The 142,581-nt window shown below is 37.1% G+C and overlaps 10 protein-coding genes across 19 annotated transcripts; 5 read left to right on the top strand and 5 right to left on the bottom strand.

Annotated features, from left to right (window-relative positions):
• The first annotated feature begins 3,047 nt into the window (after nt 1–3,047).
• On the top strand, nt 3,048–19,915 carry trmt44 (tRNA methyltransferase 44 homolog). The gene is made up of 11 exons (XM_046852520.1): nt 3,048–3,497; nt 3,620–3,734; nt 5,214–5,433; nt 5,629–5,697; nt 5,851–5,958; nt 6,318–6,389; nt 8,718–8,824; nt 11,121–11,304; nt 12,265–12,628; nt 17,883–17,999; nt 19,556–19,915. The coding sequence occupies exons 1-11, from the start codon at nt 3,143–3,145 to the stop codon at nt 19,786–19,788; spliced, it is 1,944 nt and encodes a 647-aa protein (XP_046708476.1). The 5' UTR covers nt 3,048–3,142; the 3' UTR covers nt 19,789–19,915.
• Nucleotides 19,916–33,244: 13,329 nt separating this feature from the next.
• Nucleotides 33,245–35,519, top strand: gpr78b (G protein-coupled receptor 78b). The gene is made up of 3 exons (XM_046852172.1): nt 33,245–34,318; nt 34,405–34,518; nt 35,211–35,519. Exons 1-3 carry the CDS (start codon nt 33,651–33,653, stop codon nt 35,446–35,448), a joined length of 1,020 nt encoding a protein of 339 aa, XP_046708128.1. The 5' UTR covers nt 33,245–33,650; the 3' UTR covers nt 35,449–35,519.
• A 5,173-nt stretch (nt 35,520–40,692) lies between these two features.
• On the top strand, nt 40,693–53,314 carry LOC124388007 (carboxypeptidase Z-like). The gene is made up of 11 exons (XM_046852627.1): nt 40,693–40,979; nt 41,386–41,412; nt 46,080–46,454; nt 49,808–50,020; nt 50,274–50,503; nt 51,005–51,166; nt 51,326–51,478; nt 51,647–51,782; nt 51,874–52,013; nt 52,608–52,707; nt 52,883–53,314. The coding sequence occupies exons 1-11, from the start codon at nt 40,880–40,882 to the stop codon at nt 53,227–53,229; spliced, it is 1,983 nt and encodes a 660-aa protein (XP_046708583.1). The 5' UTR covers nt 40,693–40,879; the 3' UTR covers nt 53,230–53,314.
• Nucleotides 53,315–67,138: 13,824 nt separating this feature from the next.
• On the bottom strand, nt 67,139–69,562 carry LOC124387685 (homeobox protein HMX2-like). Its single transcript, XM_046852189.1, has 2 exons — nt 68,729–69,562; nt 67,139–68,099 (listed from the first exon to the last, which is right to left on the bottom strand). Exons 1-2 carry the CDS (start codon nt 68,877–68,879, stop codon nt 67,600–67,602), a joined length of 651 nt encoding a protein of 216 aa, XP_046708145.1. The 5' UTR covers nt 68,880–69,562; the 3' UTR covers nt 67,139–67,599.
• Nucleotides 69,563–71,573: 2,011 nt separating this feature from the next.
• LOC124386841 (receptor-type tyrosine-protein phosphatase H) lies at nt 71,574–86,992 on the bottom strand. 3 transcript variants are annotated; one of them, XM_046850825.1, is made up of 10 exons: nt 86,942–86,992; nt 86,718–86,821; nt 85,522–86,624; nt 82,728–83,444; nt 79,415–79,660; nt 78,562–78,813; nt 77,909–78,160; nt 77,367–77,633; nt 76,987–77,262; nt 71,574–72,209 (listed from the first exon to the last, which is right to left on the bottom strand). In XM_046850825.1, the coding sequence occupies exons 3-10, from the start codon at nt 85,550–85,552 to the stop codon at nt 72,082–72,084; spliced, it is 2,169 nt and encodes a 722-aa protein (XP_046706781.1). In that variant the 5' UTR covers nt 85,553–86,624; nt 86,718–86,821; nt 86,942–86,992; the 3' UTR covers nt 71,574–72,081. The 3 variants fall into 3 exon arrangements, 2 of the variants coding, with proteins under 2 accessions (XP_046706781.1, XP_046706782.1); XM_046850826.1 differs by having other exon boundaries at nt 82,728–83,441; XR_006926031.1 differs by lacking the exon at nt 71,574–72,209 and adding an exon at nt 75,298–75,354 and having other exon boundaries at nt 76,908–77,262.
• A 506-nt stretch (nt 86,993–87,498) lies between these two features.
• Nucleotides 87,499–93,889, bottom strand: LOC124386843 (cellular tumor antigen p53-like). Of its 2 annotated transcripts, none has more exons than XM_046850830.1 (11): nt 93,695–93,889; nt 92,767–92,901; nt 91,301–91,361; nt 90,952–91,164; nt 89,921–90,107; nt 89,240–89,352; nt 88,896–89,005; nt 88,668–88,795; nt 88,214–88,311; nt 87,990–88,093; nt 87,499–87,894 (listed from the first exon to the last, which is right to left on the bottom strand). In XM_046850830.1, the coding sequence occupies exons 2-11, from the start codon at nt 92,829–92,831 to the stop codon at nt 87,798–87,800; spliced, it is 1,176 nt and encodes a 391-aa protein (XP_046706786.1). In that variant the 5' UTR covers nt 92,832–92,901; nt 93,695–93,889; the 3' UTR covers nt 87,499–87,797. The 2 variants fall into 2 exon arrangements, with proteins under 2 accessions (XP_046706786.1, XP_046706785.1); XM_046850829.1 differs by having other exon boundaries at nt 87,500–87,894; nt 92,767–92,875.
• A 3,390-nt stretch (nt 93,890–97,279) lies between these two features.
• On the top strand, nt 97,280–113,686 carry LOC124386842 (solute carrier family 2, facilitated glucose transporter member 4-like). The gene is made up of 11 exons (XM_046850828.1): nt 97,280–97,650; nt 100,278–100,373; nt 102,903–103,063; nt 104,283–104,407; nt 105,508–105,623; nt 105,744–105,906; nt 109,029–109,216; nt 109,977–110,081; nt 112,003–112,104; nt 112,240–112,443; nt 112,541–113,686. Exons 1-11 carry the CDS (start codon nt 97,618–97,620, stop codon nt 112,760–112,762), a joined length of 1,515 nt encoding a protein of 504 aa, XP_046706784.1. The 5' UTR covers nt 97,280–97,617; the 3' UTR covers nt 112,763–113,686.
• Nucleotides 113,687–113,835: 149 nt separating this feature from the next.
• LOC124386844 (Y-box-binding protein 2-A-like) lies at nt 113,836–120,950 on the bottom strand. 3 transcript variants are annotated; one of them, XM_046850831.1, is made up of 10 exons: nt 120,776–120,950; nt 119,648–119,711; nt 119,506–119,539; nt 117,022–117,111; nt 116,651–116,899; nt 116,368–116,453; nt 116,036–116,213; nt 115,768–115,875; nt 115,343–115,409; nt 113,836–114,345 (listed from the first exon to the last, which is right to left on the bottom strand). In XM_046850831.1, exons 1-9 carry the CDS (start codon nt 120,852–120,854, stop codon nt 115,383–115,385), a joined length of 915 nt encoding a protein of 304 aa, XP_046706787.1. In that variant the 5' UTR covers nt 120,855–120,950; the 3' UTR covers nt 113,836–114,345; nt 115,343–115,382. The 3 variants fall into 3 exon arrangements, with proteins under 3 accessions (XP_046706787.1, XP_046706788.1, XP_046706789.1); XM_046850832.1 differs by having other exon boundaries at nt 115,771–115,875; nt 120,776–120,947; XM_046850833.1 differs by lacking the exon at nt 115,343–115,409 and having other exon boundaries at nt 115,771–115,875; nt 120,776–120,949.
• Nucleotides 120,951–122,811: 1,861 nt separating this feature from the next.
• Nucleotides 122,812–126,579, top strand: LOC124387343 (eukaryotic translation initiation factor 5A-1). 3 transcript variants are annotated; one of them, XM_046851644.1, is made up of 6 exons: nt 122,812–123,186; nt 124,494–124,669; nt 124,871–124,975; nt 125,105–125,236; nt 125,338–125,410; nt 126,405–126,579. In XM_046851644.1, exons 2-5 carry the CDS (start codon nt 124,502–124,504, stop codon nt 125,398–125,400), a joined length of 468 nt encoding a protein of 155 aa, XP_046707600.1. In that variant the 5' UTR covers nt 122,812–123,186; nt 124,494–124,501; the 3' UTR covers nt 125,401–125,410; nt 126,405–126,579. The 3 variants fall into 3 exon arrangements, with proteins under 3 accessions (XP_046707600.1, XP_046707598.1, XP_046707597.1); XM_046851642.1 differs by having other exon boundaries at nt 126,283–126,419; XM_046851641.1 differs by lacking the exon at nt 126,405–126,579 and having other exon boundaries at nt 122,814–123,186; nt 125,338–125,600.
• Nucleotides 126,580–126,785: 206 nt separating this feature from the next.
• Nucleotides 126,786–137,563, bottom strand: LOC124387342 (G protein pathway suppressor 2-like). 3 transcript variants are annotated; one of them, XM_046851638.1, is made up of 11 exons: nt 137,398–137,563; nt 136,999–137,116; nt 135,746–135,855; nt 134,319–134,431; nt 134,106–134,185; nt 133,889–133,968; nt 133,635–133,809; nt 130,712–130,795; nt 130,489–130,565; nt 129,917–130,012; nt 126,786–129,258 (listed from the first exon to the last, which is right to left on the bottom strand). In XM_046851638.1, exons 2-11 carry the CDS (start codon nt 137,090–137,092, stop codon nt 129,172–129,174), a joined length of 996 nt encoding a protein of 331 aa, XP_046707594.1. In that variant the 5' UTR covers nt 137,093–137,116; nt 137,398–137,563; the 3' UTR covers nt 126,786–129,171. The 3 variants fall into 3 exon arrangements, with proteins under 3 accessions (XP_046707594.1, XP_046707595.1, XP_046707596.1); XM_046851639.1 differs by having other exon boundaries at nt 129,977–130,012; XM_046851640.1 differs by lacking the exon at nt 129,917–130,012.
• Nucleotides 137,564–142,581: the final 5,018 nt, after the last annotated feature.

Genomic DNA, 142,581 nt, shown 5'->3' with positions numbered 1-142,581 from the left:
GGTTTATGATTTACAGACTGATGGAGGTGGGATCAAAAATCAGGGAAGCTTTAGTTAGAGTTTTGAAGAGTCTTAAAATCTTAAATCTTAAATCTAGGCTGAATAAATTCCTCGCCATGCCAAGGAATTATCTAATACATTGAGGTCTGTAAGTATAGTTTTTGATTGAACTAATAATATTAAGATTAATAATAAAAAATGACTTACTTAGAATATAATTTATAAATCACAAACCAAAGTTCTTGGATATATTATTGATTATTTATTATATTATTTTCTTTGTTCTGACCAGTCCGTTGGTGTGAATCCATTTAAATCAGTCCTCACTAGATCTAAAACGTATAATAAAGCTCCAAATACAATCATCATCTTTTGCTGGTGAAAAGTTCAGGAACAACAACCTGTATGTCTCAAATATAGACAAACGTCAAGTCAAGTCAAGAAGCTTTTATTGTCATTTCAACCATATATAGGTGATATATAGGTATAGTTAAAATATATTGCGAGTCTATGAAGGTAAGTAAAAAAAAAAAAAAGAGCGATAGAGAGTTGGCTCCTGTGTTTGCACAAATCTTATATCAGGGGTCCCCAACCACCGGGCTTTAGATGCTTATGCCAAGTTTAAATATAAGTGAACTTTTATATTTCTAACAAACAACAAAATTAAATTGAATTGAAATTTCCGCACTTGTTGCAGTCATTTTTTCCCTATGCATCGATAAATGAAGCTTTCATGAATGCAAAATGAAAATTTTGCATTATGGCATTTCCCTTTTTGATTATATGCTTTATGTAATAATTAAATTAGAAACTAAATCGTATAATATGTACACTTGGCAAATATACTATGCATGTTATTGTGCATGATAAAAATTGGTCTAAATAAATAAATAAATAAATGTCTAGCACAGTGGCCCCCAAATTGTATTATTATTTTTTGCACCAAGGACCAATTTCACACAAGACGATTTTTCCATGGAGCGGGTGTATATGTGTGTGGGTGCAGGTGTGTGGGGGGTATACTAGTATACATATTATGTGTGCTTTAGCTCTATCTTGAATCTACTCTCTTCTGGTAAGGTAGGATTCTAACTTTGTATATCTATTTAACTCAGTTGATTCTAGAGTGTTGGTCTGTGCTTATTAGTTTGGTCAGGTGATTAATCAAGGGTAGTTTCAGTCTAACTTGAGGTGTGAATTGTGGGCAGGGCTTACTCACTTATATTGAAGGTGCCCCGTAGGTAGTCCCCACAAGTAGGTAGCCCCTTAAAGCCAGTAACTCTTAGTATTTTTTAGAAAGTCTTATTTGTACTTTTTCTTTCTTTTTTAAAAAACACATTTGATCTTAAACTGGGAGATCAGTCATGTGCCTCAAACCCATCTCTGTAGTCATCTCTTACAGACACAGACGTTCCCATCCACAGAACAGATGTCACATCGCCAGTAACCTCATCTACCCTCCCCTGTTGTCTCAATCTCAAACAGCGGTGGCAGGTGGGCTCTGGAATTGTCAGTCTGCTGTAAGGATAGCTGACTTTATCACAGGCTTGGCTTCCCACTACACCTTTGACTTTCTGGCACTTACTGAGACCTGGATATCCCCACAGAACACTGCTATACCAGCTGCTCTGTCTTCTGCCTATGCTTTCTCTCACTTACCAAGAGAAACTGGTAGAGGTGGTGGTACAGGTCTACTTTTATCACGGAGATGGTGTTTCACACCTCTCCCTTTGTCTCATTTAACCATGTCTTCTTTTGAATTTCATGCAGTTTCAGTTACCTCTCCAATCAACCTTTTCATCATTGTCATCTACCGCCCTCCTGGTCCCCTTGGAGACTTCCTAGAAGAAATGGACACGCTCCTCAGTACTTTCCCCTCTGACAGCACCCCTCTGACAGTTCTTGGTGACTTCAACCTCCCATCCGACAAACTTCAGTCATTTTGCCTCTTGTCTTTTCTGAATACCTTCTCCTTGACTTTTAATACTTTAGACATGGATGAATTTGTAAGGATTTTTGCCAAGGAAAACAGGAGACTAATGCTGTAGATGGATGGATGGATAGACAGAAAAAGTGGGAAATATAACTGATAAACAATACAAATACAGTTTCAGGTTTCTGTTGGTTATAGAGAAAAAAACATTTTTTTTTTTTATAAAAAAAAGTGGCAAAAAAGAAAAGTGGTTATACAGGTGCATCTCAATAAATGACCAGACTAAGACACTATTTAAAGGCTCAGGAAACATTTGCAGGTGTTTGGATTTAATTAACTGCTTAGAGTGTGACACCACAAGTCTCAAATATTGAACTTTTTCACAATAGTCTAATTTTCTGAGATACTGAATTTTGGGTTTTCATTTGCTGTAAGCCTAATAATCATCAAAATGGAAAGAAAAAGACATTTGAAATATATCAGTCTGTGTGTGATCTATATAATATACAAGTTTCAATATTTGTATTGAATTACTAAAATAAATCAACTTTTAAATGATATTCTAATTTATTTAGATGCACCTGTATAATGTTCCGATACTGTCTTTGGTTAAGTAATGAATTTAAAAAAGGTTCTATAAAAGTGGAAAAATTGAAATGTTGAATATAATGTTCTGATTTTGTTCAAAAGTCTGAAAACAGGTTTGATAAGTTGATTTAGGATGTCATTATAATTGAGAGCTAAACTGATCCAATACAAACAAGATTTATATTGAGTTGGAAGTTAAAATACAATTAAGGTTTTAAGTTTTCGAAGATGTTTTCATTATCATTGTTCAGATATATTTTGAATTGGATTTGATTAAAATATTGTGAATATTAGTAAATGGAGAACTGGGTTAGATGTTGGGGCCACTACCACTGATTGCCCACCTATTATTCGTTCCAGCCCACCCTATTATAATTGCCAAGAACCTGCCGTGCTGAAAGTGGTCAGATTTTAGAGATAAATAGTCCGCAAAATATAAAAATAAAAAGAAACATTATAAACTTTTTATTCTTTCTGTGCCGCCCGGTAGCATATAATCCACTGTTCTGTACCGGTTGAACGAGGACTTTTAGACTGAAATGCGGCGCTTTTGCTAGCAAACCTGGACCACTGTGACTAGCATCAGTGTACATGTGACTTTTTCCAGGTTATGCCGTACTCATGGACTTCAGTGTTTCGATCGAGATGAACCCTGAGGTTCGGTGCAAGCCCGAAGGCTTTTGGTGTGCGCTTGATGTTTGGATAAGGAAGCCTCATGTAGTGAATAAGCGGCTGTGTGGAGTGACAGAGACTGAATACAAGTCTGTGAGGTTTGAAGATCTCGAGTTGTGTCTCTGCAGCTTCCCCGGCATCACTGTGCACGATTTAGCGCAAATCTCCCCTCTCCTAAAGGCGCACACAGCGGCCAGTGGCCCCCACCCCGAGCCATCCTGGAGTGTAGGAGGGAGGACAATCATCCCTAAAGCAGGTCTGCAGGGCAACGGACTAAAGCTGTTCAAGGAGATTGTTGTAAAAAGTAAGCTCTAACACGGACACTGTTTTTTTAAATTTTTATTTATTTATTGATTTATTTTACTTTGCATGTTTTTCTTTGTTTTATGTTATGACATTGTAATCTGTAATTCCCCCTCCCCTCAGATCTGATTGGACATACAGTGACATTTCTGCCAGTTGAAGAAACTAGTGAAGGCCACTGCATTCTGAAGGAAAGTAATATCTATCAGATCCAACTACACCAAAAGACTGATGATTGGTGAGTGCCCTCTCAGACTGCATTAATAGGGATTAGAATGAAACACAATACCAGGAATGGAAGAAAAATTCCAAGAGGTCAAGATAGGAGGGAAATTGACCTCCTGATGAGAGAGCCACATTTCCAGTCCAGTACACCTGGTCATAAGAATGTGTTGATTCAGTAATGTGTATTAGTTTTCAGGGCTAATACTGGCCTCAAATGCTGGATTGGCGCAGAAAGATTTAGCTTAGAAGATTTGTAGATCGGTTAATGCCCTGGGTTACAGATTGGAACGTCAGGGTTCAAGCTCCAACTCTGCAAAGCTGCCTTAGGCTAGGTCCTTAACCCTTACTCCTCCAGGGGTGCTGTATCATGGCAGCATCTTTCTAATCAGCTGTGATCTGGGAATAATACATTTCAATTGCATTTGGCAAATAAATGTCCTTGCTCTTTCTTACATCATGTACTTGAACTCAGGACCCCAGTCTTAAAGCACACCATTCTCACACATCATCTTTAAGCATAGAAAAACTTCTTATATGTAAAACAAGTCTTTTTAGACATTAGATTTGAGTGAAAGCTTTTAAAAGCATATTTTTATGGCTATACAATATGTCAAACTTTTCATGTAAAACAAACCCACCCAAAAAAACTGGCAGTACACAGCCAAATAAAAGTTTAGCTTTAATACAAACTTGGTGTAATGAATAATATCAGGAGTATTTATTGATTATGATAATGCTCTTACATGTTAGAAATAAAGTATGTTGGCTCACAGTATATTTAAAACATTTAGTCTGATTTATATAAATAAAAAATAAAAACACCCCAGAACTGTATACCTGTACTACTACTACTTCTTTCGGCTTCTACCATTAGGGGTCGCCACAGCGGATCATTCGTCTCATACCCCCCTCTGTCCTCTACATCTTCCTCTTTCAAACCAACTACCTGCATGTCTTCCCTCACCACATTTATAAACCTCCTCCTTGGTCTTCCTCTTTTCCTCCTTCCTGGTGGCTCCATCCTCAGCATTCTGTATACCTGTACAATCTCAAAAAAAATTATAAAGATTATTTTGTGTTTTTAGCACAATTGTAGCTTCAAGTGCATGAGTTTCCTGGTGGTCTAGTGGTTTGGATGCGGCGCTCTCACCGCTGCGGCCCGGGTTCGATCCCTGGTCAGGGAACCGAGCCTGTGCACTTTTAGTGCCGGTCCCAAGCCCGGATAAATGGGGAGGGTTGCGTTAGGATGGGGTTTTCAGCGTAAAAACTTGTGCCAAATCAAACATGCGGATGATCCGCTGTGGCGACCCCTAATGGGAGAAGCCGAAAGAAAGTTTGTAGCTTCAAGTGCATGAGTGTCTTCCTTACTATCTGTATTGCAAACACCACTGTAACAGAAACAATTCAGTTTTCTATTGTCCAATCCTGTTCTAATATGTCATCAGCATTATTATTAATTAGATTGTTGTCTTTATACTCCTGTCTTGTCTAGGATACTGTCTTTGAATCCTTTTAAACCTGATCAGTGGTATAGTGATGGTGTGGCTTTCCCCAAACTCACCTGGCTGACTTCAGAGCTTCTTCCTAAACTAGCAAAGTGGGCAACAGAGAGCAAAACCACAGAGTTCAAGAGTACTCTGTCTCTCCTTCCTGTCGAGAAGTACAGCATCCTTTACCAGCAGTTGAAAAACAAGTACAAAGCGATTGTCAAGGTATTGCTCATCTGATTAGTATTTGTTTAATAGCTCTACAATATTTGTTAAGCTTAATTCTTTATAACTCGACTTTTGGTTGATGGAAGCAAAGGTAGCAAAGGGCGAAAACACAATAAGATTATCTAGAACTGCAAAAAAGTTTACAGTTTTACAAAAACGCTTGTATATCCAGTTACTACATATGTGTTGTAGGTCTGGCCTGAGGTAACTGATCCAGAGAAATTTGTCTTTGAAGATGTTGCCATTGCTACATATCTTATAGTAAGTTTAACCTAATTTCTTTTCTATTGTGTCGTGCTGGTAATAAAAGTTTGCAACTTTAGCTTATGTAACCTTTTAGTAATGTATTTAATAAAAAAATGTCCAAGTGAAGTGTTGCAAGCAAATTATCTTTCATTTAATGTCATCTTGCAGGTTTTATGGGGTGAGGAGCGAGTTAAAAAAGGAATAACATCGAAACAATCTTTTGTGGATCTCGGTTGTGGAAATGGCCTGCTTGTTCACATATTAAACAATGAAGGGGTATGTCTTTACTGTTATTTCTATGTGTTGTGGTGTTTAATCATTAAACCATGCACCAGACACCCTGAGTTTTAGCTTTGTGACTGGCATTTGTCGCTGAGATTTTCTAATCTACCAAGATTGTTTCAGCACTAAAATCAATGACACGGTAGAAGCCAGGTGAAGAGGATAATGAAAGCTAGCTTTTCTGTCACCTTTTTAATCATATGGCGAATTAAAAATCCATACCCTTCACAGTCCCTCCACATGGATTCACACTCGGATGCCGAAATGTAATTATACATAGTGACCCTGATGTGCATGGGCTGATTAGTCACTGATTTTGCTGGCTAGAGCAGTCACAGACTCTTGTTTTACAGCATCCTGGTAAGGGAATTGACATTCGGAAGAGAAAGATTTGGGACATGTATGGACCCAGTACACACTTGGAGGTAAGAGATGCAAATCTGCACAAATGCTTTATTTATGTGCTTCATACAAAAAGTAAGCATCTTTTTCAATGGATAAATCAACTAGGTACCCTTGTTTGATCGGCTTCAGAACGGTTTAACTGATCTCACACACACACAGTACTGTACAAACGTTTTAGGCTGGTGTAATGAAATGCTGAAAATAATGTTTTCAATATATATATAACAGAAGAAAAATCTAAATCATATAAATATTTGGTGTGACCACCCTTTGGCCTTCAATTCACACTTGGACATAGTCAGGAGATTTTAAGATCAGAGGAAGGTGTATGATTAACCAATTATACCAAGCAGGTGCTAATGATTATCAATTTCATATGTAGGTTAAAACACAGACTTCAAACTGGGTGACAAACATCCAAACTCTGCTACTAAAATGAGGTTGAGAAAGACAGTTTTATGTCATACACCATGACAGTCTGAGTTTTAAAAAGAGTGGTCCGGCAAGGAAACTTAATTCAGCAGATTAAAGACACATCATGATTAATTCCTTTCAACATTGGAAGATGGATTTTCCAGCAGTACCACCAGGAAAGAACTGGGGGAAACCAGTGAGACCCAGGTAAACCCATCTACCATCTTTAGAATCTGGCCAGAAATGTTGTTAATTAAAGAATTGCAGCGACAAAACAATGCTTTCGATGTGGAAACAAGATCTTCCTTTCCACTGATCATCCTTGAGATGTTTCTACAACTTAAATGCAGTCCACCTGTGGAAAATCTAGTTTATTGGACATGATTTGTAAAGGCACACACTTGTCTATGAAAGGCTGTAACATCACGAGAGGTGGAAAAAGTGAAGCGCTGTGAATACTTACCAGATGCACTGTATGGACAAAAACATTGGAACAGAGGTGCAGAAAAATAACAGCAGGTGCTCTGGACTGATACAAATTTGGTTGTAGAAGAAGGCAAGTTGTTTGCAGAATCTTAGGTGTACAGAAAAACAAGGAGTCTGGAAAAAGTGATTGGCCCACACAGAGTCCTGATTTTAATATCATAGAGTCTATCTGGGATTACTTGAAGACACATAAGACCTGCTGTTTTCTTTAAAATCTGTGTACAATAGTATCTAGAGGAACATTGATGCTGCTTTTTAGGCAAAGGGTGTCACACCAAATATAAATTTGATTAGGATTTCTCTTCTGTTCAATTACTTTACATTTTATTAATAAAAAAGAAACAATTACTTTACAGCCTTTTTTCTCACTTGCCTAAAACCGATAGATAGATAGATAGATAGATAGATAGATAGATAGATAGATAGATAGATAGATAGATAGATAGATAGATAGATAGATAGATAGTTAGTTAGTTAGTTACGTCATGTGTTGTTCATATGAGGTGGTATTTAACTAATACTAAATAGCCTGATTAGGTCCTGATCATTTTCATTTATGTCCTGGTACATAAAACCATAGATTTCAAATAGGGTGTACTGTATTTTTCACATGACAGTAAATATGTTTTTCTTTGTCTGCTTTATTCTATGAGAACCATTTTCTTTAATGTAGTCTTCTCATTAGAAAAAAAACAAGATCCAGCTGAATAATTTATAATGTTTCTCCTTTAAAGGAGGCATGCAGGTTATACAGTGCTGTGGCCGATGGGAATTGATGTGCTTTTAGTGTGAGCACCCCTGTACCAGTGGAGTCCCTGCAGTGCTGCACTGCTGAATTTCTCAAATGGTGTGTCCATCAGCATCGAGGCCTGCTGGAAATAAAATGGGACATCCACGAAAGTGGTTTTTCGCTTTAGCTTAGTTAAATGATGCGACATTTACATATTTATAGGCATTGTATGCATGAGCAAGGTTTCTTTTGGGTTTTAAACAATTGATGCACTGTGATTTGTGTCATGTTTTTTAATGAACGTGACCAAGTCTTGATATTTTTACTTTTCCATCTCTATAAGATGATATGTAACAGTAAATAGGTTACATATCAAGTAGATCAGGAGTAGGAGGATTCTGCCTTATCTTCCTCCCCACCCCCCTTATCACTTCCTATTAACCATTTGTAATAAATGTATATCCACACTATTATATACTGGGGAAAAAAGATAAATGATATTTAATAGCACTCATTATGAACACTGCATGAAATTTTTATGTAAAACCATTTTTACAAAAGAATTGCTGAATCCTTTCACCATGTGAAACTAAAACTGTGATCATTCAAGCACATCAGCTTTGCCTTTTTCCATTTCTAGCACGAGACGAGCGACTCAGTGTCATTACACCTTTAGCCACTGATAATGAAATGCACCGGTCACTCTCCTCTATTTCAGGAAACGGCTATCACACCCAGTGCCGCGTTCCTTTTCCCTGAGACTGACTGGCTGATTGGAAACCACTCAGATGAGCTCACGCCATGGATCCCCGTTATAGCAGCCAGGCAAGTCATCAGATGGCAATTTACTATGAATGCTGAAGTGCCACCTGATCTCCACTAAATGACTGTGAAGGGGTATGAACACTTATTGCTGGTCCTTGGCTGTTTGTTTAAAATCAACTGTCATGGATTTCAAAGCTCACTGTCTGAATTTCAGATCCATAGTCAGGTTAAAACAATTGTCATTAAGGGGAACATCTTAAAAATGACCTTAATGTAGATGGGGATATTTATGAGTTAATCTTCTGCAGCTTGCAGGAACAGATAAAAGAGATGTTACTATAAGTGTACGGTCTGGCAAAACCATTTACATGGTTAAACTCAGCACTTTTTGAGAACTTTTTTGACAGATTTTTGCTTCATTCTAGAATAAATGTTTAAAATGATTAAACTTTTCTGCCAATACTAAAAGTTAAGTAAAAACTCAATATAATTGTTTCTTTGATCTTTTATAATGGAAATTTGACTAGAATTTGGCTAGATTCAAGATTTTTCTCTTGAAATCACACTAGGCAAAAGTTTGTGGAAACCTAACCATAAGGTTTGTGTGTGCTTTCTGATCATCTCACCTCCTTTTGTTTTTATAATAACCTTTTCAGGGATCTGATTTGAGAGTGGTTGTATAATGGTTTTTTAGTCAGGTACGGATGTAGGATGAGGTATACCTGATGCAATATACAGTTAATGTTCTGACTCATCCCAAAGGTGTTCAGTAGTCTGGAGGTCAGATCTGTATAGCAGGCCAAAAAAGATCCTGCAATCCAAACCTTGTAAACCATATCTTCATGGTGCTTGCTTTGTGCACAGGGGCATTGCCGTGTTGTAACAGGTTTGTGTCCCCTATTTTAAGTAAAGGGAAAATGAAATGTTACCGCATCCAAAGACATCCTATAAATTGTGTGCCTCAAACTCTTTCCCTATATTCAGCTGAAAAATTAGGTGTAAGCAGCAGTAAGCAGAGGTGTGAAGTAACAAAGTACAAAGTATAATATTATATCGATACTTTAGTTTTAATCTATTCAGTAAAATGTCAGTATCTACCACTGGTGTATTATTTCCTGTCTTTTACACACTACACACTTGACAAAGGCTAGTTTACGAAGCTAACAACAGGCAAGGCAAATGGCAACAAGAAGTATGGGGCTAACGTAGATGAGACAGAGGGAGTCAGCGGTCAACATTCTTGATCAAGTGATCATCTTTTCTCTGCGTTGTGTTCTGTATGGTGGTTGTTCAGCCTGGATACATTTATTAGATAACAAAATCTGAAATTTATATATATATATATATATATATATATATATATATATATATATATATATATATATATATATATATATATATATGGCTGTCAAAAAATAAACCAAAAAGTCTCACATCAACCACCAAAATCTGCCATAATGAACACATCCAGAAATGAACCCCCTAGAATCGTTCTGTGGCACCTTTTCCTCATAATTTTGAAACAAAAAACAACAAAAAAAATTATTTAAGTTTATCATACAGATGAGAGCAATACATCATTTAAATCTGTAAAAGGTCTACTTTTATTTGTATACACTCATAAAACAACAAAACATTGTGCTTTTGTAAAATAAAAAAAAGACAGACAGGGTGCGCTCTCTGTTTCTCTGTCATCTGTCATTAATATGATGTGAGGTTCAGTTACCAGTGTGACACTAAAACAGGTAGTAGTAATGGCTACTTTTTACTTAAGTACATGGCAGAGCCAAAACGTATTTACTTCAACTTGAGTGAAAAAGTAGTCGGTACTTCATCTTTTACCAGAGTCTTTTAAAACATGAATATCTGTACTTCTACTTAAGTAAAGGATGTGCGTACGTTTGCCACCTCTTGCAGTATGACATGTTTCAGGATAAGCCTGTCTCATTAGAAACTGTACATTGTTCATGATTATTTTTTCGCTTTGGGTGGATTAGACACTAGGTGGAGATCTTTAGCTTAGCGCATGAGTCATATCTCAGCTATTGTTATTGTCAGCAGTAAATGAGGACTCAGATTCAAAACATTTCGAACATATTCAGCTTTGTTTTCTTTAACCATGGTATCACTTGCCATACATGTCTCTCTGTTTGGTGGGGTCGTATATTTACCTCTGTACATCTCTAATGGCTTGCAAGGTTTGTTTGGAAATAATATGTATTTTTTTTTTTTAGCATAATGTGTTACACCAAAACAAGCAAACAAACAAAATAAACTCAGATCTCAAGTTCAGCACTTTTAGTTTTGTACTACGATATATTTAAGATGTCATGTTTCCGCATTTTTCTATACACAGATCATCCTATTTTTGCCGATACTTCGTGCTCCCTTGCTGCTTCTTTGACTTCTGTGGGAAGTACCAGCGCCGGCAGTGCAAAAAGTCTCAGTACAGGGAGTATATAGACTTTATCAATGAGGTCAGCATAGCATGTGGCTTCCAAACAGATGAAGATTGTCTAAGGATTCCCTCCACCAAGCGGGTATGAAAAAAGCAATTTCTTCATATATTTTTTTCACCACAAATGATTCTTTTAAGTATTTTTTTAAAATTATTATTATTTATAATGAGTAAGGTAAGATATTGCTTTCTGTCTTTTTGTCTGATCTAGTAGTATAGATGGCTGTTTGAAATAAGAATAAAAAATATTTATTTAAATGTATTCAAGTTTCATTATAAAAAAGCTGAATAGCTGAGGCATGATTGAAGCTGCTGCAACTCCTTGGGTTTTTATACCAATAAAACATTACTGTTCTGTCCATAAAATGGGCTCACCTTGTGTTTATTATTAATATAAAATAATAGTTTTATTAAACAAAGAATTTTTATCGTTTTTTGTTTCTACTTTAGATTTGTTTCTACTTTCTGATATCTATTTTTTTTGTTTCTATTTTATAAACTTACTGCCACCACTACAGCTCATCCATGCGCTCATTCATTCGGGCAATCAGCAGAGAGCAGCACTAGGGCAAAAAACTGGCAAAGCTTAAGTTAATGTTCACATCAAACGTCATGTTGTAAACTTTAGAGACCGGAGGATCAGCAATTTCCGATATACTTCTTTTATTTTTCAGGTTTATTAATGTAAACAGGATGCAATCATTAACACTGGACAAATACTGCATGGTTTTATGCATTAAACTGCTGCAACATGATTGGTTTAATGGATAATTGCATGAATGTGCAGGCTACATTCATAATAAGATTCATGATAATTTGACTTGGATACATTCTGACGATTCAATTCGATGTGCAAATTGATTTGTGAGAAAAAAAAAATCACTATCCATTTTTCATCTCAATATTAAATGCATGGATGTTTTTTGGGTCAGAATTTGAACCAATGTACTTGTTTTTCCATTTCGAATAACAAGCAAGACGAGTAGTGTTTGCTGGAAACCAGATTTAAAAATCTCATAGGGTCATGCCATGTTTTTTGCAGGTCTGCTTAATTGGGATGAGTAGGAGTTATGAGCAAGCTGAGGAAGAGTTAGCAGAAGTGAAAAGAACACACTACATTAGTGGACGGCAGGCCTTCATCAGCAACGTGACAGTTATTACTCAGAAAGAACACAGTGGACCTCATCATGAAGACCGACAGAAAGCCCAAGGATGTGAATGGGGAAATGGCTTCCAGCCGAGGGAAAAGATTGAGACAGTCAGAAACTGTGCTGCTCTTCCTAGAGACTTTGTAGATGGTGTTGTCCTGAAGGTGGCGAAGGCCTTGCTGGGACTCACTGGAAAGAAAATAGAGGAGAAGGAAACTGACAAGATTGGAAAGGAGCATATTAGGTGGAATGCCGGAGGTAAGAAGAGCATGACATTTGCTTTTACTGTTAGGTGTGAGTCATAAGTGCATAGTGAGTGAATGGTAATGACTGCATTTGTTAACGAGCTGTGAAAAAGATGAGGATAGTTGACTGGGGAAGTTGAACTTTGTCTCAACCGCTTGAACATGTATTCATTTAACAATGTAAGGCAGGGAATTATAGCATGAAGTCACAATTGTAAAATTATATGAATCACTAGACTTAAGTGTTATTATCATAAACATATTTGTATTTGAAGGCCTGTATCTGTTCATGATCACAATGTTTCTCACATAAATAGCTTTTTCCACATTTATCACAAGTCATACTGATTTACTACAGTTGGCAATTGAAGTGATCTGGATGACTGAAAACATTCAATCTTAGGTCTCTTAAGAAAGTTACGTTTGTTGGACGATATATTTTCCCAGAAATAATTAAGAGAAATGATATTACTGTTATTTCAATGCCATTTTTCACTACTTTTATATTATAATAGCATAATAATGCAAGCACACCCTTACAAATAGCCACACATTTTTCTTTTTTAAGAATATTCTGATATTCAAATTGGAATGTCAATATTCTAAGCAAAATAAAACATAAATTAAATAAAATCTAAATAATAAAAATAAATTGAATTGCCCAGTCTTGGACATTTTGTCTTACATGGAGAATACAAATGCACTTCATCATCAATCTATTCAATTTCAGTTTGCACAAAGTGCTTAAACTAGAGAACCCTTTTGAACAAACATTTCGGCTGTTTGGGTGTACATCCATCCGCGGAGACAGTAACCTAAGCTCATGATCGAATGGTGACCCTGAAGCTGTGAAATGGCTGTGAAATAGAACCTTACACACTGTGCCACCATGCTTGCTTTCAGCATGCATTCATAATTTTGCTTATTATTTTAATCTGATTTCTTCTGAGATTTTTCATTATTTTTTTTCTCTGAACTCATTTGAATTAAACTATGTTATGGAACATAACATTTTGTAAAAACAACTGCAACACATATTTACATGCAGCTTACAGGCTTTAATTTACCTCTCAGTTTTTCAGGTGTTTATACGCTTTATATATACTGGTGCAGAGCTTTAAACCTGGACTGTGCACACCCACAAGAGACAAAATTCATTACGCAATGTTTTCTGTCTAGTTCAATATGCTGAAATTATGACGTTTGAGATGCTGGTAAACTAAAAAAAAATCTATGTGACGCGCAAAAGCAAAGCACAGGAACAGTTTCTCTTGAACTCTTTAACTTCTCCAGCACTTAAAAACTACACTGATGTGCACACCTGCTGAATTCTTTATTTTCAAAAGATTTATAGTATGAGCTATATAGTATGTTTTGCTATAACATGAGTGAATCACTTATGTATGATAAATGAAGAAAGTGGTTGTTAAGGCAATCACCTACTTTATCAAATCAGTGTTTAACTTGCTGTTTGCAGGGCGTTTCACAGCCACAGAGAGCTGTATGCAGTGATATGCAGCATATATCAGCATGTGAAGACAAATGCACTATATCAAATTATGGAAAGGAAAAAAATGATCGGTTTATCTTGAATTATGTGGTTTTATATTGCTCCCATTAGCCTTCATAAAGAGCTTTACAATGCATTTTGGCTGTCTGGGTTAATTCCTGTGTGCAAAATGTCTAGTGTTAATGACAGTGAAGTACTATCAATTGATAATTATGGCAGGATATCAACAGAAATTGAATTTTGTCCACAGTGATTTACAGTAAAGCTGAATAATAAATTCACACATTATCAGTGCCATGAATCTGGAGGCATTAATGTAGTTAATACAGTTACTTTAGCTTATATTTTGGATATCCTGATATGTAACCTGAAGCCATGGTTAAGCGGCGGATGGAATTATGTGAACATAAACACAAACAGTGAGATTCCTTTCAGTTTCTTGCTCCACTCAGCCATAAATCCCCATTCGTTGCTTGTGCTCTAAAGGGCAGCTCTAAATGGGCTATTGATATTGTATTAGCACTGCAGAAATTATGGTGTCTGGCGTCAGGAATTCTAGGCTATTGTCTCCTAGCTTAAATTTTATACTGTGTACAGCAGTACAGCATACTTAGTACCTTTCCTTATCCTTTTTTCAGCTAGCTTAGACATTACCTGAATCAAGCATGCTGAAACATCAGGACATCATTATAGAAGAGTCGTTCATGTCACTCTACAGTACAGAGACTATGGGGACACTTTCAGATTCCCCAGTAACATTCAGTATGCCACATTAAGGAGCCTCAGGGGTTCCTGCTGTTAATAGATGTGGTTGGCCAGTCTGTGTGGAAGACAATTCTGCAGTACAACAACAGTCTCTTCAATTAATGAGTGGGCCTTGTTACTATGGTAACAAGTCTTCAGCCCAGACTGGAAACCCACCTTGTTTGTAACGTCTACTTAAGGCATTAGGAAACTCCGTCTGCTCCTGGTACTAAATTTAGATATTGGGGTTTGCTTGTCAGTACAAATTATTCCGAAATCAGGTTGCATAAGGCAGCTTTTTTTCCAAAAGATTTTAGTCATTTAAGGACAATCCAAAATGAATAGGACATACTAGGATAATCTTACAATAAACTGCATCTAGAAATTGTGGAACAACTTCAGAATAATGTTCCTCACCATATAATTGTGATGACTTTAAATAGCTCATCATATACAGTGTATAATATCATTAAATGTTTCAGAGAATCCAAAGAAATCTCTGTTCCTTTACATACAATAATAAATATCTTTTAATATCTCATTATATACAGTTCATTATGTCATCAAAAGATTCAGAGAATCTGGAGTAATCTCTGTGCATGAGGGACAAGGGCAAACATCGATATTGGTTGCCCTGTTATGTCCGGGCTCATAGGTGGCAATGCGTTAAAAATAAGGCATGATTCTGTAATAGAAATTGCATTGCATTGGCTCAAAAGCACTTCCAGCAAATCACTGTCTGTGAACACAATTCACTGTGCTATCCACAAATGCAGGTTATCATCTATCATGCAAAGAAGAAGCCATATGTGAAAATGATCACAGTAGAAATATTGAAATTTGAAATTCGTTTTAAAACCACAGATGCCACATTCTTCAGTATAAAGAGGAGAGGGACATTGCAACTCAGTTCAGAAGCCTGCATCTGATGTATCGGGATGCATTAGTGCCTGTGGAACCTGGAAAGGCACCATCAATGCTAAAAAAAAGTATATACAAGTTTTAAAGAGCAACATATTCTTTCATCCATGCATCCACATCTTTTTCTATGGAAGGCTTTGCATATTTTAACAAGACAGTTTTAAACTGCATATTGCATCTCTTACAATAGCATGGCTTCAAATTGAGACAGTGTTCATTGTTAAAAGCGCTATACAAATAAAAATGAATTGAATTGAAATGAAAAGGGTCCGAATGCTGAACTTGTCTATTTGCAATCCAGATGTTTCACTTAGTAAATATGCATAGTGTATATTAATACAAAACAGACAAGGAGTACCCAGGACTTTTGAGCAGGTAAATCCTGTAGCAGACACCTCAATTCCCAGATGTATACAGACTGTTTTTAAAAATGGGAGATGTGTTGGATGTGTTTTGAAAATGGCTAGGTTTGTACTAGTGAAGGCTGGCCATTGATAAATGTAGTAAGTTTAAAAATCTTGGAAAACAACAGCCTTGGTTTAAATTTGAATACAGTCACTTCAGCAAGTTCCCAGACTTTTGGATGGTGTCTGCTACCAGATTTTCCCCTCAGTTTCCCCTCATGGCAATGCAGATTGTGTTTGTGTTTCATGCAGAGCAGTTTGTAATTGGATGTGAAGTGTTTTTGGCTGGAATAACATAATTGCAAATCAAGCCAAGATGCATTGAGAGTAAAAAAGGTAAGGTGTAAAAGGTGTTAAAAAAAAATACAAATACAGTAAATATATATTTTTTACATTTTTCATTGTACTGCTGCACTGTCCCATTCTCGAAATCAGATTGGTCAGAAGGTATTGAATTCCATAACAACTGTGACCATAGTGCCAGCTGTAATTCAAATCATAGTTTTATGTTAATTCACCCATTTGTCATTTTCCAATTGTTATGTTATTGGTAGATAGCATCTTATTTACAGTGACTTGCATGGCAGACACTCACATAATCTTAGATTAATAATAAACAGAGTTAAAAGCATTCTGTTAGAGAAAGAAAAACATTGAAATTGGAGATATGGTGAAAAATGTAAGCAGATGTTTATTTAACAGTTGTGAAAGTATAATGGGTGTCTGCAGTTGAAAATTTAGTTTGGAGGACTTTGAGCTTTCCATTTTTAACAAAACATGACAAGCTGCTGTTTTCTTTTTGACTTTCTTTTTAACTTGAGAGAAAAAGAGTGTTGAGGGAACGACTGTTTATAGTTGTTATTATAGAAGTGATAAGTGCGATTAACATCAAATGGAATTATAAACATATAAAGAAATATGTATTGTTCACTGTAACCATTAGCAAATTGGTGTAGTATAAAATTAATAAACTATTCAGTGGCCGTGCATTTGATACCTGGGCCTTCAATGAGGACTTACCCGACTTAATCCAATCTAGCTTTTCTTCAAAATTCATTTTTAAGTGTGTCTGAATGCAAATCAATTTCTTTTCCTCCGTAGGCATAAAATAGTCTAACTCAGATGTATTAATGTGTGCCGAGGGCTACACACGTGTTTTGCCAGTCGAACTTGGCTGTAACTGTTTCCCTCTGACCAACTGAAAAAATGCTGACGCTATACTGGGCCAACTAGCTAGCCCTGTGAGGCGAATATCAAATCTGATTGGTTGAAGACCCATTGATAATATTCTCAATGGTAAAAGGGCCATCATAACAGGTCTTGGATGCCCTGGGCAAATTAGATTGACATTGCAGCACATAGAGGCTGAAATCTGGACAAAAAAATCTAACATTCACATACTGGAAGCAGTGCTGCCAAGAGAAACGCTACAAAATAAAGAGAATTAATTGATCAGATTTCATGGAACAAATTTTAGAATTTAGGATTTAAATGTAGGTCAGTGCTTCTAATAGTGTTTAGGCCAGCAGAGAAGGCTTTGCTGGCCCTGACCGCCCACCACTGAAACCATTACACCTTTTTTTTCCCCAAACAGAACTTCATTTGTTAATCCAAATTTTTTGTTCCCTACTTTTGTGTCAAATGTATTCAATTCCTGTCTGAACTCATGCTTTCTATCCATCCTTCAGGCTCTCTCTCTGTCCGTGAGGTAGCTGAGCTCCTGAGCCAGTCCACATTGCAGACACTGAAGAAAGAGTGCGGAGGACTACAGACTCTGCTGAAAAACAACCATCAAGTGTTCCGAGGTATTTGGCAGTTTTCCCAAATACACATTTAGCTTCTATGTTGTGAGGTTTTGACTGATTTTGACAGCCATTTCTTTGAATTTTTAAAAGTAGGAAAAAAAAAAAAAAGATTGTGCTGTGTACAAGTACAGAGCAGACTAATACAGAACATCCAGCTCATCCTTATCAAAGTCCAGTCCATCTTGAAGACGATAAATTGGAATTCGGCAGCCAAATTAGAGCATAAGAAAAGAAAAACGGCAGGCAAATTCGATTTACTAAGAAATTGAATATTGAATAAAAGGTTGCACTTACAGGAATATTCTGCAAAGAGAATTCTGCTGGTCTCTAACTACTTCTAGTTCAAGTTTTCATGGTTGACTTCTAGTTTATTGTGATGTGCATAAAAGAGTGCTTTAACAATCTGTGTACAATGAAGTTCTTGTGTGACAGTTGTAACACCCATAGTGCAGATATGAAAAATAAACTGTTAATCTAAACAAGTGAAAAAGTAATAAACATTGTCAACTTTGTACGCAGCTCAAAAACGTGGCAAACTGAGTAATATTGTACATGTAGTACATACACAGTCAAAGTCTAGTGTAAATGCCAATAATATAGTAAGCTACAGTCCAAAAATATAAAAGCAAAATAACATTTTATTTTAAAAAAAATTATCTTAAAAATGTAAAATTATATATTTTTTTAAATTGGAACAGAAATAAAACGTGTAAAGAATGGGTTTTTATAGTAGTCAAAATCAATTGCCTTTTTTAGAATGACCTATCAATTTGAAAGGTCGTGCAATGTTGTGGAATGGAATGTCTGTAATGATTTTTGCTTTGCACAGAGAAAGCAATGCACAGTTTCTGTATAAATAAGATAGAACTTCATGTATGCGCATGTCTTTATGTAGCGTAATGGTCACACTACAGTTGCCTAAATGCATGCACCATACACACATCATTTTAATGCAAACTGATGGTTTTGACCTTTATTATGAGTCATAGTTGTAGTGTGTGTGATGATTAATAGGTCGCATGACCTTAACGTGTTTGCCGTGCTGGGAATTATGTCGTTTCTTTGACAATTGCACTTTTAACATCGCCTGTATTGAACATTTTTTGCCATTTGAAACCCAGCTTACACTTGGTGAACTATAGAAAAGAGCAAAAGCTTCCTCTAGTCTCTTGTGTAGATATTGATTACAAAACACATAAAGGACATAATGGAATCTTTACATGTAGTGTTTTCTATATTACTTTGTTTTTCATCTGGCCATTTTATTAAAAAAAAAAAATACCACGTGTTATTTTAAGATGCATGCAATGACATGACAGTTTAAGGTGCGACTATGACCCTGAGATACTTTCGCAAAATGGCATGAACCCCCACCTCCCCATGGAAAAATTGTCAGTTTCCAAATAACTATTACTGGAGCTTTTTTACATTTATTTATTTTTTTAATTAATTTTTTTTTTCTTCAAATCAGGGCTAAGTTGAGTATTTTTGTTCTGGAATGTAGCACTGGGTCAAAATGAGCTCACACTGTTTTTTATGTTCTCTCTTCTTCACAGTGGTAGGTGGACAGGTTCACATTCGTGACTGGCGCACTCGTAGCACCCAGACTGACCCGAAGCGCAAATCCCAAATCTCAGCAGCTTTAAAAACAAGACTCTGCTGGTTCCACACTCACCACCCTGATGGATGCCCGCTGTCCAACAAAGACTGCGTTTTTGCCCATGGGGCTGATGACCTCTGCCCTTCCACACGCCCCCTGAAAAAGCACAGGACCTACACAGAATCATGATCAATGTGAACTTTTTTATGTTTATATGTAAATTTGAAGATCTATTAAGACTCGCATTGTGATTTAGCTTGCTTTTTTTTTTTTTTAACCCTTTCAACTGAGGATTAAACTAGAATTCAGAGCTAAATTATCGACTTTCTTAATGCCTTCTTTTTTCACTTGTTTGCAGAGCAATAGATCAGATTATTTTTTGATAACACTTGCAAGGAGAAACTTGGGACCGCACAATACAATTCTTTTTGCATTTTGACTGGAGGTTCCCCATTAGGACACAAAAAAATCCTTTGAATGTGTCTGGGGTAGCATGCGCTAAATGTTAAAGGCATAAATAATTTGGCATGCTGTGTGGGGGCAGGCCAATAGGTAGGTTATTGTCCAGATTCTCAGATGTTACAGGACAGGATCTCTATGCGCTATACAGTGAACTAAGGGTTCATAGCGTTTTGTTGTTGTTGAGGGGTAAAAATAAAATAACTAAGGACAATTAGCAATAATAAGCCTTTGTGAAAATGACATTACATTTAATTCTTAGACAATGGCACAAAAAATCAGCTATGCTAAAAATAAAATTTTACATTTTATTTCAAGTTTTAAGGAATTCAGATATTGCTTATTAATAATTTACATATTTCTAGTGCTAACATTCTTTTAGGGAGCCTTTAGCTATAACTAAAGTGCTCCAACTTGCTTCTTGGAGGTTAATTAAAAATTTTCCTGAAAATGTTATTAGTTTCCAGGAAAAATGCAGAGCCACCTTTCTTTTCACTATCTACCAGGTGTTTCCTGTACTATGACCTACTTATTTCATCTTATTTCCTTAATGCAGTCTATTAAAGTAATGCTAATTTGGAATTCATTATTCATAACCGATATAAGTTTGATGTAAGACCATTGCATATTTTTTTTTTATGTTTTGCAAAAACGTATCCTGATCTGAAATAGAAACATGGCTCAGTGACTTTCTTCTCTGCCCTGTTGAGAAGAATAAGTCAAAAAGGCAGCCTGCTGTTTCTTCCTCGTATGGAAGGGGCTTGGCACAACTTTGAGTAGGATCCTCTGGGACCATGCTAATGAAGGCACACAGTCCTGTAGCAGCGATGGATTCAAAAAGCATCACAGGTTCTTTTCATCTCCACTGGTGCTTAATAAGTCTGCAGTGTTGGGGTGGGAGCTGTGGAGTAGCCCTATAACTATTTAGTGGTTTTGTTTTTTATAGATCATTTTTTATATGGGTTTTTGTATGCACTTCACAGCATTATGTCTTCTTGCTTATTTTTTATAATTTGCACTCTTGCTTTTTATATTGGCAAAACAATATACAATACTGGCTTGAACTGTATATAAAAAAATGACCTAAAACGATAACTGTCCTTAATCTGACATTTGTCACAACAACAGCAAAGACCTCGGTTTGATCATGTAGTCTGGACTATATCACAGGCAAGACACCCTCTCCTTGAAGAACTGCAGGCACATATCCCCAAGCTTGAGTAATGACAGGCAGAAAATGACCAGCTGTGGCTGAATTTGGGCCAACGGGAAGGAATTGGGGGGAAAAAAACGAGCCTGCTTCTGCCTCTACCAAGTATTACACACTGATCTGAGGTCTGTGCTCCCTCAGTGTACGTAAAGAAAATGAAAAAAAATAATCTCCTGCAATTATAAGAAAAAATAAAAATCTCACATTATATAGTTTATCCAAGGTGCCAGCATACCTTTTGTGCAATCTAGAGTGATTTACAGCACAGCACTGATTTATAGTGTAAAATGAGCAGGGAGAAAAAAGCGTTAGGGAGTTAAAGTTACAACACAGTGGAGAATATGAGATCATAATTGGCGCTGTGATGTGTGTGTGTGTGTGTGTGTGTGTGTGTGTGTGTGTGTGTGTGTGTGTGTGTGTGTGTGTGTGTGTGTGTGTGTGTAAGGAAGTAGAGGCGGGGAAATCGGTGTGGTCAGACTGAGGTTATTGGCACAGTCACTGAACTTTGTAAACATTGCTTTGGAGACATGTGGATTAATTGTTTGTGGCTGTTGAAAACATTTGGAATATTCAGAGGGCTTGCTGAGAAAGTACAAGGTCCGTCTCTCTCCTCTCTTTCTTTTTGTGGATAAAACCAACAGACGTCTTCCATTAGCATCATTCCTCTGTTCTCATCTGCAACGCCTTTGTACACTAGAAATTACACTAAATGTTTTTGTTTTTAAATGTTATAAGAGCTTCACATATGAACTCCTATGATGGTTTAGAAACCCCCCAGATGAGCTGGCTGAGCTGCTATGTCTGAGTATGTACACTGCATCATCAATGTGACACATCGGCACATCAGGAAGCCAGATGCAAACCCTACACTTTCTCTCTAGCATGCATGGCATCAGACCGTGAATGTGCTGCCAAAAGATAGGGAATGGCTGTGGGCTTTCACTAACCAAAGACCTTATGCTGCCCACACACAACTGTCGAGCTGATATCTGAGAAAATGATAATACACGGTGACTAAGACTCTTTTCCCCTTTCTGTGACAGCACACTCTGACACTGACTCTAGCTGACAGGTCTCTGCTCACTTCATCTGAGGTGGAACTTTTGTTTGAATTTACCTCTAGGCTTTACTATGCACTGCATGCTCAGTATAGGATGAACCTGTATTACAATTCTCAGTGTGTCATGATCAAAGATGATGGAATTCCCTTATATATTATTTAAGTTATTCATAAGGGTAAATGCCATGCTGGCTTACTGAATATTGATGTGAAGATGTGAAGAAAATTGAGCTGTGCATTCATTTTAACCTCTAAACTAATCCTCTATTAACAGTAAACAATGTCATCTCATCTGATAACCGTGTTTAACCTGTCTTCATTTTCCTCTTCTCTTTCAAAAATCTACAGTGTCTTGCATATGATTTTACAGGAGTTCCACCTAGAACAGAGCAATTGGGAACACTAGAAATATTGAGTAGGGCCTCTCATTGCTCACAAAACAACCTCAAATCTGCATGCCATGAATTTCTCAAGATATTAAAACATTCTATCAAATTGTGAACAAACTAGATAATTTACCAATGTGAAGATTTACATAAAATATATAAATGTTCCAATGTTTAAAATAATAATAATAATAATAATAATAATAATAATAATATAATAAAAATAATAATAACCAGTTAAATGTCATTTTCATTGAAAAATCCTCCCATTGCATGAATAAAAGCTTTACACAATCTTGGCATCCAGACATTTTTTTTTCTTCAAACATCCAGCTGAAATTCTTGCCAAAGGTCTTCTTCACTAGTTGGGAATTTATTTCTGATCTTGCAATTAAGTTCATCCCAGAGCAGTTCAAGGGGATTTAGGTTTGGTAACTGTGTAGGTCATTCCATGATAGATAACACACCTGGGTCACCAGTATACATACTTTCTGCCCAAATTGTGCAAAACTGATTATACAGGAAATAACAGTACAGAGGAACTTCTTAAGGCAAAGGTATGAAATCTTAAAACGCCGAGTCAGTCCCCTGACCTCAGCTCAACTGAGCATGCTTTTTAATTGCTGAAGACAAAACTGTAGGTAGAATGAGCCACAAACAAGCAGATGGCTGCAATAAAGCTTTGGCAAAGCATCTAAAAACTGGTTATGTTTATCAACTCCAGACTTAAAAGAGTTATTGTACGCAAAGAACTTGCTTCCAAGTATTACAAATAATCAATGTATTTATAATTACATTGTTTTGTATATTAATTTTTGAGCTTTTGAAAATAGGAGGGTTACATTTTTTAATTTTCATACAACAGACTACTGTATGAATGTGGATGTTATTGCATATTTGTTACATAGAAAATTTCATTAGTATGGTTAGTAAATTAGTAAGTTAAAAGAAAAGACTAGTCTGCTTTATGAGAGAAAGGTTTTAGTTATCTTATATTTACGTCTCCATGATCCCAAGAAGCAAAACTGAGAATATTTGCTTCATTTACAAAAGAAAATAAACAACTTTGAAGAATAATTTACTTTTGCCGCTTAAAGCCACGATGTTCAAACACACCAGTGCAACAGATGCCAAAAGGGAATTTGTTTTCAGGCTTTTTTGCACATGTGCAAAACCTACCACTGAAGCATTATTTTGTGCTTTTGAGTTAGCACATAAAAATGATGATTCACGATATTACACACTCTGCTCTCAATTTCTGCTGAAATGAAACATCTAAAAGATGCACACATTAATCTCAATCTCTCTCTCTCTCTCTCTCTCTCTCTCTCTCTCTCTCTCTATATATATATATATATATACATACACACACTGTGTTATTCTGTTTGGTGACGGTGTACATTAAGTATGGAAGAACAGCTAAGCTTTTATTTTGACTATTATTTTTCCTGTTAGAGCTGCTTTTAGGGGATGTTCACATATTCCCTTTGTAGGGTTTTTAATAGAATCCAGGTAATGGAAAGCAGTGACCAGGGGGAGACCCGAAAAAAGAAAGACTGCTGAATGTATACTCATACCATGTGTATTTTGCAATCAAGGTATATGTAGTGCTAAAGCAGTAGTTGCTACAGTTATTTAGAGGACAAAGTTTTGAATATACTGTATATGCATATTAAAAATCTGACAAAAGGTTAAGATTGATACAAGAGTCATGGGCAACAGTCAAGTATTATTAAAATCTCAGTATATTCGTTTATTCATTCATTTATTAATCATCTTATGTAAGAGTTGTAGTAAAACTGGAGCCTATACAAGGATCACTGTGTGGAAGGTGGTTGCATTGAAAGGCACCATGCACACATTTACATTCTAATTTATACCACCATGCTCCCTTTCCACAATATAAATTAATATAACAGAATGAAAATGATTATAAATTTAATTCATGGTCACTTTATGGCCAAAAGTATGTGGATGCCCCACCGTCATATCCATATAGTATGTGCTTGTTGAACATCATTTTGTAAAACAAGGTAACTGGTTCACCCTCTCCTGTTGTAAGATCCTATACTCATCTGAGATTGCTTTAGAATAGATTTCGGGGCATTTGTTAGCCCCAAAAGATTTAGTGAGGTCAAGCAGTGATGCTAAACGAGGAAGCCTGGGGTGCAGTCAATAATTCAGTCAATCCTGAAGGTGTTTAGTGAGGTTTAGGACAGGGGGCTCTGTGCAGGACACATGACATTTTGGTAGACTAAAAGTAATTGTTTTAATCGACCTTCTTTTGTGTACAAGTTCATTGTCCTGCGGGAAAATGGGCAAATTAGTTCAATATCAACGATTGTATGCATTAATTAGATAGGGATGTAAAAATCTTCAACCATGTGTCTTGTACAAAGAGTAATCAGCTGTCCTGTTGTTTAAAACAAGAAATAATTTTGTAATGAACTATAGTCGAATTACAGAATATCTACTTTAAGTATTTCTGGAATCCTAAACAGTTTTTTAATGTATCATGTGCACCTCTAGTTAAGCAAACTAGCGTAGCTAAACTTAGCGTAGCTAATTAGCTCGGCTAATCAAAACACATCCTGCCAGTTACAACAAATGCAATATGGCTGTCCAAAAGTGCAAATGTGTTGACTAATAAACTGGAACATAATTTTTACTTGTTAAACAATAAAAATCTAAACAGAAGCCGTAAACCGTAAGCTGTAAACAGAAAAACATTTTTATGCACCACACTCATATCAAGACAATGTTAGAATTTAAAATGCCCTTCTATAATCGACAAATCTTTAAACAAACATTTTATCTTTATTCTTTTCTTGTTCATGTGTAGAGGACATTCACCCAAAATAGCACCTTCTACGAACAGATGAATCAACTGGGCACCTTACGCTTTAATTAAAGATTCACGAGAACTCAGAGCTTCTGCACGGTGGTTATGGGAAGCTTTACTTACTCTCCTGATTAGAGTTATGTAACACTGGTTAATACTGCATGCTCTTATGAAATAATCATGAGAATGGAAGCTGCTCGGGAATAATGTTGCCCTGTCGGAAAACGTGAAGTATGGCATCCTGCTGATCTTTATAGATTTAAGTACTGTCTTTAAATAGCATCTGTACAAAAAGCTGGAATACATCTGTCGGTAGGGCTGACATTTTGCGTTGCAGTTGATAGATTTCACCTTATCACAAGGATGTAGACACCTTTAGTCCACTGAAGAGACAGACAGTGTTGTGTCTCTGGGTGGTTCTTATAAGCTATAAATACTAGAAGTCATTGTTAACTCTGCTGAGATATGCAAATTACAGAACAATTCAAATTATATGAAATTTCATTATGCAGAATTAATTAATATTGCAGAAAATATACAACAGATATTCAGTGCCTATCAAAAGTTTTGAAACACCTAGTTTTTTATCATGTTTGAAAGACACATGCATGTTTCTTTAGTTTATATGAAGATTGTTTTGTGGATAGATGAGCCCAGCTGTGACATTTTTGGCTCTAACCTAAGAACTTATGTAAGACATTGAACAGGAGGAAATATGTTACCAAAAAAAGTTGCTTCACAGTCAACATAAATGTAAAAGCTTCATGGTTTGTGTTTGTTTTGGAAAAGGGAAGGTTGGAGACTATTTCAGGTGAAAGAAATACTGAACCAACATGGCCACCATTCCATAATTCAGTGCTTCAGTCACCAAACCAAAACCCTATAGCTCTGCATTAGGATGAACTGATATTTTCCTACTAATATACGATATAAATGTTTTTTTATGCATATTTCTTAAAACTCTGCTTGTTAAATAGGTTTGCTATTTGCCATCACATTAGGTGTTTGCAGTAAGCTGGATATAACAATTGCTTGTTGCAGGTTCCATTTGTCATTTTTATTCAGTAACCAGACAAAGCAAGAAAAAAAAAGGAAGACTAAAATGTCAATATGAATTAGAAAAATGACAGTCAAAGAAAACAGACTAAAATTGAGCAATCATTATGGATTATTCAGAATGTTCATGTAATAAATATGAAGCATCACATTTTTGCCATGTTTACCTCACTAAAATCTTGATTCTGTTTGGTCATGAGTTTGTATTACTGTACACTTAATAATCCCCAATACATACTTTAAAACTGCAGTGAAATCCAGGTGAGTAAGCTGAAATCAGCAACATGCCAGAAGAAAAACTCATCTGTGATCTATGATGCTTGTTTAGCAGACCTTGAGCTGGACTATAAAGTATGAGTCACATTGTTTTTCTTATATAACGTCCCTCCAGACCTGAGCATACAGGGCCACAGCCATGGCTGTTACATTGCTCCACAACACTCTCCTTCAGTTCACTTTACCTGCTGCAGAGGTGCCTTTAGGGCCAAGGTTTCCTGTGGGGACTGTATTATAGATATAATATCAGCTCAGTAAGATTCCGAGAAGCTTTTCTTATTACGGCTGCAATGTTTGTATTCATGTTTCACTGTCAGCTTAAATTGGCAGTCCACATTTTAAATTAGAGAGAATTAATCAATATACTTACTCTTACAATTTTTAATACTGTGAGGGTGGGCTTAAGCTAGCAGCAAAATGAAGTGTTCATCAGCAGGCGGTATAATTTACCAATATGTACGTTTTGTGAACATGCCTTTAGGAGTGGTAATTTGCCTGGTAGATTTGGCAGCTTTGTACATACATGCATTAAAAGCAGATTTGGTTATTCTGACTGACACCACTAGTATGTTTAGTATAATTTTGCTGTCAGCCAAGAATTCCAATTAAATGTGTGCATTTGTGTGTGTGTGTGTGTGTGTGTGTGTGTGTGTGTGTGTGTGTGTGTGTGTGTGTGTGTGTGTGTGTGTGTGTGTGTGTGTGTGTGTGTGTGTGTGTGTGTTTATCTGCAGTTCCAACACAATTACATCGACTACATATGTGATTAAAAAAAAACTATAAACACTGTGTGTGTGTGTGTGTGTGTGTGTGTGTGTGTGTGTGTGTGTGTGTGTGTGTGTGTGTGTGTGTCTGTGTTTGTGTGAAGGTTTGTATGTGTATTACTCACCAGCTGGCACCAACAAGCTGGTTTTGGCTAGTGATAATAAATTCAGTATGTTCCCATGTCTCCCATGCTCTCAGTCTTTCTTTCTCTCTCTCTCTCTCTCTCTCTCTCTCTCTCTCTCTCTCTCTCTCTCTTTCTTTCTTTCTTTTTCTCATGTCTGATACCACATCTACCAACCTAAAATTAAAAACACTTGTATGACAAAGCATAGAATTGTGGCACCTGCTATAACGAGATAATAAAATATAAACAAAATGTCTCAATTCATGGCAGCATGTCGACAAATTGGTATGTTTTATAAAAAAAAATCATTGTTCAGTGTATTACCCACAATTATCACAATAACTTGTAACTTTAGATCACAAAGAAACATAATGTATGGGTATTATTGTGTTGTTTGTTGTTTAGACAGCAGATGTCCTATAGGAAAAGCTTGTTATTTTCAGAACTAAAAATACCACATGCTGTATATGTCGGCAACATTTTCATTTAATAATATATAGTGTCTTACATATGTTCTTTACTTCTCAAATCATTATATACTTTATATATTTATATACTAAATTACATAAAAACATTTTTTCATTTTTATTTTAACCATGCAGAAGAGAAGAAGGGCTGTTTAAGCTGCGCTTGACATGCTGCCAATCTCCTATCAGCAAAGATAACACATACTGAGCCATGACACTTGAACTGTGCTGGTGTCTTATCAATTATTTATTGTATATCAGCATTGCAAATATGACTGACTGACGATCAAACCACTTCTTTGGAGATGAAACTCAAACTCTTCTAACGTGTAAAACTGGGGATACTTATCAATTCCAGTCAAAACCAATATAGTTGTTTAACATGTGGACAGTGTTAGAGTCACTGATATCCGGTTATATAAGGAGCACAAATATAGCTAGAGTGTCAGGGCATTAATAAATAAAAAAAGAGTCTTTTCAAATGTGACCTCTTTGTTGTTATTAGTCCAAGGGGGTCCATCCATTTTTCCCTAGCACTAAGCTGAAAAGGCTTTATTGATGTGATCTGTGGGTCTTCCATCCTACTCCCTGACCAGTCCTTTTGGCAACAGGATGAAAGAAGCACCCCATGAATAAAGCAAAGGTTGACTGTGCCATGGCCATTGGATCCCTGCAATGAGCCAAACCAACCACCTGGAGAAAGCCTGATTGTCCTGCTATAAAATTATGAGCCCACATTCTTTAACATGAGGAAACATTACCATCATTTACAGGCAGTTATTCCAACTCATTATATTTTCTAAGGGTGTGCATTTTTGTATGATTCTGAAAACTGTTATTGAGAGACATTCAATTCTAAAATACACTTCAATGACTTTAATTCCTTAATATTTTTACACAAAAAAAACAAAAATGCTTGTTGTCTCCAAAGCAAGTCCCAATTTTTTAATAAATTGCAACCTTAGACCCAAAAATAAATTTTTCCTATCATGAAGACAGTTCCACTTTTGAACTTGATTGCATAAGTGTAGTCCGAGTGTGTGTGGGACTGCCTTTGGACACAAATGTGCTGTTTACTTAAAGGGATGTGGGATGTGTGATATGATGTGTGAAAACTTAGATGCAAGACAACAAAAATCTTATCCAAACACACACACACACACACACACACACACACACACACACACACACACACACACACATACACACAGACAGGAAATTGCCTTATTTGGTAAATGTGATTTGTTTCATTTGGCTATCACACAAGGAGGGGCAGGTGATCACTTCCACCCTCAAAGGTAACATAAGGAAACATTGAATTTTGTACTTCAGTGCTATCAGAGAAGTTATTTTAATCCTTTGCCATTTCAGCGAAGGACAATACCTCACAAGACCAGTGTTTCCATGGTGACATGACTCACAATAACTCTTTGATCGTACCTGTGCCAGCTGGGAGATGTCTCACGGCAGCCATTTCACGCTGTTTGTTTGCCAAACAGCACTCAGTTTAGTGGCTCCAGTGCCTCACAAATAACTCCTCCTGCATAACTTGTAATGAAACACAGAAGGGAACAACAAGGATATTGTTTGCCTTTAAAACTCTTAATATAACTCTTCAAGAGTAGATACGATATATACTTTAATTACTGTGTGAAGATGGAGCTAAATATGATTATAATCAGGCTGTGGTGTCAAGAACTTTTGTGAAAGAAAGACAATTGCCTTTTGCATAGATCGTGACACGTTCCTTGCTGCATGTTTAACAGTGATTATGTGGACTGATCTATCAATAGTGTGTTTCTGCATGTAAATACACTTTCTCTCTCTCTCTCTCTCTCTCTCTCTCTCTCTCTCTCTCTCTCTCTCACACACACACACACACACACACACACACACACACACACACACACACACACACACACAGATAATTGCCCACACCTACACAAGGCTTCTATCTTGTTGTATGAGCAGCTTATTTGCCCCCCACAGTACATTTACATCAGTCAGGTCATAAAGGGGCATTGAGTTTTCAGACAGCTGTGATGCTTCGCACATGAATAAAGGCCTACAAGCAGCATATGACACAGGTGCTGGAACACCTGCTCAAGTTGGTTGGTGGCAACACTATTGTGCTGAATTGTGTATTATATAAAACAATTTTTACATTACAGTGTTAATAAATAACATTAATTTTAGGACTGGTAAATGTATACAAACATCAAACTGGAAAAAAAAAAGTTAACAAAACTGTGTTGTTTGAAATGCCACAAAATATTGATTTAGTCACCAGGTGTAAATCCTCCAACTAGCCTGATATATGAGCCAAACTACCAGCAAGAACCAATTAGTCAATTTGTATGTCTTGGAGTAATTATTAGTCAAAAATATATGAATAATGGAGGTTTCGAACTTTTCACAGGTTTGCTTTATATGAAAACAAAAATTATTTAGTTGTATGATTAGCTTTACAACCCTGGTCAGGGCTAGCGGTGGATAAACAACCTGTCTTGGGAACAGACCAAGATAGAATAGCAGTCCACTACTGGGCACCATGTATAAACCTATCCAAATCTGTTGCCAATTCATGCCCTTCTATGCTTTTGGGGAGTTTGGGATCAGCAGGTACACTGAATTTGTAAGGCAACAGTACCAAATGTAAAAAAAACATGCTCCCCTAGCATTATTTATACAATTACTTGTTACATAAGTTATAGTTAAGTATATTAACTTAATTTTATTCAATAAATGAATTACAAAGGGAAAGAAGAATATTCTGTCTGTACACAATGGTTAAATGCTTATGTCAAACTCTTGTTTGTGTAATACAAATCTACATTTAAGGTACAATCTAAAACTAGATTTTCCATCTTGCCTCATGAGATTCTTTACTTGCCTGTAACATGAGAAGATCTGATATGGCAAGATTTATCCCAAGTAAGTAAATCTTTCATAGAATTTAGAATGATTGGACTGAAACTGCTAGGCTTGACATGCTCATTAAAAAATCTTACATGATATAAAATAATCTCTGAAAATTCTATGAAGATGACTCAACTTATGAATGCTTGGTGTACTTTAAATAAAGGCCACATATCATTAGATTTATGATGACTTTCTTTGTTAAAATGATCCTAATTTGAATCTCACATTTCTAACTGCCAAAATATATAATGCATACTATCATAAGCCTGTAGTGTCACTACAACTTTTGGTCACTTTGCACATGGCTCCAAATAGCATTGCTGAAATGTATTTAAAATAAGAAAACATTACTGAAATACAAATGAGGCTTTTTCCACTTCATAAAAGCTAAAAAAAAAAAATTGTCCACCACAATGTGCAGTTGGATAGAGTCTTTCTTTTAATGCATTGCCTGTAATCAGATGAACTCTGCTTAATTAAGCAGAAAACCATACATAGTCAACAGTCTGTAAAAGATACCACATGTATCATATATTTTATCAAAATTGCTTAATAAATTCAGAAATCACACTGTCACCTCAGACACATAACATAAATATTCAAGTCCATGAACCAGAAGAACATAAACAGGAATTTGTTCACCATACGGAAATCTGTAAAATAAAGGTGGATCTCCCACACATATACAGACATCATATTCTGTACATTGAACACAACCATATTCTGATTCTGGCAAACCAAATTTGTTTATAAATGTCTATTCTGAAGACTCATAATGCATTTACTGGAAAGGTTTTTGACAGATGCAAATAAAAACCTTAATGTACTCAATTCCACTATTTGCTAAATGCTGGTGGTTGGGGTGTGTGTGTGGAGGGGTTCTTATGATGATACAATCTCTCTACTAGAGGAAAATCTGGTTGTCTCTGCTGGGAGGTTGTGTCCTGGCCACAGATTGTTTGTTCTAAAACATAATTACCCCTAATAAATAAATACTGTGCAAATGTGCCTTTTAGTTTATAGATTTGAAAGGTTCTACAGAAAAGGCTCAGTCAGAGTTTACACCAAATATTGGGATGCTAATAATGTTAAAATGAGTATTTTGAAAAGCATTGCTGAAACAAAACTATGCCATTGTAAGTGTAAGAGTGAACTCAGATTGCAAAGTTATTTATTTTCTTTATTTATATGAAGGGTGTTAATTATTCTGAAGTGTTTGAAAAAACCCTATTTATTGGTATTTTAAATAAACAAACACCCAGACACTGCTATTTTTGAAGCTCCTAGTTCTCTGAAATATTTCAGACAACAGAACTGAACAAAACAAAACATTCCCCACTCAATTCGAATATATATCACGCCCCTGGAAAACATGCTTTTGTGCATCTATTGTGTAAAATCCTGTCTTCCATGGTTGTCAGATGTTAGAGATAAAACACAGTTGAACAGGTTATATACAAAGATTCTCTATTATAGTTTCAAATATAGCACACTGGACTGTTGGACAGTATTGGCTGACTAGCAGCCGTTGTCTAGCTAATTTTACATTTTGTATGTGAGACTGTGATCTCACACTTTCCAGAGTGGCCTATTGACTCATAGCTGAAACCATAACTTAAACTATTTAATTATTAAATGAGGTGTGATAATTGATAATTGAATACTAAATCTGTAACTACTGTGCATCTGCTTTAATGTGTGCCAATAACCAATAGCTAAAAATAATTTCCTTGATTTGTTATTACTGAGCTGTAGTTCATGTATGTGTCATTTGTAGGCTGAATTTTTCATTTATCTTAAATAAGACAACTAGACTGATTTCTTTGAAAAATAAAAATGCAGGGAGAATTAATGGTAAAATGAGCCTTATTGAATTAGGTAGACGTGTGGTAGGGACTGCAATTATACTTCTAGCAGTATTAATTAAGTATTATTTTCTTAATTATTAAAAGGTTTTGTTACTTGAAACATAATTCTTTATTTAGAGCTAAATCACGCTAATGTCGTCTGTAAATCACCTACGTAACTTTGTTGTGATTGTGATTACAGTACACAGTTGCAGGAGTAATAGGCCTGTTGCTTGGTGGCCTCCCACGGTGGATAGTTTTGTGCGCATGATCTGAGCACAGGGCGCTCGTGAGCTTGGCAGTTGCAGGTAGTTCGCGCTCAGAGAGACACTGAAAGCAGAAGAGCTGTCTCGGAAGGACGTACTTAATGCAGCCCAAAACTAAAAAATCTCATCATTGTATTAGAAATGCATTTCCCAAGAGATTTACATACGACTTTTAGGAGCTTTGGGAATTAAAACGCGCGCTCGGGTACGTTTCAGTACGCTGGACAGCGCACTCGGCTTGCGCTTCGTTCCACTTTTTTTTACTTTGGAGTTGATACATGCATTTTTGTAGGAAGATTAAACCGGACAAACTCATGAGGAATCATGGATGTTCCGGGCTTGGGTGCACCTCAGCGAGACTTCTAAAGTGAGACATGGACTTGGCGGAGATCCTGCTTGCACTTTTCATCGTCGTAGTCGCGACGGTCTCGTTGCTGTCCAACTTGCTGGTCTTGCTATGTTTTGCGCACAGCAGCGAGATACGCAGGCAGGTGCCGGGCATTTTCACGACGAACTTGTCCTTTTGCAACCTACTCATCACCGTACTGAACATGCCGTCCACGCTGGCAGGGATCGTAAAAGACCAACAGCCTTTCGGGGACTGCCTGTGCCGCGCGGTCAGCTTCCTCGACACGTTCCTGACGGCAAACGCAATGCTGAGCATGGCGGCGCTCAGCATCGACCGCTGGATCGCCGTGGTGTTCCCGCTGAGCTACTCGAGCAAGATGCGGTGCCGGGACGCGCTGCTGATGGTGTGCTACGCGTGGCTCCACTCGCTCGCCTTCTCCGTGGTGGCGCTGCTGCGCTCCTGGCTCGACTACAGCCGCGCGTACGCGTCCTGCACCCTGCGCCTGAACGCCGAGAGCTCCCGCACCGACTTCGCCGCCTTTACCGTGGCCTTCCACGGCGCCAGCTTTATGCTCTCGCTACTCGTGTTGTGCGTGACTTACTTGAAAGTGCTCAAAGTCGCACGCTTTCACTGCAAAAGGATCGACATCATAACAATGCAGACGCTCTTCCTGCTTGTTGACATACACCCAAGGTATTCGTGACGCTTTCTTCATATAGCTTCTGCAGATTGTATTTAGAGTTCATGTCGGGATAATGCTCATCACGTTTCCTTTGCAGCGTGAAACAACGTTGTTTGGTCGAGCAAAAGAGGAGGAAACAGCGCGCGACCAAGAAAATCAGTATATTCATTGGGTCGTTTATTATCTGTTTCGCCCCATATGTCATAACCAGGTAGGTGCAATTCAAATTAAAAATGAAGTTTAGACGTAGTGGCATGTCCACAATGCCCAGTACTCTGAACGGAATTTTAGAAGCCATGCCTATTAATAAGTTTTACTGTTAAGAGTCTATTATGATGCCTTTTAGTTGCGTCATATAATTGAAGCTTGTGATGACGTAAACGCGCACCAGAAAAATTCGCGTTTCTAAGAATAGCCGATGTGCACTAGAGGTGATAAGACAAGAGCCTGTCAATAGTTGCTGTTTCACTGGGGATTTGCACTTGATGATGTCTTTGAAACTCTCAGTGAATTTTAGCACTTTCCTCCTCATCCCTCCTCTTCTCTTCTCTTAAAACCAGTTCTTCAAATCACAATTCATCAAATGGATAGAGAAAGATGGAAACAAACACTCTTGGGATGTTTCTTTGCAGGAAATAAAAATAATTGCAGAAGGTCTCATTTCAATTTCAGCCCTTATAAACCATCAAATAATTATGGATAGTAATTAGGCAGGATATAGTGGATATGGATCTTCATCTTAAAGCATAATATTTATCAACTCAATTACTAAAGGTTTATCATTAAAATGAAGAGTACTGGCAACAAGTTCTATGGATTTAATGGCCTGGCATTCAGTATAGCCTGCTTTTTCCCCCCTGACTTTAATCAAGTTGCTAATGATTTCTGCTCTCTGCTTTCTAGGCTAACAGAGCTTCTTCCTTTTGTGGATATCAACCGATACTGGGGCATCATCAGCAAGTGCTTAACATACAGCAAGGCAGCTTCTGATCCCTTTGCTTATTCTCTCTTGCGCCAACAGTACAAGAAAGTAATAGTAACAGTGGCCAATCGCCTACTGAAACGTGACTTATACCCTTCCTCTGGACACAACAGCTCACTGGACACTGAAAACGACTACTGTCTCCAACGAATCAGTTAGTAGCATTTTCTTTACACTGAAACATCCGAAAGCGTAGATGTCAAAGTATATAGGGAAAGAGGAAAGAGAGAGAGAGAGAAAATAGATAGAAAGAAGAGAGCGCAAGAGAGAGAGAGAGAGAGAGAGAGAGAAAGAAGAGAGATAGAGAGAGTGAGAGCGAGAGAGAGAGAGAGAGAGAGAGAGAGAGAGAGAGAGAGAGAGAGAGAGAGAGAGACAGAGAGAGAGAGAGAGAGAGAGAGAGAGAGAGAGAGAGAGAGAGAGAGAGAAAGAAGAGAGATGGAAATGAGAGTGTGAGAGAGAGTTGTACTGATTATCACATAGATATAGCTGGAGATGCTGACTGTTTGATCCACACGTAGATACATGCATCAGACAGCAGTGATAAATAAGGACAAAGGCAATATGTGACTAAGTGGCCATGTGCTTTGTCCACAACACGTACACACACACACACACACACACACACACACACACACACACACACACACACACACACACACACAAAGATTAACATCAAAGACATCAGAACATGATAATTGAATCTTAGCAGGCATACAGGCACACTATCATTTGCAATGTGTGGCTTTCTTTTAAAGTATTGCCACCTCCCAACATTATAAAACATAATTCAGTGGAAGGTATGACTACAGTATATGATATGATCTACATTGAACTATGTGCAATAGACATGCAAGCTCAGTATGTTAATGGTATTGCAGAACGGTCTATGGTTGATAAAAATGTGTTGAAATTTTTTAGATAATTCCACTTGTAGGCCATTTTATGTAAATGGCTCTCATTCTTAATCTAGTGTGAAGTCATTATGAATTCACTCATTTATAAACTCAGATCAGTCATTTGGAAGTATAATGCACTTTGATCTTAGAAATTATTATTGCCAAAGTTGAATTTTACAGTGTAGCACCTAGAACAGTTGTGACTGAATGTACTAGATTATTTCGAAAGCAGTTTGTGCACAACAGGTCTACAGGTAAACATTGTGTACATACTTTGCACAATATAAAAGTAAATGTCAATTTATTTTGTCAGCAAGACAAGTGTGTGGTATGGAGAGATATAAACTACTGAAAAGATAATGAAGTGCTTTTTACTGCCAAACTGGTGCCATTTTTGTTATACATGTATTGTTTTGTGCACATGGTGAGAAAATACATGAAGCTTAATTAAGCTATGTAGTATTTGAAGTAAATGCATGTCTCCAATAAACAATTAAAAAAGCACAGCCACTGTAGCCAACATCCCTTTAAGAGTAAATAAAAATCCATCTGCACTAGTATACCTCCATAGAGATAATTCACCTATTAAGTTGAAAAAAAAATTAACAGGGTACACACTTAGTAGCTAAAGTCCCACAATGATGTAGAGAAGCAAATTAATGGAGCTCATGACTAATACAGAGAGACTCTCAGGTTAATGGGCAAAGCAAGAAAGCCTAGGGATCTTTCATGTTAAATTTCTATTTTTGTCCCAACTCAAAATAATACCTCTCAGTAAGTACAATGGTTAGAGAAGGGTATTAGAGCTGCCAGTTTTGGCCTGACATTTAACACATATTTTTTCGCATGAAGGGATTTGAAGATGTTTACCGTATGACTGAGGTTTTGCCACATGCCAGATAGCACAGCACATAGTGTGCAGAATCCTTTTGCCTGGTGGGTTGCCTGTGTATTTTTGCTACATTGCCATGAATCTTTGGTCTCTAAATAAACCAAAAAGCTAATTCAGAATGGAAAATCATTAAGGTTAAACTAACCCCATGAAAACATACTTTAGAAATGATTCAGGGTATTTTTTTATGCATTTAAAATTGGGCCTTATCAATCAATCAATCAATCAATCAATCAATCAATCAATCAAGAACTCGGTTCCTTTTTGTTATAGCCTGGACCTGATCTATTAACAAGCAATGGAAGCTCATGACATATTGGAAAGACACAAACTATGCTCAAATCATAACACATTATACAGCACATAGTGTGCAGAATCCTTTTGCTTGGTGGGTTTCCTGTGTATTCTTGCTACATTGCCATGAACCTTTGGTCTCTAAATAACCCAAAAAGCCAATTCAGTATGGAAAATCATTAAGGTTAAGCCAACCCCATGAAAACATACTTTATAAATGATTCAGGGTATTTTTTTTATTCATTGAAAATTGGGCCTTATCAATCAATAAATAAACCAATCAATCAATCAATCAATCAATCAATCAATCAATCAATCAATCAATCAATCAATCAAGAACTTGGTTCCTTTTTGTTATAGGCTGGACCTGATCTATTAACAAGCAATGGAAGCTCATGACATATTGGAAAGACACAAACTATGCTCAAATCATAACACATCAAACACATATAATGGACGCATCAGTATTCTAATACCAAATGTGGTATCTGGTGCATTGACACACTGTTACTTTGGTCCATACCTTCCTCAAGGGTTCATTGAGGGTTATTGTTCATTACAATTCTTAACCAGAGAGGTTTTATTTGAAATAATTTCTGGTAAAGACATACTGTTGTCAGCTTCTATAGAGAACCCTTAAATAATCCATTCAGGAGTATACGTGTTACAAGAGTATAGATCAGAGGTGCCCAAACTTTTTCCTGTGAAGAACCAAACATCACAATTGACCAAGGGCTGTGGACTGAAAATAAATGTTGCATTCTACCAAGCATTATATTAAGCCTAAGATTTCCTTTTATTTATGATACAATATTTACAAATAAATAAATAAAAATTACTCTGTAATCTGCTTTACTAATGGAATATTATTTTAAAGGTTCAAGTTTGGTGATACTTATAGAACAATAATGAAGAATTCAATTTATTGTACAATAGAGTTCAATGACTTGTACAACTATTCTATTATATACTTTTAATGAAAGACATGACAAGACAAAGGCATTTCCCCCCTTTTTTCCTCTTGTCAGATATGTCATGGCCAACTTGTAGTGGCAACCATTTTAGGTTTGGTATAAAACTTGTTTAACAGGTGCAGCTGATTTTCTCCTGCAGCATGAATGATGCTAAGATTGTTAGATTGAAGTCTTTGCTGCAAAAATAAGAAGCTTGTGAAAAAAGGAGTAAATTTCCAGGTATAAAAGACAATCCCAAAACAAAACAAAAATAAAAATGTATTTATGTGTGTTGTTTGTGGTCTAGGCTGTGTTTATTAAAGAATTTGAAGTTTTCATTCTTTCATTAGTTTCATGTCAGTCGTTTTAAAGGGGATTGTGTATACACACACACACACACACACACACACACACACACACACACACACACACACACACACACATAATAGAATAGAAGAATAGACTTTGTCACATATAAATTGCAGCACAGTGAAATTCATTCTTCACAAATCCCAGCTTAAATATATGTTCCTCTTTACAATAACCCACAGATTCTCCATGGGGTTTAGGTTGGGCGAGTTTGCTGGCCAATCAAGCACATGGATACCATGGTCCTTAAACCAGGTATTAGTACTTTTGGCAGTGTGGGCAGGTGCCAAGTAATGTTGGAAATTGAAATTAGCATCTCCATAAAGCTGGTCAGCAGAGGGAAGCATGAAGAGCTCTAAAACTTCCTGGTAAACGGCTGTGCTGACCTTGGACCTGATAAAACACAGTGGACCAACACCAGCAGATGACATGACTCCCCAAACCACCACTGTCTGGGCAAACTTTACACTGGACCTCCAGTATTTTTTGTCCTTTGCCAAGGTATGACACCTCTGACATTGTCTCTGGTTCAGGAGTGGCTTGAAACAGGGAATGCATCAGTTGTAGCCCATGAATACGTCTGTGTGTGGTGGCTCTTGAAGCACTGACTCCAGCTGCAGTCCACCCTTTGTGAACCTCCCCCAAATTCTTGAATGGGCTTCATTTCACATTTTTCTACCACATGTTTTCCTTCCATTCAACTTTATAGTAATGTGCTTAGATACAGCACTCTGTGAACAGCAGCTTTCTTTAGTGATGACCTTTTGTGTCTTACCATCCATGTGCAGGGTGTCAATGATCGTCCTCTGGACAACTGTCAAGTCTTTCCCCATGATTGTGTAGCCTGAACCAGACTGAGACACCATTTAATGGCACTTTTACAGGTTTTTGGATTTAATTAGCTGATTAGAGTGTGACACCACTAGTCTTCAATATTGAACTTTTTTAGAATATTCAAATTTTCTGAAATAGTGAATTTGGGGTTTTTATTAGCTGTAAGTCTGTGTGTCTATATAATATACAAGTTCCACTTTTTGTAAGCGGGGATGGGGTGGACCAGCCCACAGCGTTGCAGAGGTCATGGAGAGACACTCCCGAGGACCAAGCCCTAGAGGCTGCCACACTCTGGGTCGAGTGCGCTTTGACCCTGAATGGAGCGGGGAGACCAGAGGACCCATAAGAGGACGCAATAGTGTCAATAATCCATCTGCTGAGGTTCTGCTTATTAGCAGGAAGGCTACTCCTTGGAGGGCCGTAGCAGATGAACAATTGTTCCGATTTCCTCTAAGGACTTGTCCTGTGAACGTAACAGTCCAGTGCTGGACCCGGACACAGCCAGTTCAATCTCTCCTGGTCTGGGGTCTGGAATGGAGGAGGATCGTGTGAACTATCAAGTCTTCCCCCATGATTGTGTAGCCTGAACCATACTGAGACACCCTTTAATGGCACTTTTACAGGTTTTTGGATTAAATTAGCTGATTAGAGTGTGACACCACGAGTCTCCAATAATTAACTTTTTCACAATATTCTAATTTACTGAAATAGTGAATTTTGGCCTTTCATTAGCTGTAAGCCATAATGATCAAAATTAAAAGAAATAAACTCTTCAAATATATCAGTCTGTGTCTATATAATATGCGAGTTTCACTTTTTGTGTTGTATTACTAAAATAAATAAACTTTTTAATGATATTCTAATTTAATGAGATGCACCTGAATATAGATAGATAGATAGATAGATAGATAGATAGATAGATAGATAGATAGATAGATAGATAGATAGATAGATAGATAGATAGATAGATGATGTTTTTTTCCTAGTTTTGTAGTCTTTCTGTCTTTCTGAGGCTCCTTCTTATATTAACTCGTGTCATTACCCAGGCTCACTTGAGGTTGCACTCAAAGTTGTGCTCAGCTGTTTAATGTGGAAAAAAGAAAAAGAAAAAAATATACAGGCAGGTCATTGCCTCTAAATCTCAGCAAGACATTTCAGAGAGAGGACAGCAAAGAGCCAGTGACACGTTAGTGTTTTTCCTCTTCTTGATTTATTCCGTTTGTGTAATCTGATAGTGCTGTACCGCCTGAGTTCAGACACCCAGAGCGCCGAGGCTGGAAACATTGCGAGCTTCGAATTGACACAGTTTACACTTTACAAACTTTTTGGATATAATAGAAAACTGGACAAAAATGCGAAGTGTTTGGACGTTGCTTTTTCTCAACATTTTGGGAAGATGTTGGGATATCTGGGGATTCCCACAACGGTGTAAACCCGGCAGTTATTTCCAAGGTCGGTCAACTGTGTCATTGATGTTAAAAAATGTAAAGCTATTACATAATTTAATACGAATCATTATTTATACATTATGTTGAGTTTTATAGACCTGCAGGAGTTCATAGACTGGTCAAGCTGAATTTATAATAAACTTGGCAGTGGTGTGCAAGTAGACAGACGGCTGGAATATGATTTAACGTTATTGACTGACCCCTAAGCTCCTGTATACAGTGCAGTATGCGCAATGCATTCTGTATAAAGCGATGATTTGTACGCAACATAAAGTGCACCACATGTTACATATGCAGCCTTTTGGGAAATCAGGAAATAATTAAAAATCTCTGTGTTTTACGCCATCTAGCGTTTGATACCATATAATTCAGATTTCTTTTTTTTTAAAGAAATATTTTCTCCCACACAGGACAGTGCAGGACTCCTGAGGAGAAACGTGAGTTGGCAAAGTGCTTGTTTGTGCTTGTGTACAGTATTTGGGTTTGTTTCCTTTTATTATTATTATCCTATTATTATACAGTTTACATGCTAATTATATTTGATCACATGTAAAAAGAAAAAAAAAAACAGCAACTTTAAACTTTATCTTATTACCAGAGGTGATAATACTTTACTGTATACTTTGTTAATGTAGTATTCCATTTTTACACAAATATCTGTGCTTAATCTGTACTTTTTACATTTTTAAACCAGACTCATTACTTTAGTTTTAATCTATTAGGTAAAATGTCAATATTTATTCTTTTCATTGCACACTGTTTTCAGTCCTTCAACCTATTTGCTGTCATTGTGCAGCTTTTTTAAATCTACCACTGGTGTATCATTTCCTGGCTCTCACACACCACAGAAGTAGACTAGTTTACAAAGCTCACAATGAGCAGATTGAAGGCAACAAGAAGTCTGGAGTTAACGTGGATGAGACAGAGGGAGTCAGCGATGTAAACATGACAGAACAGAGACATTCCTGATCACCTGATCATCATCTTTTCTCTGCTTGTGTTTTTATATGGTGGTTGTTCAGCCTGAATACATTAATTAGATAACAAAATTTTACATTTGAACAAAATTAATAACGCGTTAATAACGTGTTAACGCACATTCATTTTAACAGCACTAAATGTTTTAAAGCGTGATTAATGCAGCATGCATTTCTGTTTGACAATTTTTATTAAATATATAAATAAATAAATAAATATAAAAGGAATGAAATGAAAATCAAACGAAAACCTTCAACGCAACACACAACGTCTTATGTTTCTCAAATATAAAATATTATTATGTGAGGTCCAGTTACCAGCCTGACACTAAAAGAGGTAGTAGTAATGGCTACTTTTTACATGTCAGAGGCCAAACTGAACTTGAGTAAAAAATTATAGTCAGTACTTTACCTTTTACCAGAGTCTTTTAAGACTTGATTATCTGTACTTTTACTTAAGTGAAGGATGACCGTGCTTTTGCCACCTTTTCTTATCACCTATCACTTAATCAGCTTATCATGTTACAGCACTATTAGTAACTCATATGATTATAACTCATATGAGTCTTTCAATGTCTCTAGATTAGGTATGTAACCCTAGTTCCCTGAGGGAACAAGACGCTGCATTGGAACGCTTCGGGATCGCGGCTGCATTGTCCATGCTCTGAATAATGTGTGTAATCAGTCAAAATTGAAGGCAGGCTGCCACCGGCTGGGTGACGTCACAACCAGGAAGTATAAAGCAAACATGGAGTAAAGCCGCTTCAGCTTCTGGAACCATGAAGGAAGCGCTGAAGGGACGCTGGAGGTGTGGCATAGAGATGCAGTGTCTCGTTCCCTCAGGAAACTAGGGTTAAATACGTAACCTAGAAACGTTTCCTTTCAGGAACTCGAGCTCCGTTGGAATGCTTTGCGAACAAGGGTCCAATACCACCACACTGACCAGTCCCTGACTAGTGTGAAAGAGCACACCTAGGTCGAAGGACAGAAGTGGCAGGAGTGGCACAGAGATCAAGGTTGTAAAACCTAACAAAGGTGAGCAGGGTGGACCAGCACGCAGCGTTGCAGAGGTCGTGGAGGGACATTCCAGAGGACCAAGCCCTAGAGGCTGCCACACTCGGGGTCGAGTGCGCTCTGACCCCGAATAGAGCGGGGAGATAGCGCAATAATACACATAATAGCGCAATAATCCATCTGCTGAGGGTCTGCTTATGAGCAGGAATGCCTCTACCTGGAGGGCCGTTGCAGATGAACAATTGTTCCAACTTCCTCCAAGGACTTGTTGTTGCAAGTACAGTTAAGTGCTCGGACCGGACACAACGGGTTCAAGCTCTCCTGTTCTGGGGTCTGGAATGGAGAATGATTAAATGCCTGGAGCCTTACAGGTCGTGGGACGACTGAGGGCACCTTGGGGACAAAACCCGCTCTATGGTGCAGGAAGGCACTGTAAAAATGCCTGGAGTGAGCTCCAGAAAGGAGGGTGCCACAGAGAGGGCCTGTAGATTACCTACTGTCTTCAGAGAGCAGATAGCCAGCCCTTTTGTGAACTGTTTCTGCAGGAACTCCAGCACTAACCCTACTGGGCAGTGGACTCGGTCCAATTGGTGCTGAGCGCACCACACAGTGAACAGACACCATCTCGCGGCATACGACTTCTTCGATGGAGGGAGCTCTGGATTGGAGAATGGTCTCTACTACCTTAGTGGAGAGACCAGCACCTTGGAGTTGCGCCCCTTCAGGGGCCACAGCCACAGCTTCCACAGCTCGGGGGTGATCTATTGTGCCCCCTGATAAAGAAAGGAGATGTCTTCTCAGAGGAATCTCCCATGGAGGCTGCTCGAGGAGGACCACCAATTCCACAAAACACAGATGGCCAGACCACCGCGGAGCTACCAGGAGGAGACAGACTCCATCCCGCCGAACTCTCTTCAGAACTCCCGGAAGCAGCATGACAGGGGTTAAGGCATAAAGGTTCCACCACGGCTGTGCCATGGCATCTAGTCCCAGCGGGGCTGGAGGATATAGGGAGAACCACAAGGGCCCGTGCAACGTCTTTAGAGATGCAAACAGATCTACTTGGGCTTTGCCAAACTTCTCCCTGATTTGTTTCACCATGAGGTGAAGGTGCCATTCCCGGGGTCTGGACCGTTCCGTGAGAACCCATGGGCCCTGAGCCACCACTGAAGGGGTCTCATGTACAAGAGGCCAAGTGGAATGACATTTTCTCTGAAACTGCCTGGCAGTGAGTGACTGCTATTCTCTGACCTTCCTGACCACCGTAAGGATGGACGTAATGCGGACAGAAGAAAGCTGCATGCACATAGTCATCGAATCCTATATGACGCCGAGATAGGTGTTTCTCTGTGATTAAGAAAGCACACTCTTTCTGGCATTCAGCTAAAACCCCAGTTCTTTCATGTGAGTGAGAACGAAATCCCGATGCCTGACCGCTAACTGCTCTGATCAAGCTAATATCAACCAAAGTACCGGAAGTACCGGCTGTAGAACCCAGAACCTCTGTCTGACGGCAGGACCACCTTAATGGCCTCTTTCCTCAGGAGAGTGTCTACTTCTCATTCCATGACCAGAGCCTGCTTGCTTCCCAGAGTGGGACAGAGCCAGTTGAACCGGGGTGGATGAGACCCGAAACTGAATCGTATAGCCTCGCTCTACAGTGCACAAGACCTATCGGGACATGTCTGTCAGAGCTATCCAGGCTGCCAGATGCTCCCTTAAGGGTATTAATCTCTCGAGACTAACCCCCGGTCCGTCTAGTGCCGGGGCAGTGCCCTGACCACGGTGTATTACAACGTCTTGGGGCTAATGGGGCAAAATGAGAAAGGTCCCAAAAAATGGCAGACCCCGACACGGAGGCTGTGATGCTGGGAGCAAAAAGCACTCGTCGAGCTTACTAGATGAAGGGGCTTTATGCTCATCGACCAGCTATGTCCAGCTTCTGGAAGGCATGTGTCACAAACTCCAGGAGCTCCTCGCTATCGGCCTCCCTCGAGAGCCGATATAGCATGCTCCGCTCCCAAGCAAGCCACACAAAGGCTGTGTGTTTCCCGGGGGCAATGAGACGTGCACAGCTGAAAAGTGTGCTTGGTTTTCTTCAATGCCTTAATTTTTTTTTTGACAGACAAACAAACAACATTAAATTTCACACAGAGCATTTTGTGAACAAACAGAAGCTGAAGCCGGCTTCACTGTGCGTTTTATACTTCCTGGTCATGACGTCACCCCGCCGGTGACAGCCTGCCTTCAATTTTGTCTAATTACACACATTATTCAGAGCATGGACAACACAGCCACGTTCCCAAAGCGTTCGGATGCAGCTCAAGTTCTTGAAAGGGTACTGTGGTGACCAGTGTAGTTTATCAGCATGCACAAAGTATAAAGCTTTAAAGTGTATGGGCTATAACAAAAAAAAAGATTTGAATTTGTTGTTGGACTGCATTACATGTTTTGTGTATTCTTAGATGCTTTGCTGCTCACCACAGTTGTACAAAAAAAAGTGCTTATTTGATTTGGTATAGATGTCCTGTCAGCTCAGACCAGACAGGCTATTATTCTCTGATCTTCGATTATTTATCTTAACATTAACATCTGTACAAATTAACACTTTTAAAAATTATTCAGTATTTCCAGTGCCTAATTGACATTACAAAATGTTTCACTGAAAAGAAACGAAAAACATCTCTTACTGTGTTGTGTCAAACTGATTGTACTTCCCATGAAAGACAAAATAGAAGCATGGTCATCTAATAGAACTTGAAACTCATATGCAATTAAGCCATAATAAGAACCGTTTTGTATGGAATGTTCGAACATTTCCAGAAAGTTGGTTTGCCAGTAATTCTGTCATGGACAATATTTCTCACTCATTATCAGTTCTCAGTTAGAGAAATGTTGACTTGTGCAGTCATGTATACTGCTTTATATTGCATTCGCTAGCAGCCATAGCACAGATATCCAAGGAAAAGACACTTCTAATGCTGTAAGGGTGGTATTATATAAGTAGAAAATACACCTCAACAAGTAAGTAGTATTTTTAAACTATTTCCTATACTGAAACATTTCAGTCAGTGCTAGTGTTTATATTGTGTATTTCTCTTTTACTTGTCTAGCCAAATGCACAGATATCATGTTGACCTACTGTAAAGATATGCCCTACTCCACCACCATGTATCCTAACCTCCTGGAACAAAAAAGTCGCAATGAGGCTGAGCAAAGTGTGGAGTATCTCCTGCTGAATGTAGTTAATTCATTATTAAATGGGGAGTGCAGTCCATATATACTTATGCTGGGCTGCTCCATCATTGCACCACGCTGTGAGAACCACAAGATCCTGAAGCCCTGCCGCAGCACTTGTGAGTCTGTGCACAAAGCCTGTGATCGAATGTTTGAGCGCATTGGAATGGCCTGGCCCTACTTTTTAGACTGTGATCGCTTTTTTGTTAGTGAAGAGGAGGGCTGCTATGACCCACTGGAAGGCCTGAGAGGTAATATTTAATCTGATCATTTGTTTCCAACTTTTTATGAACTATCCTTATTTAAATGCACAAAATATTTGGTATGTTGTTTAAAATTACAGTACCTATCATGTGATATTGTGCATGACTAAATTACAAGGGTTTCTAAAAAAAAAATTGCTTTTAAATATGCACTGACAATCATGTTTATGCCTACAGTACAGTATATAGAGATGCTTTGAAAAGTTTACACAAGCCTGTTAAATGACAGATTTGTGGGATTTAAGTTATATGATACAACCAACAAATTATGTAACATTGTATTCCACTCTTCTGTGCTAAAGTGCTCCAGAGCTATAAAATAGAAATGGGATCTCATCTGTTCAATGGGATTTAGATCTGTGCTCTGACTGGGCAACGGTCCAAAATTTTGATCTTTTCCTGAAGCCAAATTTTAGTTGACCTGGATTTGTGATTTGAGGTATTATGTTAGAGGGTGATAATTTCACCTGTTAAACAGAGGCCTATATGTTTAGTACAAAAATAGATTGGCAATCTGAGCTATCCATAAATTTTTCTACATTAACTAGATCTCCAGTCCTATGTTTATACCCCCCAAAAATGTTGGTCTTATCAGACCACAACACATTTTGGCACATAGTTTTGGTAAAATCTGGGTAGATTATTTTTTGTGAGAATGTTATTCCTTCTAACCACTGTATCTCCAAATGTGAAAAATATGAGAGATTGTTGTCACATGCAGGAAGTGACCAGTCTTCTTCTTCTTCTTCTTCTTCTTCTTCTTCTTCTTCTTCTTCTTCTTCTTCTTCTTCTATTTTCAGCTGCTCCCGTTAGGGGTTGCCACAGTGGGTCATCCGTCTCCATACTACCCTGTCCTTTACATCTGCCTCTTTCAAACCAACTACCTGAATGTCTTCTCTCACCACATCCATAAACCTCCTCCTTGGTCTTCCTCTTTTCCACCTTACTGGCGCTCCATCCTCAGCATTATTCTACCAATATACCCCATGTCCCTATTCTGCACATGTCTAAACCATCTCAATCGTGCCTCCCTAACCTTGTCTCCAAAACATCCTACATGTGCTGTCTCTTTAATAAACTCACTTTTAATCCTGTCCATCCTCATCACTCCCAATGAAAATCTCAACATCTTCAACTCTGCCACTTCCAGCTCCACCTCCTGTTTTTTAGCCCACAGTCCTATAAACTTTGCCTTTTACTCTTACAGATACCCTTCTATCACAAATCACTCTTGCCACTCTTCTCCACCCTTTCCACCTTGTCTGCATTTTTTTCTTCACTTCTCTAACACACTCTACATTAGTTTGCAGTGTTGACCCCATGTACCTACAGTAAACACATCCACCTTCACCACCTCTTCTTCCTGCAACCACACCGCTTCACTGCCCTCCCTCTCATTTACACACATGTACTCTGTCTTACTCCTACTGACTTTCATTTCACTTCTCTTTAGTACATACCTTCCCTTCTCCAGGCTCTTCTCCATCTGCTCCCTACTTTCCCCACAAATAACAATATCATCCACAAACATCATAGTCCATCAACCTGTCCAAAACCATTGCAAACAGGAAAGGGCTCAGAGCCGATCCTTGATGCAGTACCACCTCCACCTTGAACCAGTTTGTTATTCCTAATGCACACTTCACTGCTGTCACACTGTCCTCATACATGTCCTGCACCACCCTAACATACTTCTCTGCCACACCTGAGTTTCTAATACAATACCATAACTCCTTTCTCTGCACTCTGTCGTACGCTTTCTCTAAATCCATAAACACACAATGCAACTCCTTCTGACTTTCTCTATATTCTCCATCAACATTCATAAAGCAAATAATGCATCTGTGGTGCACATCAAGTCTTGGTCAGCTTGGCTTCCACTACTCTTTCCCATAACTTCATGGTGTGAGTGATCAACTTTATTCCCCCGTAGTTACTGCAGGTCTGCACATCTCCCTTATTCTTTAAAATTGGTACCAGCACACTCCTTCTCCATTCCTCAGCTATCTAACATTTTAAACACTCCACTGACATCTCTTCTAAACATCTCCACGCTTCTAATGGTATGTCATCTGGGCCAATTGACTTTCCACTCTTCATCCTCTTAATAGCTGCTCTCACTTCCTCCAACCAATCCTATCTACATCCAACCATCTCTCTCTCTTATTTTCCTCATTCATCAGCTGCTCAAAATAATCGCTCCACCTTCTCGACACTAGTCAACACATTTTCATCTGCATACTTTATTGCTCTGACTTGCAGTACATCCTTCCCAGCTCAGTCCCTCTGCCTGGCCAATCAGTATAAATCCTTTTTTTCCCTTTCTTAATGTCCAACTTCTGATACAGCTTCTCATATGTCCTTTCCTTTGCTCACATCCCTCTTTGCCTGCTGTCACATCTTCTTGTACTCCTGCATACTTTTCTCATCTCTCTGCCGATCTCAATTCTGTTTAGTCAACCTCTTTCTCTTTATGATTTCCTGCACTTCCTCATTCCACCACCATGTCTCTTTGTCTTCTTTTCCCTTGCCAGATGTCACACCAAGTACCTTTCTATCTGTCTCCCTTATCACTTCTGCAGTAGTCGCCCAATCATCCAGCACCTCTTCACCAGCACCAAGCCCCTGTCTGACCTCTTCCCTGAACCTCACACTACAGTCTTCCTCCTTCAGTTTCCACCATCTTATTCTTTTTCAGTCCTCACTCTCCTCTTCTTCTTCTTCTTTACCTCCATAGCCATCCTACAGACCACCATCTAATGTTGTCTATCTATACTGTCCCCTGCCAACACCTTACAGTCTCCAATCTCCTTCAGGTTGCATCTCCAGTATAGAACATAGTCCACCTGTGTGCACCTTCCTCTACTCATATACGTCACCCTATGCTCCTCCTTCTTCTTAAAAAAAAAATGTACCACTGCAATTTCCATGCATTTCACAAAATCTAACACCATCTGCCCTTCCACATTCCTCTTTTTAAGGCCATACCTACCTATCACCTACTCATCACCTTTGTTCCAATTATCCGGGCTTGTATCCAGCACTAAGAGTGCACTGGCTTGGGCAACCCTAACCTAACCCGGTACTTGCCATATATACCTGCAGCTCCTTTAATGTTGTCATAGGCCATGTACAGCCTTTTGGTCGTGTTTTCCTTTATTTTAGAGGGATTATCTGTTTGTGGCAATGTCACTGTGAATTTTAGAACTTTAAAGTGTACACACACACACACACACACACACACACACACACACACACACACACACACACACACATATATATATATATATTATATATATTTGTGTGAATTAAATATATCTTTTAAACTCTTTTAATTAAAGAAGAAGAGCCTGAGATGGATAACCTTTCAATAGAAGAATCCTCATCAACAATCCAGTTCATGTATCACTCCAACACACAAATGTTCAACATCCTCAATAAGACAGCACAAGAATGCTCTCACATTTCAAGGACATACAGCATTGGGCAGAGCTTCGAAAGGAAAGATCTGCTTGTAATTGAGTTTTCAAGCAACCCTGGAGAACATGAACTATGTAAGTGATTCAAAAGCAATAGCTGTTAGATGGTTCAATAAATGCACTGGAGCAGAGTTAACTCTAACATTTTTTGCTGTATAAATTCTTGTACTGCATTTATCCTTTTTTTGCTTTAAAAAGTTCCCAAAGACAACAATGTAAAAACCCAACACAATAGCTCTTGTGGAAAACAAATGCCAAAACAAATGTTTGATGATAGTGGCCAATAAGTGCAAAGTTTGTTGTTTTCTGTTTTCTCTTGTTTGGTAAGTGAAACCAGAGGTCAAATACATTGGAAACATGCATGGGAATGAGGTCATGGGTCGAGAGCTGCTGATTTACTTGGCTCAGTACCTGTGTACTGAGTATCTTTTGGGAAATACACGGATCCAAACTCTCATCAATACCACACGCATCCACATTTTGCCCTCCATGAACCCTGATGGTTTTGAATTAGCCCTTTCTGAAATGAACAGAGGTTCTGACTCAAATCATGATGAGGTGAGAGGCTATTATCTCATTTGTTCCCAATAATTTTTTGCTATTAATATTTATTTACAATATTCTTCATTCAATTTTGATAGAGGAAGAAAATGTTTATATTTTATTGCATTTTGATTGACGCTGTTCAATGTGAAGCTGTCTGAATTGTCTATGATTTCAACTGTCCCCCTTTGAATACTACATCCCTGCAAACTTTATGTCCATGTGAATTATTGGACTAATGTAACATTAGTCTTACTGTCTGTAGCTTCAGAAGGGTTGATTTACAATGCAGTTTTTTGTTGCACAAGAAATGCAACTTATTACAGAAGGACCATTGTAAGAGTTTATGATGCTTTTGAGATAAACCACAGAGGTATTCATGGATTTCACACAGTGGTTTGCAGGAATTTACAAGTGGAAGACACATGTGGTTTAAATCATCACCAATCCAAAACCACTAGTGTGAATACTTTTGTCCAGACAATACATTTATTTATTGTCATAATAAATTCACAGGATATCATATACACTGGATATACAGCTGGTCATTACAATGCCCAGAATATAGACCTCAATAGGAATTTCCCAGACCTGACTTCTTTTGTCTATGACCAGCGGAGACTCAAATACTTTCGCAATGACCATATTCACATTCCAGACTCATATTGGCTTGGTAAGGTAAGATCTTAATCCCTATATTCAGAAGCACCACAAAATACATATATGATTTCATTTATGTAAAAAGTTAAACTGTAGTGTAATGATTGTGTGTGTGTGTGTGTGTGTGTGTGTGTGTGTGTGTGTGTGTGTGTGTGTGTGTGTGTATACATTATAAAGGTTGCTCCAGAGACATATGCTGTTATGAAGTGGATACGGTCCATTCCGTTTGTTCTGTCTGCCAGCTTTCATGGAGGAGAACTTGTGGTGTCTTACCCTTATGACCTCTCAAAGCATCCTCAGAACATGTTCTCTCCCACTCCAGATGAGCAGGTGACTCTTGGCAGCTAATAGGCAAATTTCATCACTGTACTGTTGTAACACTGCCATGAATAAGTACTAGTTATGAACTGCAGTAAGCCAACTGATGCAACACAAGCAATCAAAATCTCAATACCAAATACAATTGCAGCAGTGTTACACAAGATATTTGAATTGCAGGTCTTCAGGCAGTTGGCCAGGACTTATGCATATGCCCATTCCACAATGTCTAGTCAGGACACTGACAGGTGTGGTGGCAAATATGCTGATAAAGAAGGGATTGTAAATGGGGCTCAGTGGTACAACAAAATAGGAGGTAAGCATGGTAAACATACACTATTAATTGAATTAATGTTGCCATGATCAGGTTTATATAAAATTATTTCCCACCTTCCTTTTTATGGCAGGAATGGGAGACTTTAATTACCTCCACACAAATTGCTTTGAGATAACAGTAGAGCTGGGGTGTGACAAATTCCCAGCAGAGGATGATTTATCTACAGGCTGGTTAGAAAATAAAGAGGCTCTCCTGACTTTCTTGGAGTCGGTAAGACAATCAATACATACAATTTCATTTTTAAAAAATGAAATAAAACCTGAATTTCACCCTACCCTCAGCTAAAACAAAGCTGCCAATCTCTCTAACTTTTCTCAACAAGTCCTCTATTCAGTCTTGTTCACTTTTTCATCAAGCTTCAGAATTCAGAATTTTGCCATCTCTTATAATTTATCCTTGTACATATATCAGTTTCAAGCAAAAAAACAAACGTGAGACCGTGAGCTTTTTGGAGCAAGTTTTTTCAAGGCACGAAACGACATGAAAATAACTAAAAGATTACTGTGTTTATTAATAGACTACAGGGTAAAAAAATCAATCTGTATTTTTTATTACTAAAAGATTTTGAGAAAATGCTACATAACAATGGAGTAAGTTTCAAGTTTTATTTCTATGGCACTTTTCACAACAGACATTGTCTCAAAGCAGACAGACATTTTCTCAAAGCAGTAATAACGAATCTTCAGATTGTTAGAGCATTTGTATAGCAGTGGTAAAAAAATCTTCTGTATGACTAAATTTGTATTTCTAATTAAGTATGATGCTGTCTAAATGTTTGTTTTCTGTTCTGTATATATATTCTAGGTGCATAGGGGTATTAAAGGAATTGTGAAAGATGAAGATGGCCATGGTATTAAAGGAGCCACTGTATCAATCAGAGGGAACAGGCATTTCATCACTACAGGTACTTTTGCATGAATTGTTAAATACATGAAGCTAAAAACTGTGTGCTATGCTTTGATGACTTCCAAACACCCCATTTTCAGATCAATACCTCGTACCTCAATACCAATAGGCTGTCTATGCTTTTGCTTAGTATTGCTTTTTGTCTAAATGTGTATCTCTTCATGATTTATCAGCTGAAAATGGTGATTATTGGAGACTGCTGACACCAGGGACCCACATTGTCATTGCCTCAGCACCGGGTTATAGCAAAGTCATGAAGCGGGTACACCTCCCTGCTCACATGCAGAAGGCTGGTCGAGTGGACTTTGTGCTTAAGAAAGTTCCATTGGAGCCAGAGATTAATGAATTGAACATCCTTCATTTGGGTAGCTATGAGCGCTTTGACCCTTATAACCTGCTGGCACAGTATTACACTAGAGAAACTAGGCAGAATGTAGAGGAGCGGCAGGAGAAGCCCTGGTGGTGGCCTTATTTTACACAGTTGGGTAACCAAAACCCCTCCTGGCTCCTGAGAAATTAGCTCCATCTAGTGCTCTGAAATTATCTACGCAGCCTATGCTTGGGTCAGTTTTAAGACTATAAATGAGTGTATTGTAGACATATAACACAACTATATATATATATATATATATATATATATATATATATATATATATATATATATATATATATATATATATATATATATATATATATATATATATATATATATATATATATATATATATATATATATATATATATATATATATATATATATATATATATATATATATATATATATATATATATATATATATATATATATATATATATATACATCTAATGAAATTTTACAGTTTATGAACTTTTCTTTATCATTTCATTCCAGATATCTATTATCAATATTTGTATAAAGACAAAATTACATCTGAATAAATTTTTTGTATAAGTATGGCAAAAATGAAATAAAGGTGGGGTTAAAGAGTAGAGTGTGTTGTATGCCATTCTGGTGCGAATAATGTGTACCTGAGTTAGTTGATAAAAGCTTATTCATGTCTGTTATTCCAATTTTGCACAACAGTGAAAATGAATTAGGGAAGTAATCCTATTTCAAGAATGTTTTAGGCTCCTGCTGTCAATTAATTTTAAAGATTAGGAGAAGCAGAGGGTGATGGAAAGAATCAGTGATTCCTTGTGAGGGTGTCAGATGTAGCCAGGAGGAAAGGACAAGTAGATCAGAATGTGAATGTGTGTGCATGTGCATGTGTGTGTGTGTGTGTGTGTGTGTGTGTGTGTGTGTGTGTGTGTGTGTGTGTGTGTATAACTTTGATGTGGTGCATTTTATATTGATAATGATTCCTTTAATTATAAAAAATAAATATGTACATAGGATACACTGAGTTAGTTTGTGTGTTCAGGTGTCAGCTTGGCCAGTGCATAAATCATATGCTCTCAGGTTGTTTACATTTACCTAACACATATTTCTAAAAGTATAATTAAGTGTAACACAATTAGTTTCCAAACACCAGAAAGCAGAAAGCACCTGTTAGTATCAACATATAAACTAGGTTAAAAATGTTGCAAGAATTTTGCAAGATTCTTATTTAAGTTAAGGGAAAATATTTTGTGAAGTTTTTGAAAGTGTATCTGGACAGTAGACTGGATTGAGTAGGTAATTAGCTTCAACTGTGTGTGTGTGTGTGTATATATATATATATATATATATATATATATATATATATATATATATATATATATATATATATATATATATATATATATTTATTTATATATATATATATATATATATATATATATATATATATATATATATATATATATATATATATATATATATATATATATATATAAAATAAAAAGATTGTATAAACTAGTTGGCAAACACTTAAATAAAGCAATGAATTGTGTAATAATAAGAGATCCACCAGGGGGCAGCAATGTTCTTTTGGGGCCATTTTTTTAACAGATTTCATAGCCCCATCCATGACTTTGCATTTTAGCAATTGGTGTTGTTCTTGTCGCTAGTGATGGTAGTGCTGGTGTTTTTTTTACAGAGTCACAGACCTGTTATAAATAAAATTGCCCATTGTTACTTAAGTAGATGTCCTCAAACCAGGAGACTGCAGCATTTCATGCTTGACCAAATCCTGCTTCATGACCCATAATTGTGTGACTTAGCACTAAAATAGTCAGGCTAAACATGTAGCAGCAAAATTAACATTTACCTTATCTCTTACATCTCAGTAATGTCATTTATCGAACGAGGATCTTCCCGACCTATATATCAATACAAATTAATATTTTGGAAAAGTGCCCAAAATGCTATTATATTATAACACTCATCTATCTCTATCTAACTATCTCTAATTACCACTTCATATAAGACATATAATTCATATAAGACATAAAATATATTTATTTTGTTAAATAGTATTTACAGACCCTGACTTTTAATTTGTATACATGTGTGCAGTGCAAGTTGTGTATATTTTAAATGAGAAAATCATTCATACACTTGTTTCCTTGCTCAAAGTCTATTAAGTTTTAAATGTCCATATCTGTAGAATTGGTTTAAGATCTGGTGACTGATGAACAGAGCATACAGTATGATTTGAATCATTTCTCTACATATTAAACCTTCAGTGAGCCCTGGTGGCCTATGTATGGGGACATTGTGACCTATATTTGGGGACATTATACTCTGTTAAAACAACACTACCTTCAGGATACTTTAATAGACGAAGGTGATCCTTCTAAGGGGAAAAACAAAAGCTTTTCAAACTGTGCGGTTGTGAATAAATACATTTCTTTTGTTGGTTTATGTCAAGATGATTTACTGTGTTCTGTCAAACTAGCATAACAGTATTTGAATCATCAGGAATAGCTCAGTATCATCTCCAGCTCTGCTTGTTCAATGTCAGCAACTATCAGATTGTAGGAGATAATTACTTCAGCAAAAGATAATAAGCTTGTCTCTTTATTAAAGCCCTTAAGCAAAATTGAACAAAACAAATGAAGCAGGGATAACATGGCAAATGAAGCATGAAGCTCTGCAAAACATGGCCATTGTTGTCAGAAATGCCTTAGTTATAATGGCAAACCAAGCTGTGTTTAAGCACATCCTTTTATTTGATTTATTCAAGGCAAATAAATGAAATAAAATATAGAGAAGTTGTTACTACAACAGCAGTGCCCAAAAACTTTGCTGCACTAATGGCTTTATTATTATTGTGCTACACTAAAGCTTATTCTAGTCATGTTTTTATGTTATGTTTTGTAGGGTTTTTTTATAACCATGACTGGTTATTGTGAAGAATAAGGGAGCTTAAGCTGCTCCCTTGTAATGTATTTGTTCAGATATCTATCATGGTTCATGTACTTGTTTGTTTATAATAGTGCACAAATACACTTCTTTAATCGTCTCTTTCTGAAAATAATTGTGCTTTTACCTTGTTTTATTGTGTTTTATTGTGATGCCATGACTTACTCAGTTGGGCTCAGTCATAAATTTTGTGTAAATGTATAATCTGTTCATTAATGGCCACCACAAGTACTAAAGCCTAATGAGATTGTATATACATACGTGTGAAATAGGTTATACATGCCCTGTATAATTTAGCCTGTCAGAATCTACACTTTGTGAAATAGAATTAGGCAAGTACTTACATCTGAATAAATGTTGATTTTATTCAACACGTAATCATTAGCCTACAAAATAAAACATTTGAAAATTGCCCGTAGCAGTGGAATGAAATTAGGGATCCTGAAAATTAGGGCGCTACATTTGATGTCATGAAGCAAAAGCAGACTCCATAGAACAATAGCAAAAAAACACCCGCTTAGCTAGCCTCAGCCTACAGTTTGATTTTATTATATGATCCTCGACAAGTGTGAGGCATTGTCTCTGGGTGTTACATCAAGCTGAACTTCAAAATCATGTTTGTTAGCAAGTAGAGCTACAGATGAAAATGCGTTATGATAGCTTTTCTCAGCCTTTGCACCCAGACATAAAGAAAAAAAAGGACAATGTCTTGTTGGCGCTTAGGAGTCAGCCATGTCTCGAGGACCGAACAAACCGACACCAAAACAGTTATGTTAAAATCCACTGAAGAAATAAATCGGATCCAGCCACAGCCAGCTTTTAGTGTTGCTTGTGGGAAGGCTGGAACTGAAATATGAGATTGTATTTGACAGTCTTTTCCACAAGAGCACAATATCTGCTTCTTGATACAGTATTACTCTAGCAATGCCTTATGGGATGTTCCCATGTTGGTACCTAATGAAGAGTCATAATTGTATGAACAACTGCAATTGCCAGATTGCAGCAGAATAGCACACATGGTGTGGTGCTCGCTGTTCTGAACCATCCCAGGGTAAACTTGCATGTCAGGTTGTATAATTTATGAATCTTGGTACTACAACCTGCTGAACTTCACCTTCTAGACAACACTACCATGTGCCAAACTGAACCTAATTATTTCCTGTATCCCTGTTTTAGTACATTGTATTTTTTGTGCTTGTGTGTGTGTGTGTGTGTGTGTGTGTGTGTGTGTGTGTGTGTGTGTGTGTGAGAGAGAGAGAGAGAGAGAGAGAGAGAGAGAGAAAGAGGCACAGAGAGAGACAGTTGATACTGAGAACACTGAGCTCTGACATTATTTTTAGTAAGTGCCACCTCAGCTCTATATACAGACAGCACAGCATCAAAATGCTGAGTGAATTTAACTGTATTTGTATGTTGCTCAATATGAAGGTCTCCCATCCAAAAACCTACTGTTACTGATAGCATTTCATGTTCCCATTCAGTACACTCTCACTTTTATTTATAAGATTAATATGTCTTTTGAACATTTTGTCTTTAAATCAGAAAAGATTTAATGTGCCTTGGCACATTCTCTGGAAATCTGCTATACATCAATCTTACTCTTCTAACAAAAGCTAATCTTTTACAAATTTTGTTAAATTAGTATCTGAAATAGATGAATAATTGGGTCATGTAAAAGAAAAATGTATCTAGGGAAAGTCTCTGAGTGTATTTGTATTTCCTTGTGCTTATTACTCATTTAAAGCATAAGCCCAGTTATTAAATATGCAAAATTAGCCCTTTAAAGTAGAACATCCTAGTGTAAAGTGCTCTGAGGCACTCAAGCTCAGACATGCATATAAAATGCATTCGGCCATTTTAGCAGCCACTGGAGTGATGGGACACCTGACACAGTGAGTGCTAAAAGTGAAGTTGTATTTATATTCAGTAATGTTAAACAGTAAAGCATATTGGCTGATAAGACTTAAATCATTTGGGAGCTGTTCAGAAAACAAGCATCAGCAGAGCACTACTCGCCTCAACTCAACTCAACTCAACTCAACTCAGGGCGTTGGGCATTTTCACAGTGGAGTTGGTGTTGGCAATCCAGGTAAGGTCATCAGAGATGTGTACACCAATAAAAATGGTGATACTGACTCTCTCCACAACGGAGCCAGTGATAAACCAGTTGTTAGACCAGTTGTTGTTGTGACACCAGTTCACCAGTTGTTTCACCTCCTCTCTATATGGTGTTTATTTATCATTGCTGATGAGGCCCAGCACTGTCGTTTTTTTCAGCAAACTTGATGAGTTTGGATTCTGACTTCGCCGTGCAGTCATGGGTGAGCGTAGTGAACAGCAGTGGGCTGAGTACACAGCCTCAGGGGCACCTGTGTTTAGTGTGATGGTGTATGATGTTCTGCTGCCGATGCACACTGACTGTGGTCTCTTTGTCAGGAAGTCTAGAATCCAGTGTGGAGTGTTAAGTCTCAGTAGAGAAAGTTTCCCCACCAGCTGCTAAGGGATGATTGTATTGAATGCTGAGCTGAAGTCAACAAACAGCATCTGACATACGTGCTCTTTGTGTGAGAAGACAGAGTGCAGGGTTTAAGAGATAGTAGCATTGGTGGAGCGGTTAGAACAGTATGCAAATTTAAATGGGTGCAGTAAGGTGGGAAGAGCAGAGTGAATGTGTCTCTTGACTAGACGCTTAAAGCACTCCTCATGATAGCATTTAGTGCTACTGGACGGTAATCACTGAGACAATTCACTGTTGACTTTTTCAGCACCGGGATGATAGTGGTCTTTTTCTGGCTCAGGGAAATATCAAAGATGTCTGTGACCGGGCCTGCAGCTTTCTGTGTGTTGACTCTAGATTGTGTCTTCATCACTGTTGTTGGCATGTGATGTAAATTTGTAGTCAGTTAGGGTCTGAATGCAATGCCACATGCTTCTGGGGTCCTTAGTATCACAGAAATGACTGTTAATTTTTTGTGCATACTGGTGTTTTGCTTTCCTGATGGCTTTTGAAAGCTGAGCTCTTGCTGACCTGAGAGGTCCTTCTACCCCCAACTTGAAGGGAGCATCTCTCTGTCAGGCTTGGACCTCACTAGTCATCCAGCTTTTGCATAGCACATGTAGTTATGTTTTTCCACAGTTAAGTCTTCAGGACACTTCTATATGTACCCAGTCATAGAGTCAGTGTGTTTGTCCAGACATATGTGGTCATATGTGGCAGCTTCCATGAACACGTTCCAATTCATGCACTCAAAACAGTCCTGTAGGGTTAAAGTGACTCCTTCTGGCCATACTCTGATGGTTCTTTGTACTGGCCTGGAGTGCTTCATCAGTGGCATGTATGCTGTATGGTGAGGTATGTATTTGTTGTTGTCTCCTTTTGTGGCAAAGCTGATGGTAATACTTGGGTGCAAAATTTCCTAGTTTTACATGGTTGAAATCCCAGGAAACAATGAAAAATGTATCTGGGTGGGCCATTTGTTGCTCACTGATTGTGTCGTGCAGCTCTTGCAGTGCTTTGTTAGCATTAGAACTATTATCATAATAGTGGTAAGTTACCAGGGGAGATAATATGTCTGCATCTCACCTCTTAAAACTCCAGCTGTGGTGAGCAGTGGGTAGCGATTGTTTACCTAAACAACAATAAAAAATCTCGCACCCCCAGTTTATCGTGGAATTGCATTTACCACATAACTAATTTGTTTTGCTGTTTTATCCGGTCTCTCGCGGATAGCACGATAGACCAAAAAAACAATAGGGAATTGTATTTATGGAGTTTTATGTTAAAATAATGAAATGTATTAATAAAAATACAATTATTGTATTCTTGCAAATGTTTTCTGTGTGTGTTTAAAGTGTGTGGGAGGATGATTTATGGCGTGGCGTCTGTTTATTGCAGAATTTCGTTTATCGCGATCGTTTATATTTTTATTGTTTTACTTCATCACATCAAGTGAAAGGAAAGCTACAGTAATACTTTAAATTCTGTGATCCATGGGCATTATCATGAAGACAAAAATGCCATGAGAGCCTATTGACAAAAAACTGAAATTTACTCAGTTTCATATTTACCAACCTTTACCTTGCTTTATCTCATTGCATTACTTATAAATATGTTAGATTCATTGTTATCCAGTTAAATGTTATTATTGTTTATCTTCTAATTCCATCAATAAGCACAAGCCCCATTACTTAAGGAAAATATTGTTCTTTGTACACTTTCAGGTCAACCAAAATAATTCAGTGAATTATTAAAACACTGTAAGACACACAAAGCTCTCATTCAAAGACAAGTCCTTCATGTGTTATTTTGTGAGTTTTTCCTTTTCTTTTTGTGCAGATGGTTTTATAGCTGTCATACAGGTGGTACATGTGAGCATTTGTGCTAGCCACCCTAAATAACACCTCTTATGAGTGAAGTCTAAGTATAAGTGGCAGCCTTAATGAGCTTTTATAATAAGCAATAATTCATACTTGTCTCACTCACTCTGGAATGATCTGACTCCTTCTGTCCATTTGCTCTAGGCTGGACAGACGAAGTGTTCAAATGTGCATTAAGCACAAAATCCAAAAATCACATATTTCTTCAGCCCAATCTAATAAAAAGCTCCTTGAGTATTTATTGCATTAACTCTTAATGATGTCCTCAGACTAAATGAACCGTAAGATTGAAATTCATTTATGACTTAAATTAAAGAATGGATATTTTAATGTATGTATTTTATATAATACAACATAATAATTAAGGTGTTTTTGTAAATTTGATTGACATGTTTAGGAGTTTTAATGAAATAGTAAATGAAAGCAGATGAGTTAAAATTATCGCATCTGCTATCTGCTGTGTTTTTGGTGTTTTATCAAAATTCGCAGATTAAACCTGCTCCATTTTTATATACATAGAACATTTTGGCCATCACTGGATCTCCAGTCCTCTCAGCTTGGTAGCTGCACTCTGCAGTAATAGAGAGTCCTTAGCCGCTCCAGTTAATACGGCATGATGTGAATAGAGGAGACAGGAGAGAGAAGTGGGTCTTCCAGTCATGCATAATGCAACATGAATATGACTTTATCACAGCCTTCTAACGGTGACATAACAATCTGTTAAAGCACTTCTCTCGACCTTGGTACATCTTACAAGTAGGCACACAGCAATATACAGTGAATTTTTTATAGGTTGATAAATATGGTGTTAATCTGTATACATTATTATAATGCTTAATTATTCCTTTTTTATTTTAATTATTTACATTATTCTATAGTCTTTGCATACTTTGTGCCTACTCATTGTTTATCAGTTACTCAAAAGTATCACTAAGGTCATTTTAACTAAAAGAGATTGTTTACAACATTGTTTAAGTTTTTCAAATATAGTATCTGTTAATTATGTTTCTGAATCTGTACATATTTCTTTTTTTTTCGTCAGAAACTGTATGGCACATCATTCTATGTTGATAGCTACGGTAATTCATTCAGATAATATACATTTTCTTTTTTCTTTTTTACATGTATGGTATATGTTTTTTTAGCTAAAACTGATGGCTCAGTAATCCATGCAAGTGACTTTGAAACATCCACAAATCACTATATTGACCTCTTGTTATGCAGGCTATTCATCCAAAAACTTTATTATCTCAATAGTTTGAAGTTAATGTTAGCAATATTACTTTCACAATGGAATTAGAACAAAAAAGGTTCTATTGATAGGATATTTATCAAGTCATTTATATATCCAACACTGAACTGCATCCCTGCAACATAAACCATTTCAAAAGCATGTTAATTTAAGGTTGTCTTTGATTGACGTGTAAATAATTTTTTATCTTACAGTAGATTCTGTCTAATTGTGTGCATTTAATATCTGTTGACAGTGGCAGTTACTGTGAACTCTGACATTTCCAAAGATCACTCATTCTTTCAAAGGCTATTGTTAGCAGTCGTAATAATCCTGGCATGAATTGTCTGTGACAGATTGCATCACAGTTGAGTGTGCAGACTGCATGCTACAACTAGCAGAAGATCCTCATTTGAACCTGATGCTCCCAGGCTCCTTTCAACTTGCTGAACACTCATAGGTAATTTGTGCTGAGATGAAGCAGAGAGGTGCAGTTCCACAGCAAAAATATTATCATCTAGTCTTTAACAAAACATAAGATGTTTATTAACTCACATAGGATTAGTAATTTGATCACATTATTAAATAGTCTCTCAAAGCAGATTCATATAACAAGTGTAAACATTACTATTTTTTTTATTTTTGTATTCAAGACACATTTAGTACATTTGTAGCATTGTTAACTAAATGAAGAAAAATGATATAAGGTTTTACTAGGGTAAGGCATATTTGGCAAAAGTATTTTTCTGATATGTTTCTTATTTCAAGATACAAGTCTCTAAATATGCATATGAGTTAATGACTATTACATGGCCTCTAATGAAAGAGACAAGACAATAGACCACACTAATGTGTTGCTGATACACTATTGATCTGTAGCTCAGAGAAGAGACCCTCCCAAAGTGACACAATATAGCACCAATGTTCTGATCTAACTCAGTCAATAGTCATCCATTAAAGGCAGATAGACTGTCAGGCTTGTGACCCCTGGTCTTGGCCAGCCACATAAACATGAATTTAACCCCACTTCCATGTCAAGGCTGAGCCACATCCATTAGTTCAGTATCGGTTTTCACTAAGTCATAATATTGATTTTCTAATGTTTTTGCCAAGCCATGTTCAATGGTCTGAAAACATCAAATCTTTGATGAACAGAGCAGATTGCTGTCTCCAATGTAATGTGAGTTGGTCCCATGTTGTTGGTCAAATGTCAGCTCTATGAGTAGTCCAAGTGCCATGCTGGCCTTCAGGGCAGATGGGTCAGCAAGAATGAAATTATAAAGGCCTGAATGACACACAGCTCAGGGGAGGCAAGAGGTCATTGCTTTTCATTTGACTTGTCCAAATGTTATTAGCCATATGTAATCATTTAAAGAATGAAAGGAATGTGTGTTTCTTCGTCTTTCTATCTACTAAGCACTACAACCTAAATCATTTAAAAAGAAATTCATATTAGCAAGCTTGGCAATTAATTTGTCAGGTAGCCTCAGCACATCTTTCTCTTATATGAATGTTTCTTGTAAATGTAGCTTCATATTTTAAGCATTGATAATTTGTGGTTGTTTTGTGGTTGTGAAGAATGTTGACCGTTGACCAATTTAGTAATTTTGTAATTTTAGAAAGACTCTCTGTACTTTATTGACATCAGGGCATTTTTTATAAGATTAATAATTTCCTGTACATACAATACCAGTAAAACTACCATTTGGACACTCTGTCTCCTTCGAAGGATTTTCTTTCTTTTTTTAACTTTCAATTTTGTACAAAAATACTGAAGAAGAAAGAAAATGTCCTCAAAAAAAGAACATGTTTTATGTTTTAGATTTGTATGATGACAGCTTGGCACACTCATGGAATTCTCCTCTCAGATTCATGTGGTGGTCACCTGGAATGGTTTTCGGTTCACAGGTTTGCCTTGTCAGGAGTTAATTTGTGACACTTTTTCGTGTGTTTTAGACTATCAGTTGTCTTGTGCAGAGGAAAATGTAAGTACAGAGTTAATAACACTATTAGTGCTACTACAACTACTGTACAAATCCATATAAAGTTGTTTATGTTGTAAATTATTTTTTTCCAGATCATGCACCTAGGCTTTGGCTAAACTGAATTAGGCTTCAAATAATGTTCCTTATTACATATTGCCCTAATAATATTTCATTTTATAATCTTTTTTAGACAACCAAATGTTAATGATAATTTAAGTATATGTCAATTCTGCTTTTATTCTAAGCTTGTTTACTAAATAAACACAATATGTCACACAATTCCCATTTAAGCTAGCAAGATAATGAGATCAGCATAAATAGATCCATTTTATGAGCAGTGAAAAATTACGTTATTTGAGTAAAGCTTGGTACTGCAATTTTGACGGTACAAATGAGGTCTCAAATGTCATTCCTTTAGTATTTTAGACATTTTTGCTGCTTGAAGGGTATGATATTTTACATTTATATTTTGTTTAATGGTTTAATTACTTAATTGGGCACACTGACCAAAAATTTTTTTTAACAACTACCAAATTGCAAGATGCAAGTATTTGGATTTCTGCAAAATAAGCATGTAAAGGGTGATGGATCCACTGTGGTGCTCTGTATACTCCTCCACGACTGAGCCCAAACTGCTCTCAGCTTGAACTGCTGGCTTCTGGATGATTTTTTTCCAAACATACTTTCTTATATTTTAGCACTGCTGGAATAACAGCTAATTGTGTAAATACTGTTCTTAACCATGACTAAAGACCTGAGTGTTTTTGAGTGTTGGTCATCGATCATCATTGTGCAATATGCTTTAAAACTAATAACATTGAAATTTAAGATTTTTAAGTAATTGTCTACACTTGTAATGCATCAGAGGGATGTATTGGTTTCTCCTTTTATGGAGAAGTAAACTTACCACTATGAGTTTTCCATGAAGCTGGATGGTGGATCGTGTAAAAGGATTTTAGGGAACCAAAAACAGTTCTTTAAGGAACTAAAAGGTTTTTTTCATGACTGCTTTTTTTCTTCTGACTCGTTTATTTTTAGAATGTATTTGTGGAATAAAAAGTAATTTGCCTTTTTTATTTTTTTATTTTTTATGTTTTAGGTAAAGGACAAATATGTTCCTGCCTCAGCGCCTAGCTCAATATTTACTGTTGTCTATTCCTTTAATGATAAATTTCATTAAATTTAATATATGTTATTTGTATAATTAGGATTATCACCATTCAGAATTACTCAATGAATCGAGTTCAGTTTGGTGATATTGCTTTTGCCAGTGTAACATCTAGAGAAAATGTTAAGTATTTTAAGCCAATAGCCTGTTGCACTGCCTAAATTGTAATTATCTATATTTTGTATTAGATCTTTACATCATATCAGAATCATAATCAGAATACTTTACTGATCACATAGGGACATTTTTTAAAGAGGTTAAGGTTTAGGCTGAAGTGGGCTTAGCGACAATAGTGTTTCTTAAATCTTCATTTGCACAAAATTGGATTTCTTTTTTAAAAAACATTACATTATGTTTAGTGCATGTATGATAATCACATTTCTTCTTCCTGAATAAACATAATTTTACATGACTAAAGAAGGGATAAACATACCAGCTTAAGCAGCAAAAAAACCTAGGTTTGACCCCCCAAAAAAATGTCAACGTTAATCTATTTCTTTGTTCCATTGCTATTACATACTTGAGGAGTGTCATTGCCATTTGACAACCAAAGAGGAACCAGAATTTTGTGATCTGTTACAATCAGAACAGAGTAGTTTCAGGCTTAAATCTCCATTAAAATAAAAAGGAAGTTGCGGTAACTTCACTGAACCCAAAAGGATGTGTGTATACTTTGTTGACATGCATGGCAGTAAGTCAATATCTTGTATTATAGTGCCACAAGACATCGATAGCCCTAAAAGAGTGCATATGGTATGCTGGCATTAGGAGCCTTTGATGGGGTAAAGCCTTAATTGATTTCCCATCACCTCATAAATGGCTTCACATCACAGAGTGGCTCAGCAACAAGAAGGTCATTTATACCTCGAGGTTCTAGAGCAAAGAGCAAAGTGGCATTGGGTGGCACATACACCACCAAGAGTCATCACAAGCAGAGCCAGGAAGTCTGGCGGCTAAAGCCAACCCCTCATGAACACGCGCACACACACACATACACACACATACACACACACACACACACACACACACACACACACACACACACACACACACACATATCATTGTCAAATAGACAATGTGTTCGAGGACTGCACTGCAGATTTAAAAGTACCAATATTTAATGTATCAATATACCAATATACAATGAACATATAATCTCATAAAGGGAAACAAATTCACATATTATACTTTGTCCAGCTCTGCTATTGCCTTGCTTGGATAAATAACTTATCATTAGATAGGTTACAGTGTGATTTAATGCAGATGACAAAGCTGATCATGCAGATGATACTCAGTTACTATGCAGCTCCATACAAAAGTAAACAATCCGAAATAGGAGGCAACTGTGGCTTAGCCAGGCAGGGAAAGTGCTGGGCAATTCAAATAAATTCAAATAAAGTTCAATTAATGATAAACAACAGAAAAAAATATGTATGAAGACTACTAACTTTAGAAACACTGTACAGAAAAAAGGACAGTATAGAAATAAACATTTTATTTAGATTTATCTTTAGAATTATTTATATATTTTTTCTAGCTTCACTGACAGCCAAACATACCTATACAGAATATTACATTGAAAGCACAATTTATGTCAATGTTTCTTCTGTCAAATTATATTTTGAGAACTTTGAAAATGAGACCAGTGCATTCATTTCTAGTGAAAATGTTTAATCTGTTTGACTGCATGGGAGAAAATGCATTCAGTTAAAAATTATTTAGTTTATTAAATATTTTATTGCCATGGTGTGGCCTATAAATGACACACTTTACACAGATGTAATTGTCATGTGCTTATAAAGTAAATGAGACAAATGAGAAATGGTCATCTTTAATCACTTATAAGGTGGCATAGGGTAACTATACACTGACAAATGACTACAATGATTTGACATTTTCCTTTTAGTTCTTGAAATTCTAATGAATGACATGAAGCTTAAGTAGTATTTTCCTAATGTTTTTTCATTACAAAACAACAGGAGTTGATTATTATGAACCTTGATGATAATAATAAGATGTAAATGATCAACATTGAGTATTTTGCTGGAGACTGTATGCACATTTTGGCTGGAACGAACATTTAATTTGCTCTGAAAGATGGAAGCAGAGAAAAGCTTAAACACAAAAGAGGCAAGTGACCTGAAAAGATGTGAAGAAAAAAACTAGGTGTCATTTGAGGACACTGCTCATCTGCTCGAAAATTTTCAATTTTATTTATTATATATATATATATATATATATATATATATATATATATATATATATATATATATATATATATATACGGTTAATAGCTCAGATTACTCATTCACTTCATTAAATAAAAAAGCACCAGGGTAGAAGTTAAGACATTTTATTGTATTGAAGGTAGTTAGAAATACCAGTATATATCTCACTAAATTATGAAACCCAAATATTGGTAACCTATATACTCCTCCAAAATCTATTTCAATCACATGTTCCCTTTATAATAAAAACTAGATCCTTTATCAAAGATCTTGATTGTCATTTTAGCAAGGATTTTGTATAATATTTTGTTTTTAAATGGTAAAAGGTAATCTTATCATTTTATCAAGTGTCACATGAGTGATAAAGCTTATAGGGAACTGCTCGATGTTTCCCCTATTAACATTTTGCATAGTACAATACAATTATTGTTTAATATTATTTTTGTGTGACTATAATGTATATCACAAGTTCATTGATTTTCAGTCCAGTATTGTGCTTCTTCTAAAATGTTTGTGTTTTTTCCATGCAAAAAGATATATATTTAGGGTTTTTTTTTAAGTCAGTGTTGTGGGAAATCACGTGTCTCCTTCAAAAAGGCTGAAAAATTTGCTGGCATGGGAGAGATAGAGGTAATGTGGAATGCTCCCTGTATACACAAGTGGAACAGGCATGGGCAACAAACATCCTCCCAAAACACTGCTCCCTACACTTCCTCTGTACGGCCCCTCAAAGTCTGTGCAGATCTGCCGCTTCAGTTTATTCCTTCTGTTCTGAAACCAGATCTTCACCTGCGTCTCAGTAAGCTGTAAGGAGTTGGCCAGGCATGCACGCTCAGCGCTGCTCAGATATCGCTTTAGGTCAAAAGTCGATTCAAGCTGGAAGATTTGTCTTTTGGAGAAAATGGTTCGTGTTTTCTTCTTCTTCTTCGCCAGCTGTTTGGTCTTCTTCTGGCTTTGCTGATGCTTCAAAAGGCCATCTCTGCTGCTGTTTGTATTGGAAGTTATGGGAAAGTTTCCACTTCCTTCTTCTGTTGTGATGCCCAGAGAGTGGCCACAGATGTCACTAACTCTGTGCTCTGTCAAAAGAAAAACACATTGCAGCAATTATATTAATCCGGGGCATTTGATATATGGCGATGGAACAACATGAAATGGAGGAAACTGTATATTTCAATGCTCTTGTGCTCGTTCGTAAAACTTTTGCGTTCTTCCAATACATTTTTCATTCCCCTTTCAAAACCTCTTGTGTTCTTCTGCACTTGCACCTGCACACCAATATTTTAATTGAATTAAAATGCCAGGTGCTTGTGGCTAATCTTCAAAACTTTATCGTTCGACTCCATATGCCCATAAAAGCGTCATATTTATATAACAGATCTCAGTGGAAAAAGAGCTACTAAACCTCACCTTTCTTTGCTTTTCCAGTGCAACCATCATGCATGCACCTTTTATAAATGTAATATATATTTTTTTACGTTTGAAATTTTAATAGTGTTACATGAATGAATTTCATTCATGCACCTTAAATTATTTATTAATTTAATTTATTAATTAAACATTTATTTATTAAATATACAACATTCTCATTCATGCACAACACAAAAAAACCAACTTGTACCAAAGTATGACAGGTATGACACTGAGAATGTAAGAACAGTTTTATATAAACTCACAAAACAAACTATCTTTGAAATTATTTAACTACCTGTATCGTGGCATTTCTGATCTTCACATGAACAGCTGCTCTCCGAGGTGAGCTGTGAATTCTGGCGGTTGGCATCAAAGTCCTTCTTAAGGATGTGATCAATAGTGAATTTCAGCGCTGCTGGTCTGCACACCATGTCTTCTTCACCCATACTTTATAAATCCAGCTTAGTGTTAAAATCTTTAAAAGTCGCTGTTGGTTGCTGCTGGGTGAGGAACAGGGAGTGTACGGGGCGCGCGCATGCAGCATCATTCCCTGTTCGTTAATTACTGCGTTCTCCAGAAGCGCGAGCTCTGACCGGAAGCTCGAGCTGCTGCTCCTGCAGCATCGGATTGGCTGAAACTTGAAAAGTGTGACGCAAAAGCAGTCTTGGTCTTTCAGGACTAATGGGCAATCAGTGTTCATGTCTCAGAAGTGTCAAAATAAATCTTAAACATTATTGTAATTGCACAGTACCTGTATTGCACACAGTAACCAGAGTTTAGTATTTACCAGAAGTGCAAATAACAGCATTGAGCAAACTGAAAAGTATAGATCAATATTTACATATATGTACATATTATAGAGCAAAGAAATGGGCAGTGAAAATGTGCAGTGGGGAGTAAAAATTAATTTATAATATGATATATGTACATTGCATATGTACAAAGTTATACCCAGTGTATATACTGATGATATTTTGATATGCAGATAATCTGATATGCTGTGAATTACAATTATATACAGTTTTAATTATCCAGAATGTACAGGCTAAAGCTGAGCTGCATGATAATTACTGGCTATAAGATCAGCAAAGCGAAGTAAACCATCAGTGTCCTATAGGTGTAGTGTTGAACCTGTTGGGTCTGGAAATGAGCTGACGGCTCACATACTGCTATAATGCTGAGCAATATTGTGTTTTTAAGCAAATTTCTTTTTTCTTTTTTTTTCTGTTACTTATTCTAAAACTTGCCCGAGTGGCGAATTGAAATTTTCGGCTGTGGAAGAAAATTGTGAACTCTTTGTTCTTGTATGTAAAAAATAATTTCATGGTCTTTGTCCGAGTTATAATAATGAATAATGGACATCCACAGCTCATTGCATGAGAACATTTTTTTTTATCAGATTGTAGGACCACAGAATAAAAGTTGAATAAACGAATAATAGTCTTGAATAGATATGAATTAAATAGATTTGAATTTGGATTTAAACACATGAAACAGTGATACGCACTTTATATTGCAAGACTTTAAAACCGGGAAAAAAAACCCGACTCTTTTGTCAATGATTAAAAAAACAAACAAATGATTTGGGTTTTTTACGTCTCGAAAATATTCATGCTTTATATAGATTTCAGACCTGATGATAACGAAAGGGCGACTTACCATATTTTGTTGTTGTTGTTGTGTGTGTGTGTGTGTGTGTGTGTGTGTGTGTGTGTGTGTGTGTGTGTGTGTGCGTGTTTAATATAACCCTTAGCTATTTCTATTTTTTTTTTTTAAACATCATCATTTAATTCATTCTTTATTTATTTTACTAATAATATTAATTGTTAGAAATCATTATTAACATTTACTTCGCATGTTCCAACAACATAACAAAGACGCATAATATAAACAAAAACATGTACATTTGGCACATTTGAACGTCTGATATTTTATTAAGTAGAAACCCAGTCATTGTGCCGTCCGAAATTTTTAGATATATGTGAATAATAACACACTCGTTATTATTATTATTAATTATTATTATCGTCGTCGTCGTCGTTATTATTATTATTATTATTATTATTATTATTATTATTATTATTATTATTATTAATGATGTCGTTATGGTTGAGGGAGAAGAATGAACTACTGATGTTTAATTAATTAAACTCTATTTGACCCTGAACATTCTCAGGAAAAGAGATTCGTGTATGGTACCATTACTCTCTTTTGCTTATTTCTTTCTCTACAACATTCTTGGCCTGAATGATGACAGATTCTGCTCCTCTTTGGCTGCACTTTTAGACAGATCACACCTATGCGCAACGTCTGCTATAAACTACAGGCTTGATATAAAAATGTTATTTACTTGCTGTAGTCTTTAAGGTTATTGAGTTCCAGGTCATTTTAGTTTGTCAAGAGCACCACCTACTGTTTATTATTATAATTGCAACTGAGTTTGCCTGTCATGTAAAGCCATTTGTTCCGTGTATTTCTATAATTCTTTACTTTCAAGCCAGTAAGAGAAAGTGAAAATATATAAAAACGTGAATAGCGTTTCTGACTGTTGTTATAAGTCAAATCCAGACAAGAAAAACAGGGTCTTCTTTTCCGCACCCACAGTTTTTAATAGCAGATTTGGAAAAGAGGCATGCATTTCTTTTGATATATATATATATATATATATATATATATATATATATATATATATATATATATATATATATATAAAATAATTAGAATAATGTAAGAACACTCTACAAACTTTTCTGTTATCTCAAATTTTATTGAGAGATCCCAATTCCACTACATGCCAATAGGTTTATAAAGCACAATCAGCAACATTATTCATTAATTATTTTACATGAGATTGAATATGCCTTTATATGTACATAAATAATATTTGTTAATTATGTCATCTATCAAATATAACATTATGTTATGAGTAAATACATAAATGTAGGTAGGTATGTATGTACACAAATGATTATACCATTTTGCTTTGATAAGTCTGGGAACACCACACACACACACACACACACACACACACAGTATATATATATCACATATATATCAGTCACTCCACTTCAAAGTAAGATTCCAGAAAACATTATCCATAAATGAATCATTTATGCGACTGTGTAGCTGTGAAAAAAAGACACAATTCATAAATAAAAGTATTAAAAGGAAAAAACAGCATGCTTCATACACTCAAATGAACATTATAGTTCACCTGAAAGTATCAAATGATAAATGATTGCCTTCATAAGCACTTCATTTTTACATCTGCACTTCATTTTATTGAGGTGTCTGAAAACTACAACAGTATTCCAGCTATTTACACATTGTTATCAAGCTCATGGCTATTTCATTGTAAAACCAGTAACTGAATCTGGATTCTATGATACAGAATATGAAAAGAAGATAAAAACTTATATGGAACAATATTTTTAAAAGTTAATTCTGTTTATTTGGTGTCTGGTTTGCTGACGGTTAAGTCAAATCTTGCCATCATTGCTCAACAAGACGTCATCATCATTTAAAAAAAAGGTTAGTGGGCCGAAGTAAGCAGTTCTCAACAAGAATCAGTAGAATTTGGGATAATTTTTGGGGTAAAATTATTCTTTTCTTACAGCCTTTTGGTAATAATAATTTTGTTAAGCTTCTCTACTGTTCATTTTTATATTTATCACTCACCTGGTCCAGGACATTTTGCATAGTGGTGTTGTTCATGCAGTAAAGTTGAGTGGAAGAGGAGCACAGCATTGTAAGGGTCAGAGTTCTAATATTTGCGTCTGCACAAAAAAAAAAAAAAAAAAAAAGGTTGTTTTTATACAAAGTTCCTGAAAAGAACCATTCATAAGGGGATCATTTATTTTAAATTTATAATAATAAAGCCTCTCAGAGCAGTAGCACTGTGTTTTATATTTAAATGACAGTGATAACACCAAGTGTGCTTTTGGGATATGCCATGGTCATACTTCATTTTCTGGATTTTTGCCTTGCAGGATGTTACCAAACAGCCACATCAAACTAAAAACAATCACACTAACACAAGTAAAAGTCTTCTGTCCTGCAAACTATTGATTATAATTAATAACAATTCTTTATAGCCTCAAAGAATTTAGCTGTTGATTGATTTGAGTAACAACAAGATATCTAGTAACTGCTAATTATGTTTTTGAATGAAGTATGGCAGTTGAATGGCAGAAATTGGGCACTTGTGAATAAATAGGATTGCGGTTCAATTACCAGTAAAGACCTGTAAATACGATGCCATACCCGTGTACAAGTCAATACATTTGTGATTTGTTCATTTGATTGTAATTATGGGCCATTGTTTGCTAATGAAACAGCCTCTCTCTCTCTCTCTCTCTCTCTCTCTCTCTCTCGCTCTCTCACGTTCTCTTTCTCACACACACACACACACACACACACACACACACACACACACACACACACACACACTATCATCTTATAAACTAAATAGAAACTGGATGAATGGAATATTTAATCTGTTTAACAATCTAACAGTGAAATTACTGGTTATTATTGATAGTATTTTTTATTCTGTATAACCCAGCAACAGAACTTACTTTGGGTGGGTTTTTAGAATTTGCATTCTCACATAAATGAAATGCAAAGCAAGGCTAAAATAGCATCCTACCAATTATAATATTGTATACTTGATTTACTTTCATCTTTTTGGTTTAATATTGCATTTTACACTTATGGACCACTTTATTTATACTAATAAAATGCCTTAAAACTGCATAAATGAAGTAGTACATAGAAACTGAACATGAATAATTAACATACTATACCTTTTTATATACAGGGAGTGCAGAATTATTAGGCAAGTTGTATTTTTGAGGATTAATTTTATTTGAGGATTTAATTTGAACAACAACCATGTTCTCAATGAACACAAAAAACTCATTAATATCAAAGCTGAATATTTTTGGAAGTAGTTTTTAGTTTTAGCTATTTTAGGGGGATATCTGTGTGTGCAGGTGACTATTACTGTGCATAATTATTAGGCAACTTAACAAAAAACAAATTCATACCCATTTCAATTATTTATTTTTACCAGTGAAACCAATATAACATCTCAACATTCACAAATATACATTTCTGACATTCAAAACCAAACAAAACAAATCAGTGACCAATATAGCCACCTTTCTTTGCAAGGACACTCAAAAGCCTGCCATCCATGGATTCTGTCAGTGTTTTGATCTGTTCACCATCAACATTGCGTGCAGCAGCAACCACAGCCTCCCAGACACTGTTCAGAGAGGTGTACTGTTTTCCTCCTTGTAAATCGCACATTTGATGATGGACCACAGGTTCTCAATGGGGTTCAGATCAGGTGAACAAGGAGGCCATATCATTAGATTTTCTTCTTTATACCCTTTCTTGCCAGCCACGCTGTGGAGTACTTGGACGTGTGTGATGGAGCATTGTCCTGCATGAAAATCATGTTTTTCTTGAAGGATGCAGACTTCTTCCTGTACCACTGCTTGAAGAAGGTGTCTTCCAGAAACTGGCAGTAGGACTGGGAGTTCAGCTTGACTCCATCCTCAACCCGAAAAGGCCCCACAAGCTCATCTTTGATGATACCAGCCCAAACCAGTACTCCACCTCCACCTTGCTGGCGCCTGAGTCGGACTGGAGCTCTCTGCCCTTTACCAATCCAGCCACGGGCCCATCCATCTGGCCCATCAAGACTCACTCTCATTTCATCAGTCCATAAAACCTTAGAAAATCAGTCTTGAGATATTTCTTGGCCCAGTCTTGACGTTTCAGCTTGTGTGTCTTGTTCAGTGGTGGTCGACTTTCTGCCTTTCTTACCTTGGCCATGTCTCTGAGTATTGCACACCTTGTGCTTTTGGGCACCCAGTGATGTTGCAGCTCTGAAATATGGCCAAACTGGTGGCAAGTGGCATCTTGGCAGCTGCACGCTTGACTTTTCTCAGTTCACGGGCAGTTATTTTGCGCCTTGGTTTTTCCACACGCTTCTTGCGACCCTGTCGACTATTTTGAATGAAACGCTTGATTGTTCGATGATCACGCTCAGAAGCTTGGCTATTTTAAGACTGCTGCATCCTCTGCAATATATCTCACTATTTTTGACTTTTCTGAGCCTGTCAAGTCCTTCTTTTGACCCATTTTGCCAAAGGAAAGGAAGTTGCCTAATAATTATGCACACCTGATATAGGGTGTTGATGTCATTAGACCACACCCTTCTCATTACAGAGATGCACATCACCTAATATGCTTAATTGGTAGTAGGCTTTCCAGCCTATACAGCTTGGAGTAAGACAACATGCATAACGAGGATGATGTGGTCAAAATACTCATTTGCCTAATAATTCTGCACTCCCTGTACATGCGGTGAATCTAAATTAATAACAGCAGAAAATTATTACCTGGGCTTTGTAGGCAAGAAGACCTACGTAATTTCCTCACCTGTTAATCCATAGGTTTGAGATGGAAGACTCTCCGAATTATCAGCAAAGACTGTAACATTAAATCTGTACTTGGTGCCAGATTTCAGTCCACCAATGATAACAGAGGTTTCTCCAATTATGTCTTGGGTTCCACTATCTCCCAAAAATCAGAAACATATTTCACCCTATAAGTAATATTTTGAACCTCTTGTGAGTTCGCTGGTACTTCCCAACTTATATTTAATGCCGAATTGTTTAATCCTTGTACACTGGCTTTACCAGGTGCATTGAGTCCTAAAAACAGAACAAAAACAGATACCAGATATTTTACAATCTTCGGTTTCCTTGAATCAAAGCTGTTATTTACATTTGTTGGCATGAAAGCTATTCACACTTACTGGTATAAATTGATTTAGTAACTGCATAAATGAAGTAGTACATAGAAACTGAACATGAATAATTAACATACTATACCTTTTTATATACAGGAGTGCAGAATTATTAGGCAAGTTGTATTTTTGAGGATTAATTTTATTTGAGGATTTAATTTGAACAACAACCATGTTCTCAATGAACACAAAAAACTCATTAATATCAAAGCTGAATATTTTTGGAAGTAGTTTTAGTTTTAGCTATTTTAGGGGATATCTGTGTGTGCAGGTGACTATTACTGTGCATAATTATTAGGCAACTTAACAAAAAACAAATTCATACCCATTTCAATTATTTATTTTTACCAGTGAAACCAATATAACATCTCAACATTCACAAATATACATTTCTGACATTCAAAACCAAACAAAACAAATCAGTGACCAATATAGCCACCTTTCTTTGCAAGGACACTCAAAAGCCTGCCATCCATGGATTCTGTCAGTGTTTTGATCTGTTCACCATCAACATTGCGTGCAGCAGCAACCACAGCCTCCCAGACACTGTTCAGAGAGGTGTACTGTTTTCCTCCTTGTAAATCGCACATTTGATGATGGACCACAGGTTCTCAATGGGGTTCAGATCAGGTGAACAAGGAGGCCATATCATTAGATTTTCTTCTTTTATACCCTTTCTTGCCAGCCACGCTGTGGAGTACTTGGGCGTGTGTGATGGAGCATTGTCCTGCATGAAAATCATGTTTTCTTGAAGGATGCAGACTTCTTCCTGTACCACTGCTTGAAGAAGGTGTCTTCCAGAAACTGGCAGTAGGACTGGGAGTTCAGCTTGACTCCATCCTCAACCCGAAAAGGCCCCACAAGCTCATCTTTGATGATACCAGCCCAAACCAGTACTCCACCTCCACCTTGCTGGCGTCTGAGTCGGACTGGAGCTCTCTGCCCTTTACCAATCCAGCCACGGGCCCATCCATCTGGCCCATCAAGACTCACTCTCATTTCATCAGTCCATAAAACCTTAGAAAAATCAGTCTTGAGATATTTCTTGGCCCAGTCTTGACGTTTCAGCTTGTGTGTCTTGTTCAGTGGTGGTCGACTTTCTGCCTTTCTTACCTTGGCCATGTCTCTGAGTATTGCACACCTTGTGCTTTTGGGCACTCAGTGATGTTGCAGCTCTGAAATATGGCCAAACTGGTGGCAAGTGGCATCTTGGCAGCTGCACGCTTGACTTTTCTCAGTTCACGGGCAGTTATTTTGCGCCTTGGTTTTCCACACGCTTCTTGCGACCCTGTCGACTATTTTGAATGAAACGCTTGATTGTTCGATGATCACGCTCAGAAGCTTGGCTATTTTAAGACTGCTGCATCCTCTGCAATATATCTCACTATTTTTGACTTTTCTGAGCCTGTCAAGTCCTTCTTTTGACCCATTTTGCCAAAGGAAAGGAAGTTGCCTAATAATTATGCACACCTGATATAGGGTGTTGATGTCATTAGACCACACCCTTCTCATTACAGAGATGCACATCACCTAATATGCTTAATTGGTAGTAGGCTTTCCAGCCTATACAGCTTGGAGTAAGACAACATGCATAACGAGGATGATGTGGTCAAAATACTCATTTGCCTAATAATTCTGCACTCCCTGTACATGCGGTGAATCTAAATTAATAACAGCAGAAAATTATTACCTGGGCTTTGTAGGCAAGAAGACCTACGTAATTTCCTCACCTGTTAATCCATAGGTTTGAGATGGAAGACTCTCCGAATTATCAGCAAAGACTGTAACATTAAATCTGTACTTGGTGCCAGATTTCAGTCCACCAATGATAACAGAGGTTTCTCCAATTATGTCTTGGGTTCCACTATCTCCCCAAAAATCAGAAACATATTTCACCCTATAAGTAATATTTTGAACCTCTTGTGAGTTCGCTGGTACTTCCCAACTTATATTTAATGCCGAATTGTTTAATCCTTGTACACTGGCTTTACCAGGTGCATTGAGTCCTAAAAACAGAACAAAAACAGATACCAGATATTTTACAATCTTCGGTTTCCTTGAATCAAAGCTGTTATTTACATTTGTTGGCATGAAAGCTATTCACACTTACTGGTATAAATTGATTTAGTAACTGGATGACTTGGTTTGAGGTCTTTCTGCACATAATTAATAACACTAACAGTGTACAGAGCTGCTGCTTTCAGAGAGGTGAAATTATAATTCAGATAGTTTGTAGTCTTTGAAACAGAAGAGTTTAGAATCATGTTACTAGAGATGGTCACTTTGAACCAAGCATAATTTCCATTTAAAAGGGTCCAGCTTGCACGAATACTGTCATTCCCACTGCTCAGTTCAAGGTTGCTCACTGACATTGGTACTAAATACAGCAACAACAAAAAAAAGACACATTTTAAGGCAATTATTTTCACAGAAATCCCAACTGGAAACATTTAATTAGATGGTAATTGAATAGATGGTTATCTTTAATAGGTTAAACAGTGTGAAGTGTTAGACAGCTTGAACTGCAGGGCCAGCTGTTAAAAAAGCCATTACTGTTTAAGAGATCTATTATACTATAAATATTTGAGTGGAATAAGTAATAAGAGTGCTAAAAAAATTGAAGAGAGAGAATAGGAGGAATTTTTGACTCACTGGTATAGGCACTGATAGAAGCTACTTCTCCGCTCTCATTGCATCCTGCCACACTTACTGACACAGTTAATGTATATATAGTACCCGCTGTGAGGTTGGACAGAGTTATGGTTTGATTAGGTCCGAAATGATTTTTGTTGTCTAGAGTAATGTTATAGATGAGATTGTTGTTGGAGTCAGGGTAAACCCAACTGGCAAAGATGGTATCATTTTCATCGTTTGAAGAAGTAAGATTCATCACTTTTAAAGGCCCTGTTTGATTATTGAAAAGTAGAAAAAATATTAGAGACAAATACCCAGAAAACAAATCACTTTGGACAAAAGGCAGTAATTGAAAAATGCTGATTTCTTCTATTTTAAATTTGGGCAATAGCAAAATGTCTTATTTGTTAAAATTTTTTCATAGTTTAAAAAATTTTTGAATAAAGATAATTTTCGGCTGCAAATAGCATCCTTAAATTCGTCATAGATATAAATTTAATTTTGCTCAATTTACAAAACTAATCATCTGAATAATATACATTTTTGCCTATATTGTTTTTCTTAGTTCTATTCTAATCTGGATCATCTAAAGAATTAATATATCCTTAGGTACATACAAATATCAGAACTGATCGTATTATCATGTGTAATAGGGTAACTGCATTACTCACTTGTGCAAGCCGTAGTTTTGGCCGAGTCTCCAAAAACAGTTTCATTGACCACAGCTGTAATTGTGATACTGTACATTTTTCCTGGACGTAGACTGGTTATAGAGTAATTCGCTGAAGAGGAAGTTTTATTTAAATTATCCGGCTGAATATTTACCAAGTAGTGTACAGCAGTGCCCTTTGATACGTCCCAAATGAGAGTAATCGTGTTTGTTTCCACACTCACTATAGTGAGATTTCTGATCTCCTCTGGCACTAAAAGAAAGATATAATGGAAATGTGATTCTTACATACAACTGCAGAAGTGAGAAATAATAATACAATACTTAAAAAGTTTAAATATGTGATGCAAGAGAAAGCATTCAATAAAATATTAAATCCAAGGAGTGGTGCTGTTAGTACATTAGACAAAAGTACTAGGTATTTAAAGGGAAAAAAAGGATGTTGGTTTTATTGTTCAGGAAATAATGAGACAAACAAATTTCGAAATAAATAACAAGTAAAAGATTCCACATTTAAGATGAAGACAGATTAGGAGAGTGAATGCATTTTGTCTATATGGGCACTCTCCTTTATAAAGTAAATTTTATCTTATTATAACAGCCGTATTCAAGTATATGGCACATCACCCATTTATGAAAAAATATATACTAAAAATTCTAGATACGAAAAAAAAAAAAAAAAAAGAGCAAGCCAATGTCTTGCTTGTTACAAGTGTCATAGATAGTCTGAAGGGCAACATTGAGTTGTTGTTCCTAAAAGAAAAGCCGATACACTTAAAAATACCACACAAAATTACCCATGCAAATTCCCTTCCTTCCTAAAAGAGAATGGTTTATATCTTGATTTTACTCACATGTGTAGTAGGAGATTCTCTGATCATTAAGGGCCCGGTTACACTTCACAGGGATTACCTGCACTGTGTAGAAAGTTCCTGGATCCATGCCACTGATCTGGTATTTTAAATCATTTGTAACATTTACTTTAAGCTTCCCATTGATCACTATAATGTAGTGTGTAATATTTCCAGATGCCTTCGTCCAACTCAAAAGACCTTCTGTTTTTGTCAAGTTGGAGATTTTCAGATCACTTGAAAATCGGTCTGTAGAAAATGGGTACAGCATGAAGAACGAAGAAAATGTTTGAGGAGAAAAAACAATGAGTTACTTAACATAATCCCAGGTTCTTTGATAACAGTGTGAGGTGTTTCACTATAGGAATCGCTTCGGGGTTGACCAACTACAGAAGCGCCTATGACAACACGTCTGTCTTGACAGACAGGTCAACCTGAGACCAGGCTCCGCCACATCTTTACTACTCAGGTACTCAGCTTACAACATCATTGTAGCAAGATTTCTTCCCATTCCTGTGCAAGGAGGGAAGTGTTGGTAAAACACCTCACTCTGTTTTTAAAGAACCCAGGATTACATTATGATGTCACCATACCCCTAGTAAAGTGCGCACTTAGACCCTCAGGCGCCTAAAAAATCTTTGCAATTATATGCTAGAGATATAGCCTGAACAATCCAGTGGGACAGCCACTGTCTTGACAACAGCTTCCCCTTGTAAAGAGCAGCCCAAGACACAAACAACTGGTCATTCTTCCTGAAGCCTGCTGTTCTCTTGACATATGTACGGAGAGCTTACACTAAACATAAGGAATTCAACCTCTCATCGTTCCGAGAAGAGAATGGAGGATGGTGGAAAGCTGAAAGCTCTGCATCGGGACATCTATAAGAAGAATCTACTACTTTATGTACTTTATGTAATGCTGGGTTAGGGCGAAAGGAAACTTTTGTGAGCCTGGGCTTGCAACCTGCTGACACGCTTCGCTGTCACCAGAGCTACAAACAGCTTTGTCTTAAGAGAGAGAAATTTCAACCCTATGCCATTTAATGGCTTGAAAGCGTGTTGAAAAAAAGTCTCTAAGACCATCTGCCTGGACATGGGCCTCTTACATGGGCTGCTTTCATAAATGTACTTATTAAAAGGTGCCAACCTGCAGGTTCGCTACCAAACCCGACATGAGATGCAGAAATAGTTGCTAGATATACTTTCAAAGTAGAAAAGGCTTTCCCATTATCTAGCAAATGCTGGAGAAGACATATGTCTCCCACTGAACATTGGAAAGGGACAATGTGACTCGGCTTAGGGTTGCTCCCCAGCCCTCTGAAGACGTTGTAGTAACTCTCAATGATACCACCCCCAAGGGAATCCCCAACCAAAGAGTCATGGGGCTTTACCATTGGCCATCGCTGAAAATCTCTGATCATAAGAAGTCCTAGATGTACGACACAAATTACCGAGGCCATTAAGCACAGCATTCATAAGCACACCCTGAACGAGACCACTGTCCCATTCTAAAAAATGGGATAGACACTGTATGAGAGATGCGGTTCTCCTCTCTCTCATCGTGAGAGGAGAGGAAATCTATACTGAGCCCCAGATACTCTGTGCACTACCCTGGTTTCAAGCAGAAAGAGCACCCCTGTATACTTTTCTTCCTCTTCGGTCGCGCGTTGATGACGTCAACAGCGAGCACTCCCTCCAGCGGTCAGACTAGGCGTGCTTAATACTTCCTTTGAAGTTTCGCAAAGTATCAACCTCGGCTGTTCGCCTGGATGCGAAAGTGCCACATTTATTGTGTTTGTTTTAACTGCATATCGCCCTTAGCCAGTGGCTTGGATGCAATGCTGCAATTTATATTGCCTAGATGTCTAAACTGGAATATGTCTGAACACATTGTGTGAGTTCCTCGAACACGAGGAATACTTAAGGAGAAAGCCCTTACGGAACTCAGAACCAGGCTGTTTTCCCTCCTCCTTCTCTTTGCAGGCGGAGAGAGGAGGACAGAGGAACATTCGCGTGTCAGGTTGCACGGTTCTTCTTTCGTTCCTTGGGCTGGGGGGGACGGCTTCTAGCCACAAATCCCCATGGTCCCGAGCCATCTGATCTTGGATGCTGGCCAGTCTTTGTCATCCTCGCACCCCTCGGTCTCCCTTTGCTGCGGCTGCAGCAAAGCCCTGTCGTGCTGGCTGAGAGGGAAGTCTCGGTGTCAGCTTGCAGGGTAAACAGAAGTTAAAAGTTTCATCCTCTTGTTTCCTGAATGTGCTGGTTTCTCTCATCTTCTTGAGAGCTTGACCAAACAGACCTTTAGCGGGGTCATAAGCAGCATTCATCACTTCCACTTCCTGCATGTCGCCCAAACCTGACAGGTTCAGCCATCATACTCTTTTACCTGACACAGCCAAGCCCATCACGGGGTCGCAGAGAAAATTGTGGGTAGACAAAAATAGAGCGCCAATTCGGATGCAGGTGATAGGCCACCGAAGGGGGTCCGGCCAACTTCAGCTTACCATCCCTTGAATCTCTAGCTTAGAGCACCCTTTCATGGGAAGCTTACTTTTAAAGGGTCCCTGCCCGAGATTGCTGCTCCACATAATGATGGACACAGGTGGGATGCAACCTTCCTGCTCTTCCTGCTCTTTGACATTTGACTGTCATCCATGGATCATTAGGATGCTGTTCATTATGTCTTCATAGGAAGTGTCATTGTATCCTTCCTTGAATGATCTGCTTGCTTCAAAATTCCTCAGAATGTAGAATAGCTATGCATGTAAATACTGCTTCTTTGAGTTGTATCTTGGAATACACTTGGATTAAAAAGGGCAGGTAATTTAAACAACAAACACAGCATGATGACTACACTTTCAAATCCTGCTTTTGAAAAATGTCAACACTGGCTGTTTCGTGTTTCACAAATTCCAGCTCCTTATTTAAATACTTTATTTCACCTGGTTTAAGAGTTAGATGTTCGAATAAATTACAAATAAACTGTATAATAATAGAGAAAACCTCTTCTCTAACTTCAGCATATAAAATCAGTCCACAGTTTCTTAATACACTACAAAATGTGATTATTACAAACAGGCACTAACCTGTATTTTTTAGTAATGTGAAAATGTAAATAGTATACAGGAAAAGCCAAAAGTCTCCATACATAGGGAAAATGCAAGGCTGCAATTGATTTTAATGATAAACATGGTAAAGACACCCAATTCGACACTGCTGTCAAACTAACAAATAAAAATGAATTGAAGTCTTGTGTGTGCTGATGAAGCTGTGGTAGTGTTGAAATACATAGTTAAAATAATCATGACAGTCCTTACCATCATAGCAGATGTAGGGCAGGGATTCATTGCACTGTTTTTCCTGCCACATGCCAAAGCTTAGCAGAGTCACACAGGAATCCTCAATATATTTAGGTTCTACGTTGATAGGGAGGATGGTAGATGCAATCATTGGAGGAGTTGTGCTTGGAACAAAATATGTTGTGGTAAACATCGTTGTGGATGCTAAAATGGAAGTTTCTTTGGCCTTAGATGTATTTAAACAGTCACAGAGCTTCGCCAAGGATGGACAGAACATCATTCCAGTCACTGTACTGTTAACAGTTTGGTTGGACATTGTTGAGTTTTCCCATTCCGAATCATTGGTGTTCCTAAATGAATTTAGACAGCCACAGAGGTCAGTAAAGACTGGACACTGCTTTGCCTCTGTCTTTGTTGTGTTAATTATCGGTGGTGTTGGACATGAACAGGGGGGTGGCTCTGGCTTTGGTATTGGGATAGGATGGCCTGGATACCAATTCTGATAGAGAACAGGTTCACCGTTTGCCCACCGAGACCAAAACTTTGAACCTGTTACATTTTTGCGCAGACCAATCCAATAGTCTGAGGTAAGGTTCATAGAAAGTAACTCTGCATTTGTTGGGGTGATGGTGGTTAAGTCTTTGTAACAGGCCTGACACTGAAACCTAGCATTTTCCCATGTAGTTGAATTTTCTTTGTAAAAATAATCCCTCTCTGCACAACTAATGGAGACTGCTGAAGAGACAAGAAAGCATACAGGTTTTTTTAAGTACTGTATATTAAGCAGATATGGCATAGCTAAAAGAAACAACTGTACACTCATGAAAACTTGTTTAGTAGTTTACACAAGCCAACAGATCACAAGTTGATCACAGCATAACTAAAGAAAAAAATATATAGTAGAGTACAGAGCCAATGAAATGACATGCTGCAGATTACTGAAGTTTTAGCCACAAATTAATATATTAAGCCTTTTTATGTCAATTAAATATGCTGTTGGAACATCCTACTCAATACTCAACCTCCAGTTATTTAGTTGGCTTGAACAGGAGTAAAGGTCTATTCACAATAAAAATGTGCTTAAGCTGACACAATGGTAATTAATTTCCTAACACCATCCTGTCTAGTAAATTTCATGGCATGTCATACTGTGTATGCATGTGACCAAATAAATTTTCAACTTAAAATTTATTTAAATTTGCCCTGATAAATTATTATTAATGCAGTCACTACTGTCACTTACAGTTTTTCTCAGTTGCTTTGGAGCATTTCTCGAATCATCCTTAAGATTTTCAAATCAGTAAGTGCATTCTCAAAACAATGTGTACAAACAGCACAATACATTGGATTTCTTGCAAAAGCCTGTTTTTTTGCTCAAAATCCTTAGTACTTCTCTCAAAAGTAAGTATTTTATCAATGAACATATCATTGCCACAAATGAGGCTGAGGCACGAGACTGAATTGGAAACTATGAATTTCAACAGCACAAATTTACACATTACTGTATGTGGGATATTGATTGTAAGAGACTGGACAGGATTCACACTTTTTTATTTTTCTTGGCTCTCAACCATGTTCGTTTCCTAGTTGTTCATCAATTTTCAACAATTGTAAATCTGTGTTTTGCTCTTTTTATATACACTCGCCAATTACAGTAAAGGTTCACGAGATTCAGCCTTGACCTATTTTAGAGAACTAGTTAATTATTGGTTGATCTGAAAGTGAACACGCCTCTTCAAGGTTCATCTGCACAATTCATCAATTCAAGACACATTCACCAAAAAAGTTTAATAGAACTGTGAAGAAGAGCTTGACACATTCTGAAAACTGGTTTAACCATTTTGTACTTAATTACTTATGCAATGAACTGATGGCGAAATGTTTTGGGGGTTAAAACCATTTAGGTGAAACCAGTATAATACATTTTGATCAACATGACAAACAACTGATAAAGTAGGAAAAAGCAGGCACTACAAAATCGATTAAATGATGTACAAAAGCATTCGCAATTCGATCAAAGCAACGAGAAATGGTCTCATGAAGAGCACAAATGACTAAATGATGTGGAGTTTAAACAAGTAGTTTTGAGAATTTTATTTCTGATCTAAGAAACGCTCCAAAGCAACTTCATTTTGCCATATTTCTTCAGAAAGCGTACAAATCCAAAATATAAAAATAAGAATAAATTTTTATTATGTGCTTTATATTTGTTTTAATATCACATAACCATTCATCTTATTCATCCATTAACCAGGTGATATCAGATTATCAATTATTATGGATTTACATAGAAAGCATGTGAACTAAATGCAAAATGAATACAGGAATTTTAGGAACCAGACATGCTAAAGGTTTAATAAGTCCAATAGCAATACTGCCTATTTGCTAAACATATATTTTACCCAAAAATGGTAGAACCAGAAACACAACCTTAACATATAAATTATCACTTAAGAACATTATTAATTTACTTGCTTAAAGTTACAGGTTTAGCCCACACACATCGAGCGAATTAAATTACGAGTTAATGATGAACACTTGGAAATATTTTAAAGAATAGGTCTCCATGTTCATGCAAATTACAGGTTATTCCAGGAACTGGAATATAGTAATTTCTTAGAATCATGTTCTATGGTTATAGTAATAGTACTTGTTAAATAAGTTAATTAATAATGTTCTTTTTGTCTTCGAGTTATTCAATATTTATTCAGAGAATTATTATGCATGAATTAGTAACACTGATTTATTTTTTGTATTAATTTACCAGGAACTACTGCATAATATTTGTAGAAAACTCAAATTTGCAACTTACCCACTAAGAGCAAAGACGGCAGCAATAACATTTTACAAAGTGTCTGAAAATGCTGAGATTACGTTATAGATGATGGTCACAGATCAGGACAATTAAACAAAGAACCTTGAATTAAAAGTTCTGTAGAGCAACAACAAAACTTAATAAATTAATAAAATAAAAAATCCTGTACATGGAAAAGGAAAAAAAACGTGACTCTCTCACAAAAGCTCAGCTTGAACCATACTCGGAAACACATCCTAGGTTGAGTGTATGGTGAAGAGATAAAAGCACAAGGAAATCATTATCATAGATAATATTATTTGCATTTAGGCAAAGTACTGGTGCCAAAAGTAACAAACTTCCTTTTTAGAAAGAGAATGTTTTTATTTGCTTTGTTTGATATTCAATTTTTATTTAGCAAAAATATAAAAAGAACCAAACATGAACTGCTGTGAATGTGGACATAAACGCAGCATAAATTGTTAACAATAATCAATAAAGTGTTTCAGTAAAAAAAAACTTTATAAACATCAGGGTAGCAAAATAAACGTTTTATCATGTATTAAAAAAAATACCTGGAATGACTTGATTGAAGACAAAGAAAAAAACACATTGAACATTTAACATCAAAATGCATTAAAATTAAAACAGAAATTGGAGAACAAACTTGAAATAAAAAAGCTGTACATATAGAAGCATGGGTGTCAAAAAAACCCCAAAACAAACAAACAACTGCAGCTGTTGAGAGCATTTCTTTAAGGCATTAAGGTCCAGGTTAAGATTAAGGGTTTTTTTTCCCTTAAGTGAATTCACTGCAAATTAATACCACAGTACAAAATTCCATGCTCCGGTTTATTTAAAAAGACCAACATGCATTGTTCAAGCTGTTCAAAAGGTTGCTTATTTCTTCAATTTGTCACCCATCTTCAAATTTTTTAAAAAGGCAGTGAATACGCTGAACCGAAAAACAAAAAGCAAGGAATGACTCATACAAAAACAAAACAATAAAGCAAATGGCGCATTTTTAGTCGGTGTCTGTCTTCTCGTCTTTCTGAAAAAGCCGTTTCAAACTGCTTATACGCTGAGGCCCCTTTTCACACTTTTTCAAGGTCTTGAAAGTACTGAAAGAAATGAAATGACAGCAGTCAGATCTGAAGCTTTAACACAAACACGTCAGGATATAACAATCTTGGAGAAAATAAACAAGCTCTTACCGTTTTTGTCTGTATTTGTCCTTATCCGCAGTAGGAATCATGTCCATTAGCTCCAAACTGTCATTAATTTTTTTTAGCATGTTGAATCTGTCTTTCCCACGAACCTAGGGTCACAGATTTAAAGGGTTTTTTTTGTTGAGGATTTCAGTAAATAAATTATAAATCAATGCAAAATTGGTAGGAAAGAAGATTATATTATACAGGTGAATTCATCATCCACTCACTTGTAAAATGAAGATTTCCTCCTCGGAACTGGAGTCAATCTTAATCTTTTACTTGATTCAGCATTCGAGTGACCTGAGATTCAATGCCTGAAGATTCTACAATAAAAAGAGGTAGGGAGGTGAATAAAGAACAGCATTTCACATTAAAAATTAAATGAGTCATCAAGGATAGACAACCGAGTAGCCCAAGAGAAAGTCCAGGTATTAATGCTCTTTTTTTGTGTTTGTATATTTTTTTTAGGATTTAGAAAATGTGGGAATAAACACTGTTTGTTAACTTTTGCTAAACAAAAGATAAAAGAATGTGTTGTGTAAAAAAAAAAAATATTTGTCATGATATTCTGAAATGAAAAACTAAAATTAAATAAATACTATGCACATCTCTGGAAAGCCCCATTCATATGTCCTGTTCTCTGTATCCACTTCCTATGCTTTTCCTCACAGGTTCTTACTTCTCTTAATTCCTGAGGTTGTCTTTCCTGAGGTTTTTTTGGACAGATTTTCCTCTTCAGTCTTGCGGTCACGGCCAGGGCAGGCGCACACGGACCCCAAAACAAACAAACAACTGCAGCTGTTGAGAGCATTTCTTTAAGGCATTAAGGTCCAGGTTAAGATTAAGGGTTTTTTTCCCTTAAGTGAATTCACTGCAAATTAATACCACAGTACAAAATTCCATGCTCCGGTTTATTTAAAAAGACCAACATGCATTGTTCAAGCTGTTCAAAAGGTTGCTTATTTCTTCAATTTGTCACCCATCTTCAAATTTTTTAAAAAGGCAGTGAATACGCTGAACCGAAAAACAAAAAGCAACGAATGACTCATACAAAAACAAAACAATAAAGCAAATGGCGCATTTTTAGTCGGTGTCTGTCTTCTCGTCTTTCTGAAAAAGCCGTTTCAAACTGCTTATACGCTGAGGCCCCTTTTCACACTTTTTCAAGGTCTTGAAAGTACTGAAAGAAATGAAATGACAGCAGTCAGATCTGAAGCTTTAACACAAACACGTCAGGGGATATAACAATCTTGGAGAAAATAAACAAGCTCTTACCGTTTTTGTCTGTATTTGTCCTTATCCGCAGTAGGAATCATGTCCATTAGCTCCAAACTGTCATTAATTTTTTTTAGCATGTTGAATCTGTCTTTCCCACGAACCTAGGGTCACAGATTTAAAGGGGTTTTTTTGTTGAGGATTTCAGTAAATAAATTATAAATCAATGCAAAATTGGTAGGAAAGAAGATTATATTATACAGGTGAATTCATCATCCACTCACTTGTAAAATGAAGATTTCCTCCTCGGAACTGGAGTCAATCTTAATCTTTTTACTTGATTCAGCATTCGGAGTGACCTGAGATTCAATGCCTGAAGATTCTACAATAAAAAGAGGTAGGGAGGTGAATAAAGAACAGCATTTCACATTAAAAATTAAATGAGTCATCAAGGATAGACAACCGAGTAGCCCAAGAGAAAGTCCAGGTATTAATGCTCTTTTTTTGTGTTTGTATATTTTTTTTAGGATTTAGAAAATGTGGGAATAAACACTGTTTGTTAACTTTTGCTAAACAAAAGATAAAAGAATGTGTTGTGTAAAAAAAAAAAATATTTGTCATGATATTCTGAAATGAAAAACTAAAATTAAATAAATACTATGCACATCTCTGGAAAGCCCCATTCATATGTCCTGTTCTCTGTATCCACTTCCTATGCTTTTCCTCACAGGTTCTTACTTCTCTTAATTCCTGAGGTTGTCTTTCCTGAGGTTTTTTTGGACAGATTTTCCTCTTCAGTCTTGCGGTCACGGCCAGGGCAGGCGCACACACGGACCTCAAAACAACGTCGACCTAAAACCTGCCCGCTGGGAAACAGTAGAGACCAGACATTTGCAGTTCATTTACAGGGTCAAAGCAGAGGAGAAGTAGAAGAAAATACCAATAAAGGCACAAAGCAGGACTCACTCATGTGTTTCAAGAGTCATTATAGTAAGAATGGGCCTGCGGTTCATGCCTCCCATACAGCTGCTGTTGCACATGAAGTTCAGCAAAACGGTGGTGCCCTCTGAACCCAGCTGCAGGCAGAGTGAGTGTAACAGCAATGAGTGCAAATGTTTCTGCAGTATGTGCCATTAACAAAATCACACTTAGGACTATCATTGTATCAAAGAATATTTCTTCTATTTACTTAGAATATACATTCACAAACACAGCATGGCCAAAACACAAATCCAGTATAGCTAGTTAATAGTACATACTTATATATCAATGGAGTAGCTACTTGAATAAATGTAAATTCAAGAAACCACCTGAGGGGCCTCATAGGGAACAGTAACACTCTGCCTCTTGGTATTGGAGTCCTCTAAATACTGAACCCTCTGACTGCCCTCCATTCGAATAAGATGGCTGCGATGAGCCACACCTGGAACAACAACAAGAAGAACTAAAAAAACCCCATAAAAAAACCCACTTCCTGCTCATCAGTTTAACACGATGAGACTGATTATAGTTTGGGTCTATGCAAATTACGTACAACGATATATGGTTTTGTGACACGCAACTACATCTAACTCTAATAATGTACCATTGAGCATAGCTGATTAGCATGTCATCCATTCGGTTTAAAGGTTTGGACAATAGAGCGTATACTGAACCATTCATGATAAGAGCACAAATTTGGATACTTGCAAATTGCGACATCATTCAGTACTGAATTGTAATCCTTAGACATGCACAGTACATCATTTCAAAATGTTATACTTTTTACTTGACATGTTTTAAAACATTCAGCATTGTCAAGGTTCAGCCCTCGATCACAACGGTCGATCACTAACAAAGTCTAAATACACCATTTCATTTACCTATATATATTTTTTTTTAATTACCACTACTAGATTTATCCTCAAAAACACCTAGTATGAAGAAACAAACCTGCCTAGATGAACAGTCTGTTCTAAAGAAATGATGTGTTAAATATAGAAAGAATATACCTTCATTGTTCTCTGCAATGTTTTGGTGATGAGGGCAGCGTAGCACCACCTCCGACACATGCTCAGGTTTCTTATAAATGGGTGTCGCCCTGAGCACTGCTCCCTGAGGAGGAACTTTCTCCATCAACACATCAACTGGGCAAGTCTTAACCAGCTGGCAGTACAGTTTATTCAAAGATGGGGAATACTACAAGAGAAAGAGGGGGGAATACATGCGGGTGAATATTACATACATTGCGTTTACAATAAACAGTGTCTGCAAAGGGCGAGGGGCATTACCAAAGATCAAAGACCTCCAACCACAACCATGGACTATTCACCCTTCTCCCATCGGGCAGACGCTACAGGTGCACTCCATATCCACTACACATTACTTTTTGCACTATCCATAACTCACATTTGCACTACTGTGCATTCCACTGTATCTACTGCATCATACATTCATATTTGTACCTACCCATCATGTCATTTGAGAATATTATCTTCTGACATGTCTATGCATAATCCCTGCATAGTGTGTGTGTGTGTGTGTGTGTGTGTGTGTGTGTGTGTATATATATATATATATATATATATATATATATATATATATATATATATATACATATATATACACATACACACACACACCATATCATATCAACATATATCATTACCTAATGCACCTTTTGTGCATTATTCACCCTCACCCCTGTAAATATGGACCTCATACTTTTTATCTACTGTTATCTAAATGTAAATAGGCCACTTATGCACTTCTGGTTAGACTCACTCTGTACCTTGCACAATGACAAAGATGAATGTAATCTAATCTCTGGTTAAAGCCATGTTTCTAATTTACAAGAAAAAGATTTTAAAAAAAACTGTCAAATGAGTTGCACATGGTTATGAGCATTATTTTATATTACCACGCAAATGTTCAGTGCTATAGGTCTGATCTCAACTTTCTGCTTTCACCTGATAATTGAATACATTTTTATAACCATAAGCGAAAAATTTCAAAAACATTCATGCTGCCCTCCCCAACCAACCGTTGAGGTAACAGACTTGGTTGTGCTGGACTGGTTGAAGCGGAGCTGGAAGCCGTAGTCTCCGGGATAGTCGGTGGTAGAAGGTACCACTGCAGCTGGAGGGGGCAGGCTGTCCAGGACTGGAGACATCAGAGCATTCACGTCAGCACTCTCTGGGGCCTCTGATAACTCCAAGTCATCAAAGTTTTCATTGAAGGCACCACTAGGAAAGGCCTATCATAGTAACAGCATGTTAATATAAAAAACTGTTTAAAATAAAGAAAGAACATGCAGAAACTGATTAACTGTAATTGTACTTGACAGGCATACTGACATCTGAAAACTTAAAGGGAAAGGAAACATAACTCACAGCAGTAAGCCAGGCATCACTGTCTGCTCTTGGCAGCTCTGCAAGAATGTCATCCAAACCCCTGTACATAAACACAAATGAACAATCATAGAATCGGAACAATGTTCCTTGTGAAACATGTGAACTCTATTATGAAAACTGGCCCAGTAACAGAATCTGTTTGATCAGATGGGTGTTGATATTTTTATAGCAGTTTTTTTTATGGTTTAGTAAAAGATGGTATTTTATCACCAATGTACTGAACAGTAATTGAACATTAACAGAAGAACTCATATGAGAGAACTATGTCTATAACACTGGTCACTATGCTAAGCTACACCTGCTATAGATTGGTGAGGCAGGGAGAGTGTGGAATGGTGAAGCACAGATTTGTGAATGAAGTCGGGGAGAACGAGTGGTTTGCACCTGCATGTGATTGCGGTGTGCGTTCTGTCTTGCAGTTAACGGCAGGGAAGAAGATAAAAGCAGGGAATAACACTGATGTGAGAGAGGACTGAAACCACACTATTAAAACCTCCCAGAACAAACTACTGCTGGCTCCATGGCTGTTGTGTAGCACTGTTCAATGTCAGTACAATACATTACATAACGCATACACCTTCTGTTTATTTATTTAGAAGGCAAAAGTAGATGTTCACTTATACCGATCAGCCATTAAATCTACCCAAGGCTTCAAAGCTGAACATTTCCTGGAGCATTAGACTTTTTCCTCCCAGCTTTGCCTCTTCCCATATTGCACCCTGGTGCCATTTTTTCCCCAGGTAAGCAAAGCATGCATGGTCATCCATATGATGTTTGGGCACTAGATGCTGTCAGCATGGGCACTTTATCGACTCTTTCATATTAAGCAGTTTTAAATTAATGCTGCATCAGCTCTCCTGTGGTTTGTAGAATTCAAGAGTTATATTAAGTTTGTAATCTTGTGTACCAGTGTAGATTTATTCATTACTAGAGACTCAAAGCACCTTTGTACGTCGATCTGGATAAGGGCGTCTGCTAAATGCCGCAAATGTAAATAAATCGAACCAGATAAACCTTCATGCCCCATGAGCGTGAATAAACCGTGAGCACCCATGACTCCGTCACTGGTTTATTGGTTGTCCTTCCTTGGACTTCTTTTGGTATGTACTAACACCAGCATATTATGAACACCCAACAAAACCTTGTATTGTTTGAGAGAGTCTTTTTCTTTAATTATTCCAAAAACTCTTGCTTGCACTTTCCGATAATTCCATTACTGATTTTGTATTTCCTCTTTTCCCCTCATACCAAAGATCACAAGTGGAAACAGCATGGCTTCACCAGGCCTGATTTAGGCAGATGGATAAGTAGTTGTGAGCAACATACACATACTGGGTTGAATTTATCACTAAAAACCTTTTTTCCTTAATAGTTCTGCCCTACTTTGCAATTCACACAAAACATTGAGCATACAACCCAATCTCATGCCCTATGTGCAAACTCACGCATTCAAGTGTGCATCGTTCCAGAGCTGTTCGAAAGTGCCCTGGCTCATCTCGAGCTCACTCATGGTGGAGTTCAGTCACTGCAGTCCTGCAGGTTCAGAAAGCGTCTCTGGAAAAACAGAGAGGCGATGGGAACTGTAAGGAGCAATGATTTAGATTGTAATACAAATGGTTTTAAAATACTTCATCATGAATCTCAGGTTTTGTTTCGATGAATGGACACGTGTATTAATGTTTTTATCTACACACGAAACCGTATTTTGGGGTTGTTTTTTTGTATCTCTGAATAAGTTTGCGCACACACACACACACACACACACACACACACACAAAAATCAAGCAAAGAATCTGAATTGATAATCAAAGTAAAAAGAAGATTCCAGGGTATTCCTGTTTTTTTGCCAGATATTTATGATCATCCAAGAGTTGGCATTAACACAGTGATGTAAGGCATGTTATGGATTTTGTCTGAAGATCTCACGGGGTGTGTGTGTGTGTGTGTGTGCGGGGGGTTTAAAAGACACTTAATAATTTAACAAAATCCGGCAAGCCTGAGTGCGAAAGCACACAGTGAGGATGAACAATATCAAACTTCTGCACATGCAAACTCACAAACACACGTTTTAATACGCTTGCTATGCATGTGCTAGTAATATATGCAGGGGTGCTGTCTGTAGGAGACAAAAGGCGCATTCACATCTGACTGTGGTTTACATTTGGTTATGATCACCAGGTCTACTCTGACACAAACACTCAGATAACTGACATTGCATTTCAGGAAAAAAGTAGCTCAGAAATTATATTCATGCGTAAAAAATGGCGCCTAAAAGCACCAAAGCGTGATGGTGCCTGGCTCGTGTGTTTTCACTTCCTTGTTGTTCCTGGCTGTGAGGCCTGCGCGCGGATCACTTTTATTAAAAAAGTTTACCTCGCTTCCCAGTGACGCTTGACTCCCAGCGAGAAAATGCGTTTTGCTGCCTTTAATCAAAGGAGAATCATTGAGAAAGCTCTAGTGAACGCTGTGGGATCTTCCCGGAGTTGTTTTATACACGTCCTTCAAAAGCTGCCAAACAATACAACGGCAGCGTGGCGGCAAACTGCTTCCTCAAACAGTGTGGTGGGGAGGGTCACGTGAACAAACCCACTTGATCCGCGCAGCCAATCAGCGGCCACCACACAATAAAAGTTTGCGTTTGAACTTGAGTAAACGTTGGTGGCCGTTTAGTCGAGAGTGCACATATTTTTTGTAAATCAATGAATATTTATGTATTTTTTTATGTAAATCAGTGAATATTTATGTATATTTTTTTATGTGAATCAGTGAATATTTATGTATATTTTTGTGTCACTGAATATTTTCTGTATATTTCTGTAAATCAGTGAACATTTGTGTATATCTTTATGCAAATCAGTGAATATTTATGTATATTTAATTAAGTCACTGAATATTTGTGAATATTTCTGTGTGTTAGTGAATATTTCTGTATATTCATGTGAATCAGTAAATATTTGTGTATATCTTTATGTAAATCAGTGAATATTTATGTATATTATTTATGTAAATCAGTGAATATTTGTATATTTTTTATGTAAATCAGTAAATATTTATGTATATTTTAGTAAGTCACTGAATATTTGTGTATATTTCTGTAAGTCACTGAATATTTGTGTATATTTCTGTAAATCAGTAAATATTTGTGTATATCTTTATGTAAATTAGTGAATATATATGTATATTTTAGTAAGTCGCTGAATATTTCTGTATATTTCTGTAAATCAGTGAATATTTGTGTATATCTTTATGTAAATCAGTGAATATATATGTATACTTAAGTAAGTCGCTGAATATTTGTGTATATTTTGTAAATCAGTGAATATTTGTGTATATCTTTATGCAAATCAGGAAATATATATGTATATTTTAGTAAGTCGCTGTATATTTGTGTATATTTCTGTAAATCAGTGAATATTTGTGTATATCTGTTTGTAAATCAGTAAATATATATGTATACTTTAGTAAGTCGCTGAATATTTGTCTATATTTCTGTAAGTCACTGAATATTTGTGTATATTTCTGTAAATCAGTAAATATTTGTGTATATCTTTATGTAAATTAGTGAATATATATGTATATTTTAGTAAGTCGCTGAATATTTGTGTATATTTCTGTAAATCAGTGAATATTTGTGTATATCTTTATGTAAATCACTGAATATTTGTGTATATTTCTGTAAGTCGCTGAATATTTGTGTATATTTTGTAAATCAGTGAATATTTGTGTATATCTTTATGCAAATCAGGAAATATATATGTATATTTTAGTAAGTCGCTGTATATTTGTGTATATTTCTGTAAATCAGTGAATATTTGTGTATATCTGTTTGTAAATCAGTAAATATATATGTATACTTTAGTAAGTCGCTGAATATTTGTGTATATTTCTGTGTGTTAGTGTATATTTGTATATTTCTGAGTCACTGAATAGGGTCTATGAATGATCTACTTGCTAACTCAAGGTGACCCCGCCCACTGTCTCAGCGGCTTTTGTTCCAGAAGTACAAAACTGTCAATTAAAAAAAAAAACTTAAAGCAGAATGAAACACAGCTAAAGCTCATTCATGAAGTATAAATTAAATAAAAAGTATATTTTTGGGTGAAATGCACAAGAGCGTGGCTGTGCAAATGTTTTATGTATAATGCTTTCAAAAATAGAATTCCTAATGTTTTTGTTTTTATCAATTAACAAAATGGATAGTAACTGAACAGAAGAGACATCGAAATCAAATCAATAATTGGCGTGAACACCCTTTATCTGCAAAAGACAATCATTTTTTCTAGGTACACTTGCTCTTCTAGGTCAAATTTTTGAAGGAACAGGCAAATTTGTTGTTCCAAACACCTTGGAGAACTAACCACAGATCTTCTGTGGATTAGGGCTGCTTCAAATCCTTCTGGTTCTTCATGTAATCCCAGACAGATATGATGACTTTGAGATCAGGGCAATGTGGGGGCCCAAAAACATTCATTCCAGGACTCCATGTTCACCATGCTGAGCATGGACATTTGAGCATTTACTGCCACAACAGACCTAACAATTATTTACTCAAAGCACCCTTCAGGAAGGCCCTTAACCATTTGTGCTTTAGGGGCTCTGTATCATGGCTGACACTGTGCTCTGACCCCGGTTTTCTAAAAGAAAAGAAAATGCCTCTCTCTCTCTGAATAATATTATTTATTTCAGTAATTTAAGATGGTGTCCAATTCAGAGTGCATTTTTATTTTTCAGTGTTTTCCAGATTGCCTCAGGGTCCACTGCACCAAAAGAAAGTGGTTATCCTGATAAGGAGAAGGTAGCTAAAGACGAAGAGCAAATTTATTTGGATTTCGCGTTGATCCTTTATTTACGACCTGTTCTTTTTGAAAGAGTTGACAGCATCTTTCACTCTAAACGATACAATTCATCCAAGTTTGTTTACTAAAGTCCATATCGATGAATCTCTGAATGGCAAAATTACATTTGTAAGAGATATTATACATAGTCACAGATGAGTGTTTTGTCAGTGTTGTCATCTATGTAGAGGACTATAAATATTTCCTGAGCATTTCCATCACCTGACTAAAGCTGTCACCTGTTTAAGCAGCAGTCACATGTCCTGTAGCTTTGACTGTGTTTGTCTATGTGTGTGTGTGTGTGTGTGTGTGTGTGTGTGTGTGTGTGTGTGTGAGAGATATGTGTCAATTCATAAAGTGGGTAAGCAGTATTAGATTTCTCTGGGTTTAGTGAGTGAGGCCCACATGACACTGGCTGGGGCCCCTGGTGTCAGGTTTAACTGCTTCTTCTTCCAGTCTTGACATTTTTCACTGTTGCAAGACTGATCTTAACCACTGAATCTCACTACCTCTGCTCATGTGAGACCACAGCAGTACAACCCACAATCTATACACCTGTTATGCCATTTGGGAGGATTAAGCTTTATATGTCAAATTGGGGTGAGCTAAGAAGAAGGGGAGGTAAAAGGGGTTTGGCTCAGTAGGTGACCCCTTTGGCATGCAATCTAAAATAGTAAAGGATTTATGTGCAGTGAGACGGACAATGGCAAACCAATGACTCGGACAAAAGTACTTTGAATTTCTGTCTACATCTCATGGGGACATTAACACTCATCCCACTGGTGCATTTTGACCTTTTGAACCTGGTTCACGTTTCTATTTTTGAAACCCAGTGTGCCACTTGCAACTCAGTTTGTATGAATGACTTAGGACTTCTGTTTCTACCTTTTCCTATGATTTCGTGTGTAATGTGTGTGCGTTTCTCGTTAAATAAATAAATACATTTTAGAAATGATTCTTTATTTTTACGCAATTTAAAAGGAAGCATAAATCAGCCTCCTTCGCCTCAGTGGTCGTGGCTTAAAAAAATCCCTGCCCTCTGTTCTGTGGCTGATGGTACGGTACGCTCGTGGCATACACCCCTCACTCCTTCAGCCAATGACGGAGAAGGTCAAGACAACGTTTGGGCGCAGGAACAGGACAGAAGATGACCGGCTGTGGCGTTACTACGTGCAGCTCCGCATTGAACAGCGCGGCAGGTGCACGAGGACGCGCACTAAGCCAAAGTGCGCGCGCGCGCACTGGACGGACACACAGCTAAAGTTGACACTTAGCGTCTGAACTCTGTCTTTTTATTACTAGACTTTTTAAATAAACTGGTCTGGAATTACGTTTTTTTTATTTCTTCACGTGGATCGAGTGAGTAAGGAGGAGTTACTTTAAAAAGAAGACAAAAAAAAGGAAAGGAAAGAAAAGAAAAGAAAAGAAAAAAAGCCGAAGAGAAGCAGAAAAGATTCAACCATGCCGCCTGGATTTCAGCAGCTTGGAGGAGACGTAATTATTATTATTATTATAATTATTATTATTCTTAGTAGTAGTAGTAGTAACATTAATATTAATTATTAATTTATTGTAAATATATTAGTAAATATTATATTATATTATATATATTTATACATAAGTATATATATATATATATATATATATATATATATATATATATATATATATATATATATATAGTTATAAGTATTAATTATTTATTATTAATGCTTTAAGTGTAATAATAATAGTATTAGTAATACTATTAATAACTATTATCAATTTATTATTTTCTATAAATATATATAATATTATTGCATAATTAAATAATGATTTCAAATTAGTGTTTGAATTAGCATCTTTAAAGAGAGGTAATTATTATTATTATTATTATTATTATTATTATTATTATTATTATAAGTTTACTTATTATATTACTACTATATTTTTATTATAATAGTGGAACTGACTGATGGTTCCACTAACAAGAGTTTCAAAATAATACTAGAAACAAACACAGAAAATAGGGGATAAATAAGAATGAACTGAATGCTAAGATATTAACATATGCAAACGTCTCTTAATTCACATATCCTGAATAATTTGTTGTGATATGCCTTAACACAAGAAGTTCTTCCACACTAAAAGAGTACACAGCAAAAGCCCCGCCCACTTACAATTACCTTTTGGAAATTACTGGATTTTATATGCCTTCTAAAGACCTTATTAATAAACCACATTATTGACACTTTAATCACTGCTTGGGTTTCACTCTATTAGAAAGGATCCTGCACTACACCTGTGATTTGTGTATACAATTCCACTTTAAACATGGCAGGCCCTCACTTATATTAAGAAAGTGACCTTCACAAGGATATAGGCTTGTAAGACTGGTCAGTGCTGTTCTGTGCACAGAGTATGCAGTGTTGTGCTTAAATCAGATTATCTATTTAAATGACCTGTAATTGTAAAAACAAGAAAAGGTTAAGGACATGCAGTTGATTATCAAAATCCTCACCTTTTTATTTAGTTATCTTACAGCTACAGTTAAAGAACTGCTATGAACTTTATTAACTAGAGTGAAACTTTAAAGGAAATGTGTATAGTAATTCTGTATTTGTCAAAAGTTTATGAACATTTAAATGGTTAAATCTGACTGGCTGCTAGCACAGTTTTAGAGGTAATATTTGCTTCAATAAAGGCCACTGGACATGAGTTTTATACCCTAAATTTACAGGGTGTTAATGAGAGTTGAACATAGACACATGTGCTGAGGTCAAATGTTATGTAAACATCATAGAGAGCTTTATCACACATGACTGACAGCAACATAACCACGGCAAATCTAAAGGCCCAAAAATAAGCATGAAGATATATATATATATATTTCTTTGTTTTAACATATGATTCCAGCACTCAGAATATGACAGAACATCAAATCACACACAAAAGTTAAGAGCAAAGTGATTTATATGCATACAGTGTATTTTTAATATACAGTACATTAAATTAAGGTATGGAGACAAATAGTGAACATCTTAAGTGGTCAGCCCCCCGGAGAGACTACAAAAGCAGTTGTATTTGCCAAATATTAATGCCTTGCTTAACATCGAGCATCTCTTCTTGCACTGCTGTCACTCAGTCATAGGACAGGTGTTGGAGCACTTATAAACACAGTGATCACACAATGTCAGAGCAGAACTGAAAAACATTTACACTGATCTGATATCTGCAAGACAGTTTAATACATCTTTTTTACTATTTACTGAATAGTTTTTTTTTTATTACACCTATACAGTTTATCATCTTAATCATTAAAAACAGTTATCTTCTTTCAAATAAATTCCAGTAGATTAGTATTTTGTTAGTTTTGCTACCAAGCCTCCATTTTTACACCTTTTTTTGCTAAATAAATGTGAAAAACAAGTGGTTCTGTCGAAAATATTTTTGCAAATAGATGTGCTAGATTTGAGATTTAGATGTTTGTGATTCAAAGAACAGGACTTAAAGTTATTCTGCCATGATATTATTAGACTTAAAGGTGCTTAAATTACTTGTTTAACACACTTTAAGCTTCATGGTTATGCGGACTGGCTAAATAACTCGGTTAACTCGGTTAGTGCTAAACATCCATGTTTACTGGCTAGCATTTGACTATCCATGTGCTACAAAGCTACAGTACCATACAAGTAAACACTGTAGTACCCTGTTAAGCTCATTTTAGTGAACGAATGTCCCCATTTAGGACTCTAAAACAGTCTATGGTTTACACATACACCATGGCATTTCTCCAGTGTGGCCTTTTGTATTTGCAGAGTGCATCATATCAAATAGCATGACATAATCTGAGTATTAAAAGGTTTTTTGTGTTGTCATTTCTATAATGTAGGTACACTGATTTTTGGATATCATTTTTTTTAGGGTAAAGTTGTATTTGCATTACTGAAGAATGAATAAGCTGAAACAATATTGCATTTGTGTTCTATTGTTACAAACTATTCGTCATATTCATATTTATAAATGTGCTACGATGATTCAAATTCCTTTGTTAATACGTATAACATCTAATCAGGTAAAGTCATAACATTTATTGAAGATGAATGTGTGTTAATATATCTGTGTGTGTCTGTGCTCTACAGAGAATAACAGGAACTCTTGCACTGTCAGTGTTTACAGCAGTTTTGGGCTCTCTTCAGTTTGGATACAATATTGGAGTCATCAATGCTCCTCAGAAGGTAATGTCTTGATGTGACGATTTGTCTGTTTTTGTAAGAGTTGACACTCAAACAGGTATAACTACTGCTTCTACATTAGTACATTGTCTTGCATTAATAATGGTGCTAGTACAATGATAGTATGATATTCGTTTTTATTAAATACAAAGCACTCTCTAGGGCACAAATAAAATATTAATAACCCATATTCAGCATCAAATGGGTAAATATGCTAGATCAGTGCTTATTTCTATAATAATTCCTCAGAATATCAATTTTTGATAGAAAAGTGTTGTAAGGATTGGAAAATCTCAGGCCTAGAGGTCATCAAAATCATACAAATACGCAGAAACCAGCACACATGAAAACCAGATATTAAATATACTGCAAAGGAAAGAGCAATATGATCTGGGACTTTTACTGGTGTTTAGATCTCAGGATCAGCTTTATATTAGACAGTACACTTAGTAGGATACATGCAACCAGCCAGCGTCCATTACAGAGTCTATTACATTTTTTTCTTTTTTTCTTTTTTCTAGGTGTAAAAATGTATCTGATTTTACAGTTTCTTTCATGTTTAATGCATATGGTTAGATAGAAATAAACAGAAGCCTGATGTCATAATGTAAGTGTGGCTTTAAATAAAAAAAAGAGACTATATATGGGTTTTAATGTTTAAGCTCTAAATAACTATTAAAGATTAAAGAGGGAATTGCTGATTAGCGCACATTTTTATGATTTTTATGATGACAGTGAATTATGATGAGTCTATCTCATTGTATTATCTGTTTATGTCCTGCTTTGTCTTTCATGTTTAGGTTTATTCCTATGTCAGCTTATCTCATATTCAAAACATTTTACTATAAATAATATTGTCATTGCAGTTGCTAATATCTTTAAAGCAAAAACAAAGGTACAAATAATGGAATAAGTAAAAAAAGAGCTTGCATTATCAACATGTCTGTGGATTTGGGTGGCGGCATCTATTATGTGGTAACAGACACCATCTGTCTGCACATACACAGTCATGTATGCACCACTCAAGCTCAGGTGTCACGTTCATGAACACACAACCACACTGGTATAATAGAGAGAAACATATCAAGCTTTTACAGGCAATAGAAACAATGTATGCACTAAAACTCTGAGACACTGAAATACCAAAGTTTTCTATTGTTTAGCAAAATATTTGTATTTACATTAAATTTCCTTTTATAAACTACTATATTAAGTGTCTTCATAAGGACATAATGTTTGATGTCCTTCATAAGCACCTGTCAGTGAACATTTATTTTAATTATCAGCATGAAAAGTGCTATATATCAGCTGATTATTCCAGTCTCCTTTCCATAGGTCATACATTTCCATGGCTCTCTTTGGTTTTGTGATAAAGAACAGGCAAACTCATGTCATATTTACTTTACACCCGGTATATAATGATACCATTAACATTTTTCTAAATACATAGGATACCTGTTATAAAGTAGAATAATCAGTGATGTTAGTGTAATAAACACCAATATGAAAAGTAGGCAACTGTCTGATCTGTTAAGGGAAATTAACCTTGATCTTTTCATTTTTGAAAGAGAGAATAAAAATGTGTATATATAAATAGGAGTTTGTTATTTAATTTAATGTCTTTGGAAATGGATAGTAAGAATAACACTATTTTCCAACAAAAATAAAGGTCAGAGCTGTCCAAAATTCACCATAGGTTTAAATGGGTCAAGGTCTGGTTACCGTAAATGTCCTAGCAAATGATTTATATTAAAGCGTTCAGCGAGTCCTTGAGCCCTGTGAGACAATGTCATTTTCAAAGAGAACATTCAGCTTGGGATAGAAATGTTTTATTATAGAAGAAAGGGCAAATTCATTTATTCAAAATAATCTAGTGTTGATTTACAGGCAACCAAATGCCTTTCACAATATCATAAGAGCGAAAGGCTTTTTCTTTTATTGTCACTTGTCAATGTAGTCGCCTTAATTTCGATTCAGCTTTCTTATTTAACTGTAATTTTATTTCTGTAGCTTTTAAGAAAAATGAGAAAGTACAATACAATTTCTGAATCTTTCTTTTCTTACATATTTCCCATCCTTTAATCCTTACTTAATATTTTATATATTTTGAAAAATGCATAATAGATCTAAATTCTGTTTTGGGGATAAATAACTTGGAATTGGAAGTCTTCCTATATAAATTCATAAAAGACAGATTAATGTGCATTGTTCAAGTGGTTTGAGTGCACAAGTCATACAGCATGAAACTTTATTTCAGGAAATAACTACTTTCCCAGTAGGTTTTGCTTAACATTACATCTCTGCCTTCACTGTTGAGCCAACACACCACTATGCAAATTAGGTGCACTGTGCTGACAACACACATTTATATGGCTTTTGAAGTACTAAAAATAACACCTGAAACATCCTGATAAATAATAATAAACTCAGCCATCACTTTTTCTTTTCTTTTTTATTTAACATGTAATATGTCAATTGAAATATGTAATTAATGTGTAATATTTTTCCACGTCTTCCCCGTTTCTCCCTCAGATTATTGAAAAGGATTACAATTCAACATGGATACACCGTTACTCCAATCCCATTCCCGAGTCCACACTCACTTCTCTCTGGTCTCTCTCAGTGGCCATCTTCTCTATCGGGGGCATGCTCTCCTCTTCCTTTTTGGGAATCATATCAGAGTGGCTTGGCAGGTAATCATGTTCTCATGTGAGAACATTAGAGTGCAGAATAATAATGATGGAACATGGATGTCTGTTTGCATTACTTTCTCTTTTCTTTTTTGCTACAGTGTGTATTATCAAAAGCATTTTGTGGACTTTTGTTGCCGACCACTACTGTACACGTGTATTAGAGTTACAGGCAACTCTAAAACATTATTAGTCCACAATTAGCTACAAAAAGAGAGAGTGGAAAAGAAATCCAAAAAGAAAACTTTATTTATTCATCCATTAATCTTCAGCAACTGTTTTCAAGTTTAGTGTTTACTTTATATGATAAAAAAAAATAGATAGATGAAAGCATTGTCAATTCATATGGACATTTAGCAGAACACCTAGTGAGTGCCATCTAGTGAAAAATTATTAGTACTACACCATTATGTCAGCTCGACTGAAGCCAATATTTTCCATGTCCCTTTTATGTCTATAATAATATAAAATAAAAATTTAATGGAGTTCCTATTATAGTGATAGTGATTATATACTTTTTGCATTTAGTAAGTAAGTTTATAAGAAAACAAACGAATATGACCAAAAAACTAGACATGTAAGTATAAATAATATTAATATGTTTCATGGAAAATGTTGTGTCCGCAAAATAAATAATTTTCACAATATATGCTGTACAAGACAACAGATTTATAATACTCTATTTCTTAATTTTGCTTGCACTTAATTGGTTGAATGCATATTTATATTAATAAGGCAATTTTTGTATTAATCATCTCATGCCATTTTTGTGTAATTTAAACTTAATGAGGTTCAGAACCAAACAAATCTACTTGTTTGATTGCCATTTTCACATCTGATTGATCAATTCTTGCAAAGTAAATTTGAAACAGCTTTCCTGTGACAGTTACTAATGTTAAAATTCATGTAAAAATAAAATTAAATCCAATTCAGTTAAATATTTTCACTTCATATTTGTACTTAATTATAAAGATTTACAGCAATATGTGGTGTCTTTTATTTAGTTAAGAAAGGGTGAATATTTAGCTGACATGTTCAGAAAGGGGATATTTCACATTCAGTTGGAGTCATTCAGGCTGACCTTCTTGAGAGAACAAATACCGCAGGGAGAAGAGCACTCAGGGACAAATATCAAGGAGTTTCTCTCTTGATCTTATGCAGAACATCCCATAGTAGTTAGTGTATTAAATTTAACATGATTGTATATTGTGTTTTTTAATAGGAGGAAAGCCATGCTTATCAATAATCTCCTGGCTTTTATTGGTGGAGGCTTAATGGCATTGTCTAAACTCTGCAGATCATTTGAAATGATGATTTTAGGACGCTTTACGATTGGCGCATACTGTGGTAAGTATTTAAATAAATATTAAATAGAATTTCTACAAGAATAGTGCAGTACTTGGATTGAATTTGGGCAAATGTATTGTTGATTTCAATCTTGAAGGTAAAAACAAATCGAAAATTAATTTACTTCTTAGTATGGAGCATACTACAGATATACTTGATTATACTCTAACATTTTACTACACTACTTGCTTCTTCGAAGTAAATGTATACCATGCGTGTAATGTTGCAAGATCACAAGTGTAGCCCCACAGTTTTCGTGAGAGTTCGGTGGAGTAAGTTGGAGAAAACTTTATTTAAATGTTGTGATGCACAGAGTAATTTAATACTAAATTGCATTATATGCATAATTCTCACAGATCAGGATTTTTCATATATAAGTACATAAGCAAGTACATTTTGTACTTTTATTCAAGTAGAAATGTAATAGGAGTGCTTTTACACAAGAACGGGAAGAGTGGGCTTCATCCACCCCTGATAAGTAATTCATTTAATTAATTTAGACTGTCTTTCTCGGTAAACTTCACCCATTGCTTCAGACAATAGCTTTCATTTTAAAGAAGGTCAAATCAATTCAAGTACATGTGCGACATTTAGTGCGAAACCCCCTCCAAAAAACAAAAGACGTTGTGTGACATGGAAAAACAGTAACACATTATCACCAACTAGAACGGTTCAGGAGGTTGTGCAAGTGGATTTTATGTATAAAAATAAAAAATAAATACTGTACATGTAAACATTTGGTTTGTATTTATTAGTTCACAACTAAGAATAACAAAGTACAGATAATTGGATAATTATTTATTTGTATCTTTTCCATTCTGAGATTTATTATGTTTATTGTACTTATTTATTTAGAATTATTTTTATAAATATTATATGTATACTTACTTCAGAGGTCAAACAATTGCAGAAAAACACCAAACTTAACTATCAGCTACTTAATACTAGTCAAAGATTTGAGTAGCAGTTAAATATCAACCCAAATGTTATCATCTGGCTAATTGTTTCATCCTGGTTATCTGCCTAGTTATGAAACAGCTGTTATTCAGGATTGTATTAAAAGGGATATATTTGATGTCAACATTTTGATGTGTTATCAGGGCTGGCATCAGGGCTGGTGCCCATGTATGTAGGTGAAATATCACCCACCAATCTGAGAGGAGCTCTAGGAACTCTCCACCAGTTAGCCATAGTCACTGGCATTCTCTTTGCTCAGGTAAATTTAGAAATGAATTCTTTAAAACACAACTTCAAAATATGTATGTATGTATGTAAGAGTTTTAATCATATGTAGACAACACTAATTATAAATTCACATCACATTGTTTCTGTGCAGATTTTAGGACTGGAGACATTGCTGGGCAGTGAAGAGTTATGGCCTGTGTTATTGGGCATTACAGTGATCCCTACCGTCCTGCAGATGGCATTGTTGCCATTCTGTCCAGAAAGTCCTCGCTTCCTTTACATTGTCCGCTGCCAGGAGCACCATGCCAAGAGCGGTGAGGTGACACGCCGAATAAATCACAGTGTTAAAAGCAAGTCTCCACATGTTCAAAAGCTGTACAAAAGCACAACTTCATTGCTAAATATATACATTTACACATCCATTTACAAAAGTCAAGCCGATAAATACTGATAATGCACACAAAAAACATATAATGCATTTAAAACCAATAAAAAAGTTGAGATACTTATTTTAGACTTAAAATTAAAAACAGTGAAATAGTGTATAAAAGATTTATAGTGGGAAAAAATATAACATCTGTTCAAATCCATCTCCCTCGCTGTATGTGTAAAAGTTCTTTAATTGGTTTTAGGCATAAAAATCTAAAAAAGGAAAGAAGAAAAAAGAAAGAAAGAAAGAAAGAAAGAAAGAAAGAAAGAAAGAAAGAAAGAAAGAAAGAAAGAAAGAAAGAAATTCCTGAACTTCTTTCTGAGCAGGTTGGCCATTTCTCCTGACAAACACACTGCCACACCTATAACATTTGTGATTAAACTTCAAGAAACAGGTTCAGCAGATTCAGGTAACTAGAAAAGGCTGATTTGGACAGGTATCTGGAACACATAACATACCGTATGCTTGTTTTCCACTCTTTCCAATCTCAAGTTTAAAACCACTAAAGATTTACAGTAATTAATGGTGTTATATTAAAACTTAATACGAAAACAAGCACACCTGACTTTAACAAAGCATTACAATCAGAAAAAGAGTTCAGAATGAATAAAGAGTGAATTTCATTATTAGTTTTAAGATTTCAATGAATCTATGAGTGGACAATGAAGTCCTTAGGATTTTTCCTAGTTGTTTTTCATAGATCACTTTTTTTTCTTTACTTAAATAACAATAGTGGATAATCTATAATATACTACAAAAACTGTACATGCTCAAGCCTTTTTGAATATAATGAAGAGCCTTTTTCAATGTCTGGAGACTAAGAAGTTCATGGCAATTAATTTCTGTGAGTTTGACTTGTGAATTGGGCTTTCTTATTCAGGGAGACACCTTTTTTTAAATATAATTTTTAGCATTTTACAATTCTATTTTTGTACAAACCTGATTCCAAAAAAGTTGGGACACTGAACAAATTGTGAATAAAAACAGAATGCACTGATGTGAAAGTTTCAAATGTTATTATTTTATTCAGAATACAACATAGATGACATATCAAATATTTAAACTGAGAAAATGTATAATTTTAAAGGGAAAAGTAAGTTGAATTTAAATATAATGGCATCAACACATCTCAAAAAAGTTGGGACAAGGCCATGTTTACCACTGTGTGGCATCCCCTCTTCTTTTTATAAAAGTCTGCAAATGTCTGGGGACTGAGGAGACAAGTTGCTCAAGTTTAAGAATAGGAATGTTGTCCCATTCTTGTCTAATACAGACTTCTAGTATCTTAACTGTCTTAGGTCTTCTTTGTCGCATCTTCCTTTTTATGATGCGCCAAATGTTTTCTATGGGTGAAAGATCTGGACTGCAGGCTGGCCATTTCAGTACCCGGATCCTTCTTCTACGCAGCCATGATGTTGTAATTGATGCAGTATGTGGTCTGGCATTGTCATGTTGGAAAATGCTCTTCCCTGAAAGAGACGACATCTGGATGGGAGCATATGTTGTAGAACTTGGATATACCTTTCAGCATTGATGGTGCCTTTCCAGATGTGTAAGCTGCCCATGCCACATGCACTCATGCAACCCCATACCATCAGAGATGCAGGCTTCTGAACTGCGCGCTAATAACAACTTGGGTTGTCCTTATCTTCTTTAGTCCGGATGACATGACGTCTCAGTTTTCCAAAAAGAACTTCAAATTTTGATTCGTCTGACCACAGAACAGTTTTCCACTTTGCACAGTCCATTTTAAATGAGCCTTGGCCCAGAGAAAACACATGTGCTTTTGGATCATGTTTAGATATGGCTTCTTTTTTGACCTATTGAGTTTTAGCCGGCGACGGTGAATTGCACGGTGGATTGTGTTCACTGTCAATGTTTTCTGGAAGTATTCCTGAGCCCATGTTGTGATTTCTATCACAGTAGCATTCCTGTATGTGATGCAGTGCTGTCTAAGGGCTTGAAAGTCACGGGCATCCAGTATGGTTTTCCGGCCTTGACCCTTACGCACAGAGATTGTTCCAGATTCTCTGAATCTTTGGATGATATTATGCACTGTAGATGATGATAACTTTTAACTTTTTCTCTGAGAAACTCCTTTCTGATATTGCACCACTATTTTTTGTCGCAGCTTCGGGGGAATTGGTGATCCTCTGCCCATTGCCTTCTGAGAGACACTGCCACTCTGAGAGGCTCTTTTTATACCCAATCATGTTGCCAATTGACCTAATAAGTTGCAATTTGGTCTTCTAGCTGTTCCTTTATGTACATTTAAGTTTTTCGGCCTCTTATTGCTACCTGTCCCAACTTCTTTGGAATGTGTAGCTCTCATGAAATCCAAAATGAGCCAATATTTGGCATGACATTTCAAAATTTATTCAAAATTTGTACAGTGTCCCAACTTTTTTGGAATCGGGTTTGTACTAATATTACAAAATTCAACAGTGCAGAAACATTAATGTTTAATTAATCGATTAATTCAAATTTAATTACTTTTTTAACATATGAAAATATATATCCAAATCACATGGTGGGACTATAAAGAGAGATTAGTGTTGATATATTTTTATTGCTACTTGTAAATATGAGCATAACCTGCTTAATTTTTATGGCAATAAATACCTTCCTGAAATCTTTGCCCCATCTATAGAATGGTTATGTATTAAACTGCTTATGGATTCAAACTTTTTGTTAATAATGTTTTTAATGCTTTAAAATATATATATAATAAATTGAGATCTGCATTCTCTTTTCTGTTTCTACAAAAACATTGCAAATGCATATGGAAATTATCATCAATGAACAAATCAGCTCACTGTTTGTGGAGGTGCCAAGCCTAATAAACATCGATCTGTGTTATCAAATTATATTCAAAATAATTATATATAAATATTATAGTTAGATTTTTGTTACTTCATAAAGTGTTTTATTTTAGCATTTGGTGGCAAATATTGTAATGGCTGGTAATATTATCACGTCCTGAGTAGGTTTTTATCTTTGAACCAGGTTTGAGGCGTCTTACTGGACGTCTGGAGGTGAGTGATGACCTGGCTGAGATGAAGGAGGAGAAAAGGAGGATGGACATGGAGAGGAAGGTGTCGATTGCCGAGCTTTTCCGCTCGCCGCTCTACAGACAGCCCATTATCATATCCATCATGCTGCAGCTCTCTCAACAATTGTCAGGAATCAATGCTGTGAGTAATGACAGCAACTTCCCTAGAATGTGGTCAGCTCATTCAACAACTGAATAAGTATTTAATACTTAAGTCTATTATATTTTGTGGGCGATATGTATGGTTGTATGGAAAACCATTTTCAACTACATATAGTTTTATATACTACAGCCTGAACTGATATATTCCTTTTGTACCTTAACCTTAAGAAGCTTTATATCATTTTAAAGATGAATTACCTTGGAATGTAAAAGAGAGAAAATAGCATTTAAATATTCTATTTTAACTATGGGGCAGGTGCATTGTGAGCATTTGACATATGGTACCTGATTACTCAGCTGTTGTCTACAAATAAATTGATTAGCATGTTGCGTTTCACTATGACATATAGTTATAAAGTACAATGGTGGATATATATAACTATATGGATACCTGCCCATCACACCTGCATGTGCTTCCTTCCCCAAACCGTTTCCACAAAGTCAGTAGCAGATAATTGTACAGAATAGTTGTGTGTTTGACAGATATATAGTCAAGGCATTAGTACAAAGTAAAAGTTTTGATAAAAATGTGCTATTTTTTTAAAGTAAATATTTCCGAATAAAAATATTTCCAAATGAAAATTCTGATCATTTATGAGAAATGTTATCATAATGGAAACAGATTTTTAAAGACTAATAAGAATGAAAGTTTGCCAAATATACAGTATGTATGGGATTAGTACTAAATTCACAAACTTTGGTCCTAAAAAACTACTAATATATATATTTCTTATCTCCAGATTTTCTACTACTCAACCAGCATATTCCAGAATGCTGGTGTGGAGAGCCCAGTGTATGCCACCATTGGTGCTGGAGTTGTGAACTGTGCCTTCACTGTGGTCTCGGTATGAACAGAATATTCATATCCCATTACTTTTTAACATCTTATCTAAAAGCAAACAAGATAAGAGGGCGAAATGTCCACTACAACAGTAGGTCATTGCATTTTAATGCCATTGGGTGTGACATGTGACAGATAGCACTGTAATATGATCTCCCTAAGTATGTAAAAGTATTCAGATTCATAACTAAGAAGTTTATGAATTGTACAGAAACAAACATAAAACCACACATACACACTGTAATTGATGTTTATTAAATAATTTCACAACGAAGTAACCTGCTATAAGATTAAACAAAATCTTAATATTAAAATATAATCACTGAACTCATAAATATTTTTAAATAATGTTAACATTATAGCTTCAGTGCTTTTTTGTTAAGTCTGTTTGCACACTGACATATTTACTATGTCCATTTCCTTTCTTTACCCAGTGTTTATTGTATAACTTTCAACACTATAGAGCATAGCATTGTTTAAGCTACTCAAAAGCATTATGAGGACATTTCTTTGTATGTAGCTTTCCAATGATTACTTTGCACCTGTTTTGGAATGTCTAGTAAGCTGAAACAGGGTGTCTTGCATAACCATGACTTCTAGTTTGTATCATATGACCTCAGCAGTGTTTGCTCCACTTTTGCTGTAATGTTCAGGTGCATTGATTTGCTGTGGCTGATGTTATTATTTGCTTTTTGCTGCCTTGACTCCTGCCAAGTCCTCTGAAATGGGATCTTTTGCACTTTTTTTTCAGTCTGTTATCAAATCCGTAACACCTCAACAGTTTCTTTACCGTCTCTTGTATGTGGTAGCTTGGTTTTGGCCGAGTTGGTTATGTATTTTGGAATATAGAGTGCATGCAGCGATCCTCAGGAGCTTTCGTTTTATCTGCCCCATGAGCTTTACTTATCAGCAGCTGTAGGTTTGACTTGCTTTAAACGGTTATTGCTGTATATCGTTACTTTATTAGATCCTATCTTACATAATAAAGTGTTTAATTTTAAATCTAAAATGTGGTGCATTTATATATTGTGGAGCAAGAGGCTAATTAGCTTAGTATGTTTTTCAATGCAGATGTCGTGTAAACTATGACTTTATCCTTTATAACCATCCTGAGTGGATCAGATTTGTACAATACTTAACTGTGAAGAGAGACATCTTTCTATACCCAAACAACATTCTATACATACTTTATATATTAAGAACAGAATATTACTTTTTTAAAAACTTTACCTTATTTTGTCAATTCTGCAAACCTCTGTATCTATCAATTAATTCTTGCTATAAACTGCCTAGATGGCAAAAGTACACACATCAGTCACTCAAGTAGAAGTACAGATACTTGTGTTTTAAAAGACTCTGGTAAAAGTTGAAATACTGACTACACTTTTTTCTCAAGTTAAAGTAAAGAAGTTTGTGCTCTGACATGTACTTAAGTAAAAATGAGCCATTACTACTACCTGTTTTAGTGTCACGCTGGTAACTGAACCTCACATCATATTAATATATTAATACAAAAGAATTCAAAATTCTTTTGTAAAATTCTTTTAGATTCTGTTATCTTCGTAAACTAGTCTACATTTGTGGTGTGTGAGAGGCAGGAAATGATACACCAGTGGTAGGCTGTAAAAAATGGCCTAATGACAGGAAGTAGGTTGATGCGCTGAAAATGAGAAGCAATGAGAAGAAAAAATATCGATCATGTCAACAAATAGATTAAAACCAAAGTAAGAAAATGTAAAAAGTAGAAAGTACAGATATTTGTGTAAAAAAAAATATAGCACAAAAATATAAAGTTAAATAAATAAATAGTGAAGTACTGATACCAGAAAAATCTACTTAAGTACAGTAATAAAGTATTTGTACTCTGCTGATTAGCATTACAATAGAAATTTTTACTCTTTTAACACCCTTTGTCTACTGAACAGCTTTTCTTGGTGGAGAGGATGGGCCGACGGACACTGCACATGCTAGGATTGGCTGGAATGTGTGGGTGCGCCATAGTCATGACAATTGCCCTCAGCTTATTGGTCAGTACCGATCATTCCAAATCTTTGTATTCTAATTTTCTCTATTTTCTTGTAAAACATTTTCAAAGTCCTCTACCCATTTCCATACCTACTCATAGTTTCCCAGTTTTAACTTGAACTCTTTAAAATTTTCAGGAAAGTGTGCCATGGATGAGCTACATCAGCATGCTATCTATCTTTGGCTTTGTGGCCTTCTTTGAGGTGGGACCTGGACCCATTCCTTGGTTCTTCGTAGCGGAACTGTTTTCTCAAGGGCCCAGACCTGCTGCCATGGCCGTGGCTGGATGTTCCAACTGGACAGCAAACTTTATAATTGGCATGGGATTCCAGTATGTTGCCGTAAGTACAACTGTTTTAAAAAAAAATAAAAAAAGAGCACTTTATATTGCACTTATTAAATTTGCTACAATCAGCATTTTTTCTCATTATTCTACAGAACCTCTGCGGTCCCTACGTCTTCCTAATCTTTGCAGCCCTCCTCCTGTTTTTTTTGCTGTTCACCTTCTTATGGGTTCCGGAAACCCGAGGAAAGACCTTCGACCAGATTTCTGCTGCATTCAACCGCAATCCTGAAAACATGGATATGGATCTAAACATGGATTTAGTAAAGCCCAGTACAGAGCTGGAGTATCTGGGGGCAGACAGCTCAGAGCAGTGAGGTCCAGCAGCTAGAAGGAGATTTGATGAAGAAATGCATACTGGAACAGACACCTTAGCCTCACTGATTTGGTTTAAGAGGAGCTGAATGTATATGAAAGAAGGAAAGATGACTTAAAACTGTCATTGTTACAGTTTGGTCAGTCAGGTCCTTCAGGGAGACTTGGATTACTGCACTTTATATTCACAAAAGTTTGACAAGAAATGCCAGTTATATTTGTATATTTTTATTTACACTGACCTACGATGCTAGTTTCCTTTAAATTAACATTCAGGATTATTTTAAGAATAATCTTTAAAAGGTTTTTATTTTTTTTTAATTTTTATTATTCTAGCACAAATATTAGCTTACTTTTGAAATATAGGGACAGACCAAGGTGAAAAATAAACCTCAAAACCACTCAAACAGATGAATTTTTATTTGGATGCTTCACTCTAATGTTTGTGCTTTAAATGTGTTAACAGTTATCACTCATATAGAACTTGAAATAAATGAATGGTTATTAGAATTAGACCAGAAAAGAATATAGATGTGTATTAGTGATATATATTTTAATAATTTTAAAGTCATATGTTGTTTGTCAAATATATATATATATATATATATATATATTCTAGAAGTTTTAGACTGGAGTTAGCATGTTCTATTTGCTGCAAACAACTGATTTTATGGGAGTCAGTCTCAGACAAGATTTACATTGGTGTTATAAAATGAGTTTAAAAAAAAAAAAAAAAAAAAAAACCCTATACCTTTGGTATTTGATGCCATGTTCAGTATGTATGCGTGTGTGTAAAGGTCAGAATTATATTGTGGAATTAATATACAAGTTCTATCAGAGTAGTTTGACGGTACGTTGTGCACACCAATTTCAGTGTTTGCAATAAAATGAACAATGAGCTGTTTGAGCAGCCCTTTTTCCTGTTACATTCTACAGTCTTTAAATTTGCCTACATCAAAGTGTAATTTAAGAAATTGTGTTCCATGTTTTCAATCCACTTACAAATGAGTTTTTCCAAATCCCCTCTTCTCACCAGAGCACACCATTTGACAAGAAATTAGACTATTCTGCAAGGTTTTATAGATATTTCAATTTAATGACATTGCACATAATCCCTTCCAAGTAAATCAACCAAAATAAACAAAAACAAAAAAAAAAAAAAAAGAAAAGAAAAAATAAGAAACAACCAGTTTGCATCTTTTAAATGAATAGGCCTATTGCATTTCCCCACATTTAGCCACTGGTAAAAGGATGGATGCATACTCTATACACACCACCCCTCACACATTCAGTTTTTACCCCCAAACTTAAAGTGCCAAACTGGTTCTCATTTCAGCTGCTCACACCCAAAATCACTGAATTAAAAGGGAGACAATGTAAATATATTGGGCTTTTTGAGCAAGTCTATTTTTAGATCCCCCTTTAAAGACACAAGTCCAAAATATATTTGTCACTCCTCTTCCCTCTCGCTCACCAAATGAAGGGTCTATACTAAAGAGTTCAGGCAAGAGGTATGAAGGAGGGAAGGGTAGTGTGCACATCAGTAGAGGGCTTGCTGAAACACCACCCCAGCTCATCCAGAGACCTTTACAAAACAAGAGAAACAAAAAGCATTATGAAAATTGTAAGGATATGATTACAATTTCAAATGGAATAGTCAATAACGTTTTGTTTAAATCAGACATACCAAAAATTTTCAATATTTCTGCGGCACAATTTAGCAAGGTGGTTAAGCTTAATGTGGGTATAGGACATTAAGCCATTCAGGAGTCGTGTGCCAAACAAACCATTTAGAATTTACATCACAATTTGAACCCCCCCGCCCCCGATTAAAAAAAAAAAAAACCATATCTATCTATCTGTATGCAAAAGTGCTAGTACTATTCTGTAATGTAAATAGCAACTTCTTACATGGTCATGGCAACACTAATTTAACATGGATATAACATCAGTCCACAGAGCATTAAACTATATCTAGCCTGCTTGTTCAATTCAGCACTTGTAGACCAGAGCACAGAATGAACATGAAAGGATTAAGCTTTTAATTAACAAAGTTCTCAGTATGAACTGAATAAGCCTGGTCCTTGATAAGACAGTCAAGGGGACTGCATTGAAATAATATTCCAACCCAACTAACCTCTAATAAAAGAACAGAACCATTAGAGGTACCAATTAAATAAAAGTAATAGTTTTGGCTGTCATTCAGCACTTGTGGCTACAACTCATCTTAAGAAATGCATTCAAAACAAGGTCTGATTGAAAACTGACAGTTTGTCATTTGATTTTAATAAAAATTGTCAATTTGACAATTCCCAATTTACAGTTACACAAAATCCATTTTAGAAAAGTTTCTTATTAAAATTGTACATCAGAAAACATAAGGCTGATTGCTAATTTTTAAACAATGTTAAATAAATCTTTACCATTGGTAAAGAGTTACTATTCCATTTCATGAAATTGGTAGAAGTTTAACTAACTGAACCAGACTAAGCCATCCATTGCATTTTAGCTGCAGCTGTTATAGGAACATTACAATTTTAGATTGCTTGGAACCATTGAACCAGTTTATCCCAGAGTCCCACCTCTTGCCAGGGTCATGAGACTTCCTCCAGGTTATGGAAGTCACGCCACAGGCATGGAATCAGAAGCCTGTAGGGAAGATTTTTCCACATTTTGAAAAGTCATAAACCAAAAAAAATAGATAAGCTTGAATAGCAAATTTAAATCCAACACCATCACTCGGGTATTACAGCAAGCCTGGCTGTAAAAGGAGGAGGGTGGGCTTAAAGTTAACAACCAGACCCTGTAAAAATGTATGGAAATGGCAAGTAAGCAATCAGGCCCATGCTGCCCAATGTGCCTTATGGTGCAGAAGGAATTAATTAATTAAAAAAAAAAAAAAAAAAAAAAAAAGGTACAAATAAATTAAATAAATAAGCCCAAGTATGGTGGAAACTAGTGCAGTACAATGAAAGAACAGGAACGCCTGCAATCAAAATATACTTATTACCTCATCTGCTTTCTGGGATTGTTTCGGTGAGGTTTTGTCATCAGCTGGCTTAGGTTGCATAGTAGGTGAGGCAGGCTCCACTTTGTCCAATTTATCTGCACCATCCTGTCAAGAAACAAACATTGTGGAATTTCCCAATATCCACAGTGCACACTAGACACATGCAAAAATTGGGTGTTCAAACACACACACAAATATTCTCTATACAGCCCACTGACTTTCCAAGTTGACTTTTCTAACCCTCTCCTCAATGGTGATACTTTACTTTAGAAGTTGTCGAGTCAGAATTTCTTTGTCGACGGCGGCTGAATTGTCGACGTGATTTCTGAGCTTGCCCATCAGTTTGCTCGCCATTGCTCTGACCTTCTTTTGAGGTTTCCTTCTGGCCCTCTGCAGGAGCGCCTGACTGAATCTCTCCAGGTGGTGGACGAGGACGGAAAGGCCTGAGAATCACCCACAGATCTTATTTCAATAAGACATTGCCGCAAAAAAGAATTCTAGAAATGAAAGTGGCTTGTTCACCCACTGGGGCATACCCTGATAATGACTTGGATCATGAAGAAAGGGACTAATATTTCAAAATGCATGAAGCCTCACCTGCGGTATCGAGGTCTGAACCTGTTTGGTGGCGGTCTCTGTTGGCTACCATCTGCTACCTCCTTCTGCTCACCTGCTGATTCTCCCTTCAAAAATGAACATTAATCTCAGCTTTTATACACATTTGGATTTTTTTAAATAACCTACACTTTAAAAATGCCTTTAAAAAAAAAAAAAAAAAACACTTGCTCAACAGCTTCTGAATGAATAAATTAAACCAAACCATAATACTAAGACATCCAGAAAATTATACATAAAGGATGCTTTATTTTCATGCACTCACTTCAGTTTGCGGTTGTGAATCTGGTCTCCTGCGCTGACGGCGGCGCCGTGGCCCAGGTTGGGGTGCTCCATTTTGTCCCTCCCCCTCAGAAGTGGGACCAGCAGAGGAATCACCAGCTTTCCCATCATCCTGTGCAGACCGTGCAGGACGAGGAAAGAAGCGTCTGCGAAATCTGCGTTTGTTTGGGGCGTAGCGGCTGCCTTTAACTGGAACCCCTCCTGGACCAGTCACATTAGCAGCCTCTGAGCCCTATGTATTTTTTTATTTTGTAAACAAACAAAAAAACAAGACAATTAAGCTGCTGTATAATAATGCAGGATCAATAATATGCATAATGTAGACAATCTGTGGTATTGTTATAGGTCACTTACTTTAGCTGCTTCAACTACATCAAACTCCACAATCTCCCCATCCCCTACACTCCTGAGAAACTTTCTGGGATTGTTTTTCTTAATGGCCGTCTGTTAAAGTAAGACAAGCATATTTCTTACAATAATAAAAAAAAAAAAAAAAAAAAAGTGCGCACAATTTTTAGGCAAGTTGTATTTTTAAGGATTTTGTTATTGTACATCTACAGTGCTCTTGGTCAATCCAAAATGTTAAACTGTCAAACCTGAACATTTAAGTAGTAAAAGTGAAGTTTTGGCTTTAAGAGAATATCTACATGTATACCATTATTTGGCAACTATTAGTGTGCAGAATTATTATGCAACTAAATAAAAAAAAAAGATTTTTCCATCTCACTTGTCTATTTTCACCTGTTAAAGTGAGAATAATAAACTAACTCAATTTACAAAAACATTTCTGAAATTTCAATAAGAAAACCTCAGTGACCAATACAGCCAGCCTTCTTAACAGTCACAAGCCTTCAATTCACAAAGTCAGCAGTTTCTTGATCTGGTCAGAATCAACTTTTTGTGCTGCCGCAACCACGGCCTCCCAGACACTGTTCAGAGAGGTGTACCGTTTACCTTCACTGTACATTTCCTGCTTAAGAAGGGCCCAAAGGTTCTCAATAGGGTTCAAGTCAGGTGAAGAAGGGGGCCATGTCATTAGCTTCTGATTGAACCATGGGCCCATCCATCTGGTCCGTCAAGAGTCACTCATCTCATCAGTCCACAAAAATTTTAAAAATCTGTCTTCAGATATTTCTTGGCACATTCTTGACATTTTAACTTGTGTTTTGTTCAGAGGTGGTTGGGTTTCAGCCTTTCTTACCTTGGCCATGTCTCTGAGAACTGAACAGCTTGTACTTCTTGACACTCCAGGTAGGTTGCATTTGTGGAATAAGGCAGCACCAGAGGATAATGGGTTCCTGGTAGCTTCATGTTTGATTCTTCTCAAGTCTTTTCTTCGACACGATTCTTGCGACCCTGTTGACTATTTGCTACAAAACGTTTGATGGTTCTGTGATCACGCCCCAATATCTTAGATATTTCAAGAGTGCTGCATCCCTGTGAAAGACTTTACAATTTTTGACTTTTCAGAGTCAGTTAAATCTCTTTTTTGGCCCATTTTTTCTGAGCAGAACAATCTGCCTAATAATTATGCACACCTTGATTATAGGGTGTTGATCTTACACCACGCCCTCCCTAGTTACACAAATCCACATCACCCGATATGCTTTAAATCCAATAAGCATTCAAGTTTATACAGCTTGGACTTGGAAATTATGTATAAAAATGATATGGTCAAAAAAAAAATCACTTGCCCAATAATTGTGCACACTGTACACACACACACAATTCCGTAATACCTGCCGTTACCTCAAAGTAGATTTTTGTTTCTTTAATAGCACAAACCTCTATTACTACAGTAAAATGTTATTTAAAAAAAAAAAAAAAAAAAAAAAAAAAAAAAAAAGATAAAAACCCTGTCCTTAATAATATATGCCCTTCACTTATAAGAAACCCCAAACTGAAATATAACTGAATAAAATGAGGTTTGAATAAAAAAAAATAAAAAACACTGGAAACATCTTCCATAACTATGAAATGTCTCCATTCAGAGAGCTTAACCGCATCAATAATTAAAAATTTACATTATAATTCCAACTACATTAAAATTTGTTTAGTTCAGGCAATGAAATTACATAAAAATGAATTATTTAACATAAGCCTGGTGCATTAGAGTGAACTACCTTTAACGATTTCTAATAAGCCCACTCAAAGCACTGAATACATAGGTTGCTATGGTATAAACTTAAATGATACTGCATGGTTCAGGGCTGTGGGTCAAAAACAGTAAGTGCAACATAAAGGGATCCAATACTCCAGATTCAATTGTAGAAGGTCATCATTCGAGCCCTCGCTATGATGTTCAGCGCGATCACCTAGCTTTAACTGTAGCGCCACAAAACGCAAGAATTTGCTCCTTCACCTGGTACTCAGACAGTAACACATTGAGACAATATTAATGCTCCTATAGTCGAAGTGCTTCTATGACTATCAAAACGATTAGATTCTCATAGCACATGCAAAAATTCAGCTCACTGTCTACACACAAAAAAAGGTTTGATATTGTGATGGTTACATTTCAACCACATACATGTCACCAAATGAATTCTTACCTATTGGACAAACATCATTATCATGTAGTCAGGAAGCTTGTTTTGGCTATAAGAATTTTTGTTTAAGAGCATCACAAAAGCAATTTTTAGTTAATGCTGCTAGACTCAATCATGTGCCTCAATGTGGCAGTCAGAGTTCAGCACATCTCTGATGATCCCAGGACTGATAACTAGTTATTTACAATAGAACCTAGAGTACTTTGACACCATGCTGTATTTGACTGTTACATGCCAACACACACACACACACACACACACACACACACACACACACACACACACTTACCTGATGGACAAATACATCCTCTTTTGTGTCATTTCTACAATAAAATAAAAACAGATTTTCACATAGTTAACCAAATTCAGCATCCAAAAGATGAATATAGTTTTGTTTAAAGCACTAAAGTTTGTTTTTCTCCCACACTTACCTGTTGATGAAGCCATAGCCATTGCGTACATTAAACCATTTCACAGTTCCTTGCACTAAAGTAGCTGCAAAAGCATAAATAAATAAAAAGGGCTGGAATAAATGTCGGACACTTTTGCCTCATGAAACACATCCAGATACAAATCATCTGGCATGTTGTACCAAACGGAGGACTGCGGTCCTGTGTGTAAATAATTAACTATAACATGTGAGTGTGTCGTAAATGTTTTGTTGTTGAACTACAGCGTTCATCTGAAGCCTATTCCAGGTCACCACAAACACCACCAAGCATTCAAACGTGATCTGCTCAGCAGGAGAAACTGCTGAAACAAAATGTGTTACTGCCTATAAAATACTATATGCTCACGAACTCGTGTCTCAACACCTGCGCAGTAAGAAGTCTGCAGGCGTCGGACTGAAGCCTGAAGAACATTCAGGTCACGTAGATAAGCAACAAGCTGCTCAGGAATTAATTTATTTTTTGCACCTTAAATGTTATCTGCAATAGACGCCATTATGGTACTTCAACAGCGTGCATTTGATGTCGCATTGCACTTCTGAAAGCTTGCTATATAGTGTCAGGGATAATTTGGGGATTTTGTCATAAATAAGAGCCTGTTTCACCTTTGAGCTACAGAAAGCAAATAAACCTGAGTCAACTTTTTTTTTTTTTTTTTTTTAAGAACAGAAAATCAAATGCAACATAGATTGCATTTAGACACATGATTAAAAAGTAGCGCACTGGACACACACACACACGCGCACTTAGTCAGTGGCGTGTAAAATTTTTTTAAAGAATAAAATAAACAAAAACAAACAAACGTGCAACACGTGCAAGTATGCTGCGTGTTCCTGAAATGTGGCTCACCACCACCACCACGAAGGTGTCCAACTCTTACACACACTTACACACCACTTTTAAAAACTTTGCTGAATGCATTAGTTTCTCTCTCACTCACACTCTCACTCACACACACGTTTAAAAAGGTTAAAGAAAACACGCCGTGTTAACCAGTCCAGTAAACACGGAGACGAGTCTTAACCTGGGTGGCGTTGCATTGATTTATTTATTTAACTTTACTTTTAATGCAGCAGGACGTAGAGTCTGAATTGTTTGAGAAGTTCCTACCAATCACTTTCCGCTCGGGCTGAGTTGGTTCGGTCGCCGGGGCTGACAGAGGAGCGCCTTGCACTTCTGTGTCGGTCATTTTGGCTCATTTGTCCCCCTCCCTCCTACACGCCAAATAACTTCCCCACAGCCGCCACCTCAATCGCTTTATCCCGAGTCCACGACGGGATTGAGCGCGCGAGCCGCGTCCCTATTGGTCCCCCGCCGACCAATCCGGGCGCAGCAGCGACGCCTTCACCTCATCAATTTGGAGCTGATCAAAGCCCATTACCGGTTCGGCATTTATTAACTCTTCAGCAAGCTTAGTGTATTATGTCTAATTTTTATTTAATTGATTACTGAATATAAAGTAGGCTTCACTCTGCCGTATTCAAAAACCAGTACAACGAGCAGCGGTGCCAAGAATGGATTCATATATTATATATTATATTAATACATGCATTCATAACAACTTAGATTTTGTGGACTTCTCGAAGTTATTCGAGGTAGATGATTATTATATGATTATTATTATTATAGATGATTGGACGAGACTATATTCGGAATTTTGCATCAAAACTACACTAACAAACAGAAAACCTCTGTATATGTAGTATTTATTCTACCGTATAATAATAATGATAATAATAATAATAATAATAATAATAATAATAATAATTGTAATAATAATTGTAATAATTATTATTTTTATCATCACTATTGGTGTCGTAGTAGAAGGTTTTTTTTAAGCTTGCTGGGACAAGATAATTATCATACCTTTATGCAAAACACTGTTTTTAATAATGGAATAAGCCACCAGGAAGAAGGAAAAGAGGAAGACCAAGGAGGAGGTTTATGGATGTGGTGAGAGAAGAAATTCAGGTGGTTGGGGTGAAAGAGGAAGATGTAGAGGACGGGGGTATGGAGATGGATGATCCGCTGTGGAGATGGATGATGGGAGAAGCTGGAAGAAGAAGATTCATGTGTATTAATATCAATATCTTTTACACATTGTATAGATAATGTTAAACTTTATCACTATTAGTACATTTCCTGGTATGTTTTCAGGTCTTCTACAGGTTCAAGACTGAATTCATGATTATATATATATATATATATATATATATATATATATATATATATATATATATATATATAATGTCACTGATGATATGATAGTGTTATTAAATAAATAAAGACATGATATTAGCTCTACGCTGCCCAGTACAGCCATCTGTTAAACTGGTATCCACTCCGAGCCATGAGGGAGAAATTAGCCTCCCTCACTCCTACCCCCTTCCACCAGTAAAAGTACGCTAGACTCAAGTTTCACACAGCTATATTTAACCAAACAACCACAGACCGGCAACACTGGGCTGATCATGACCATGGCTTATGACCTACATTTAGGCTATTATTCAATAGTTGATTATTTCCTTGTGTTTGTAAAAGCAAGTCAAGGACAAGTATTATTATTATTTACATTATTTCAGATACGAAAATCATCGGGTAATATGTGTGTGTAAGGGGGGGGGGTGTCTTTAAAATGATGTACAAGTAAGTCTAATTTAGAAAATTTCCCCTTTGATCTCATCCTAATTAACTATTTTGAATATGCACCTATGCTAAAACAGTGCTCGGCGTATGGCCGCAGTAATGCGCATGTCCGAAAATGAGGAATCGTGGCGTGCGTATCTCAGGCTCCGTAAAGTTTTTGGGGAATACGACATTGCCGTAATCTCTCCGCCCCGGAGATCCAGCGGAACCCATGTGGAAGAATAAAATGGGGGACAAACAAGAACTTCTCGGCTGAGATTATTCAAATCGGATAAAGTTAATACAAACCACTATGAATCACATTTCGACCTGAGAAGTGAGCGATAGCTATAATATATACACAAATATATACATTTGTTTTTTTTACCGCTAAATGGATCAACCAGCCACGAGGCAGAAGAAGGAGGAAAAAAAAAAAAAAAAAAAAAAAAGGCGCGCGCCCCGCGTGTGCACGGGCCCCCGCGCGCGAGCCCCGCCCGGCCCTTAGAATTTAAAGAGCGAAGGGCGAGCGCGCATGCGCGGTGAGGAGGAAACTGCCGAGGTTCGTTTCATGGCTATGTGAGGCTGAGTCAAAGAGAGTGAACGAGAAAAGCTAGCGAGAGTTTGGGGCTCACACTTTTGTCGGCTGCTGACCTGTGTGCGTGTGCTGCCTCGTCAAAGGCTCAGAAGGCTGCTGTCGGCAACGAGAAGGGAAAAAAGAACCGCCTGTAATGACGGTAACGTCCAGAGAGTTGATTTAAGGCAGAAATAGGGGCAGTGCGCAGCCACGAGCAGCCGAGATAAGCGAGTAGTGAAAAAAGTGAGACATCCAGCAAGACCTAACTCAGTTGGTGGCTTGCCCCGTAACGTGTAGGGTGGAGAAGATCACACGCTAGGTAAGTAAACTAGTCCAATGACTGAAATAACCTGCGAACATGGCGCGAGCTCGCTTTTTTTTTCCAGCACTAACATCCTGCTCTAAAATACACGGTTATTTACAGCATCTTTTTCGTGCTTTTTTTTCCCGTCTTGTACGCAGACCTGATCTGATACTCTAGATTTACTTTAGCGGTTTTTCTGAGGCCCTCCGGTTTGGCTTGTGTTTTTTTAGGGATGTGTATGTCGGTATGACAACAAAATTTCTTTAGGCCTCACTTTTTAACTTTTTGCTAAATTGCAAAACATGCCGGGGGTAAAAAAAAAAATACATGTAGGAAGATTTAGGCGTGAGATTTGGCGAGAGCTCAAATGACTGGGCTCACTAGCCCATGGTCGGCCACGCAGCGTCCCGGATTAGCGCCGTTACAGCTCACCTCGTGTTAGCCGTTATAGGCGTTAACGGGATGAAGTTGTGCGCTCACTTTTAGCTCCTTCGCTGGTCCAATGGCTGCGGTGAGCCTGATCGCTGTGCGGGACTCGAGCGTGATGCAGTAGGCCGCAGTGAATGAAAGCCAGGCTCAGTTCAGCCCGCTTTGTTCAATAGTGTGTGTGCGCGTGTGTGTGTGTGTAACTCGCCCGAGCGGGCCTTCGCTTCAGTCCTGCTGACTAGCATGCTAGCATGCTGGCGCCGGTGGATTACCGCCACCGCTAAAGAAATGGAAAATCGTGACCGGCCGAAATGTCAAACGATCATATTTATCGTTATGAAAAATTAAAACCACCGCCGCTCCGCGCACACCCGCGAACACGCTGTTTACACGCCGAGCGCGTGCGAGACAAGCATGACTTGACGTTTGGGCCCTTCCACGTGAGCGCGTGCGCGCCCGACATGCACCGCCACTGCAGGCATTATTCACTCTCAGCACTGCCTGCTAGCAACCAAAACCCGAGACCACACAGATTTCTCTAAACAATCGTTTATTTACATTGGTTTTGAGAAAAGGTGTAGTTTTAAGGATCCCTGCAGCAGCATGGCTAACAGGTGCCAGGGCTGTTACCTAATTTAGCACTGGTGTGTGAGCATGCCAGATGGAATACTATATACACACATAAATATTCCATTGTATATCTTTTCATTTATTTAACCTAACAAAAAAATTAAAAACGAGACTCCCAAAAAGTTGCAATGACGCATCTTTAAAAACACCGTTATTATATGCAGTTTGGCGAAGTTCCCACTTTCTTGGAACGTTCTTCTACCAGCATGATGAGCATCAACTCTAACCTAGGAACTGAATGTAGTTTCATGCTTCTCTGCCCTCAGGATTTAAAATGGCAGATGCAGATTTGGACTTCACGACAGGTGATGCTGGGGCTTCCACCACTTACCCCATGCAGTGTTCTGCCCTGCGCAAGAACGGCTTTGTGGTGCTGAAGGGTCGACCATGCAAGATCGTGGAGATGTCAACTTCCAAAACTGGCAAACATGGACATGCAAAGGTGACTGCTCGTAGTGAATAGATAAAACTAATAGCTTTTAGATTCTAGGTGCCTCGGCTTTCAGAATGTAATTAATGAAATGCATCTTATTGTGTGCACTGTTACTGAATAGTTAGTGTTGACACCATGCAGCTCATCAAAAGATACAAAAGGATTTTAGATCGAAATGAAGTTTATTAACTCTTGTGTTTTTGTTTAAAGGTCCACATGATTGGCATCGACATTTTCACTGGCAAAAAATATGAAGATATCTGTCCCTCAACTCACAATATGGATGTCCCCAACATCAAGAGAATGGACTATCAGGTAGTGAACATCTGAAACCACTGATCAATGGCCAGAGAGATCTGCACATGTTGGGTTTTTTGACATATTGCCATTTGCGATGTTTTAAAAATGTCTTGCACTCTTTTCGAATTCTACTTCTATCCACAGTTGATTGGCATCACAGATGGCTACCTGTCCCTGCTCCAGGACAGTGGTGAGGTCAGAGAAGACCTGAAAATGCCTGAGGGAGACCTGGGTAAAGAGATTGAGAGCAAGTATGATGCTGGAGAGGAGATCCTGGTAAATACCTTTTGACTCTGCTCTACTTTTAGCCGCACGTCTTTTACGAGTGCATTTATGTAACTCTGGACTAATTGTTCCCTTTGCTTCTTGTTTTTCAGATCAGTGTCCTGTCTGCAATGAATGAGGAGGCTGCAGTGGCCATTAAAGCCATGACTAAATAAAACGCAGCAGGTACACGGGGCTCTCGTGTCTGTGTGTGTATGCATGCTCACCTGCTAGAGAGTAACTGTGCTACGCTAGTGTGCCAACAGCAAAGCACTAATCCAAGTGTTTACGTTCTATTCCAGCAGTTAATTTTTTTTTCCACGCAAATAATTATCCATGTGGTGAAATCAATAAAATATACTATTTAGTTCAAAAACTTTTCAGTGTGTTCACTCAACATATTCGTATTCTGGGGATCTACAACTATACAACACAATGTACAAACCTCACTATTAAAACAAAACAGGAAAATGGTTTGCTCTTTGCACACTGGTGCTTGCATGACCACCCTAGTAACAAAGATGGTAAAAGATACATTCTATGTATTTTACATTGTTCTGTACACCATAACACTTATGATGGATGAACAAATTGTACATAGGATGTTATGTATGTTCTGTATTTTGTACTGCCTGTATTACATTTGTTTTATCTTGGTGGGGTTAATTGTTAAAAAAAAAAAAAAAAAGCATCTTGGCTGCTGCTATATAGAACCTATTAACCCTTAATCTCTGGTATATTAGGCATGAATATTAGAATGATCTCTGTAGCCACAGCAAGTGTGTGCACAGAGTTATAAACCATTTGTTCAAACATCTGATTGATGATCGCATATGCGTCCATTTCTAAAACCTTTCCCAGAAAAATCTCATCAGAAATCCAAAACGTGGACAATTATCCTGTCAAGAAGTCATTCTGGATTTATATTGCAGAGTTAAAACTATTTTTGATCATTCTAGTTACTCATGCTATCCATTTTCCTTTCCCTCTGATTTCTTAATTATACATTTCCCTCTTTTATATACATTTCTATCTTTTCATCCCCTCACCTCCCTTAGTTGTATTCAACCCCTTTTGTTTAGTTTAGGTTTTTTTTTGTTTTTTTTTTCTTCCCCATTCTGACTTGCTCCCTTACTCCTGCCTGTTCTTCCTGTCCCTTCCCTTTCTCACTTTCTCTCAGGTATTGGCAAGATGCACTGGACCTGGACAGAAGGAGAGAATTATGCCTCAGCAATGCTATTCCCCCTGTTTTTTTTTTTTTTTTCTCTTTTTTTTAATTCTTTGTTCTTTTCCCCTTTATGTACTTGTTTGGGTTGAAAAAAAATTGAAGGAAAAAAATAAATAATTGGAAATCATGGCAAATGAAATATCTCTGTAAATACACTGAATATACATTAATCAACAATATTTTGAATGTATATATTAGAGGAAAAAAAAGGCAGAATGACACATGAGCTCTTTAGCTTTGGGAACTGTAAAGGCACATCATATGTATTATACTAAAATGAGTGTCTGTTCTCATTTTGTCTTTGACTTGTTCTTTGATTTCCTTTTTTTTTTAATATATATTTGCATTTGTCCCATTTACCACAATTTTTCCCCATTTTCAATTGGTGTGCAGAAGCCAGTACTAATATGGGCACTGTGGTGAAAGACGAGACTGCAATAGCTGTAGTGTGGTCTCTTCTCTCTTCACCTATTCCTTTATCTTCTGGTAGTCAAAATATTGAAGATGGGGCAGCCATCCTGATACTGAGTTAAACGGGTGTATTTAGTTAAAAGATTTTCCTGTTTACACATTTTTTTAAGCATTGGGCACATAAAAGAATCAGATTAGAGTAATGGTTTCACCAAATGTTGGAAACTGTAGTCTTAAAATGAATTGTCTGTATAAGATCATTGGTAAGGGAGTCATTCTGTTCCTAAGCAAAGAAGAAATGGAACACTGGGGGAGTGTGGTAGCAGGCAATGATTTCTGTCTCTGTACATTCTCTGGCTTGGAGAGAACCACGATGTACAATTGTCATTCTCTTACCACCTTATAAAAGAGGCTATACTCCAGTGATGATTTTAATTTGGTGAATCCCCCTGTCCCTGTGGGTTCAGCTTTTTACGCTGACTCGTATCTGAACTTGGTGTTGAAATAAGTTCTTTTTACTTTCATATTACCTAAGCAAAACTTTTGTTTGTACCCTGACTGTGATAAACAGCTGTATTAAACCAAGAGATTCTCATACCCTAATATTAAAATGAGCACCTACATGTTGCCTTTTTCTGTTTGTGTCTGCTGGGCATTCGTTATTGCAACACAGTGTATGCTGGCGTTGTACAGGAATACTGAAACTCTTAACAAGCAAAATATTTGCGTTAATAGAAAAAAGATATTCAAACTGCATTCAAATAAATAGACAGAATAATCTTAGTTTGAAGGAAATGTACTTTGGCTTTCTATCAAATAGAATTGTAGACATATTGGAAGTGAAGAACAGTAAAGCGAGTGATTGGAAAAGAAAAAATGTAATTATCCAGAACCCAAAAATACAGGAAACAAACATTTCCATATTAAATATGATATAATCTTAACCCCAGTGTGAAAACCATCTGCATGGTGTATGTCTTAATGTATGGTCTTCTGGTAGGAAAAGTGTTATTTCTGTAAATTTTCAGATGAAATATTTAGGTGACAGCCCTAATAAATCTAGTTAACTGAAATATACATTCTTCATTTACCTTTGCAGAAAGCAAGCATTGTAAGAACACAGGAGATGGGGGGAACATGGGTGAGGCTTTCAGGCAGAGGTGGTTAATATCTGAGAGGGTTAAAAAAAAAAAACTGCTCAAGCCAATTTAGGTTTACATGTTAGTTGGGTCATGTGCCATTTTTCTTAGGGGGGGGGAGTTAGGCTCTTTTAGCACACACTATTTAAATTAAGGAGCTGCTACAGAAAAATGCACAAAGATTGGTAGTGTAATATTATGTAGAGATTATTAAGTCACTATAATCATGTTAGTGATCATTCATTGATAATTGATGATTTGGGGCTCTTTATTTGCCGTGCTAAAGGCCAAGGCGTGGTTTAGTACATTTATCTTTCTCTCCATGAACAGGCTAGGCTAGATTGCAAGGTCTCAGGTGTTTTTGCTTTCCTCGAAATGAGCACTTACAGAGACATCTTGCACTTTTTACAATTGCGAATTGATTTAAGAATCTTTGTGCATGTGGGATTCCTTTTAAAACCTTGTCTTTAATACTCAGAGCAGCCTCCCATTAAATCTAAATCATTTTTTTTTAACTACAAGATGTTTTACTGTGGGAGAAGCCATCTTTTTCAAATTTTCCCTCAGGTTGTCATTGATCTTGGCCTGATCGTACATGAAGCTTTTTTTTTTTTTTTTTTGGGAAGGCGACAGCAGAGAACAAGGGAAAGACACGTAAAAAAAAATAAAAAATTCCAAAATTAAGAATTACTAGGCATGTTTATCAAATATAATGGTGTAAAAACAACTGGAACTTCTACAGTGCTAATAAACGTCTGTTTAGGTAAATCTTTCCAATTGGCATCTATTTTTACAAGTCATGTCCGTATGAAAATACGTACAGGAAATGTAAAACACAGTTCCTGCTTTAATGCATTTATTTTGTCTGAACAAAATTGGACAATTCTATCACACTTGAACAGATGTCTTTAATCCATGTTTATTTACTTTTGACAACAAATGTATCCATTATACAAAAGAAAAAACTATTGAGCAAGTTCTTGCACTTAATGTTTTTAAGAGAAGCCACAAAATATCTATATGAAAAGTGTATTTACATTTTAGAGACACAGAAATCAGACCTGTACAGTTATAAACATTATTTCCCCCTCTCTGTGATGGGCATTTTGGTTACAGGTCCACAGGGGGAAAAAAAATTTAAACATTTTGTTTATGTGGTCTGCTTTTGGTTACTTGCTATGGTGATAGAATCTTTGTCCAGCTTGTGGGTGGGAGAGGAAAGCGTGACGGGGAGCTGGCTGAGGAGAGCTCAGAGCCTGACAAATGCACACAGAAACATTAGTGTTTAGCAAGTAAAATGCATCCAAATGATTTATATCTAGAAATAAAACCAAGGTAACATACAGTCAGTCAGAGTGAGACAGCTATAAATAACCATTTTCTTATCACCTTACTGAGCTAAAGGAATGATATTTGAGTGTCAATTTATATATACTGATGAATGGGAATGGGTCGAGGCACAAGAGGAATTCGATGATCATGTTAATAAGAAATTTAATGAAAAACCTTTGTGTAGAAAAAAATATATTTATTAAAACTAATTCTAAAACTAAATCTCATTACTTCGTCTATATGTGAATTTACACTGGACAGAATTCTAAATGTGTGTGTGTGTGTGTGTGTGTGTATATATTATTTATATATATATATATATATATATATATATATATATATATATATATATATATATATATATATATATAAATCACTAACAAAAAATTGAGGTGCTGGCAAAAGACCACAGTATGCACGAGGTAATCCATAGCTAGGTGCGAGTTAAGAGAACTTTAATGCAATTTTAGTGTGTTACACAAATGATGTTAAATCATTTTAAAAGTTATTTAAATAGTAACTAGAGATAGAACATTATTTAAAGAGTTCACTGAGATAAAACATATTGCTCAGTGAGCTCACCTTTGCATTAGGAATCTGAACAGCCAGTGAAGGTGTAGGCAGCAGACCTGCAGCACTTACATGAAGAGCCTGTGCATGTATAGGCCTCAGGGCACCCTGTAATACACACACACCTAAATATGTAGACATACCTCGCTTGTCAAGCAGTGTATGCAAATTTCATATGTATATGTAGCACCTATTGCACTCTGTTACACTGGCTTTAAGTTTGTCAAGATTTTAGGCATTTAAGTTGATTAGGACTTTTTGCTTTCTAACAGAAAAGCTCCTCACTGCTCGAATGTATGGTACATGCTAATGCGTAAAAACTATTCAGACCAGCGTTGAGCAGTTCACAACCAGGACTGTATGAAATGGCTCTTAAAAAAATCTATAAGGACAGTTAATGGCAAGCCTCAGCTTGCCTTGTGAGTGTGTGCATAGGTTGGGTTAGAACAAAACTCACACTGTGTCAGTCATTTATACAGGCACCACAAGCGTATGCAAAGGTTCCACCACCATTTCATTCTTTGGTGCAAGTAGGTTTATAAGAAGAAACTGCAACCTGAAATAAAACGTTTTTTTTTTTTTACCGAGTCAGTGAAACCAGACTGCTGATTGGCATGTTCCAGCTGCTTCTGAAGGGGTATACTGGCACTGGGGAGAAATCCTGCCATAGTCAAAAATAAGTGAGTAAACAGTGAATAAAGCATGTAGGATCGTTCATTACTTAGTGATAAGCAGAAAACCAGGAGATTTTAACACCTAGCAATACACATTCAGCAAAAAATATCATATAAGAAAATAAGTCTTTACCTGGCTGGGAAGCAAAGTGGCTGTGGACAGCGTAACCCTGTGGCTGATGGGACAGATACGGCATGGTCTGGTATGGTGAAGCACCTTTAGGGAAAAGGTACAAATACACCCAGTGAGCAGCAATACTTTGGAGAAAACAGTTGATGAAGTTGACAAGAGATCGTAGGAGAATGACCACATAGTTTCAGGCTGACAGGAAGTCTATGGTGAAGAAAATAACTTTTTTTTTTTAAGAAGCATATCAGAATGTGCAACACATCCAACCTTGAGGCAGATAAACTACAACAGCAAAAGATCACAACAGGTATCACTCCTGTCTGCCAAGCTACAGTGGGCTCAAGTAAACCATGACTGGACAATCACCTTGTCAAGACTTGTGATTTCTGTTACAATGTTCCTCTTGTGGATTAATAAAATGCAGTCTTCTCCACTCTACACAAATCTTAGGGTCAGAATTTGGCATCCACATCCTAAATCCATGAACCTAGCCTGTCTTGTGTTAAAAGTTCAGTCTGGTATAATGGTGTGGGAAATGGTTTTTTTGGCTCTTTAAAACCGATCCAGGATGGTTCGAATGTGATAACCTATCAGAGTATGGTTGCTGAAAGTGAGTATCCATTTATGGCCACAATTCCACCTTGTAATGGTTACTTTAAATGTGATAACACTCTATAAAACAAAGCACGTCTCTTCAGTCGCCAGATCTGATTCTGATCCCCCGTATGTGTCTGTAGTGCATACAAACGCTGTACAAACCCCAAAGCTGAACTATAGCTGAAACAAGGGATAAAATACTTCACTGCATCCATATTACCATACCAACTCTAGTGGATAAGAAAACAATTTGCTAGGAGTCTCATTATGCACACAACAGTAGTGTAAGAAAGTGTTGCATGTGCGACTGCTTATTCGCATTATATGCCAATGTGCGAACTATTGGCTAAGAATAGCAGCAACTCATTAACTGAAATATGTATTTAAGGTGTTTGCATTAGAAAGTAAACAAACAGAGAAGCCAGATCATGTGACATGCCTGGTAAGTTAATGCCATTTAATTACTTCTTATTAGTGTTGCTGGGGATACTGTATTTACAGACAAATATCCCTTGATCAAATTGAGTTCTGCATTGTCACTTACTTTCAGTAGGCTTAAATTTTTGCAAGCTCAGACATTAATATGGATGTAAATGTGTGTATATACACACGCACGCACGCACGCACGCACGCACGCACGCACGCACGCACGCACGCACGCACGCACGCACACACAGTATAGACCAAAAGTTTGGACACACCTTCTCATTCAAAGAGTTTTCTTTATTTTCATGACTATGAAAATTGTAGATTCACACTGAAGGCATCAAAACTATGAATTAACACGTGGAATTATATACATAACAAAAAAGTGTGAAACAACTGAAAATGTGTCATATTGTAGGTTCTTCAAAGTAGCCACCTTTTGCTTTGATTACTGCTTTGCACACTCTTGGCATTCTCTTGATGAGCTTCAAGAGGTAGTCACCTGAAATGGTTTTCACTTCACAGGTGTGCCCTGTCAGGTTTAATAAGTGTGATTTCTTGCCTTATAAATGGGGTTGGGACCATCAGTTGTGTTGTGCAGGAGTCAGGTGGATACACAGCTGATAGTCCTACTGAAAGTGTCCCCAAGTGCAGTCACAAAAACCATCAAGCGCTACAAAGAAACTGGCTCACATGCGGACCGCCCCAGGAAAGGAAGACCAAGAGTCACCTCTGCTGCGGAGGATAAGTTCATCCGAGTCACCAGCCTCAGAAATCGCAGGTTAACAGCAGCTCAGATTAGAGACCAGGTCAATGGCACACAGAGTTCTAGCAGCAGACACATCTCTACAACAACTGTTAAGAGGAGACTGTGTGAATCAGGCCTTCATGGTAGAATATCTGCTAGGAAACCACTGCTAAAGAAAGGCAACAAGCAGAAGAGACTTGTTTGGGCTAAAGAACACAAGGAATGGACATTAGACCAGTGGAAATCTGTGCTTTGGTCTGATGAGTCCAAATTTGAGATCTTTGGTTCCAACCACCGTGTCTTGAACGGATGGACTCTACATGCCTGGTTCCCACCGTGAAGCATGGAGGAGGAGGTGTGATGGTGTGGGGGTGCTTTGCTGGTGACACTGTTGGGGATTTATTCAAAATTGAAGGCATACTGAACCAGCATGGCTACCACAGCATCTTGCAGCGGCATGCTATTCCATCCGGTTTGCGTTTAGTTGGACCATCATTTATTTTTCAACAGGACAATGACCCCAAACACACCTCCAGGCTGTGTAAGGGCTATTTGACCAAGAAGGAGAGTGATGGGGTGCTGCGCCAGATGACCTGGCCTCCACAGTCACCGGACCTGAACCCAGTCGAGATGGTTTAAGGGTGAGCTGGACCGCAGAGTGAAGGAAAAAGGGCCAACAAGTGCTAAGCATCACTGGGAACTCCTTCAAGACTGTTGGAAGACCATTTCAGGTGACTACCTCTTGAAGCTCATCAAGAGAATGCCAAGAGTGTGCAAAGCAGTAATCAAAGCAAAAGGTGGCTACTTTGAAGAACCTAGAATATGACATTTTTCAGTTGTTTCACACTTTTTTGTTATGTATATAATTCCACGTGTTAATTCATAGTTTTGATGCCTTCAGTGTGAATCTACAATTTTCATAGTCATGAAAATAAAGAAAACTCTTTGAATGAGAAGGTGTGTCCAAACTTTTGGTCTGTACTGTATACACACACACACACACACACACACACATTTTTTACCACTGCCACCATTTGGAAACAATTATATATAAGTGTGAGGGAGAATAATGCTCAATTTTTGAAGTTTTTACCACTTTAAAACCTAGATTTTTCTGTAAGTGGCTTTTTTTTTTTTTTTTTTTTACAAACATACCGGCTCTGAGCTGCGTTCCCGAAAAGCTGATGGGGACTGATGCGGCTGGGCCATAGGAGGAAGGATGCTGAGTCTGCGTGACTGCATATGCCTCATGAACCGCAGGGTTGGCTGCAAACTGAGCATGCTCAGCAGAGCCTGAAGTGAAAGCAGGTTGTCCGGGGAAGTGACGGCCCTAATGAACACAAACAATGATCGCTCACAGACTGAAACCAGCAGTATAATAAATAAAAGGCTACACAAATCGTACTCACTGGGATACCAGGTGTCTGAAACAACTGTTTACCACGTTCTGCCAACAGACTTCCAGGCCTGCTGTGACTCACAGGACTGCCTGAAAGACAGCAACATATACAACATTTAAATAATAAAACTATACACCATCATCCGTAGTCAAGAGTCAAAGAGTGTGACCAACACCAATGACTCTTTTACAGGCAGAAGAAGCACCAAAGGATCACTAAACCTCACCTTGCAAGCTGAGAAGGTGCTGTCCTGAATGCAGAGGTAAACTGGATTGGTAACTGGCTGAAGTCAGTGTTGTAATATCACTGCCAAAGAGAGGAAGTGTACATTAGGGACCCAAGTAATTAAATATGAAGTATCCTCTAAACATGCAGCACAAAAGAATGACACTGTTAAATCTCGCACGGCAAATCAAACTACACACAATTTCTCACACACCTTTGCTCCTTCCTTCGACGCTTCTCCTCCTCGTGAAGGACTTTTTTAAGTTGCAGGAACAGTTGATGTTTCTCCTCCTGCAAACCCTGCAGTTTCTCCCCCATCTTCTGAACCTGAAAGGCAACACACACTTTGCTATACAAGCAACTTTTTGGTCTTTAAACACGTGTCCTATGCTTGAGCAATGCTTTTGGCAACAGCCATCATTTTCTGAACGTATAACAAAAGACTTTTCTCAATTGCAACAAACTAAATATTCTCTGGAAATGTGCTCAGTGAGTATACTTATAGAGCAGCTGCGTTTTTATTGGCGCTTTATGAGAATTCTTTTTAGTCTATGAAAATAATGACAAAGCTGCTACAGATTACGGAACTCGTTTCTGGAAAAAATAAAAAATAAATTGCTTGTGAATCTATTTGTGGAGGAACATTGTATAACGTGTAGTGTTGTACTCTTCCTCAGTGAGTTGAAAGTGTGCAAGGAGTGCCAAAAAACACATTCAGGGAGAATTCATGATCTCAAACCACATAAGTCACACTAAATAATATACCTAAAGAGTATAATAGTATAATGCCTAAATAATGACACTATCAAATTAGTCACTGAGAGGGGCTCATCTTGAAGCTATATAACTGTTAGGTCTTTGTGTTACTTTCAGACAATTGTGTAATTGTGCCTTAGCTCTACAGCTAAAATGCAGTAAAAAAATCCTACACTAGAGGATTGAGCACCCTCACCTAATATAACTTAGACTGGAATACAAACGATATGAAGAAATTCACCAACACCCCCTGTCTATTGAACTGGCTAGCTATCGTGTTCTCGAGGTCAAAAACTGAACAACTGAGTAAGAACACAAAGTCCATAATGAGCTTGAATCAGATCGCCACCACTTAATCAAAAATCACCCCTAAAATCAGAAAACAAATGCCTTAAATGCTCGGCCAGGAAAAAAACACTTATCGCACTTATAATCAGAATCTTCAGTTGTCTCGCTGTCTTTAACTCCTGCCTTTTACTTTGTAATCAGTCTTATTTCATGTATTAATTCTAACTATTACATAATCATCAGGGAGACTCACAGCAGCCCAGGTACCTCATATTAAACCCCATTTCATTGTCCACTGACTCAATAATTATGTTTATTTAGTTTAGAAAAAAACCCTATGCACTGTAGCATTGATTTATACAGTAAGACAAAATATTTGATTGATTTGCCTACAGCTCAGTTATTTCAAGATAGAAACAATAGATTCTAGCAAACTGTAAACCATTTTAATAACAAGATTTCAAATCCAGTCTTGGTCAGTATCACATGCACTTTCCCTTCTATATACACTGAAAAGATGTACCTCTGGAACCTGAAAGCGTCACACAAAACACACACAACCAAGGTAGTAACTAATTCCACTTTGAACTCCCTCACCTGCTCTTTTGTTTCCTCCAGTGACATTCTTTCCTCCATCTCTTTTGTCCTTTTCCGCTCTTCTTCCTCTTTCATCTTCTGCTCCATCATTTTGTCCACTTCTTCTTCCTCTGTAAATAAAGATCAATCGTACATTTACCTCTCTAAATTCAAGATCAAACCGTCGGCAGTTGTGAGTTCATACCTCAGGATATTTTCGAAGCAGGGTTGCTAGTGAAATGGGATAAGACCAGATTGGACTAGTTTTTAGGTTTAGATAAGGATGCAGGTGGAAAAGTAAGTTTGTGGATTGGGTTTTCAGACTAATCTGTGTTCGTATTTTACAGCAAACAATGTAGTGAAACAAAGGTAAAGTCTAAATGCTGACACACAGCATGTCTATGATGTGTTATAATCTTGTAGTGGAAGCTATACAGACATTACAGATCTTTTGGTCATTGTTTTGCACAGGTTTAAGAGAAATCAGTGCATCGTTATATTAAGTAACCGGGCATGAAGTGACCCAATTGAAAAGAAATGCTTATGCATTTTTATCTATTTTATAAATATAAATATATAGTCACTATTCTATCATATAGCATAGTATCTCCCAAGCATGGGGCATGGCTTTGGAGATGAAGTTGTGTTGGACGTTTTGGCTGAGACCAGACAACCCTGGTCAGAGAGATTCTGTGCATAGCCCTTAAAGTACGAGGTAGTAGTTTCGAGACTAGTTTTGGCAGATGGCAGTACAAGGCTGCATGCACATTCACAGGGAGCACTCACCTTCATAAGTTAGTGTGGCAAAATACATCGTCCTGTGTACATCAGGAGCTGTACAACTAGTGCTATTCTGAGCACGTGTGCACTCTGAGCTCTCCTCACGCATTAGTCTCTCACTTACGCACCCACCCTAGATTTGGCCCCCTTCCTGAAGGTAAATATCTGGCTCGAAGGTCACTGTTTTGACACCATAGCAGAGATCCATCACGAATAGCAGAAGGTGCTTGACAGACTTCGAAAAAAAGACTTCCAGGACACATCTAGAAGTGCTGGAAGCGCTGTATCGCTGTGCAAGGGGACTATTTTGAAGGTGATAGTGTGTAAACGTAGTTAAATAAAGTACCTTCTTTGGAAACTTTTTGATACCACTTCGTATGATTAGGCAATATTGTATGCTGGACCAACGCAGATACATTTGAAGGTTTTGTTTGTTATTGAACACTGTAGGCGTGTAGGAGGAGAAAGCAATCAGCTGATCCTGCATGCTGTACCTTGTCTCTTGCGCTCTCTCTCCCTCATGATGTGTTTGTGTAAGGCTCTGGCCATGGCGTTGGACAGTTTCGGTCTCTCCAACAGAGCAGGCATGGTGATGGGGAGCGGAGGGGCCAGCTAAACACCAAACACACACACACACACACACACACACACACACACACACACACACACAAAACATTATTTACTCTCTTCACTACAGCCACACACTTTATATATATTTGACACAGCATACAATACTCGTGCCATTGTTCATCACCAAACCTTATAAATGACATTTATGAGACAAAGAAAAACTAGACAGCTACAGAACACACATGTAACTCCAGCTCAGAGCTAACCGTGCGATTTGTCACAAAACAATTAATACATACTAATAACCGAGCATGAGAACTTACCTTCGGTTTCTTGGAAAGCTCTAAAAGAACTACGAATGGTCGTTACCTCCTCAAACACACGACTAACAATATTTTTAGGGTGTAGTAATCTGCTTGGTGTAGCTTTGACTTGTTTTTGAGAGGCGTGCAACTACATCCGTTGTCACACTGAACTTCTAAGTTCCTCTTCCGGTGCAAGCTTGCTAACGTAAGAGCTGAAACAAAAGTATCTTATAGTTAAACTCTATATATTAGTATAAAATTCTGATAAATAAATAATAACGTACATTCTATATCTGCTTGATTTTTTTATTTTTTTGTTGTTAAATGTTCTTTTTTTTGTTTATTTGTTTATTACTTATTGCAGTTGCACCATCTATAGAGCAACAGACAGTACTGCAGAAACACAGTCAGAAACTGCAGTACAGGCCTCGTATCTTTGAGTACCAAAACATCACGCATTTTACACCTAGTCCTTCAGTGGTGTCCTAGCTGAACCAATCCATCCCTTAATACCATCATTATTAAGCCACGGGTATAGAAACCATACATTTTACACAGAAACGCAGTATTGCAGCACTGCATCATAGAGAGGCATTACTAAACTAGAAACCCAATGAACACAATTCAGCAAGTCTCCTTTCACTGCAGCCACAGCTGCATCACCCACATACATCATGTCAGGTAGAAGCATCAAGATTAACCTTATCAAATGACAAAAATCAGTGGTGGACATTAACGAAGTAAATGTAATTTGTTACTGTACTTAAGTAGTTTTTTCGTGTATAAGTACTTAAGTATTTCCGTTCGAGTCTTTCACTTTAACTTCACTACATTTCAAAGTCAAATATCTTACTTTTTACTCAGTTACATTTCGCAAAATCAGTCATTTTTCCTTTTTATTTACAATTACAATTATCACGGTGAATGAACCTGGTCGGGACTCGGAGTGTGCACCCACCACCGAGAGAAGTTCCCTCACTCATTCACTCAGAAAGGAGAGGTGGAGGTTGGGTGAAGTCACGTCAGTAAGGAGAGCTGAACACAAATTAAAATTATGCATAACAAAAAAAGGTCTAAACCCTCAGGAGCCCAATTAAGAGAAAAAAATAGGAATCTCACTATGAGGATAGTAAAGGCTACTTCATTTGATGAAATAGGCTAATAACTGTATATTACTTCGGTTTTACTATGTTGCCTGCTATACGTATACGCATAGAGCAACAATAGTTTGTTTAGCTTACATAATATAATAATTTATAGTATGTAGTTTATTATAATGTGTGTAGCAACAAAACAGTTACAGCCTAACTAGTCTAGTTGAATTGCAGTTAAACAGCTCATTGATTTGGTTACCTTTAATTGAGGTGATGTCAAAGGTTGTCTGTGATTGTACTGAATAGGTTCTAAATTTAGAGTTCAGTAAGGGGGAATCTCCAGTGCAACTTTAAAGGTTAATTTAAAAGACAATAGGATATGCAGGTGCATTTCAATAAATTAGAATATCATTAAAAAGTAGAATGATATTTCAAGTGTTTATTTCTTTTAATTTAAATGATTTTGGCTCACATTTAACAAAAACTCACTATCTCAAAAAATTTTAATACTTCATAAAACTAATAAAAAAAAAAACATGTCCTGGTGTGTGGTGGCTCTTGAAGCACTGAATCCAGCTGCAGTCCACCTTTTTCTACCACAATTTTTCCTTCCATTCAACTTTCCATTAATGTGCTTGAATACAGCACTCTGTGAACAGCAGCTTCTGTCGCAATTACCTTTTGTGTTTTACCCTCCATGTGCAGGGTGTCAATGATCATCTTATAGACAACTGTCAAGTCAGCAGTCTTCCCCCATGATTGTGTAGACTGAACCAGACTGAGACACCATTTAAAGGCTCAGGAAACCTTTGCAGATGTTTGGTTTTAATTAGCTGATCAGAGTGTGACACCACAAGTCACCAATGTTGAACTTTTTCACAATATTCTTATTTTCTGAGATACTGAATTTTGGGTTTTCTTTATCTGTAAGCCATAATCTTCTACTTCTGTTTCTTCTTGTTCTTTTGGCTTCTCCCATTAGGGGTCGCCACAGTGGATCATCCTTCTCCACACCCCCCCTGTCCTCTACATCTGCCTCTTTCAAACCAACTACCTGCATGTCTTCCCTCAACACATTCATAAACCTCCTTCATGGTCTTCCTCTTTTCCTCCTTCCTGGTGGCTCTATCCTTAGCATTCTCCTACCGATATACCCCATGTCTGTCCTCTGTACATGTCCAAACCATCTCAATCGCACCTCCCTCACCTTGTCTTCAAAACGTCCTACATGCGCTGTCCCTCAAATAACCTAATTTCTAATCCCGTCCATCCTCATCACTCCCAACGAAAACCTTAACATCTTCAGCTCTGCTACCTCCAGCTCCAGCTATCACAAATCACTCCTTCCACTCTTCTTCTCCCACTCCACCCTGCCTGCACTATTTTCTTCACTTTTCTAACACACTCTTCATTACATAGCACTGTTAACCCCAGGTACCTAAACCTCTCCACCTTCTCCACCTCTTCTCCCTGCAACCGCACCACTCCACTGCCCTCCCTCTCATTCACACACATGTACTCTGTCTTACTCCTACTGACTTTCATTCCCCTTCTCTCCAGCACGTACCTCCACCTCTTCAGGCTCTTCTCAACCTGCTCCATAATCTCACCACAAATCACAATATCATCCGCAAACATCATAGTCCATGGAGAGTCAACCTGTCCATCACCACTGCAAACATGAAAGGGCTCAGAGCCAGAGTCCAACCTCCACCTTGAACCAGTCTGTCGTTCCTACTGCACACTGCTGTCACACTGTCCTCATACATGTCCTGCACCACCCTCACATACTTCTCTGACACACCTGACTTCCTCATACAATACCACAACTCCTCTCTCAGCACTCTGTCATACACTTTCTCTAAATCCGCAAACACACAATGCAGCTCCTTCTGACCTTCTCTATACTTTTCCACCAACATTATGAAAGCAAATAATGCATCTGTGGTGCACTTCCTCTGCATGAAACCATACTGTTGCTCACAGATGGTCACCTCTTCTCTCAGCCTGGCTTCCACTACTCTTTTCCATAACTTTATAGTGTTACTGATCGACTTTATTCCCCTCTAGTTACTGCAAGTCTGCACATCTCCCTTGTTCTTAAAGATCGGTACCAGCACACTCCTTCTCCACTCCTCAGGCATCCTCTCACCTTCCAGAATCTTGTTGAACAATCTGGTCAAAAACTCCACTGCCATCACTCCTAAACATCACCATGCTTCTACCGGTATGTCATCTGGTCCAACCAACTTTCCACTCTTCATCCTCTTAATCACTGCTCTCACTTACTCCTTACTGATCCTATCCACTTCCTGCTTCACCATCTCCACACCATCCAACCTTCTCTCTCTCATTTTTCTTATTCATCAGCTGCTCAAAATACTCCATCCTTTATTGCTCTAACTTGCAGCACATCCTTCCCAGCTCGGCCACTTGGTATAAATTCTTTTCTCCTTCCTCATTGTCCAACTTCACATAAAGCTCCTTATATGCCTTTTTCATGGCTTTCGCCACATCCCTCTTTACCTGCTGCCGCTGCCCCTAGTCCTCCTGCCTACTTTTCTCATCTCTCTGTCGATTTCAATTTTGTTTTTCCAACCTCTTTCTCCTCGTGCTTTCCTGCACTTCCTTATTCCACCACCACGTCTCTTTGTTTTCCTTTCTATTTTCAGATGTCACACCAAGTACCTTTCTAGCTGTCTCACTTATCACTTCTGCAGTAGTTGCCCATTCATCCAGCACCTCTTCACCACCCCTGTCTGACCTCTTCCCTGAATCTTACACCTCACATCTCCTTCAGTTTCCACCATCTTATTCTACTTTCAGTCCTCACTATCCTCCTCTTCTTCCTCACCTCCAAAACCATCCTACAGACCACTATCAGATGCTGTCTAGCTACACTGTCTCCTGCCAACACCTTACAGTCTCCAATCTGCATCTCCTACATAGAACATAGTCCACCTGTGTGCACCTTCCTCCACTCTTATACGTCACCCTATGCTCATCCTTTTTAATATGTGTTTACCACTGCCATTTCCATCCTTTTAGCAAAATCTACCACCATCTGCCCTACCACATTCCTTCCCTCAAGGCCATACCTACCCATCACCTCCTCATCACCTCTGTTCCCTTCACCTAAATGCCCATTAAAGTCTGCCCCAATCACCATTCGTTCATTCCTAGATACACCATCTACCACTTCATCTAACTCACTCCAGAATCTTGCCTTCTCCTCCATCTCACAGCCCACTTGTGGAGCATAAGCACTGATGACATTTATCATCACCTGTTCAACTTCCAGTTTTATGTTCATCAACCAATCAGAAACTCTCTTCACCTCCACTACAGTCTTACTGAATTCTTCCTTCAGAATTTCCATCCACACCATGATAGAACAGTTTAAACCCACCTCCAATGGTACTGGTCTTACTCCCTTTTCACTTGGTCTCCTGAACACACAAGATATCTACTTTTCTCCTCTCCATCATATCAGCTTCATCTCTCCCTTTACCAGTCATAGTATCAACATTTAAAGTACCAACCCGAACCCCCACTCTCCTACACTTCTCCTTTTCCTGCCGTCTCTGTAGACGTCTTCCTCCTCTCCTTCTTCGGCCAACAGTAGCCCAATTTCCACTGGTACCCTGTTGTCTAACAATACCTGTAGCGGTCATTGGTAACCCGGGTCTCGACAGATCTGGTATGAAATTCTGATTCGTGAACCGCATATTTGATTTGGCACGTTTTACGCTTGATGCCCTTTCTAACGCAACCCTCCCCATTTATCCGGGACTTGGGACCGGCACTAAGAGTGCACTGGCTTGTGCAACTCTAATGGCTGAGTTCTGTAAGCCATAATCATCCAAATGAAAAGAAATAAACACTTGAAATATATCAGGGTGATATTCATCAGTGCTCGAATTGAGTCAAGTCTTATGGGGGGGGTCCCCAGTTGTTGTGTAATTCATAGATTTTTTACTAAAATAATCTTGGGGACCCCCCTAAGTCTATTTTTTAGTTGTCATGGGGGTCCCTAATGCCTTATGGGGGCGGTCCCAGATTCCCCCCCCATGCTATCAGAAATGTGTCCAAATTTGTGGACCTCTTG

Source organism: Silurus meridionalis, chromosome 6 (genome assembly GCF_014805685.1).
Source record: "Silurus meridionalis isolate SWU-2019-XX chromosome 6, ASM1480568v1, whole genome shotgun sequence".
Taxonomy (NCBI): Eukaryota; Metazoa; Chordata; class Actinopteri; order Siluriformes; family Siluridae; genus Silurus; species Silurus meridionalis.
Note: the sequence above shows the minus strand (reverse complement) of the source record. Positions and strands in the feature narration are given on the sequence as shown.

What these genes read in the sequence shown, in the direction of transcription:
- LOC124388007 (XM_046852627.1), top strand. Translation starts at nt 40,880, where the DNA reads ATGCGAAGTGTTTGGACGTTGCTTTTTCTCAACATTTTGGGAAGATGT. An exon ending in CCCACTGGAAGGCCTGAGAG is followed by an intron (nt 46,455 to 49,807) that starts GTAATATTTAAT and finishes TTTTAATTAAAG; the next exon opens with AAGAAGAGCCTGAGATGGAT. An exon ending in TCCTGACTTTCTTGGAGTCG is followed by an intron (nt 52,014 to 52,607) that starts GTAAGACAATCA and finishes TATATATTCTAG; the next exon opens with GTGCATAGGGGTATTAAAGG.
- LOC124386843 (XM_046850830.1), bottom strand. Translation starts at nt 92,831, where the DNA reads ATGAGTGAGCTCGAGATGAGCCAGGGCACTTTCGAACAGCTCTGGAAC. An exon ending in AGGAAATCTTCATTTTACAA is followed by an intron (nt 88,094 to 88,213) that starts GTGAGTGGATGA and finishes CTGTGACCCTAG; the next exon opens with GTTCGTGGGAAAGACAGATT. An exon ending in GACAAATACAGACAAAAACG is followed by an intron (nt 87,895 to 87,989) that starts GTAAGAGCTTGT and finishes CATTTCTTTCAG; the next exon opens with TACTTTCAAGACCTTGAAAA.
- LOC124387343 (XM_046851644.1), top strand. Translation starts at nt 124,502, where the DNA reads ATGGCAGATGCAGATTTGGACTTCACGACAGGTGATGCTGGGGCTTCC. An exon ending in GCAAACATGGACATGCAAAG is followed by an intron (nt 124,670 to 124,870) that starts GTGACTGCTCGT and finishes TTTTGTTTAAAG; the next exon opens with GTCCACATGATTGGCATCGA. An exon ending in TCAAGAGAATGGACTATCAG is followed by an intron (nt 124,976 to 125,104) that starts GTAGTGAACATC and finishes TTCTATCCACAG; the next exon opens with TTGATTGGCATCACAGATGG.
- LOC124387342 (XM_046851638.1), bottom strand. Translation starts at nt 137,092, where the DNA reads ATGCCTGCTCTGTTGGAGAGACCGAAACTGTCCAACGCCATGGCCAGA. An exon ending in GAGAGAGCGCAAGAGACAAG is followed by an intron (nt 135,856 to 136,998) that starts GTACAGCATGCA and finishes CTTTATTTACAG; the next exon opens with AGGAAGAAGAAGTGGACAAA. An exon ending in AGTCTGGTTTCACTGACTCG is followed by an intron (nt 130,013 to 130,488) that starts GTAAAAAAAAAA and finishes TGTGTATTACAG; the next exon opens with GGTGCCCTGAGGCCTATACA.
- gpr78b (XM_046852172.1), top strand. Translation starts at nt 33,651, where the DNA reads ATGGACTTGGCGGAGATCCTGCTTGCACTTTTCATCGTCGTAGTCGCG. An exon ending in CTTGTTGACATACACCCAAG is followed by an intron (nt 34,319 to 34,404) that starts GTATTCGTGACG and finishes TTTCCTTTGCAG; the next exon opens with CGTGAAACAACGTTGTTTGG. An exon ending in GCCCCATATGTCATAACCAG is followed by an intron (nt 34,519 to 35,210) that starts GTAGGTGCAATT and finishes TCTGCTTTCTAG; the next exon opens with GCTAACAGAGCTTCTTCCTT.
- LOC124386841 (XM_046850825.1), bottom strand. Translation starts at nt 85,552, where the DNA reads ATGTTATTGCTGCCGTCTTTGCTCTTAGTGG. An exon ending in GCCGTCTTTGCTCTTAGTGG is followed by an intron (nt 83,445 to 85,521) that starts GTAAGTTGCAAA and finishes TTGTCTCTTCAG; the next exon opens with CAGTCTCCATTAGTTGTGCA. An exon ending in TCAAACCTATGGATTAACAG is followed by an intron (nt 72,210 to 76,986) that starts GTGAGGAAATTA and finishes TTTTTTGTGCAG; the next exon opens with ACGCAAATATTAGAACTCTG.
- LOC124387685 (XM_046852189.1), bottom strand. Translation starts at nt 68,879, where the DNA reads ATGGGTGAAGAAGACATGGTGTGCAGACCAGCAGCGCTGAAATTCACT. An exon ending in TCAGAAATGCCACGATACAG is followed by an intron (nt 68,100 to 68,728) that starts GTAGTTAAATAA and finishes TTCTTTTGACAG; the next exon opens with AGCACAGAGTTAGTGACATC.
- LOC124386844 (XM_046850831.1), bottom strand. Translation starts at nt 120,854, where the DNA reads ATGACCGACACAGAAGTGCAAGGCGCTCCTCTGTCAGCCCCGGCGACC. An exon ending in GCCCGAGCGGAAAGTGATTG is followed by an intron (nt 119,712 to 120,775) that starts GTAGGAACTTCT and finishes ATGCTTTTGCAG; the next exon opens with CTACTTTAGTGCAAGGAACT. An exon ending in TTCAGACCTCGATACCGCAG is followed by an intron (nt 116,214 to 116,367) that starts GTGAGGCTTCAT and finishes GGTGATTCTCAG; the next exon opens with GCCTTTCCGTCCTCGTCCAC.
- LOC124386842 (XM_046850828.1), top strand. Translation starts at nt 97,618, where the DNA reads ATGCCGCCTGGATTTCAGCAGCTTGGAGGAGAC. An exon ending in ATATCAGAGTGGCTTGGCAG is followed by an intron (nt 103,064 to 104,282) that starts GTAATCATGTTC and finishes GTTTTTTAATAG; the next exon opens with GAGGAAAGCCATGCTTATCA. An exon ending in GGAGCACCATGCCAAGAGCG is followed by an intron (nt 105,907 to 109,028) that starts GTGAGGTGACAC and finishes TCTTTGAACCAG; the next exon opens with GTTTGAGGCGTCTTACTGGA.
- trmt44 (XM_046852520.1), top strand. Translation starts at nt 3,143, where the DNA reads ATGGACTTCAGTGTTTCGATCGAGATGAACCCTGAGGTTCGGTGCAAG. An exon ending in AGTACAAAGCGATTGTCAAG is followed by an intron (nt 5,434 to 5,628) that starts GTATTGCTCATC and finishes TATGTGTTGTAG; the next exon opens with GTCTGGCCTGAGGTAACTGA. An exon ending in TATTAGGTGGAATGCCGGAG is followed by an intron (nt 12,629 to 17,882) that starts GTAAGAAGAGCA and finishes TCCATCCTTCAG; the next exon opens with GCTCTCTCTCTGTCCGTGAG.